Source organism: Eptatretus burgeri, chromosome 9 (assembly GCF_056783735.1).
Source record: "Eptatretus burgeri isolate ZD-2024b chromosome 9, Ebu_testis_v1, whole genome shotgun sequence".
In the NCBI taxonomy this organism is placed as follows: Eukaryota; Metazoa; Chordata; class Myxini; order Myxiniformes; family Myxinidae; genus Eptatretus; species Eptatretus burgeri.
Window position 1 is genome coordinate 65428759 of NC_140969.1, and position 144179 is coordinate 65572937.

Sequence of the window (144179 nt, forward strand, 5' to 3'; positions counted from 1 at the left end):
ACCTGTCTTCCAAGCCGAAGGTTGAAGTTCAAAAATAAAATTATTTTAAAAAAATTAAAATAATAATAAATAATGCATCATGTGCTTAATGCTGATTTCAAGATAATTCAGGATAATACCGAATAATAATTCAGGAGCCCCTCCTTGAATCTACGACTACTTCCAATTTAACGGATCCAATTATTCACATCTTCTCTTGTGGGAGCGGCTGGGGAATGTTTTTGTCCCACATTTCACGAAACGGATGCCAGGCCGGACGTGCAACTGAATGTGGCAGGAATTTTGCCAGGTTTCCCATGATAACTTCACTACTCCTTGCAAGCAACTGTGGGATATTTTCCATCCTCCAAACAAATTTGAGCAAACAGACCCAGCTTGACATTCATGCAAAAGACAGCACATTTGTGATGCAATGCCCCTCCTGCAAAATACAAATCTAAGAGTTTATAGCCAGGTCAAGAATCGAACCCAGACTAGACAGCTCAAGGGTAAGTGTGGTACTTCTACATCACTCAATCGGACTGTGGCCCTCCTCGAATGGCAATTAGATTTTTTCTACGAGGATAAACTTGTTGCTCTTGATGGTGTTGTCTTGAGAACTCCCTGTTGAGTTTGGCGTTTTAAGGAAGCATTTTAAAACTGACCAAGGCAGAAAATAATATGATCGAACATATTCTTGGTCTACATCAATGTACCACTGACCTATATCTGTGTGCTCTTGCAGAATCCTACACCTGGTAACAACACCTATCTCTAAGTTGAGCACACACCTCCAATACTTCATCCCTCCATCCACTCATCTGTGAAGCCAACTCCCTTTATGTGTCGTGCCACTCACTCCAGTCTTTCAAGAGTGCTGTCCTTAGTCACCTTTTCTCCGATACCTACCCGTCCTGTGATACCCTTACTGACCTTCTTCACCCTTCAAGCAATGTTTTTCTCAGCCTTTTATACATATTTAGTTGCTGCATGAGCATAGATTTCTGTACACAACCTTTTTAAAAGAAATATTTAGCCCAATAGCTATGATGCACTTACACACCAAATCAAAATGAGGAAGGATATAGAAAAATACTTTTAACAAAACATTTCTGTGGCTTCTCAAGTTTTATTACATTATCAAGGAAAATTTATTGAAAGAAATGTTAAATTTGATGTGTAAATGAAAGCAATAACACTGAAACGAAATTAAAGCAACAGCCAGAACCTGTGGGAAGTTTAACTGCAAACCGATGTGCTGCATTTGTCTGCTAGCTTAAGGACACTTATTACATATACACTGGGGAAAAGGGAGGAGAGGGAGGGGAGGGGTAATCAGAGCATTTAAATTCATAAAAAGAAAAGGTTGGAAGATAAGAGAACAAAGGGAATGTGGTCAGAGTTGGGCGAAAAGGAAAAGGTTGAAAGGATATTGGTGGTAAGCGGAGAATTGGAATGTATGATCAGAGCATATAGGATTGGGACTGATAATTGCTTTCATTTTCCTTGGAATGTGCCTCTGAAACATCAGCTTGTTGGCAGTATAGTTAGGGTTAGACATACAACCATACTTTTTTTGAAAGAAGTGTTTTTTATGGCCAAATTTCACGCTGATCACGAATCTGTTGAACTTTTTGACATAGGATGATGTCTTAGGTTGGTAAAATGCAAAAATTCAAAATGGCCACCAAATTTACCCACTTTTCAGGTAAAATTTGATAATTATGGCTTACTAGGGCATGTAATATTAGGGTTGGGCACACATCAACTTTTTCTCTGTTGTCCCGTTAAAAGGAGTGTTTTTTATGGCCATTTTTCATGCTGATCACGAATCTGTTGAAATTTTTAACCAAGGATGATGTCTTAGTAAGATGTCTTAATGAGATGACCATGTAATAACATTATAATAATATTTCATAATAATTTTCATAATTATCAAATTTTACCTGAAAAGTGGGTAAATTTGGTGGCCATTTTGATTTTTTGCATTTTACCAACCTAAGACATCATCCTCGGTCAAAAATTTCAACGGATTCGTGATCAGCGTGAAAAATGGCCATAAAAAGCACTCCTTTCAACGGGACAACAGAGAAAACGTCGATGTGTGCCCAACCCTAGTATAGTACTATATGTCTTGTGGGGAAAATCTCGTGGGGGGGAGGGGGGTTGGGGGATAGGAGGGGGAACGTCTCGGATAGAAGACGAGATGATAAATTTAAACTTTTGGGATCATAATCTTAAACCGATTAAACAATTTAACATCTTGGTTCAGGTGTTCATACGAACACTTTGCAATTTGAATTATATGCAGAGGAAGTACTGTATAACATTATAAAATGCTGTAATTAAATAGAATGTTCCTCTCAAACTGCACATCAGAAAAACAAGTACTTTGGTTCGTAGAAAAATAAAGTTTTTTTTTGCTCAAGGCAAAAACAAAATGACTGTCATCACCTTTTAAACTTAATATTGCCACAAATAATTTATTTTGCAAGTTTCATTTGGAGAGTTAAGAAAAATCTGCAAAATTAATTGTTTACAAGCAAAGAACAAGCCTGAGATCAGGAAGCATTTAAAACCAATGGTAGCTTTGTGAACAATTGTGACTGGAACGAAAATACATGGCCGAAACTGAAAATAAACGCAAATAATAAAATGATCATAATAATAACAATAATCAGAATCATTTTGCATGCCCTATGCTGAGCGTTGGTGATGCCAGGGCATTCACTCGGTCCACACAGTCCTGATTGGGTCACCACTCTGACTCAGGAAGTCAGGACAGGAATTTGTCATTTGTTCATGGTGTTGACGTTAGCTCTCCTACTCCTCGCGAAGGACACCATGGCTTTAACTTCAATGAACTAATGCCAGCAGATGGGAAGCCCAGTTTAACGTCCTACTGGTGAAGCACCGGGATGACCGTTTATAGCTGGGTCGAGATTCGAACCCAGGCTAGACGGCTTAGAGGCGGGTGTGCGTACCTCTAGGCCATCCTGCCATCCCTGATCATAATAATAACTATAAACTTTGTGAAAGGACAAATTCCAACTCCCAGGTTCAAGCTTTGTCCACATATTTGTCAAATAAATTGAGGAAAATATTAGTTATTTGAAGCAGAGGAAAGACAAAATTATCAAAAAGTGTTAGGCCAAGCATTTGGTTCCATCTTCTGTTTTCCAGGCCCAACTAGGATTCAGTCACTGGGGGTAGGCGGAGGCATACAGGTTAAGAGGTTGATAATCAGTTGCTGGATGTTAGCAGCACTCCTTTGGCCAGTCTCCAACACTTCGGCGTGGGTGGCACGCTGGGGACTATCGAACTCCAGCACGGCCAAGTTGGTGATCAGGGAGATGGCGAAGACTCTGATGCCACAGTGACGTGCGACATGTACCTCAGGCACCGTGCTCATGCCTACCATGACAAGTTGAGTCGCATGTCAGTCAAAACACAAATCATCATCACATGAGAGTCCCACATTAAAGGGAAACCAAATTATAATTTGAAAAACTGAGCAATGCTCGACCTGATCATTGTACAAAAATGATTCATCATTGACACATCAAATGCAACTTGATCACTCTCCCAGTAATTTATGGAGGCAGCCATGTAGTGATTTTGTAGATCCCCGATTAGCCGTGAAAGACGTGTGACATTCTCCAATCCTGGAACGTGTGTGAAGGCCTCAAACCACTTTGATGGAAAATTTACAAAATTGCATTTGCTGCCTCATGGTGCATCATTTTTCACATTACATTCTAATACTGCGTTAACAACGGTGCAACGGTAAAAACTCATAAAAGAGCGAAAAAAGGATTCATAATCAGAGGTGTAGGTCAGGAGTTGATAAACGAAACGGAAATACATTTTAAAAATAAAACTAAGGACATTCAAACATGATGACTTTTTCCGACATATTCGATAACTTTACTTGGAATGACCACGTTCTCTTTGAAAACAAGCAAACATTTTGTTTTGTTTTTCCTTGTTTCTGTATTTATCTCAAAATTGACAAAAAAGGGTTTTCACGAAATACAGTGAAAACTCTCAAACCCAAATTTCTTGGGACTGAACAGTATTCGGATGACAAAATTTTTCGGATTTTAGAATATGACTAGTCTGGAGACGGCGATGGTTCACGAGCAATGTACAGGGTTCGCCTTTTTTTATTTTTTGACCTTCGAGGGGACGCCACGGGAAAACTGGCGGGAATCGGGAAAAACGTAAATGATGAAAGTTGTAGAACTCGAAGTGCAGTACTTGCATACCAACTTTCATTAGAAACAGTTGAAAACCCTAGGAGCTCGATGCCCAATTTATTGATTTTTTTGACATTTTCTAAGTTCATGACCTTGTGACCTTGAACTTGGGACGAAAATGAAAAAAAAAATCGAGCTCCGTGGGGCTATGCAGGTGCCATTGGGCTAACCAAATACCGAAACCCCTGCCAGATTCGACAAACCCCCTCGGAGAAGATGTAACTTGAAACCGGCTACCCCTAAAAACACATGTTTTTTGGGCGTGGCTCCGCCCATAATGGGTGCAGCACGCCAATTCTCTGGAAAACACAACGAGATCATGATACAAACCTCGCACCCTAATTTTATAAAGATCGGATCAAAACCCACGGAGCTATGCTCGGGACAGACAGACAGACAGACAGACAGACACACACCCATAACGAATATAGTGGTCACTTACTGACTCGTGAACCAAAACTTACTGACTTACTTACATATTTATTTTATACGAAGTCAAGTCTCGTAGAAAAGCGATAACAGAATGGATCAGGATGGGACAGAACAAAAGGAACAGTAAACAGGTGGGGGGGGGCGAGGGGGGCGGGACACCAACAGCAAGGGTTGAAAGACAAAATAGAGGGAGTGTTGGACAAACAAGGGATATGGTGAGTAATGGTAGTAGGAGAGGACAGATACACTTTGTGAAGAGGTTGAACTACCACTTAAAGTTTGTTTACATAACAATGCTTTGTTGCCCTCTTAAACATTTTCTGGAGTAATTTATTTCTTGAAGTTTGGTTTCTCCTCATTAGTTTCTCTTGGGTAAGGTAAATATTCATTTCTTGTTGAGAGAGAAAATTCATCCCCTGCAAGAAGCTTATAAACTGTTCTCCAAGTTTTATTCCCTGATCAATGGTCGTTATTCTGCTTATTTTTTTTCTTCACTGTAGCTTTTGCTGTTATAATTATTTTCTTCATTGGAGTTAATAACCGTGTCAACAATCTCTTCATGTCATCCAGTAGACCACACGTACTTCACCGTCGCAATTCATCCATTTCACGATGTCATCTTCATACAACTCCTTGGCCACTTCTGTGTTCATACCCTTTGTATAGTGTATCAATTCTGCTGTGTCAACCATCTCAGTTGAAAGTTTAAAACCTTCAAAGTCTTCCGGTTGCTCAGTGTTATCGAACCTGGAAAGTGGCCATAAGTTACGTCATGCATTTTTAAATGTTGGTTGTGTGACCGAGTGCCGTGCATGTGCAACTGCCTAAATACAGATATTGATGGTGAACTCCTTCTTGAATGTGGCCATCACACCAGCAGATGAAATCGGTAATTAAGCACATGATGCATTATTTATTATGATTTTAATTTTTTAAAATAATTTAATTTTTGAAGTTCAAATTTTGTTAGGATTTTGGAATATATCAGACTTTGAAATTTTGGATTTGAGAGTTTTCACTGTGTAAGGAAATCTTACAATTGGCAAAAGTTTGGTGTATATGTAAGGAAGGTAAACTCATGTAGAGTACTGTCGTTTTCACAGAGTGCCAGTGCACTGACACAGCTTCCTGAGCAAGGGCTATACTAGTTGGTTTTCCATTACCTTCCCAGTAGTTAGGGCAGGAATTTATAATTTGTTCATGGTGCCAATGATGGGTCGCATACTCTTCGCAAAGGACACCGTGGGGTCTTACATGTCCACCAACTAATGCTGGCAGATGGGATGTCCAGTTTAACGTTCATGGGAGGGACAGCACACACATTGAGGAACCATTTGCCTGTGAAACACCAGGATGGCAGTTGAAAGCTGGGTTGGGATTCAAGCCCAGGATAGACGGCTTAGAGGCGGGTGTGCGTACCTCCAGCCCATCCTGCCAGCCCCAAAGCCCCTTCCTTTCCTTCCTCCTTTTGTTAAAGCTGTCGATGCGTTTCTTTTATAAATCGTTCTGCAGCTCCAAACACCAACGAATAAATAAAATAAACGCACTCTCGCCTTGACCAAGTTCATCCAAAACCTTCACTTTCTGATTCACACATCACTTTCCTTGACTTTTTTGCACTTGGTTCACCCCAGTAACGGTTTTCCTCTTGAAAGCCAAGGTGAAAAATCATTAAGGGTAATAATAACCACAAACAAAGGAATTGATTACAATTGCATGGAAGATGACACCGAACGTAGCGTTGACGCAGAGACAGGTACAGTGCAGCTCTGTACACAGTGCATGTCTGTTGCCACCTGCACTGCAGCAGCCCTGTTGATATAATTTGACTTTACAAATGTAATTGTACATGTGTAAAGCCAAAACTGTTAACAATAATCACTTATTGTGTCCAGCGTTTTGTACTTCAGCATCTATAATATATAAAGAGCTCGTTCTTGGCGTGCCTGCGTCTGTCCCTGCGTCCGGCAACAATTGTCCTATATAGGATACGACTAATCAAGCCCCAATCTACAAACAGTACGGTATAGTTGAGTAAGGTGAGGATTGATGGGCCGTTTTCAATTTACATTAAAACAAAAACTCGTCCTCATTCATCGTCTTCTTCACTTATAATAATGGTGGGTCTCATTCAATCCTGTTTCTCATCTCGATTAGATTCAGAAAATGCTTGCTTTATTCAACACTTTTTTTTCCCCCCAACATTTCCATTTTATTCATATAACAGTAATATATCACCTGATCAGTGTCTGATTATACACCGCCTTCCGCTCTACTTCTAACGCAGGTGAGAAAAGAATACCAAAAAAGCAGATATTTCAATAATTTAGTCACACAATTATTAAAGGGTAAAAGTTAATTTTTTTATTATTTTATTTTTTATTTCAAAAGTTTATTTGAGGCCATGTACACAATACAAAACAAAGAAGGATTACATACCAACAGCATCACCTCCCATCAACTTCAACATCCTGCACTCAGCAACAGACTCAAAAGCTGGGCCACCTTCCATAACGTAGACGCCCTCACGTAAACGTTGGCCGAATTTCAGCTCTTTAGCTACAGCCCGTGCGATGGCACGCAGTTCTGGGTCATATGCATCTGATGTAGATGGGAAACGAGGACCAAATCTGCAAAACGTAGAAGGTTCGGATTGTCATCACAAGGTTAATGTGCGAGATGTGGGAAAACAGCACCTCAAACAAATACAGGAAATGAAGGCAAGAGAGGTAATCGATCATCAGTCATGTGTTAGCAATTCGTAGCATGCATTGACACAGAGTAAAACTGGTAATGGCATATACAAGATGAATTAATATGATTAACGGATTGCAACTCGGTACTAAGGAAAGGTGGGCATTTCTATTGGCCGACATGTTGCATAAAGCGATTCTCTTGACGCTGTGTAAAACGTTTATAAGTAGAAAGAGCAACCAGGGATTGCAGACCCTTGCCAGGGCTTGTTACTTCTGCCACAGAAGGTGGACAGAGTTTATGTATTCACCCTGTTTGTGAGCAGGATATCTCAAAACGTTGTGGACAGGTTCGGTGTTTGGCATAGAAGAAATGATTCGATTTTGGTGAACATTCAGATATGGATACTGTATTTTTAAGTGATTCTGTACGGTATTTAAAGATTGCAACCACCTTTCTTCGATTTGTTGGTGAGATACCGGATTATTGTTTTTTTCATATCGATTTTTTTCGGTATTCTGGTATATTCAGAATTCCAATACCAGTGAATTGATATTGAAAATTATATTGAGATAACTGGTATATCGATATATCGCTAGACCCTACCCACCAGGTCCTCCTGGTGAGGAGGGTTTATGGATATGGACACCCAACAGGACTAAAAACAAAACCTGTCAAAGGGCGGAGGAGCTCCATGTGAGCCAACGGCCATCCATATCTGGTGCCCAACTGTGTCTGCAGAGGTCCTCCTGCAGCGAGTTACCTTTCCTATGAGGTTGTTGGCAGGATTTGCACTATGGCCACCACAAAATGCACCAGTGTATGGCAGGGTGGTGCTGAAGTGTCGTCCACCATACGGTGGTTTCCTCGAGTTATCCTGAGGCCGTTCCTTTGGGTGGCTGCTTGCAATGTCCTATCCCCTGATGGGGATGGGCCAGGCATCTGCCTGGGGGCTGGCCAGACGGAGGCCCCTGGAGTACTGACGGAAAGTGGATGCAGCGATGTGCTGTGGCACATGCTCCCCATATATGTATGCATCTCAAATAGTTGTGGACGGATGACAAAACTTGGTCGATGAGTCGGTTGGGATGGTAGGTGACAAGAACAAGCCAATTAAATTTTGGTTCAGGTCCAGATCCAGATCCCGCCAACAGTGGAATGCAAAATGTAAACTGTTGACAGTCCATGCCCACTTTGGTGCCAACACATGGGATAAGGGATCACGATTTAACTTGCGTCTTACTGAGTTCACTTAGCACTTTGAGACATTGATTTAAAAGGATTTCTGCTTTCCCGATGCAATTTTGCTGAACAGCATTTTGTTTCTTAAAAGCAACGCTCAGTGCATTCTCTTCTTTATGGTGGAATGCTAAGGAGGAAAAGCACAGTGAATGATGACCTTTCATCATTGGGTCCAACCAGAGGTCCATGGGCGGCCAAACCAGGAAGGAAGATGTGGTCTTTCACGAGCATTATGTCACCAACATTGTACTCAGGATTGAGACCTCCGGCAGCATTTGTGAGCAGCAGGGTGTGCACGCCAAGAAGCTTCATGACACGTACCGGGAACACGACCTGCACAAAGTGACGATGATAATCACTACTCCCAGAAATTCACACGGGCAGAGAAAAGCAAAGAATGGGCAAGAGATGGCAAATCGATAGGTGATCAGGCAAGACACCGACTGACCGTGTTGGCGGAATAACCCTCATACATGTGAAAACGTCCCTGCATCACAACGCACGTGTGTCCGCCCAACTCTCCCAGCACCAAACGTCCTACGTGGCCAGGCACTGCAAAAAATCAAAACAAACAAATTCATTCATTCATTTCATATGCAGCTCGTGGCTGCTGGTTGCATCATTGCTGGAAATGTGGCTGTGGCGCTGATGTGGTGCCCATGCTTCCAGTAAGCTGGTACTCATTTTGCCAACCTCGGAAGGATGCCAGGCTGAGTCAACCACCTGGCGTTGTGTCAACGGCACAATAGGGGGGGGGGGGCGGTCCATGTCAAGTGTACACATTTTTCAGCGAAATTTTGACACATTGTCTCAGATTTCACTCTTTTTTTTGTGAAAGTGTTTGTATCCACAGTAAAACATTGTGTCAATTTTCAGACCTGGGAGCCCATCGGGGCCCATTTTAGCCCCCCCCCCCCAATTTGGGTACCCCCGGTTCACCCACAATCTTCCAGTGGCCATATCACAGGTTGTAGTGGTCCGATTTGGATGATCTTGGTATCAAAATGCTCGTAAAAGCGAGATCTTTCGAATCGCGTAAAGTAAAATCACTCTGAAACAGTAATTCAAAAAGTTATAGTTTGGGGCGTCCTTTGACCTTGGGCCCCTGTCCCTCAGCCAAACCGATGATCCCGATTTTTTTTTGTGTGAGAATTCCCCTTCATATACTCCAACACCTCAGCATAAATTAAAATGGGATCTCAATGGGTTCAAGTGTGATGATGGTTTTATTGTTCGGGGTCCACATATCACTAATTCTTGATTCGACATTGGGCGACGTTTGCCGTCATCGTTCCAATGACGTCACCTGCTGGCAGGTGACTTTATGTCTGAAATTGACAATTATATATATATATATATATATATATATATATATATATATATATATATATATATATATATATATATATATATATATTGCATCATTTGCGAAAAATTATTCTGCCCATTGTGTCTATTGATTTTTAAGTGTACATTTTTTGTGTAACCGTCATCGAATTAAGTTATAAATGGGCTAATCTCAGTGTTTGCATATTTTGCAGTAAGCATGGCGACTGAAGATCGAAAGGAGTTCCAAAAATACTGTTGCGATCCGTTCAGCTGCCATAAAACGAAACAACGAAAAGATCTTCGCAATGTGTCAAATGATATATTGATGAAATTTTCTTCAAAGGTGAAAACAGATGACAGACTTTGTACAGAAAAAAAAAAAACTCTCAGTTGTCACCAGAGCGTATTGAAGAATCATCTTCGACCAGTTCGAAATTATCATCAGAACGTACTATCGAAGGCATTGCAGAATCTATTTCGACAGATGAGGACGAGGAGGTTTTTGAGCGAGAAGCAGAAGTTGACCTATTAAACCAGTCGTTATCGATGATAGATGAAAGCCCATTCGACAAACGAAAGGCGGAAAGGAACCCAGGGTACGTTCCTGAAAAGCGAAGTAAAGTGGAAGATTCTGTGCGAAAGAAATTAGAACTAGTTGCTGGACCAAGCACTGTGGAGAAAACCCAAAATACAGCGTCAAAATGTGATGAAAACTGCATGCCAGAGGTGATTAAAGGCCTGAAAGAAAAATACGTTGTTTCGAGCCGTTCAGAGCAAATACGTGTACTGACAATATTTGCTCGGAATATGAGCATCAGAGGGATGATGAGTGAATTCAGTTGCTCCCAAAGAATGGCTGTGCAAGCCAAAAATTTAGAGAAAGAAAATGTTCTGCTATCGTCTCCAAATCCCAAACAGGGTAAAATATTGCCTTACGAAGTGAAATCCGCCGTAACCGAAGTGATGAAGTCAGCCGAATAATGCCAGGGAAAAAGGACTGTGTGGTGGTCAGGAATGAACATGGAAAAGACAAAATTCAAAAAGCGCCTGGTGCTAAACAATCTCAAGGAACTGTTTCAGAAATTCAAAGAGAAGAACCCTGGCTTGAAAGTTGGATTCTCGAAGTTCGCCATGTTCCATCCCTCGGAGTGTGTCCTGACCGGTTCAGGCGGTACACACAGTGTATGTGTATGTACGATACATCAAAATGTGAAACTCATGATGTTTGGTTCCAAAATGCCATGGACAGCCGAACTTCCGAGCTATCATCATGTGATAGCACGCATAGTTTGTAAACCAGCACAACCGGCATGTTATTTCACAACTTGTGAAAGTTGCCCATCAATTGAAGACTTCAAAACCGAGATACTGAGTGCTTATGAATTAGAGGATATTGATGAAATTCAGTTTAAACGGAGGACATCCACCGACAGATCTGAACTGAGCTCCATGGTCCTGCCTTTGGAAGAATTCATTAATCAATTCTGTGAACGTGCGGTGAAATTAGTGAGACACGACTTCATTACCAAGGCCCAATCTCAGTTTCTGAAAAATAAGAAAGACGAAATCGGTGAAGTCTCCTTCTTGTCATTATTGGAGACTTCTCAGAGAACTATTCGTTTGTCATACAGGATGCAGCCCAAGGATTCCATTGGAACTGCTCTCAAGCGACAATTCACCCCTGGGTTTACTATTTCAAATCGGACGATGGCAAATTAAACCACGATTCGTTCACGATTATATCAGAATGCAATACTCACGACGTTGTCTCAGTCCACCTCTTCCAAAGAATGCTCATTGAACACTTGAAATCCAGCTTTGTAAATGTAAAGAAACTTTACTATTTCTCCGACGGTTGCGCTGGCCAATATAAGAATTGCAAAGCCTTCATAAACCTATGTCGTCACAAATCAGAGTATGGTATTGACGCAGAATGGCATTTTTTGCCACAAGTCATGGCAAGGGCCCTTAAGATGGCGTGGGAGGTACAGTCAAACGAGAGGCAACACGTGAGAGCCTGTGTAGACCTTATGACAGTCAAATTATTTCTCCAAAAGATCTTTTCACCTTTGCTGAAAATGGTTTGAATGAAATGAAGTTTGGTTACGGGACCCAAGAGGCGTTTGACGAGGAAGAACGAAATCTGGAAGAAAGGTTAAAAATGGCCAAAACCATAGCTGGAACTCAAAAACTTCATGCTTTCATCCCTATTTCTGAAACTGCTCTTCAAGTACGCGAATTTATCCTTAGCGAGGAACACCGTATCGAGTCAGCTATTTCAAAATCTACACCAACTTTTAACGGAAAACTCTCAGGTTATGTCACAGTGCACTATGATGGAAAATGGTGGCTTGCCTGCATCATGGAAGCCTTTCAGAACACTCATGAAGTGAAAGTGATTTTTCTTCATCCAAACGGGCCCACAAATAGTTTATTTTTTCCTGACATTGAAGATCACTGCATTTTAGACATTTCTGATATACTTCTTTCCGTAGAACCAAAAACTGCTACAGGTAGAACCTACACGATCAGTAAAAAAGACACACAGCTGTCAAATAAAACATTGGTTGGCAAAAAATCTTGACTATAATATGCAAGGAAAAACTCTTACTCGTACTAGTATCGCTTCCAGTTCCTGCATGTACATGTGGAAAATTTATGTACAATATACCAGAGTATGGTATTGACGCAGTGTATTGGAAATAGTGTATTGGAAATCTTGTGTTCAAATATTGTGCTATGTATTGTGGCGTATTATGTCCAGCACCCGAGTCCCCGAACAATAAAACCATCATCCCACTTGAACCCATTGAGATCCCATTTTCATTTATGCTGAGGTGTTGGAGTATATGAAGGGGTATTCTCACACGAAAAAAAATCGGGACCATCGGTTTGGCTGGGGAGCGGGGGCCCAACGTCAAAGAGCACCCCAAACTATAACTTTTTGAATTACTGTTTCGGAGTGATTTTACTTTACGCAATTCGAAAGATCTCGCTTTTACGAACATTTTGATACCAAGATCAGCCAAATCGGACCACTACAACCTGTGATATGGCCACTGGAAGATTGTGGGTCAAACGTAGGGCGCCCAAATTTGGGGGGCCCTAAAATGGGCCCCGATGGGCCCACAGGTCTAAAAGTTGGTATTTTGAGTTTTTTCACCCAAGTGAATAAATGACCAACATATGGGGAGAAAATTAGGTATTAGTGTCGGGAGGGTGTGTACACTTAACATGGAATGCCCCAGGGACTCAAACTCAAGACCCAACGATCTTAAGCCAGACACCTTAACTGTTAATCCCACACCAGGCTTAACAAGGAAATAAATATATAATTGTTCTTATGAAAAGAAAGTCAGAAAATAACAAAATATTTAGTAGCATGTCATACTCGGGGTGTAACCATATGATACGGCTCTATAACCGTTACTTGTGAGGCCGGTGAAGAGAAAGGAAAAATAGTATCAATTAAAGAAAAGAAAAACAAGCACATTTATTCTATCAAAATCTTCTTCTTCTTCTTTCGGCTGCTCCCGTGAGGGGTCGCCACAGCGGATCATCCATATGATCCGCATAGCGATTTGGCACATGTTTTACACCGGATGCCCTTCCTGACGCAACCCTGGTAGCCTCTTACGACACAGGGATATGGTACACCTATTTTAACCGGGGTATACACCGGCCCAGTATACTGGTACTCATTTCGCCGACCTCGGAAGGATGACAGGCTAAGTCAACCCCCTGGTGTATTAATTCAGTGGCCCAACAGGGCTTGAACTCAGGACCTTTTGGATCCCAAGCCACTGCCCGAACCACTGCGCCAACACCAGGCTTCTTTATTCTATCAAAATAAAAAGTGAAAATAAAAACGGGTTGGAGGGGAAACAAGGCCCTGTTAAACTGTTCTAGCAAATTTAAATTGTGGTTTATAATATGTCTGCTCTAAAACATGTGAAATTATGATACTGCACAACTAATTATCCTTTTAGAGTAAATTTTCTTTCCAATATTATATACAGTAGACTGGCAGGATGGCCGAGAGCAAGGGTCAGCAACGTACGGCACGTATGCCATGAGTGGCACGCAAGATGATTTTGAGTGGCACGTACAATAAAAGTCTAATTAACGGAAAAGAAACTCTGTTGAAAAAAAAAAAAACCCCCATTAAAAACGATGCTTCACTGCTCTGTCAATCGCTCTAAAAAAAAAATTCTAAGGGCACTCGGTCGAGTACATACCTCCGCCATGCAATGCCTGATCAACCAGAACATATCAGGCACAATACATTTTTGAAATATCATGCTATACAGTACAATATCATTTTTGGCCCCATCTCTCAATGGTGAAGAATCACTTTAAAATATGAAAAAAATTCTCGTATCCAGATCAGGATTCGGATCTTCACCAAAATCGAATCAATTTGATATGGTCGCACACCCGTGTCCACCAAGTTTAGTCCGAATCCGTCCACAACTTATTGAATTATCGTGCTATATATCGGTTTAGCCCTCTCTCAATGGTGAGGAATCACTTTAAAAGTCATCAGATTCAGATCCAGATTCAGATCTTCACGAAAACTAAATCAATTATTCCTTGTCACACTCCCAACATGCCCACAAAGTTTCATCCAAATCCGTAAACAACTTTTTGCGATATCGTGTTATATATTGTTTTTGGCCCAATCTCTCAATGGTAAAGAATCACTTAAAAAAAAATTCTAGTTGTCCAATCCGGATCTGAATCTTCACCAAAATCGAATCAGTTCGTCCTTGTCATACACCGAACCTGTCCACAAAATTTCATCCAGATCTGTCCAAAACTTTTTGAAATATCCTGCACACAAACAAACAAACACACAGAAAGGGGTGAAAACATAACCTCCTTCACCTTCGGTGGTGGAGGTAATAATAATAAAAGCTTTCATTGGGGAGCGTATTTTAGAATCTAAATTATACTAGCCAATGAAAGTTCTTTGACGGAGAAAGAAAAACATTCAATTGGTTTATTTACCACATTAAGTTTTGCAGGGTCAGCCAATCTTGATTCACAGGAAATCTTGTGATAAGATTAATTAAATTTATTTTTTGTAAAAAATGGCAGTTCCTAAAAACGGGTTAGATGTTCGTTCATTCCAGTCCTTTTGGAGACAAATATAGATTTGTTCAACATAAAGACCGTGCTGTTTTTACAGTACTTTAGGTTGTGAGAGAGTTGTTTGTCGCATATAAAGTATCCGTCAATAAAAGTTTCAGAAAAAAAAAAAAACATGAGAAACACTTCAAGGATGAGGTGGACAAGGCTGAGACAATCAAACGGGCCACAGCAAGCTATGGAAAGCAAAGCAGTGTCTTTACTAACGTATGTGTCAGTAAAAATCAAGCTACAGAGGGAATCAAAAATTACTTTTAAATCAAAAAATAATAATAATAATAATAATAATAATAATAATACAAAAAAAAGGGGAAATTACAAAATAACTACAATTAGTGCTGTGGCATGGCTGGGAAAAAATAGGTAACCCCTCCCCAGGGTAGAACAAAGCACAACCATTTTTTTTTGGTTTATTAGGATGTCTGAAGTAGGAAATGGATGGTTGTGAAAAAATATATTGGGGATAGCATGTATTTTTGGTGGAATTTGTAATTATAGTGCCTGAAATTTTTGTGCGTTTTGGAAAATCATAAAAATGACTATTAAATCTTCAATTATCAACCAATTTTCATAATTAAAATGTCATTTTGTACAGAATCAAAGGTATATGTTGCTTTCAGATCATCTCAGTAACTAAATCAGAATCATTAAGTTTTCAAAACTGAAAAAAGTGATTTTACTAACTAATTTTATTCCAAAATGCTATCTTACATTTTGTTGTATACTAATATGTTTTGCCTTAACACTGAAACTAGCAAATATATTTAACAAAACATTCTGCATAAAATGGTCCTGAATATGAAATTCACAAAGAGATTTAATCAAAATCATCACTGTCCAAGTCACTCTCATCTGCAGCAACAGGGGCTTCACGTTTGTTGTCACATTCCATACCGAGACATGAACAGAAGTCAGTGCAAGGCAATCCTAATGCCAAACAGTGGCACGTCTGTGAAGTCTTGCATTCAGCATCCATACAGTACATGTGAGTTGGGTCTCTGACTTCAATGGTTGCAGCCTCTTTCACATAGTAAACAGGTTGCATGGAAGATGTGTCTTCATCCCATCTCCAGCCATTACCAATTGGGCTCAACTGTTGTGGTTTTGAAACTTCACATTGCATCCATATAGTTAACTGGTACTTGGCACGCAACACATGTTGAAGGAAAGCATCCTCAGTTGGAGGAAATGCTGATGCAGGTTTGTCACTCTTGCAAGCAAATTCATACCGTAACTCATCTAAGGTTGTACATAAGTTGCGATTGGATTTCATTTTGTTGCCATACAATGCTAATGTGTACCGACGAGCATCCTGCAGGTTTTCTGTCAAATCAGGAGTTGTGCCCAGGGTGCTCAGAGCAGGAAGATCCTCTGCATATTGAACCTGCTTACTGAAGGCTGTAAACTTGCCAATCTTGTAGAGACTACTGGTGCTATCACACCCAGTAAGGGTGTGTGCAGATGGTAAGGCACGTGCTACATTTTCTCCTACATTTTGACAGATACTATGAACCGGTATAAATCTTTCCCTATTTGTTCTTTGTCCAGTGTGTCCAGAATGCACGTATGTTAACTTTGGCAGTTTGCCTTCATTTAGATAGTAAACCAGCAAGACTAGGACATCTGTATCATCTGACTTCACTATCAGCCTTTCATGAGATGATGCTAGGTCAATGGCATGAAGAAGCATCCGAGTGTCTGCTTCTTCTTGTGTGCTGAAGAGCCAGACAAGATTTATTTTTCCCATTTGAGTAAATGGTTACAACTCTCTCAGCTTCTGGAAATCCACCTGCAAGAGTTATACTCTGGCCATTGATCAGTCCAGGTGGGTCATCTAGTAATGACTGTGATATGAATGCTGCAAGATTCGCCATGTTCGCAGAATTCTTGAGGAAATTCCTGTAATGTGGCACAACTCTGTCTGGAGCAATTACATGACTTGCAACTGCAGAAGTGCCACTTCTGCGTTGTCTTTCTTGATATTTGGCAGAATGGAGGACATCATAACGATCAAACACAAGGACTACAGACTTGATGTTCCATGAATTATTGAGCAGGGCAACAATTTTGCATAAGATAAGCTGTGCAATATCCCTGAAAGTGTTGAACTGCATTTCATGTAACCCTTGGAGAAGCGCCATCCCATCATATATGTAAATCCCTTGACCATAAAATGGTGGAAGCTCAAGGATTTCCTCTGTTGTTGACTCCAGTTTACTGGTTAGATCTGCTTTAACACACTTCCTCATGTTGCCATCATCATAGAACAAGGCAGGTGGGATGACTGCAAGCTCATGCTGTAAGACTGTTTCCATGTTCACATTTCGCTGTTTTGACACACCCAGAAGCCTTCTAAATAACACTTCTGAATCAATCATCAACTTCTTGGTGTCCTTATCTATGTTAATGGACTTCTTCATGTCTGCAAAGGTCACAATCTTCATGTTTCTGGATCCCAGAATGAAACAGACTTAGATACTGGTGCCAGTCTCTTTTCCATGAACTCTGTGTGCTTTTGACGACCCTCGTCAAGAAATCCAGTGAGACTCTTGGCTACTTCTGGGGACGCAACCTGACCTGTGATGATGTTTACCAGTTCTGAAGGCACAGTTTCTATATCAAATGGGTTCTGACTGTTGGTAATCACATTAACCACATTCTGCACATCAGATTCATCCCTTGCTTTCCAGCTCTTTCCCAGTTCTTCCTGTGTTCACTTTCTCTCCATCTTGTCATGGCATAGCACTTGAAAGGCATTGGCATATTCACTTGTGATATGTCTGGTCATCAACCAACGGGTCATCGCTCCCTTCCGAAGTGCAAGGACAATAATGCCACCTTCACTTTTGCCTTCTCGGTTAATTGTCTGCTCTAGTGCTTGGTCGGTGCTGACAGCATTAAATCGGTACTTGTCAGACCTTCTGACGACTTGGCCACCTTCACACATATGCCAATAGACGTCTGGATGTTTCACCTCAAGACATTTCATATCTGCCACACACGTCGGGACATACTTTTCATAATCGTGCCTGCCTGCAGCCCTAAACCAAACAATCGCTTCACACATCGCATTTAAATGAAGTACCATCAAGCCTTCCTTCTCTGCTCTGAGTCGACGCAACAAGACTTGAGCACCCTCCATAAAATCAGCCCAATATGTGAATGTAGCTGATTGTTCTTCACCAACAGCTAAGAATTCTGCAATAACTTCTGCAACCTCTGGCAACTGACTGTTCATCAGTTCTCTGGCAATATCAATTGCAACTGAATTGTCTTTGACACCACATGCATGTTGTAGATCAAAGAACTTCTCTTCAGTGTTAGCATTGCAAAGCGATCGACCAGATTGTTCTAACCACATAACCATTGAACTGAAGAAAGTTCGGAAGAGTGCCTCATACACAATTTTGATGCCCCGTATGCCACGTGATACTTGTGTACCCTGCAACATTTGTCTTGCTGTTGCCTCAGCATACACAGATGACTCAGTTAGTAAAGCCATAACATACACACTCTTATATTTTTTTAGGCAAAACAATACTGTCACAACCTAATTATGTACTGCCCTTTCAGATTTCCTACAAAATGACATCTTATTTGTGCAAATCGGTTGAAAATTGCAGGTTCAAGTCATTTTCGTGATTTTGCAACATTCGCCAAATTATTGGAGACGACTAACACAAATCATGACCAAAATACATGCTATCCCCAATATATTTTTTCACAACCATCCATTACCTACTTTAGACATCCCAATAAACCAAAAAATTATGGTTGTGGTTTGTTCTACCTTGGGGAGGGGTTACCCTGCTTTTTAGGGCCCTTATGGGGAATGGCCATAGCACTAAATGTGTTGCAAAGCATGGAAAGCCATTTACAGATGAGGAAAATATTATATATAATATATACATATATATTACTAAAACTAATCTTGTATGTATGTATGTATGTATGTTCCCAAAATACAGCCAAAATAATATACGATAGCACAAAAATGTTAGGGCCACCTTACTCACCATTCGCCTGTGGTGTGCAGTATCTAGTTTTGTTAAAATCGGGCAACGAAAAAAATTATAAAAAAATCAATTCCCGATTCAGTCAAGTACTCTTTGGGAGTATTTGATAAATGCAAATAACCTCACCGATATAGTTCGCTGGAGCTATCTTTTTATTTTATTTTATTTTGAAATGATTTTTTATCAACCGCTATCACAACGGGAAGCCAACGGGTTCACGGGTCGTCTAGTATATGAAGACCACAAGGGGAAAACCAGAGATGTCACTTTTTATAAATTTCAGGGTTATTGCACCTGCCAATAGTTGGCAACATAAGGTTTCCTCTCACAATATTACTTTAACAAATAACCAGGGTGTCACATAATTTATATGGTATAAAGTTTAGCCGTGCAATGAAAAAACAAGTGTTGTCAAAGCTGAACAAGTAGAAACCCAAAGTTGTCAGTACTTTACTCCTGGTTATCTCCCTTTCATTCATGTTAACTGTTCCACCATAATATTCATAGTTGAGAAACTAAAAAGTGAAAGGTTGTAAAACTTTCACAGCATAAACTCTGAGCACTACAATAGCCTATTTGGTTACATCATGGGCTCCGTAGTTGGTGCATATCATGGTTCAAGCCTGGTCAAACCTTTATTGTGACTTTTATGGGACCCACGCCGTGGCTTAATGGTTAGCGTGTCTGAGTACCCATCCTCATTCGATGTACCCACCGCCCAATCAACCTGCTTAGGTATATGAGGGAGTCACATGAGGTGACCGGCTATCGCGGGGGTGGTTTATCCTTGGTTTCCTCCCGGTTTTCCATCATATTAAGTAGTATGGAGTAAGAAATGGAGAATCTGTTGTCATATAAGCGAAATACCCTTGAGTATGGCGTTGAACACCAATCAAACAAAAAAACAATGACCGTTTAATGTTGAAAAAAATAATCTGTGATCACCAAAGTCATGTAATGTATGCTAATAACCAACAAGCATGAATTTGCTGCACATCCTGGGTTAAAATTGCATGGCAATTATAAAACAAGGGAATAACCAGTGATGTCAGTTTGCAACATTGATTCGTTCTTTGCTCTTAAATTAAATAACACAGAAACTTGGCAAATGCTACATGCTTCATTTGATCGGCCAATGATCACTCTTCCTTTGACTGAAAAAGAAATCTATATGACAGTTATTAAACAGTCCACCAAAGTCTTGAAACTTTGTTTTTCAGTTTCTTCAAAATTGACTTATCCTGACATCTCTGGTTTTCCCCTTGTGGTCTTCATATATGTACAAAAAAGGCTTTCTCAGTTCAGATATTTTCATAAATGGTTTGCCCAATAAAAACAATCATCTCCAGAATTAAAGACGTACCTGTGTCTGCCAGATCAGTGGAGAGACGCATAAGCGAAATGGCAGAAAACGTTAACAACACACGGTGGTGTTAAACGATGCAGTGGTATTTAGCGTCGTGCTTGATGAGAGTGTGTATTTTAATGACGTATCATGGTTAGTAGTTGCTGTGAGATACTGTGACTCAGACAAAGTTCGACAAGAGCTATGCTGCCTAAAATGCACAAGGGAAGATATAGCGAAGACATTTGTTAATTATTTTGAGGAAAGAGGAATTGACATCAGAAAATATGATGTGACAACAGACAGTGCCCCTGCTATGGTTAGAAAACAGAAGGGATTTGTGAAGATCATCAAGGATCAATTGAGAAATTACAAGGTGTGTGGAAGGAGGTTGTACCTGTGCTGCGAGGAAAATGAGGAATGTCAGCATAGGAGAAAATGTCTGCCTTGATAACCTGATCAGCGAGGGCACTGTGTCCAGAGCCCAGAACTATCCCAACAGATGGTCTGTGCTGCGAATGGTCATGCAGCCAGGTCACAGCCTGCTCGCATTGTTCGTAGCCAAGCCTGCAGGGTGCCACAATCAATAATTCAAATACCAATTGCAAATTCTAGCTCCTGCTTATCAATGTATTCTGTTTACATAACATTGACATCTTCCTCACATAATCAGCATATAATCGAGAAAAAAATAACAACAAACATTGTTACGGTTGCCCGGTCGATCTGAATGACTTAAACTCGATGAGTGGCTCAGCGACCTTGTCCCCCCCCCCCCCACCACAGAGATATCCAGGCAGATCCTCACGCCCATCACGTGTCGGTACCAATTGGCATCTCTGTGCTGGGTGAGTGACGTGCCGGGGCTAACACGAGACAGATGTTGTCTGGCCGAGCTCCCAGAGTGCCGTGTCCCTGAGCAGTTCTTAACTGCGCCCATCTTATATCAAGCAGATTCCCCAACACCCGCCATGTGGCACCGTCATCAGTAAGCAGGATGAGTTGAGGCCAAATCAACATCAACATGTATATTTGTGTGGTGCAAGAAAGTATGCATTTACAAACGGATCGCATTCAATAACAATAAAAACTATAACCACAATTTACCTCATCAAATATATGCTATATGGAACGGATCATCAACAGGACACAAGTCCTGAGATAAACTATGTCCTTAGGCCTCAGACACAAACAACTACAGACAGAGTATCGCGACAGACCAGCAGGACTCGCTAAGCTCAAACCCGTATGTAGTGGGAGGAAGAATGAGGCAATGTTCAGGCCTGCGATCACTCTCAATGTGGCAATGAGGAGGAGGAATGTGCTCTGGTGGGAGGGGTGTGATGCCGGCAGAGCAAGGCAGGGGTCGGCTTCCCTCCCAGCTCATCTGAATTCAGCCGGCTCTGATGGGTGCAGGAAACTCTCCCCAGTAGCTCCCTTGGGCATCTCTTGACTTCCACCCCCTTTACAGTCTTTGGCCCCTGCCTCAAGCTGTGACGCACTTCGCCCCTCCTGGCTCGCTTGCCATTGGTCCGAGCCCTAAAGAGGGGGAGGGGGGGCTTCCCCTGTACCAAGCTGTGACTTTTGTCCTTTCATCATTGGACTGTAAAATCCTTGCTTCCTGCCTGAACTTGTGCTTTTGGACCTAGTGAACTCCTTTCTATTCACATGTAACAGCCAAACAAAGGTAGGAACATGAAATAAATGTCAAAGGGGATGTAATCTTTTGTTGGACACACTAAGGTGGGTTTCACGAGTCTTCCGATATGAAATAGCAACGCATATCTACCACAACATTTAATTACTTTCACACTTACTCTCACATTCAACATGGGAATAACTATGCTATAATAAACACTTATTAACCTCGAGGAGCTATTGTTGTGGGGCCGGGTGTCGGCGGCGAGCACGACCGCTAGGTGGAGCAGTAGAGTCAGCTCCACCGAGCACCCGGAATCTAGGTCGTGCTTCTCGGAGAACTCCGAAAGGCACGGGTCCTTTACAGGACCATGGTCGCCAATATTTTGACGGCGTGAGATAGGGTCCACTTGTCTAACTCCAATTTACCCAAGTACTCACACCGTCCAACTACCGGGGAGAACACACCCTCTGCTGACTCTGTCCAATCCGATCGCGGGTAACGGCTTGGATCCGGCGTAACCGAGCGGAGTTACCATTGCCGCGCCGGACCAAATGAACAATTTGCCGCTTCGCTATTTCCGAACATGCACCGTGCTAAGCCAATGAAAGCAGCACAGAAACGAGCTGGTACATTCAACAATAGGGGTATTTATTTTACAATAATCGGGGAGACGAGGGGAGCATGTAAGGGCAGAGTTATCACGACTATAAGAAATGCAAATAATGTACAACAAAAGCACTTAACAATTATACTTGGACAAGACAGGCCCGCACACAGACAAGCACACCCAAAAAAGAAAATGGACCCGCCGGGTCTTTATTTGGCTCTCCAGCCGAGGAGGATAGTTCGTCTGGGAGTCAGGACGGCTGGCTACCTGGCCGCGAGCGCGCGGCTGGTCGTCCACCCCTACCCGGAGCTCCGGTCGCCAAAGGACGGACCAGGGCAGCCGAATCCAGAGGAGGCGAGACAAGGTGATCTCTCTTGATGAAAATCGACCGCTCGCTGCAATGCGCCAGACGAGACACCTCCGAAGCGCGGGATCCAGTCCGCCGCAAACCCAGGCAGGCGTGCTTCGAGACACCCATGACGCAAAACTCTCTCTGCTTGTCCCGACAACCACACTCTTTCTTCAGGAGGGAGGGGCTTCTTCTCCTGGCCACTCGCCTCCTGATTGGTCGGACACATCCTGCGATTCCCTGGCCGTCTTCCATTGGACGGGCCCACGGTAGGCGGGGCAACTCCCACCCTTCTGGGTGGAGTCCCGATCGGAGGCGTTTGTAGCTCCGCCTACCTCCTCACCTCCGGCCACGTGCGTAATGGCGATTGTGTTCAGTGGGGGACGGGGCGGGTGAGACGCCCGCTCCTTGCCGATTGGCCAAAAAGGGACGCCATGCTCCTGTTAAACTCCGCCCACGCACGCACTCGCCAGCGAGGCGCAAAGAATACTGTGAGCAGTGTTGTTGTTGTGAAAGCGAAGGTGGGCGTTGTTGTCGTTGTTACAAGTGATGTAAAAGAAAACCCTAACTATCAAAATAACTCCACAGCGCACGAACATTTAATTCCCATTAGACGAGGGACGGGACCCTAACTAGAAACACGTACTTACCGAAATAACTGATCTATAGGACCTGGTTGTTGTGTGCACATGGCTGCCAGATTCGTAACACTATATCCACAACAATATGAACAAATAAAAAACGAAATTAAATGCTTGAGAAGTAGAAAGGCCACAGTCATTTTAGTAATGTGGTCAAATTGAAAAAAAATGGACACTCTCTCTATCAAGTGCAGCCTGTGGCTGGTTGGGACGTTGGGACGCGGCTATGCCGCTGATGCAGTGTCCCCCTTACCAGTACACTGGTGCTCACTTTGCCGACCTCGGAAGGATGACAGACTGAGTCAACTTCCTGGTTTATTTAATTCAGCAGCCAACGGGGCTTGAACTCAGGACCCTAGGATCCCAAGCCACCACCCACACCACTAAGCCAACACCAGGCTTAAACCAGAGTTGGTGTCAAAGCCACCCAATGCTCGCCTGTTTATACATTTATCGTTTTTAAAAGACTCGTCTAATAATTAATATATCTTATAAAGCATTGCAGTGAAGTCTGATCCAAATAATTTTAAAGCAATATATGTATTTGCAGATTGTAATCAGTAACAAGAGCGCAAATGAGCACAATAAACGCCCGAACAAGAAGGTATATACAGAATTGTGCAACGATATGGAAAACAGCATCCTGGTTGCCATAGGAACCACTTTAGATGACGAACGTATGTCGCGACACACCGTCTCCACAGTCTGTACCTATGTACCAAATATGAAACGTGAAAGTTGAAAACTTTGGGAGTTGGAGTGCGGACAGGAACGGACGGATGGTCGGGCGTGCCTGTGGTGGACGAGAGGGGGACGGACGTGCCTGTGGTGGACGAGAGGGGGGCCGGCGTGCCTGTGGTGGACGAGAGGGGGACCGCGTGCCTGTGGTGGACGAGAGGGGGACGGACGTGCCTGTGGTGGACGAGAGGGGGACGGACGTGCCTGTGGTGGACGAGAGGGGGACGGACGTGCCTGTGGTGGACGAGAGGGGGACGGACGTGCCTGTGGTGGACGAGAGGGGGACCGCGTGCCTGTGGTGGACGAGAGGGGGACGGACGTGCCTGTGGTGGACGAGAGGGGGACCGCGTGCCTGTGGTGGACGAAAGGGGGACGGACGTGCCTGTGGTGGACGAGAGGGGGACGGACGTGCCTGTGGTGGACGAGAGGGGGGGGGCGTGCGTGTGGGGGACGAAAGGGGGACGGACGTGCCTGTGGGGGACGAGAGGGGGCCGGACGTGCCTGTGGTGGACGAGAGGGGGGACGGACGTGCCTGTGGTGGACGAGAGGGGGACGGACGTGCCTGTGGTGGACGAGAGGGGGACGGACGTGCCTGTGGTGGACGAGAGGGGGACGGACGTGCCTGTGGTGGACGAGAGGGGGACGGACGTGCCTGTGGTGGACGAGAGGGGGACGGACGTGCCTGTGGTGGACGAGAGGGGGACGGACGTGCCTGTGGTGGACGAGAGGGGGACGGACGTGCCTGTGGTGGACGAGAGGGGGACGGACGTGCCTGTGGTGGACGAGAGGGGGACGGACGTGCCTGTGGTGGACGAGAGGGGACGGACGTGCCTGTGGTGGACGAGAGGGGGACGGACGTGCCTGTGGTGGACGAGAGGGGGACGGACGTGCCTGTGGTGGACGAGAGGGGGACGGACGTGCCTGTGGTGGACGAGAGGGGGACGGACGTGCCTGTGGTGGACGAGAGGGGGACGGACGTGTCTGTGGTGGACGAGGGGGACGGACGTGTCTGTGGTGGACGAGGGGGACGGACGTGTCTGAGGTGGACGAGAGGGGGACGGACGTGTCTGTGGTGGATCTGAGAGACAGTCACAATATAGGATTGAGTTTCTGTGAAGGATTGAGTTTCTGCACGATACATTTGAAAAGCAAAGCGCGGTTCCACACATGGCAGGGAAAGGCGAGAGTAAAGGACACAATTCTGACATTGTTGACATAGAAAAGTGCGATCCCGGTTGTGAGGCCGTACTTACGTTTTACCCTCCATTTTTATTGGAGCGATTGTTGCTTTATAGGAACCGTAACTGCGAAACTGGGCGAAAAGGCGCAATGTGGCTTCCGATATATAAACCACGCCTACAATCCGAAACGGTTCGTTGGTGCCCACACCCTTCCGTCATATAGACCACGCCCACAACCTTCTGCAATATAAACCACGCCCACACCCTTCTGTCATATAAACCACGACCACAACCTTCCAATATATAAACCACGCCCACACTCCGAAACGGTTCATTGGTGCCCACACCCTTACGTAATATAAACCACGCCCACACTCCGAAACGGTTCATTGGTGCCCACACCCTTACGTAATATAAACCACGCCCACACTCTGTAACGGTTCGTTGGTGCCCACTCCCTTACGTAATATAAACCACGCCCACACTCTGAAACGGTTCATTGGTGCCCACACCCTTACGTAATATAAACCACGCCCACACTCCGAAACGCTTCGTTGGTGCCCACACCCTTACGTAATATAAACCACGCCCACACTCCGAAACGATTCGTTGGTGCCCACTCTCTTACGTAATATAAACCACGCCCACAATCCGAAACGCTTCGTTGGTGCCCACACCCTTACGTAATATAAACCACGCCCACACTCCGAAACGGTTCGTTGGTGCCCACACCCTTACGTAATATAAACCACGCCCACAATCCGAAACGCTTCCTTCGCGTTTTTTTTTTTTGGCGCGAAAATAAATGCGACGACGTCGAGTTCTTGTGGAAACACTTTCTGCCTTGATTATTCGTTAGTTAACAATTAATTAAATCCGACAGTTAAAACGCACAATTACTTGAGCCGTCACCATTTCCTTTTATTCGATTCCCGACCTCATTACAAACTATTGGACGAGTAGCTCCAGGGCGAGGCGTTGCGTGCTTGCGTCATAAAGTACGCCGACGCTCATTCCTGCTACGTCATACACCCTGCAAGCCACTGACATAAAACAGATTTTTGGAACGCTAGCTGCATTTTCCATCCACTCATCATGCAACTTTATTAAAAACATTCTCCATTGGTAGGCGCTCCGATGTTAAGTTTGGGTTCCTGCGATATACCCTGGGTTCGAATCTCATCCCAGCTATAAACGGTCATCACTGTTTCACAGGCAGGGGTATTCATCAACGTGTCTTCCATCCCTCGTATGGATGTTAAACTGGGAATCCCATCTGTCGGCATGAGCATGTGGATGTTAAAGATCCCACGGTGTCCTTCGCCAACAGAAAAGCAAGTTATCGCCGGAACCATGAACAAATTATAAATTACTATCCTACATTTAGTGGAACATCAGGTCTGAAAAAAACAGCCAGTTTATAAAAGACTGCTGGCCAACCCCACAAGCATGTGGGAGGAATTGTGGCTGTTAAAGCAGAAAAAGAAACAAGAATGCCTTCATAGTGAATACAATTAATACACAAATTGGCTGTGACAAAAAAATTTATGAACTACAATGTTAAACAGTGTATGAATATTTTTAACTTATAAATATTTTTGCTGGGATTCACTTTGAAATCAATTGCCTATCGTTTATGATTTTTAAATGTTTGAGACTAAACGCAAGCTGTAAATATAAAGCAGAATGCGTGCACACACGCACAAATACATTTTTTGGGAACAGTCGTCAAAATTCACCATTTTAGGGCTCACATGTAAATACTACTGTTGCTGAAGAGGTCATGAGTTCCAATGCCGAAAGGAAACGAGCAACGAGCAAGTTTGGAAAAAATATTTAAAAAATAAATAAATAAAAATTAACAGAAGCTTGCAAAAAGACATTTTGCAGCAATCAACTTAATTTTAATCATCAAAACCACAACTCCAACCACGTAGTTCATAAAGCAACTTGTTATTTGCAGACTTCAACTACAGGAATATAAAGAAAGCGACAGGGCACAAACTCTCCAAAAAGTTAAAGAACTTGCATCAAAAAATAAAAACAATTTAAAAGGCTGAGTTGTTAACTCAAGACATTTAATATTTACCCATTTCCTGCAGAAGGAACAAAAAAATAAGCAACAAATTATGGACAGATATAATTCATCATCAGTTTCAGAGACAATTTTGATTTTCATTTGGCAATTAATAACTGAGGCAGTAAACATGAAAGAAAACAAAGAAAAAAACAAAACAATACAAGTCTCAGCAAAACTTTAAACGAATAACAGCTGCATCTGATCTGCACCGATATCTTACACAGCTTTATCATGGTGCGGGTCTTTTAAATGTAAACGCTTCACACATCATGTTAAACTTTTTTTTTAAAGCGAAAGCAAGCTCCCACCGTTAATAATTTCGATCAATTAAAAATTGCACAAGTCTAGTTTAAATTTTGCCAACTGCTTTTTCTATTTGTTACATTATTAAGGACAAGACACACTTACTTTTGAATTCAAAAGCAACAAAAAGAAAGCATAGACTTGCCTTAGTGGATGAAACAACAAAATATTTTAATCTCACAAAAAACCCCATGTGTACTATATTTGATTATCAAACATGCAATGTCAGTACCATATCTACATGAACATAATTGACTTTCTATGCAGCCACATCGAGGATGGTTTTTGTGTTTAATTTGAGAAAAGGCCAAAAAAAACCCCCCATCTCTTGCCCTTTTCTCAACTAATTACGTAAACGAATCTCAAAACTAGCCACTGGACTCGAGGCCCAGCGGTCCTCTAATTACAGATAGCATCACAGTATCGAGCAGGTATTTGAGGCGATACCATTATAACTACAAAGCAGCAAGAACTGCAAAGACTTCAGAATCTCTTGCGATAAAGCACTGACTTGGCTTTCAAGGAACACGCCATGAACTGCAGGTCCAATTTTAAACAAGATGGCCTTCCCCCTCCACCTCGAGACCAACTCATATTAAGCACCAATACATCTTCCACCTTCCTTACCTGATTCCATCAAAGGAGATTACAGCAGTTACAGAAATATATTTGAACTTCCAACTGACAAAAACAAAAAAAAAAACAGCCTTAAAATTGCAACAGTCATTAAAATATGGCCTGGAACAGAGAAATGCAGCTGTCAACAGTAGGAGCTCAGCAACAAACAAAAACGAAAGAGAAAACAACAAGGATTGTATGTGAACAATGTACAGATAATTTATATTCATAAGATGAACTGCCGTCAATATTAATGCTGTCAGACGTATTCAGACACAAACACAAAGTGTGCGTGTGTGTAGTAGCAGCAAATCCAGGAATAAGATTTCAATATTCCAACCATGTTGAAACAGTTTCTGCTGAAAAAAAACCAAGACTAATCACAGAGGAAGATTAGAGAAGGTAAGGAATGAATGATAAGTGGCAGTGATGGTCACAAGCAGCAAAACAAGGACATTTCAATCTTGTTAGATGATACGGTTTCCATCGAGCTTTCACTTCGATGCTGCAGTTTCCAAAGCCATGCGAAGTTGGATTCTACAACCAACCCTGATCTCCATTAGTAAATGGTTCAAAGCATCCCCAGACAGCAAGGCCTGCAACAAAGAAATGTCATGCAAGTGTCAGAATTATTTCTTTAAGAGTCATGTCCATGTACCATCATCCCCATTACAAAAGTACATCAACTTACCATCAAAATGGAAACATGAATATTTAATATGGTATATTACATTGGGGAAACATACAACAAACAAAATGTTGGAATTTTCAAAACTGGCTCTCGTAGCATCGTCACAATGCTTGCATCTTGTACACAGTACAATATGTGTTTTAACTCAAAGAAAAATGAGAACAAGAAAAAGAAAAAGAAAAGAGAAGAAGAAAAAGAAAAAAAGAAAAAGAAGAGAGAAGGCCCATTTTAACATGAGACAAGCAAATAAAATATGTACAAGATAGGCTTGTTACAATGAACATATTGTTGTGGTTGACCAAATTCGCAAACCACCATTCAGGTCCCTTAGGTGAGATATCTCTGTAAGTATATGTGTAGTTAGGCCCAAACCCTTTGTTTCGAGGGAATAAATGTCATTCAGTCGGGCTGCGACTCTTCAGGATAGCCGTTTTTCTTTTACTATCTTTATTTTGGACCAGCCGCCATTACTACCACCACCAACCACGTCTCAACAGCCATCACAACAACAACCACCAACCACAACGCCGCTTCACAACAACCACCAACCGCAACGCCGCTTCACAACAACAACCACCAACCACAACGCCGCTTCACAACAACAACCACCAACCACAACGCCGCCTCACAACAACAACCACCAACCACAACGCCGCTTCACAACAACAGCCACGACCTTTACCGTCACAACTCGCCACCATCGCATCCACACCATCTCGCGCCACTCGTGGGCACCGATACTGGACTCGTGCAGGGCGCGCACCGAGCAGCGTATTCAGAGACATCACAGACTTTCCGAAGAAAAACGGATCAAAAACGACTCACGCCCACTTTTGTTCCGTCCAATCGGTGAGCGAGGGGCGATTTGGCCCCGCCTCCAGGGCGTTGGAGGGCGGTCGCTATATGCAAATACATGGATCAAAAAGCATTGACGCCCACTTTTCCTCGGGCCAATGGGGAGCCAGTTAGAGAGGTGAAGGGTCGGAGGCAGAGGGTTAAGGGTGAAAGAGCGAAGCCACGGGGCTTATATAAACGGCTGCGTTCGTCAGTAAAGGAGTTGTGCGGAGTTCAAGAGAGTCGTCGGTGGAGCTGGAAAGAAGTAGGAGAAGTCAAGAGTGAAGAGTTGGGACGAGCCAAGAGAGGAGACGGAGAGGGCGAGTAGACGGAGCTGTGGAGAGGTGACGGCGGCGAAGGTGGACGAGGGGGTGCTCGCGTCGGTGCCGGGAGCTGCACAGGGAGAGGCCAGCAACGCGACAGAGGTCGAGGAGGAGACGCTCGCCGCGGGACCCGAGACAGGGTGATATCCTCCTTCCCCCGAGCATCAGCAAACCCCTCCTGTTTCCCCCGCGCTGAGATAGTGCGACAAAGGGGGCCCCTTTCCCACCCCCTAGCAGACACTGTCCGCGAGGCCCGCGGAGTTGAGGCACCACCGCCACTTCGCGTCTCATCATCAGACGGGTAGGCCCGACCCGGTCTCGGCCCCAGGCCCGCCTCATCCTTGAGGGTGGTTCTTTTGCTTTTGCTTTGGGAATATGTGTTGTCGGCGCCGTCTGTGAAGTAAAATTGTATAAGTGTTGCCATGTGCCCGGTAGTCGGTTAGATCTGCATTGTTGCATTTGCTTTTTGTGTAATATTGCATTGTCTTCTTCTATTACATTTGCTTTTGGTGTAATTGTATATGTGTGCTTTCCGTTCATCGCGAAATAAATGTGCTTATTGTTGAACTGTTTTCCCGCTTCGCTTCGTCTTTTCCTCTATTGAATCTCCATCTTGCTTCACGTTAAGGGTTGGTCGTGGGCTAAAACGCCTGATAATTAATCGAACCGTCGAGACCGACGAATAACACCGCTCGGTTATCCCGATAGTACGGAACGGGTCGCCGCTTAAAGTGGCCCGTGTCCGAAGTCGACCTGCGGCGAGGTGCGATCGCCCGGTCTACCCTCCGTGTGGGTACTTAGGTAGGTCGAATTTGGCGAGCAACCCTATCCCACGCGGGGGCCGATTGGCACGATCGCGGTGAGACCGAAAGGTCCACCTGTGACTAGTTCCCGGCGTTAGTCCGAGAGGGTCACGAATGGATTGTCCGTCCGGTGGGCGACGTGCCGCGATTCGAGTTACGTGGCCGTCCGCACGCCGGCGGGCGCGAATCCGCAACACTGGTGTCAGGAGTGGGATATAAACTCATCGCCCTCCTCGCGGCACTGGTATCGGAGAACGGGAAAACGGGCTCTCCTGTCTCCAATTAAATTCACGGGAATCGGTCCAGGGGTGAGAGGAGCGACCCCCGATTCCCTCCAAATTACGAGCGAGCTAAATTAACCCTTTAAGAGAAGCAAGATGGCGTCTCAAGGTGAGCGGGAGCCGGGGGTATTAGAAATGGATGTAGAATGTGTAGAATCCATGGCTCAGGATGAAATCCCCGTGCAGGAAATGTTGGTTGTACAGGAAAACGAACTCGCCCAACTGAATCCAGAGCCCGAAATGGGTGCGGCAGCGGCCGCGGTGTATGACACCTCCCCTCCCCCTCTCCACCAAAACCCTTCCCCAACCCCTGCCGAAACGGCTCACCCAAGCGCACCCGACATGGCCCAGCTATTCACCATGCTGGCAAAAATGAAGGCGGATATGAAAAACGAAATGAAAGGCATGAACGAGAGGATGGATGCGAATACACAAAGGATGGATGCGTATACACAAAAGATGGAAACGAATGCGCATGAAATTATAAACAAAATGAAAGGCATGAACGAAAAGATGGATACAAACGCAAATGAAATTATAAACGAAATGAAAGGCATGAACAAGCAAATGAAGGAAGAAACGAAAAAGCTCCGGGGTGAGACGCAGAACACGGGCCGATGCCTGCAGGCGGGCATGAAGGCCGTTAGCAGGGAGCTTAAAATGGCGACTCCACGTGTAGGAGCGAACGAGCTGGGAGGGGGTGCAACGGTGACTGAAAGGGAAAAATTAAATGGGGAGACCAAAACGTGCGAGACGAGACACGAGGTGACGACAAAGGAAATAAAAATAGTTGAGACGAGGGAGGTAAAGGGTGAAGAGGTGACTGAGTTGGCAGAGACACGGGAGATGGGAACGATAGAGGGAAGACTGCACGATGAAGACGGGGTAAGTGACGCACACACACACACACGGAGGTAGTGGAGGACAATGGGGGTGAGCTGGTGGACTGGGTGGAGGCCCGGTGCGAGCAGCTGGATAGCCTCCTCCAGGAACGAGGGGAGGGAGTATGCCCCCTTGAGGCGAGTCACGACCAGGTGAGTTCGGTCGTGCTTTGCGAGGTTGAGGGGACGAGTGCTGTGGACAGGTGCACGGAGAGCTTGGGGGGTATAGAGGCCCCGGAGACCCTTGTGGGGACACGAATCCCCAGTGTGGTTGTCCCTGTGTGTGTGGTGCAAGGCGTGAGTGCGTCCCCGTGTGTGGAAGCGACCCCGTGTGCGAGTGGTGTGGTGGCGATGGTGCCAGAGTACGTGCTTCCCAGCACGCCGTGTGTGGATGAGGCACCGTGTGTGGGAGAGGCCGTGTGTGTGGATGGAACGGCCAGTGTGGATGAGGCACCGCGGTTGAGTGCCCCCGCGTGTGTGAGTGAGGAACCGCGGGTGAGTGCCCCCGCGTGTGTGAGTGAGGCACGGAGTATGGATGAAACACCGCGGTTGAGTGCCCCCGCGTGTGTGAGTGAGGCACCGCGGGTGAGTGCCCCCGCGTGTGTGAGTGAGGCACGGAGTGAGGATGAGGCACCGCGGTTGAGTGCCCCCGCATGTGTGAGTGGGGTGGTTTGTATGAATGGAGCACCACGTGTGAGTGGTATGGTTTATGCAAGGGAGACCGTGTGTGTGAGAGAGCGGTATGTGAGGGAGATGTCGGTCGGCATGTGTGAACATGCAGCCGCGTCTCCCGGTGTGAATGTAATGGTGAGGTGTGTGAGCGTCGTAACACGCAGGTGTGCGTGGGTGGAATGGAGGCGACGACGGAGACATGTGAAGAAAGAAAGCCGAGTAGCGGCTGTAGTTGTTTCGGGGACCGTGCCGGGTTCACCCAGCAGTGAGCACGCAGTCCGTGCTGTGCAACGCACGAGGCCCCCACGTGCTCACTTGCGGGAATGAAGTCCCGGTCCGGAAACGCACGCGGTGGATTTGCCGATCCCGCGGACGGACAAAGTTTAGGCAGGACTACGGATTTGGACCGGACGGGTTCTCCACGCGATCGTGTGTGTTAAGCTCCAACGGGCAAAGCACATGTGTTCGCGTGGGGAACCCCTCGAGACGTGGGGCTTGTTTTTTTTTTATGCGCACGGTGACGCCATGGCTGCACGTGGGGTTGGAATCCGGCAGGAGGGGTATCCCTGCCGGATGGTACCGTCCAAGGAGGGACGAGGAACACGTGCAGCTGCATGACGTCACGGGCAGGTACAAAGTGCGCGAACTGCGAGTTGCCGCGCTGGTGCTGCGCATGGAAAAAAAAAAAAAAAAAAACCAAGCCTCACTTTCGGGTGCACAGGATTCCTGGGCAAGGAGTGGAAGACCCCCTTGAGCTGGGCACAGGATGGAAACTAGTTAGGGGGAAGGGTTAGCTTCGTTAGACCGACTTCATGGGGCAGGGGTAAGTCCTCATGGAGTCCGTGGAATGGATTAGTTAGAGGGATTGTAGCGAGATTTAGGTTGGGAAATTGATTAATGGGATTATTTGAGAACAGTGACAGACTTGTGAATGTGTAGTGGGGACGTAGCTTAGCTACGTAGTGTTAAAAGGAACGTGCTATAGTGTAAGGGACGACGTGGGAGCACGAGTTAGTTAGGGGATGCAGATAGAAGGATGGCAGAGTTCAGCGGTGAGTGTGTTGAAGAGTTGGTGAGTGAAGTGGAAGCATGTGCTTGGTGAGTGAGTGAGGCCAGCGGGTCTGTGTGTATGGAGCGAATGGGGACTGCATGGTGCGATGAGTGATTGGGGGGAGGAGTGACTCCCGCCCAAGGGACCCCCGGGGTCAGTGTAGAGTGAGTTAGCTGGGTTAGTCAAATTAACAAATATGGAAGTCGTTTTGTTGTTGGTGGGAGTGTAGGCTCGAAACCCGTTTGGAGGGGTGCAGGAGCCCTGTTGACGGGCTGGGAGCGTGGCTGCGAAAAGTGAGTATCGCTGAGTGGGTACCCCGGGCACCAGGCTAGTCGGCCGTAGTAGGCCAAGGGCCCATGGGGGGCCGGGATAGCGTAGTGGGCACGGGTGCGCCTGCTTGGTGCGGGGGCCCGGGGCGCCATGAGCCGCGTGGGCAGTGTTGTGGGCACGGGTGACCCTCGGAAAGGGGCCTGGGAAGCCAGCCTGCCACGTGTGCGTTTCAGGGGAGGTGTCATGGGGGGCACTCCCCGGTGTTAGGGAGCTGGTAGGCTCGGAGGCAGTGTAGTGCCCGGGGGTGCCATAGCGGGAGATTCGGCAGAGGGTCGTGCCTGCCAAAGGGAGCCACGTGTCCCAGCCATGAGACCGTGTGAGGGCACGGAGAGAAAATTGGGGGGCGAGGCCCGAAATTGTGAGGACACCAACACAGGCGACGGGAATCTGGGTTGTTAGAACCAATAGTTTAAGCGAGAGGCGCTTGTTGAAAGCCCCGGGGTAGTTTAACAGTTAAATGGTTAGGGTAGATTAGGAGATGTACCCCTCCGCACCATCCATCCCCTCGCTGTCGTTGTGGGCCGCTGGACCCACTTTGGTTATAGATCGCCGAACTCTGGGGAGGCCATTCTGAGGCTTCGTTGGGCCTCGACACAGGACGTTAGCTCTCCCTTACTCCCCTCCGGGAAGGGAACGTAGGGGTTGGGAGTAGGCTAGGTGACAGGATAGGTTAGCCGAACAAGGACGATAAAGGGGGTTAGGGGACGATTTATAGTGGGGAAGTAAAAATAAAAAAAAATAAGTTGGGGCTAAATTGGGGTTTGACAAATTAAGGGAGTGGGTATGTACAGTGACAGGCAAAGGCGATAGGTGGGAGGGAGACAGGTAGGTAGGTCCGAGCCCGCCTTCCAAGTGGCCAGCACCACCGCACTCCCTCCACCAACCTCCACGGAACGGCAAAGGCTGGCCAACTTCATCTGCAGCTGCTGTGCTGCAAGGCCTGTGCCGGCTGGATCGTCTGCAGCTGCTGTGCTGCAAGGCCTGTGCCGGCCCACTTCATCTGCCGGCTGGCTGTTTTTCTTCAAGGCCTGTGCCGGCCAGTTCGTCTGCCGGCTGTGTTTGCCTGCAGCCGCCTTCTTCTGCGGGCTGTGTTTGCCTGCTACCTTTGCCATGCCATGCCCACTGCCCCTGCTCACCAGCCCCCGTTCAATTTTTGCTTTGCCCCCCCCCCTGTTCATTTCCATGTGCGCCAGGATCAGAAAGCAACAGTTTGCAAGCTGCAAGAACTGCCCTGTTGGCAGCTACAACACGGGCCTGCAGTGGCGGCCCGTGCACCGTGTTTGTGTTCATCCATCCATTCGTTGTGTTCATTGCGTGTGCCACTTGAGCTGGCACGGAGACTACGTTTGTGCAGCCCATGCACCGTTGTGGTTCACTGCGTTCAGTTCAAACCATTCATCCATCCATTCGTTGTGTTCATTGCGTGTGCCACTTGAGCTGGCACGGAGACTGCATTTGTGCAGCCCATGCACCGTTGTGGTTCACTGCGTTCAGTTCAAAAGGAAAGGCCTTGGACTGCGTGTGAGCAGCCGGCCACGTTCCCTGTCACCTGCATTGTTTGAGCCAGAGACTGCATGTGAGCAGCCTGGCTCCCTGCTAACTGCTTTCTTTTTGCAGAGTTCAATGATCCTGGGCCATGGTTTAGTGTAAAATTTGTAAGTTAAGGTTAAGATGTACTGTAAATATGAGTGCGCCCCCGGCATGTCTGTCTTAGCGCCGGCAATTTTATTTAAGTCGTCCGTGTGAGTGAGTTTGTTTAGGTAGTTACTCAGCCCTCAGGTTATTTATTTTGGGGACACGAATACCATGAATGTCGCACTCAGGGATCCGTAGGTAAAATGTACTAGGGGAAAACTACACATGATGGCACACGAAAATTTGACGACTCGGGACGAGTCTGTAAAAAGGGGAGGGGGTAGTGTTGTGGTTGACCAAATTCGCAAACCACCATTCAGGTCCCTTAGGTAAGATATCTCTGTAAGTATATGTGTAGTTAGGCCCAAACCCGTTGTTTCGAGGGAATAAATGTCATTCAGTCGGGCTGCGACTCTTCAGGATAGCCGTTTTTCTTTTACTATCTTTATTTTGGACCAGCCGCCATTACTACCACCACCAACCACGTCTCAACAGCCATCACAACAACAACCACCAACCACAACGCCGCTTCACAACAACAACCACCAACCGCAACGCCGCTTCACAACAACCACCAACCACAACGCCGCCTCACAACAACAACCACCAACCACAACGCCGCTTCACAACAACAACCAACCACAACGCCGCCTCACAACAACCACCAACCACAACGCCGCTTCACAACAACAGCCACGACCTTTACCGTCACAACTCGCCACCATCGCATCCACTCCATCTCGCGCCACTCGTGGGCACCGATACTGGACTCGTGCAGGGCGCGCACCGAGCAGCGTATTCAGAGACATCACAGACTTTCCGAAGAAAAACGGATCAAAAACGACTCACGCCCACTTTTGTTCCGTCCAATCGGTGAGCGAGGGGCGATTTGGCCCCGCCTCCAGGGCGTTGGAGGGCGGTCGCTATATGCAAATACATGGATCAAAAAGCATTCACGCCCACTTTTCCTCGGGCCAATGGGGAGCCAGTTAGAGAGGTGAAGGGTCGGAGGCAGAGGGTCAAGGGTGAAAGAGCGAAGCCACGGGGCTTATATAAACGGCTGCGTTCGTCAGTAAAGGAGTTGTGCGGAGTTCAAGAGAGTCGTCGGTGTAGCTGGAAAGAAGTGGCAGAAGTCAAGAGTGAAGAGTTGGGACGAGCCAAGAGAGGAGACGGAGAGGGCGAGTAGACGGAGCTGTGGAGAGGTGACGGCGGCGAAGGCGGACGAGGGGGTGCTCGCGTCGGTGCCGGGAGCTGCACAGGGAGAGGCCAGCAACGCGACCGAGGTCGAGGAGGAGACGCTCGCCGCGGGACCCGAGACAGGGTGATATCCTCCTTCCCCCGAGCATCAGCAACCCCCTCCTGTTTCCCCCCGCGCTGAGATAGTGCGACAAAGGGGGCCCCTTTCCCACCCCCTGCCAGACACTGTCCGCGAGGCCCGCGGAGTTGAGGCACCACCGCCACTTCGTGTCTCATCATCAGACGGGTAGGCCCGACCCGGTCTCGGCCCCAGGCCCGCCTCATCCTTGAGGGTGGTTCTTTTTCTTTTGCTTTGGGAATATGTGTTGTCGGCGCCGTCTGTGAAGTAAAATTGTATAAGTGTTGCCGTGTGCCCGGTAGTCGGTTAGATCTGCATTGTTACATTTGCTTTTTGTGTAATATTGCATTGTCTTCTTCTATTACATTTGCTTTTGGTGTAATTGTATATGTGTGCTTTCCGTTCATCGCGAAATAAATGTGCTTATTGTTGAACTGTTTTCCCGCTTCGCTTCGTCTTTTCCTCTGTTGAATCTCCATCTTGCTTCACGTAAAGGGTTAGTCGTGGGCTAAAACGCCCGATAATTAATCGAACCGTCGAGGCCGACGAATAACACCGCTCGGTTATCCCGATAGTACGGAACGGGTCGCTTAAAGTGGCCCGTGTCCGAAGTCGACCTGCGGCGAGGTGCGATCGCCCGGTCTACCCTCCGTGTGGGTACTTAGGTAGGTCGAATTTGGCGAGCAACCCTATCCCACGCGGGGGCCGATTGGCACGATCGCGGTGAGACCGAAAGGTCCACCCGTGACTAGTTCCCGGCGTTAGTCCGAGAGGGTCACGACTGGATTGTCCGTCCGGTGGGCGACGTGCCGCGATTCGAGTTACGTGGCCGTCCGCACGCCGGCGGGCGCGAATCCGCAACTATATATTCCATTGATCAGTCTTTGCAATGAAAATGTCATGAGACACGCTAAGCTCTCCCTCCTGCACACCTCAACTCTTTCTTACCTTCATTGTCTCCTATCTAACCCCTTCCAAATTAAAGTTATAACTACAACTGTCACTTTATAACTGCTGGTAGGATGACCGGGTACCAAAACGTCCCACTTTGACACAACCCCACTTAAATAAAACGTGGCAACTTATGGACTGAGTAACACACCACGTTCAATCCTATTTATTACGTACACACTCAACCCTTTTTCTTGGGGACATCTTTGGTATCAATTAAATTGGTATTTAAATAACCGGAAGACGAAGTAATAAATGTTCACGCCATGAGCCCACAAGATAAAGCGGGACTCCCCCCCCACACTTTCCACCCCCCTTCCACTGAGGCCCAACATGTCTCTCTATGACATTGGATTGACGAGTTATGGACCTAGTAACAGGCCTCGTTCAATCTATTTATTACGTACGGAGTTGACCCTTTTTCCTGGAGTCATCAGTATCAATTAAATTTCTACTCCTCTACCCTCAAACCCATCCAGGCACAGTCAAATGAGCCTTATTCAAAAAAAAAAATTTAAAAAAGTACTCACATTCAAACAATTAAATAATTCTGGCTGCCAGACCATGTGTCCAACCAGGTTGAAATTTAAAACATATATTCCACATGTCTACTCGATCATAATTGTAAAGTTGCACGTCGATTGATGAAGCGGTTAAAGAGAAATAATTTTTTTAAGATTTTCATTCAATCCAACATGGCTGCAAAACTATGTGACCTATGAATATTCATTTATGAACATCGTGATATTCCCAAAGTTTGGGGAACTTTTGTGTGAAGTTTCACATCGATCTGTCCAACAGTTCTGGAAAGGGAGGTTTTTAGGGTAAATCCAAAATGGCTGCCAAACCACATGACCTATCAATTATTCGTGAACACCCTGGTATGCCTAAAGCTTTGGGAACATTGTGTAAAGTTTCACCTCGATCTGTTCAACCATTTCAGAGATTTTCTTTTGAAGTTTTTTTTTTTTTATGCCTGCCGAATGTGACATCAATTTTTTTTCTGTCAACCAACAAATCTCGAGATGACCCTCAATTTTCATACTTATCGGGTACAGCACTCCATGTGTCGAATTTTCACCATGATACCACTTCACCGATTATGTCATTAAAAAAAAAAGAAGTCACATTCTCCACGAGGAGTACTTCACAAATACCAAATTTAATTTTTTTTTCCATGGAGCAGTTTCAGAGCTACAAAAGGTCCAAAGTTTTTCCTTTTTTTCCCCCCAACATGGCTGCCACACCACATTACCAATAATGTTATAATTATTTTAAAAACATTTTACATGGGTAGTCCCACCTATGGTGATAATTTTGTGTCAATCCAACAAATGGCTGCAGAGAAAATGAATTGAAAAGGGAATAAACTCGAAAATTGCCAGCAGAATAATAATAATGTACAAGAATAATAATGTAGGAGGATAAACAGAAAAAAAAAAACAATAGGTTACCTAGGCTGAGAGGCTTGGCACCCTACCTAATAAACAGCATCTCCCAACATTCCAGGTGCAGAAGTGTGACACAACTTTCATCGCCCCTCAATAAAAAGTTTAAATTATACGCTGTCTTGTATAAGCACATACAAATTAACCTGCCATTCTCATATGGTCTTCAGTACTGAACAAATTAACTATAACTGAAAATTTTAACTGAAATTAACAATGGCTGAATTTTTTTTTTTTTTTTAATCTAAAAACTTCCACATTTTACATTGTTATATCCAGTTGAATTTTTCAAAAGATTATTTATAGATACCATTGCTCTTCACACATATGCAAGACATGAAAAACCATTGGCTCTGTGTAATGCTGATGATACAAGTTGGTAAAATTTTTCAACATACAGCACTGTAATCAATCAGATAAACATCTTGGGGCACAAAGTTCTGAGTGCAATCAGTAATTTTTGAGCAATGCAAACAAAACACAAAATAAATTGCTATCAATTTCTCTACCTTTGTCCTTTTGATACAATAACACCACAATTTCGAAAAGACTCATTCTGGAGTACAAATTGGCAAGAATCACCCCTCCTTCATCACAGCTTGGCAGATGGAACACACACAGAAGAAGCCTGGTATCGTTAATGTACACACAAAATTACAGGAAAAGTAGAAACAAGTTTAGTGGTGTGAAATGGTGGAAGCAATGGCTTGTTTTAAGTGGAGTATTCAAATTGGTTTGTAAAGCTCAAAAAGAAAACGTTCAACATGTGCTTTTCCCATCTTGGCCCGTGCAGTGCGACTGTTCCAGACTTTGTGCTTGAGGTGACTGCTCCAGAAATATTAGACGATCACATTTGATTTGCTGAATACCAATTAGTGTCTGGGTTGTTCTACAGGTATCCCCCACGAGGGACAGCAAATTCCCACTAGAATTCCATACATGCAGAGATTTTAAATATTATATATATACTGTTGTGGATTCTCGCCCGCCGGCGTGCGGACGACCGCGTTTAACCAATAGCGGCCGTACACCCACCGGACGGACAATCCAGTCGCGGCTTTCCGGAGCAACGCCGAAAACCAGCCACGGGTGTGTTCTTAACCACACCACAACCTTGTCCGCACTCTACCCGCGCTACAGGGTCAATCGCCGAATTGTCGATATACCAAATTAATCGCGCGGGTAGATTACCGAGAGATTGTACCTCAACGGGGCCGCTAGGACACGAGCCGCTGAATGCAGCTCGCTCCGTTTTGGGATAACCGAGCGGGGTGTTATCGCAACTCCCGTTGGACCCGATCGCTTTACCGGCTATTTAAAAACCAACTATATTCCGAGGGCAAGATGGCAGTTCAATTGGGGAAAGAGGACACAACGAACGGGTTAACATTCAAACAAGCACATTTATTTCTACACAACCATGCACGTATACAATCAAGCAATGAATGCAAAACACGCATGCAGTTATGCAAAGGATGGGGGTAGGGACAAGACGCGAGCAAGACAAAGCGCTACGACCGTCTATTTATTCTTTACACACTTATCAGTTCTACTTATCGGACTTGGCGCCACATCGCTCACACAAAGAAACAAGGAAAAAAAAAACCCCCATCAAAGGCAAGGGGGTAGACTGGACCTCTCGGGGTCTTTATAACATGGAGCTTTGAGGACCGAAGGAGCTCCAAGAGGCCGCGCAGGTTACCTTCAATGGTAGTGACTCGCTGGGGTGACCCGCAACGTCCTGTCCCCACGGCAGCTAGCGTAACCGTTGCTCGGCTGCGGCCTGGTGATTCGGGGCCCAGCCGGCAACGCCTGAGAGGAACAAACGGTCTTTGCTCTTTCAGAGTTGATGCTCTCTTCAAGAACCCGTTCTTCCCTCAGCGATGCTCGGACTGTTCCGAAGCCCGATCACCTCAGACCGTTGGGTGCTGGTTGGCGAGCTCTCTCCAGCTCTCTCCACGTCCCGCACACGAACACGCAGCTCCATGTGGCAGAGCAGGCTTGGCCGTGCTCCCCACTCGCGTCTCCTCCGCTCTCCTCAGCTTCTCCACCGAATGCAGGCTCCAGGCCCTCCGAACCCCGACAGACACTCCACAGACTGACTGCGCTTGGCGCTCCGCTCGCCCTTTTATAGGGCCAGAGAGACGAGGTTTGGACTTTGATCCCTGACCTCTGATCTCTGACCCCCCCCCTCCCCCGCTGGCTCCGCCCCTCTCGATCTCCTGATCCGATTCTCGGACGAAGCTTGCACAGAGCGGACGTGCGCGAAGACAGCGACCCTGCGCGGCGAGCGGACGTGCGCGAAATCACTGACTTGCGCGGCGAGGAAACCCCTGCGTCTGCCTGCAGCGACGCCGTTCGATGCGGACTCGCCGTGGCTGGCGCCAAGATGGCATCGTTTCGGAGACGAAGGTGAGGTGATGTTGTTCGTGTTGATCTATTGGGGGAGATGTGGATTAGGAGATGGTGAGTTGTCGTTGCTGTGAAGGCGGTTGTGGAGAGGGTGGTTGGTGGTTGGCATGGTGGAGAAGGTGGTTGGTGGTTGGAGAAGGTGGTTGGTGGTTGGCATGGTGGAGAAGGTGGTTGGCATGGTGGAGAAGGTGGTTGGTGGTTGGCGTTGTGGTTGGTCCAAAATAACGACAGTAAAAGAAAAACGGCTACCTCAAAGATCATAGCCCTGATCACGCGAACAATTTCCATTAGACAACGGTGAGGAAATCTATCTGAACACAGACTTATCGGCATCACTGAACTAAGGACCTATATGGTGCTCTGCGAATTTCCACAGCCGTAACAATACATATATATATATATATATATATATATATATATATATATATATATATATATATATATATATATATATATATATATATATATATATATATATATATATATATATATATATATATATATTGTTGCGGTCTTCGTGCCCGCCGGCGTGCTGACGGCCACGTAACTCGAATCGCGGCACGTCGCCCACCGGACGGACAATCCAGTCGTGACCCTCTCGGACTAACGCCGGGAACCAGTCACGGGTGGACCTTTCGGTCTCACCGCGATCGAGCCAATCAGCCCCCGCGTGGGATAGGGTTGCTCGCCAAATTCGACCTACCGAAGTACCCACGCGGAGGGTAGACCGGGCGATCGCACCTCGCCGCAGGTCGACTTCGGACACGGGCCACTTAAGCGACCCGTTCCGTACTATCAGAATAACCGAGCGGTGTTATCGTCGACCTCGACGGTTCGATTAATTATCGGGCGTATTCAGCCCACTACCAACCCTTTACGTGAAGCAAGATGGGGATTCAATGGAGGAAAAGACGAAGCGAAGCGGGAAACAGTTCAACAATAAAGCACATTTATTCGCGGCACACGGGAAGCACACAAATACAATTCCACCAAATGCACACAAAAAAGAAAACAATTCCATTTACACAAAAAGCAAACATAAAAGTGAAAACACAGTGCAGAGCTAATACCGACTACCGAGCACACGGCAACACTTATACAATTCTACTTCACAGACGGCGCCGACAACACATACCCAAAACCAAGGAAAAGAATATCCCCAAGAATGAGGCAGGCCTGAGGCCGAGACCGGGTCGGGCCTACCCGTCTGGTGATGAGACGCGGAGCGGCGATGGCCCCGCAACCCGCGGGCCTCGTGGACAGTGCCTGGCAGGGGGTGGGAACGGGGCCCCCTTGGTCGCACTATCTCAGCGCGGGGGGAAACAGGAGGGGGTTGCTGATGCTCGGGGTATAGAGGATCTTTATTATCCCTGGTGTGCGTCTCCACCTCGGCCAGGACGCGCTGCCGGCCTCCCTCGGGCGTGCAGCTCCTGGCACCGACGCGAGCACCCCCTCGTCCGACTCTCTTCAGCTTCTCCAGCCACTGCAGGCTTCGGGCTCCAGACTTCCACACTCGTCCCCTCCGTTCCGACTCCTTCTCGTTCTCGACTCCTTCTCGTTCTCGTTTGCGACTCTCTTCTGACTGACGAACACCGTCCTTTTATCCCCCCGTAACTTCGCCTTTGACCCCCTCCCTTTGACCTTTCACCTCGCTCCCCATTGGCCCGAGAAAAAGTGGGCGTGAAGGCTTTTTGATCCACAAATTTGCATATATCGATCGCCCTGGGGCGGGGCCACCCGCCCCTCGCTCACCGATTGGACGGCAAAAAGTGGGCGTGTGTCGTTTTTGATCCGTTTTTGAAGCACAAAACCCGTGATTTTGTACACGCTGTTCAACGTGCGCCCTACACGAGTCCAGCATCGGTGCCCATGAGTGGCGCGAGATGACGGTGATGCGATGGTGGCGAGTTGTGACGGTAAAGGTCATGGCGGTTGTGGTGAAGCGGCGTTGTGGTCGGTGGTTGATGTTGTGGTTGTGATGGTGGCGATTGGTCCAAAATAAAGATAGTAAAAGAAAAACGGCTATCCTGAAGAGTCGCAGCTCGCATAAATGACATGTATTCCCACTAGACAACGGGTTTGGGCCTAACTACACATGCACTTACCGAGATACCTCACCTAAAGGACCTGAATGGTGGTTTGCGAATTTGGTAACCACAACACTACCCCCTTCCCTTTTTACAGACTCGTCCCGAGTCGTCAAATTTTCGTGTGCCATCATGTGTAGTTTTCCCCTAGTACATTTTACCTACGGATCCCTGAGTGCGACATTCATGGTATTAGTGTCCCCAAAATAAATAACCTGAGGGCTGCGTAACTATCTAAACAAACTCACTCACACGGACGACTTAAATAAAATTGCCGGCGCTAGACAGACATGCCGGGGGCGCACTCATATTTACAGTACATCTTACCTTAACTTACAAATTTTACACTAAACCATGGCCCAGGATCATTGACTCTGCAAAAAGAAAGCAGTTAGCAGGGAGCCAGGCTGCCCGCATGCAGTCTCTGGCTCAAACAATGCAGGTGACAGGGAACGTGGCTGGCTGCTCACACGCAGTCCAAGGCCTTCCCTTTTGAACTGAACGCAGTGAACCACAACGGTGCATGGGCCGCACAACGCAGTCTCCGTGCCAGCTCAAGTGGCACACGCAATGAGCACAACGAATGGATGCATGAACACAAACACGGTGCACGGGCCGCCACTGCAGGCCCGTGTTGTAGCTGCCAACAGGGCAGTTCTTGCAGCTTGCAAACTGTTGCCTTGATCCTGGCGCACATGGCAATGAACAGGGGGGGGGGGGCAAAGCAAAAATTGAACGGGGCTGGTGAACGTGGGCAGTGGGCATGGCATGGCAAAGGCAGCAGGCAAACACAGCCCGCAGAAGAAGGCCGCTGCAGGCAAACACAGCCGGCAGATGAACTGGCCGGCACAGGCCTTGAAGAAAAACAGCCAGCAGATGAACTGGCCGGCACAGGCCTTGAAGCAAACACGGCCAGCCGATGGCACAGGCCTTGCAGCAAAATAACAGCTGCCGATGAAGTTGGCCAGCCTTTGCCGTTCAATGGAGGTTGGTGGAGGGAGTGCGGTGGTGCTGGCCACTTGGAAGGCGGGCTCGGACCTACCTACCTGTCTCCCTCCCAACCTATCGCCTTTGCCTGTCACTGTACATACCCACTCCCTTAATTTGTCAAACCCCAATTTAGCCCCAACTTATTTTTTTATTGTTTTTATTTTTACTTCCCCACTATAAATCGTCCCCTAACCCCCTTTATCGTCCTTGTTCGGCTAACCTATTCTGTCACCTAGCCTACTCCCAACCCCTACGTTCCCTTCCCAGAGGGGAACAAGGGAGAGCTAGCGTCCTGTGTCGAGGCCCAATGAAGCCTCAGAATGGCCTCCCCAGAGTTCGGCGATCTTTAACCAAAGTGGGTCCAGCGGCCCACAGCGAGAGCGAGGGGATGGATGGTGCGGAGGGGTACATCTCCTAATCTACCCTATCCATTTAACAGTTAAACTACCCCGGGGCTTTCAACAAGCGCCTCTCGCTTAAACTATTGGTTCTAACAACCCAGATTCCCGTCGCCTGTGTTGGTGTCCTCACAATTTCGGGCCTCGCCCCCCAATTTTCTCTCCGTGCCCTCACACGGTCTCCTGGCTGGGACACGTGGCTCCCTTTGGCAGGCACGACCCTCTGCCGAATCTCCCGCTATGGCACCCCCGGGCACTACACTGCCTCCGAGCCTACCAGCTCCCTAACACCGGGGAGTGCCCCCCATGGCACCTCCCCTGAACCGCACACGTGGCAGGCCGGCCTCCCGGGCCCCTTTCCGAGGGTCACCCGTGCCCACAACACTGCCCACGCGGCTAATGGCGCCCCGGGCCCCCGCACCAAGCAGGCGCACCCGTGCCCACTACTCTATCCCGGCCCCCCATGGGCCCATGGCCTACCGCGGCCGACTAGCCTGGTGCCCGGGGTACCCACTCAGCGATACTCACCTTTCGCAGCCACGCTCCCAAGCCCGTCAACAGGGCTCCTGCACCCCTCCAAATGGGTCTCGAGCCTACTTTCCCACCAACAACAAAACGACCTCCATTTTTCAATTTGACTAACCCCCTAACTCACTTTACTCTGACCCCGGGGTCCCTTGGGCGGGAGTCACTCCTCCCCCCAATCACTCATCGCACCATGCATTCCCCATTCACTCCATACACACAGACCCGCTGGCCTCACTCACTCACCAAGCACATGCTTCCACTTCACTCACCAACTCTTCAACACACACACCACTGAACTCTGCCATCCTCCTATCTACATCCCCTAACTAACTCGTGCTCCCACGTCGTCCCTTAAACTACAGCACGTTCCTTTTAACCTACGTAGCTAAACTACGTCCCCTCTACACATCCACAAGTCTGTCTCTGTCTCCAAATCATAAATTCATTTTATTTCCCAACCTAAAGCTCACTAAATCCCTCTACCTAATCCATTCCACGGACTCCATGAGGACTTACCCCTGCCCCATGAAGTCGGTCTAACTAAGCTAACCCTTCCCCCTAACTAGTTTCCATCCTGTGCCCAGGCCAAGGAGGTCTTTCACCCCTTGCCCAGGAATCCTGTGTACCCGAAAGTGAGGCTTGTTCTTTTTTTATTTTTTTTTTCTTTACATGCGCAGCGCCAGCGCGGCAACTCAGAGCTCGCGCACTTTGCACCTGCCCGTGACGTCATGCAGCTGCACGTGTTCCTCGTCCCTCCTTGGACGGGACCATCCGGCAGAGATACCCCTCCTGCCGGATTCCAACCCCACGTGCAGCCATGGCGTCACCGTGCGCAAAAAAAAAAACACAAGCCCCACGTCTCGAGGGGTTCCCCACGCGAACACATGTGCTTTGCCCGTTGGAGCTTAACACACACGATCGCGTGGAGAACCCGTCCGGTCCAAATCCATTTACCTGCCTAAACTTTGTCCGTCCGCGGGATCGGCAAATCCACCGCTGGCGTTTCCGGACCGGGACTTCACTCTCGCAAGCGAGCACGTGGTGGTCTCGTGCGTTGCACAGCACGAACCGCGTGCTCACTGCTGGGTGAACCCGGCACGGTCCTCGAAACAGCTACAGCCGCTACCCGGCTTTCGTTCCTTACATGTCTCCGTCGTCGCCTCCATTCAACCCACGCACACCTGCGTGTTACGACGCACACAGTCCACTCCATCACATTCACACCGGGAGACGCGGCTGCGTGCTCCCGCATGCCAACCGACATCTCCCTCTCATACCGCTCTCTCACACACACGGTCTCCCTGGCACACAGCGACCTTGCACACGGCCGTTCACTCACGCGTGCGGGGGCACTCACCCGCGGTGCCTCACTCGCACTCCGTGCCTCATCCACACACGCGGGGGCACTCACCCGCGGTACCTCATCCACACACCGTGCCTCACTCATACACGCGGGGGCACTAACCCGCGGTGCCTCACTCGCACTCCGTGCCTCATCCACACACGGTGTGCTGGGAAGCACGTACTCCGGCAACATCGCCACCACACCACTCACACGTGGTGCCTCATTCATACTGGCCGTTTCATCCACACACACGGCCTCTCTCACACACGGTGCCTCATCCACACACGGCGTGCTGGGAAGCACGTACTCTGGCACCATCGCCACCACACCACTCACACACGGGGTTGCTTCCACACACGGGGACGCACTCACAGGGACAACCATACTGGGGATTCGTGTCCCCACAAGGGTCTCCGGGGCCTCTATACCCCCCAAGCTCTCCGTGCACCCGTCCACAGCACCCGTCCCCTCAACCTCGCAAAACACGACCGAACTCACCTGGTCGTGACTCGCCTCAAGGGGGCATACTCCCTCCCCTCGTTCCTGGAGGAGGCCATCCAGGTGCTCGCACTGGGTCTCTACCCAGTCCGCCAGCTCACCCCCATTGTCCTCCACTACCTCCGTGTGTGTGTGCGCGTCACTTACCCCGTCTTCCTCGTGTAGTCTTTCCTCTATTTTTTCTATCTCCCGTGTCTCTGCCAACTCTGTCACCTCTTCACCCTTTACCTCCCTTGTCTCAACTATTATTATTTCCTTTGTCACGGCCTTCATGCCCGCCTGCCGGCATCGGCCCATGTTCTGCGTCTCACCCCGCAGCTTTTTCGTTCTTTCCTTCATTTGCTGTGTACTCGCATCGATCTTTTCGTTCATGCTTTTTATTTCGTTTTTCATATTCGCTTCCATCTTCGTTTTTACTTCGTCCATTTGCTTGTTCATGTTCGCAATCATCTTCGCTGTCGTTTCCGCATACATTTTTGCCAGCATGGTGTATAGCTGGGTCATGTCGGGTGCGCTTGGGTGAGCCGTTTCGGCAGGGGTCGGGGAAGGGTTTTGGTGGAGAGGGGGGGGGAGGTGTCATACACCGCGGCCGCTGCCGCACCCACCTCAGGTTCTGGGTTCAGTTGGGCGAGTCCGTGTTCCTGCACAATCAACATTTCCTGCTCGGGGATTCCATCCTGGACCATGGATTCTACATTACTACACATCCATTTCTAATACCCCCGGCTCCCGCTCGCCTTGAGACGCCATCTTGCTTCTCGTGAAGGGTTAATTTGCTCGCTCGTAATTTGGAGGGAATCGGGGGTCGCTTCTCTCACCCCTGGACCGATTCCCGTGAATTTAGCCGGAGACAGGAGAGCCCGTTTTCCTGTTCTCCGATACCAGTGCCGAGAGGAGGGCGATGAATTTGTATCCCACTCCTGACACCAGTGTTGCGGTCTTCGCGCCCGCCGGCGTGCTGACGGCCACGTAACTCGAATCGCGGCACGTCGCCCACCGGACGGACAATCCAGTCGTGACCCTCTCGGACTAACGCCGGGAACCAGTCACGGGTGGACCTTTCGGTCTCACCGCGATCGAGCCAATCAGCCCCCGCGTGGGATAGGGTTGCTCGCCAAATTCGACCTACCGAAGTACCCACGCGGAGGGTAGACCGGGCGATCGCACCTCGCCGCAGGTCGACTTCGGACACGGGCCACTTAAGCGACCCGTTCCGTACTATCAGAATAACCGAGCGGTGTTATCGTCGACCTCGACGGTTCGATTAATTATCGGGCGTATTCAGCCCACTACCAACCCTTTACGTGAAGCAAGATGGGGATTCAATGGAGGAAAAGACGAAGCGAAGCGGGAAACAGTTCAACAATAAAGCACATTTATTCGCGGCACACGGGAAGCACACAAATACAATTCCACCAAATGCACACAAAAAAGAAAACACAATTCCATTTACACAAAAAGCAAACATAAAAGTGAAAACACAGTGCAGAGCTAATACCGACTACCGAGCACACGGCAACACTTATACAATTCTACTTCACAGACGGCGCCGACAACACATACCCAAAACCAAGGAAAAGAATATCCCCAAGAATGAGGCAGGCCTGAGGCCGAGACCGGGTCGGGCCTACCCGTCTGGTGATGAGACGCGGAGCGGCGATGGCCCCGCAACCCGCGGGCCTCGTGGACAGTGCCTGGCAGGGGGTGGGAACGGGGCCCCCTTGGTCGCACTATCTCAGCGCGGGGGGAAACAGGAGGGGGTTGCTGATGCTCGGGGTATAGAGGATCTTTATTATCCCTGGTGTGCGTCTCCACCTCGGCCAGGACGCGCTGCCGGCCTCCCTCGGGCGTGCAGCTCCTGGCACCGACGCGAGCACCCCCTCGTCCGACTCTCTTCAGCTTCTCCAGCCACTGCAGGCTTCGGGCTCCAGACTTCCACACTCGTCCCCTCCGTTCCGACTCCTTCTCGTTCTCGACTCCTTCTCGTTCTCGTTTGCGACTCTCTTCTGACTGACGAACACCGTCCTTTTATCCCCCCGTAACTTCGCCTTTGACCCCCTCCCTTTGACCTTTCACCTCGCTCCCCATTGGCCCGAGAAAAAGTGGGCGTGAAGGCTTTTTGATCCACAAATTTGCATATATCGATCGCCCTGGGGGCGGGGCCAATTCGCCCCTCGCTCACCGATTGGACGGCAAAAAGTGGGCGTGTGTCGTTTTTGATCCGTTTTTGAAGCACAAAACCCGTGATTTTGTACACGCTGTTCAACGTGCACCCTACACGAGTCCAGCATCGGTGCCCATGAGTGGCGCGAGATGACGGTGATGCGATGGTGGCGAGTTGTGACGGTAAAGGTCATGGCGGTTGTGGTGAAGCGGCGTTGTGGTCGGTGGTTGATGTTGTGGTTGTGATGGTGGCGATTGGTCCAAAATAAAGATAGTAAAAGAAAAACGGCTATCCTGAAGAGTCGCAGCTCGCATAAATGACATGTATTCCCACTAGACAACGGGTTTGGGCCTAACTACACATGCACTTACCGAGATACCTCACCTAAAGGACCTGAATGGTGGTTTGCGAATTTGGTAACCACAACAATATATATATATATATATATACACATACATACATATACACATATATATATATATATATATATATATATATATATATATATATATATATATATATATATATATATATATATATATACACACATATATACACACACACACACACACACACACACACACACACACACACACACACACACACACACACACACACACACACACACACACACACACACACACACACACACACACACACACACACACACACACGATTGGGGTTCATGGAACAGCGAGAAGACAGAGGGTAAAAAGGTAACAACCCGATACTAAAGTGGGGGAATGGTACCACAGTTGGACACAATGAGCAAGTGAATGAACTCAACAAAAATATAATACCCTTCTTAGTTTTGTAGTTGAATAGAATATGTGTGATTAATCAATCATGGAAATGGTTGAAGAGTATTGGAGTTCATTTGTGTTCCTGCATCACAAAAGTTGTGGTTCACAGAATCATTATTCCATTGAACTTTTCTATTCTATTAGAACCTCATTCCGGCAAAACATACCTCGTTAAGGCAAAGCAGGCTGTGGACAAGAGACCTTGATGCAAGACCAGTAGCAAGCTTGTAGTAGGCATACAAGGCCTAGCAAGTAAGCAACACTCCAGGCAGCATAAATGCCTTTGTAATTTAATGCCAGATGTAATGTTCCCACCTGTTAATTGGATCACATCCACAAATGGGTGAAAGTTAAACAATTATTGTGTGAACCCAATACAATCATGTACACATGCCATGTCACCCAAACTATTGAAAAGTAAATGTGGCAAATGATTAGAAATCCATTTCACAAACAGCTCAGGAAACTAATTCACAATATTTAAATGAAACAATAAATTTCAATACACTCAAAACAGAAGTACCGTGCAAGGAAATTTATGTGAAGCATTACAAAGGTTATCATCACAAAATACAGCTGACCGTTGTATAACACGTGCTCTGATAACGCGTTTTCACTACAGTGAAGATTTAATGAAACAACAACCATGCTACGTTATTATGAGTGAATTGATCACTCACTGCGGACGCTTTTGCCGCACCCAGTCATCCTGAGCGAGTCATTCGCGCCCCGTCATCCTGAGCGAGTCGTTCGTGATGAACATGATCTCAACTGCATGAGAATTTCCTGAAATGTTATAAGGAGGTCCCGGAACAGAAAATGAAGGCAGCAACTCAAGTCTCCATTATGAAGTTCTTCAAAAAAAAAATCCCAAGCCAATACTCTTCCATTTCATCTTCTGAGCCTGCAACCTCAACTGGACAGCCTGCCACACTGAATAAGCCTGCCAAAAGCAATATGTACTGTATCCAACCCCAATTATGATCACACTGATTAAAAAGTAATTCATTTTAATGTTTTTATTATATGATTTATTTATGCATGGTTTACTGCTTTTTTGAGGTTTTTTTTATGAAGGTCTTCAACCTTAAAATCTTCCCCATTTGGAACATAACCCTCAGTTTTACATGTTAAATATTGCCCCATAACATGTTTTTGGATAACACGGCATTTTGCGGGAACACATCCTCCACGTCATCAGAGGGTCACCTAAACTCACAATAGCTGAAGAAACACCAAAAAAATATCCATTCCGTATACGAGGGTCAGTAGAAAAGTAATGCCTCTTATTTTTCAGTTTGTAACCAAAGCATCATAAGAAAGATATACGAGATCACAATGAAAGGTTTGTATTTTCCACCTATTTTAAGTTCAGCAGCATTATGATTGATCACGTGATATCACACAACACTTTCAAAATGTCTGCCCGCTAGATATGCGTATGACGCAGAAAAGAGTTATCCAATTTATTTCTGCGGAAGAGGTTCCTCCAGTCGGTATTCATAGGTGTTTAAAGAATATGTACCATGACTCCACCATTGATGTGAGCACTGTTAAGGCCCGGTCACACCTTGACGTTTTAGCCAGCGATGGCAACGTATTAAAATGTATGTAAAACGCTGGCTTACGTTGAACTTTTGATGTTTTTTTTTAAAGATTCGGACGTATTCATAGCGACTTGGTCTTATGTATAACGCATTGGTAACGGACACAGAATGTTTCGTTGTGTTACAGATAACTTATGCCAACGAATGCTGAACCTGTTGTCGGCCTACACAACCGATGCCCAACGATAGTCTAACTTAGGCATAGCGCGTTGCACGCATCGCCGACGATGTCGTGACGTAGCCTATTAAAAGGCTGACGCACAACGATTCGAATCATAACTGCCGTAGAAATGGAAGTGTCAACATCGCGGTCACACCTTGGCGATCTTGCCAGCATATGCCGACCTAAGAAAAATGTGTCTAAAACGTTGGGGCACGTCAAATACGGTATGAGTAAGTTTGGTATACGTGAGTAGAACGCTAAAGTACGCTATCATACGTCGCAGTAAGTAGAGTACGTCAAGAAATTTTAAACATGTTCAAAATTTTACGACGTACTCGGCGTATGACACACGTTCCGCATGCGATGGGGATAAGTTTTACACACGATATGTGGACGCTTACACACGTCCACAAAGGCTACTTATAAGCTACTCATAAGTCAAAACACGTCGCGGTAATGTCTTTTTTACGCGAAACTTATTTCTAACTTATGTTTGACGTGCTTTGAACCAATTCTTTACGTAGTCCCAACACACATCGACGTATGTAGACGTATTCCAATGACGTCTTCCGGTCGACAAAAAAATAAATGAACGTGTTTCTAGCTTACAACTGCCATATAAAGACGTGTTCCCAGCGGTTTTGGGAATTGGTATATAAAAATGCTGCTCATAAAAGGGGAACCCAACAGTGTTTTCGAGTCCTTTTTGAGTCGATGTCCATGTCAGCAGTAACAGTATCAGTAACAGTATCAGTATCAGTATTAGTAGTAGTTTGTTCATGTTGGCAGTAGTAGATGAGTGTGAGGGGGAGGGTGTGGGTTATGATGGATCGTCCTTGCGTTTAACGATTTAAATGATAAACTCAACGATTTAAATGGCTGCATCTCCACTATTGAAAGTAGACGCTTGCGCTCAACAATTGGATTTTTTTTTCACTCAACGACTTTTAAACGGTACCACTCAGTTATTTTCATTGTTTACAAGGAACGATTTAAATTGCTGTCACTCGCCTTTGTTTTTTGACGCTGGGGTTTGGAAATTTGAAGCGTTTCTTCTGAAACGTTTATTTCATTGAAGCGTTTATTTCAATTTTATTAAGAATTTCCCGTTTTTAATTCCGACATTAACTTTCCTCATGCAAAAATAATTTTGCATAGCAAATTTTAGGCAAACGTGCATTGACAAGTCTATCATTTTAGTGTTATAGATATAACGCAACAGCATTAGCATCTCCTGCCAAAGCATAAGGCATGGTGATCTCACATCACAGACAGGTCGCTGGTCTCTGTTCATCAACTTCCTCTCTTCCTGTCCAGGCCCAGCCTCCTCCCCTTCTCTCCTCTCAGACTACACCAGGAAGTTTACTGCCCACCTATATTATTTTATTGCCTACGTCCTTCATTCCCCCATTTGTGGAACAGCCTTCAAGAGGCGATTCAATTGCAATCTTCCCTCCAGATAGGTAAGCACCGTTTTCCTGTAATTTTTGCAAATCAGAATCAAAATGATTTTTAAAAGATAATTAAAATAAAGAAAGGAGGGACAATGAATGAACATGTACAGTATGCTTAAAGAACCTTTTTGTAACACAATCTAATTGGGCGGCTTTTTTACAGTCAGACCTCACTTTCGACATCAGTCCGATTGCACAGTGAAAGTCTGACTGATAAAGAAAGTGATCGGTTTTGTGGACGTATAAATATTATGTAACCAATAATAACACAAAGCCACTGAACATCAAAATCAAAGAAAATAACAACAATGACGTTTGTGCAACAATCACTTAAATACCGTGAGCCCGCCTCCCAGAACAAGCAGCATGAAGCCCAGTACAAGACAAAGGAGGCAACGCCGCCGAGGGTATCTACGGCCAATTGAGGACCTGTGGAAGTCAGAGATGCACAGTTGGGGTAATCATGGAATTCAGTGAGAAATGTTAATGTGCAGATATATGTGCAGGAAATACAAGAAACTTACACTTTCTTGCAGTGGGGACATTTTGCTAAAGTGTTGTCACGAATTTCATTCCACTGAAAAAGAAACATTACAAACACAAAGTCACATCTCGTGTTCAAAAACAACAAACAAACAATAAATTCCAATACCACCATGGTGAATTGAGGTGAATTGAGGGACATGACGCGGGATCACATGTTGTGCGTCTCGCGTATAAGGGGAGGTCTCCGCGGCACGAGTGGTTGTCCCCGGGGCATTGCCATTTACATCGGCTGTTCACTTGATGCTCGTTAACTGAAGGTGCTCATTGACTGGTGAGAATGGAGATTATATCGAACTCCGTGCTTACGCGGATTTAGTCTGCAATGATTAATCGCACATGTATACGTTACTGCTTATGTACTCCTAGCTGAACCTGTATTCCCCGGTGTGCCCACAGAAGCGGCTCCAATCAAATGGAATAAAGCCTAAACTCTGAAGGTTCTTCTCTCGCTCTCATTTCAATTTATTCCATTTGGTTTTCTCGGCTCTCTCAACCAACGATGGACAAGATCTACAAACCAGAGAGGTTCGATGCAGACCCAAACGCGACTGACGCAGAAATGAAATGGTCGCATTGGTTCTGTTCCTTCTCACACTATCTGACCATCATCGAGGAAGGAGCCGACAAATTTGCCGCTCTCGTGAATCATGTCTCGCCCGGCGTGTACAGGCTCTTCTCGGAGTGCGACACTTACGAAGCAGCGATCGACGTGCTGCAAGCGCTCTACGTGAAGCCCAAGAACGAGGTATACATACGACATCTTCTCAACACACGCAAGCAAGCAGCCGGGGAGACAATCGATCAGTTCCTGCAAGCTCTGAATCAGCTGGGAAAAGACGGCAGCTTCCGTGCCGTAAGCGCCGAGGAACACCGAAAGGAAGCCACACGGGAGGCATTCATCCAAGGACTCAGATCAGCCCACATACGGCAACGCTTACTAGAGAAAGCGCAACCCACTCTTGACAAGGTAGTCGATCAGGCACGAGCGATGGATACGGCTCAGCAGCAATCTGAGTCATTTGGCACACCGATGCTGCTAATGAACGCTGCTACGATGGGAACCCAAGAAACCCCACTGGCACAGACACAGCCAGACATAGGGGATGGAGAAACACCCGAGGAGCCGGATACCCAGGCCACGTCAAACTCCTCAGCAACTGCTCCGGTTGGTAAATGCTTCTTTTGTGGGTACAAAAGGCACCCTCGTTAAAAATGTCCCGCCAGAGATGCCACATGCATGAATTGCGACAAGAAAGGGCATTATGCCAGGGTATGTAAATCTACTCTAAGGAGAAATAAACCCACTTCTGCGGCTCTCTACTCACAAAAGAAACTAACTGCAGCCTCCCCGGGGAATCTATCCAAGGCTATCATCAACGTACGAATTAACGGGCAAATGGCTGAGGCACTGATTGATACCGGTAGCTCTGAAAGTTTCGTCAACAGCTCGCTAGTGAAGGGCAGGAAATGGGTAATCCACCCGACTGACAATACGGTATGCATGGCCGCCACCTCACTACAATCCCGCGTACGAGGGTACTGCAATGTTGAATTGGACGTAAAAGGGTACACGCATCGGGATGTAAGGGTACTGGTGCTTCGTGATTTGTGCGCAGACGTAATTCTGGGTCATAATGTCCTCAAGCAGCACACGAGCGTCGAAATACCCTTTGGAGGAAGCAAACCTCGTCTAATTTTAAATGCGTTGACCACCGCGGAGGTGACGTCCCCCCAGCTGTTCGCTAACTTGTCGCCGGTCTGCAAACCGATAGCGATTAAATCGCGGCGATATACCACTGCTGACATGAATTTCATCACTTCAGAAACCAAGCGATTACTGGAAGAAGGAATTATAGAACCGAGCGACTCGCCATGGCGCGCACAGGTGTTAGTAACCAGCAGTCAGAACCATAAGAAACGAATGGTAGTCGATTATTCCCAAACGGTCAATCGCTTTACCCAACTCGATGCCTACCCCCTGCCGCGCATAGACGAGATGGTCGAACGCGTAGCCAATTATAAGGTATTCAGTACCATCGACTTGCGAAGCGCCTATCATCAAATTCCCATCCGAGAGGAAGACAAACCTTACACTGCATTCCAGGCAGGGAGGCGCCTCTACCAATTCAGGAGAATACCTTTCGGTGTCACGAATGGGGTAGCTTGCTTCCAACGGGTTATGGACGACATCATCTCAGATGAAAACCTCAAAGACACTTTTGTTTACGTGGATAATGTCACAGTGTGCGGTAGGGATCAGGGGGAACATGATATGAATCTGGACAGATTCTTGAGCATTGCTAGAAAATATAATCTGACTCTCAACTACGAGAAATGCGTATTCTCGGCAAGGTCAATTGACCTTCTCGGCTACACGATAGCCGACGGCACAATTTAGCCTGATCCTGAACGATTGCGCCCGCTCCGTGAGCTTCCACCACCTCAGGACTTGCAGACAATGCGCCGGGTGATCGGGATGTTCGCTTACTATGCGAGATGGATTTCGCAATACTCCGAGAAAATACATCCCCTAGTGCATTGCAAAAACTTTCCACCAGATGCCGCTGTTGTAAGAGCTTTCCACAACCTCAAGGATGATATCAGTAAGTCCGTGGTTTTATCGATCGACAGCTCGGTGCCCTTCGTGGTGGAAACCGACGCTTCAAATCACGCCATAGCTGCTACACTTAATCAGTCTGGGCGGCCGGTCGCGTTCTTCTCGAGAACTCTCTCTAGAAGCGAGCAGAGACACTCAGCAATAGAGAAGGAAGCGTACGCCATCGTCGAAGCGCTGCGGAAATGGAGACATTATTTACTGGGAAACCACTTCACGCTCGTTACGGACCAACAATCCGTGGCATTCATGTTTGATGGGAAAAATAACGGGAAAATTAAGAATGAAAAAATTATGAGATGGCGGATAGACCTAGCTTGCTACAGTTACGACATTGTTTACCAGCCCGGGAAGGAAAACCCTGCTGCAGATACCTTCTCTCGGGTCTACAGTTCGGCAACAATCAGTCAGGCTTTGCAAGACCTACACGTGTCTCTCTGCCACCCAGGGGTAACCAGGATGGCACATTTCGTGCGCAGACAAAATCTTCCCTATTCTGTTGAAGATATTAAACAAATGAATGCTTCATGCCCTGTTTGTGCTGAACTAAAACCCAGATTCTTTGGCGCGGCATCTGGCAGACTGATCAAGGCCACTTCCCCCTTCGAGAGACTAAACATCGACTTCAAAGGGCCCCTGCCGACCGAGACAGACAACAGATACATATTCACCGTTGTTGATGAATATTCAAGATTCCCTTTCGCATTTCCGTGCTCGGATATGACCTCGGGCACTGTCGTGAGATGTCTCTCTGACCTCTTCGCTATGTTTGGGAAACCTTCGTACATACATTCAGACAGAGGGCCGCGTTTCATGTCGGCCGGGCTAAAACAATTCCTACTAGAGCTCGGCATAGCAACTAGTCGAACGACGGGTTACAACCCACAGGGAAACGGGCAGGTGGAAAGGTATAATGGAGTTATTTGGAAAGCCGTAACTCTGGCGCTGAAATCGAGAGGACTGGGCCCCGAGCGGTGGGAGGTTACTCTTCCCGACGCTCTGAATTCCATACGCTCTTTGCTCTGCACGTCCACCAATGCAACTCCTCACGAACGAATGTTTACTCACCAGCGACGTTATGTTGACGGTCAAACGGTGCCCAACTGGCTGACCCATCCCGGTACAGTGTTCATGAAACGCCCGGTCCGACAAAGCAAGTATGAACCCTTGGTGGAGGGGGTCGAACTCATTGACACTAATCCAGAGTATGCTCATGTCAGGCTCCCGGATGGCAGGGAGACCACTGTGTCGGTTCGCCATCTGGCTCCCTCAGGTACTCCTCCCGCAGGTACACCACCTTCTGGCACTCCTCCTGACATTTCCCCCCCAGGAACTCCGCCGGGCGACGGGGCTGCCGCGTTCCACCCGAGAGCGATCGAGGAGTCATCCCCGGCACAAGTCGAGGCTCACCAAGAGGATCGGGAGTCTCACTCAAGTGAAACTGCCATTTACTCCCGGAGAGGTCGACGAATAAGGCCCCCTCGACGACTCAATCTGTAAAGGGGATTATCGGCATTCTCGCTGCTCATGCTCCCATATGCTCATTATATCATATATCGATGCTCATTTCCATGCTCCTACAACTCAAAATAATCACTGCTTGGCATGTATGCTTCTGTAGACCTATTAGTCCGCGTTGCTTGAAATGTATACTCCTATAGTGCTAAAGCAATCATGGTGTGTAAGATGGGCCCCTAGTTACATTTTAAAGGTGCGGAGAATGTGGTGAATTGAGGTGAATTGAGGGACATGACGCGGGATCACATGTTGTGCGTCTCGCGTATAAGGGGAGGTCTCCGCGGCACGAGTGGTTGTCCCCGGGGCATTGCCATTTACATCGGCTGTTCACTTGATGCTCGTTAACTGAAGGTGCTCATTGACTGGTGAGAATGGAGATTATATCGAACTTCGTGCTTACGCGGATTTAGTCTGCAATGATTAATCGCACATGTATACGTTACTGCTTATGTACTCCTAGCTGAACCTGTATTCCCCGGTGTGCCCGTAGAAGCGGCTCCAATCAAATGGAATAAAGCCTAAACTCTGAAGGTTCTTCTCTCGCTCTCATTTCAACCACCACAGACCATTACTGCAGAAGTGGTTGTTAAAACTAATAATAAAAGGAAAAAAAATTCCCATTAACTTTGGGTTTATGGCTACGAGCGTGATATGAACACTCGGCCCAAGTCTTTCAGGAACTTCAGGAACCTGATGTTCAACTGAAGGTGGCAGGAATTTGGATCAGAATGCCAGCAAAAACTAAACTACCCTTCATCGAAAGACACCGTGGCATCTTTAACATCCACCAACTAATGTTATCGGATGGAACGCCCGGCTTAACATCCATTAACAATCAGACATTTTATAGTCAGGCCAAGAATTGAACTCAGTTCAAAGGCAAGTGCGCTACCTCTATTCCGTTCTTTCAGACTATTCCAAACAAACTGGAAAGCTTTAAATGCAAAGAAAATGGTTATGAATTAAAGTTTTTCTCCACAGGGGGTGGGGGGGGGGATAAAAAAAAAGGACATCCAAGGTGTAAATATATAGTCGCCAGCCAAAGCAAATGTGTCAATAATACTGTTCCGGAATTGGGGGTGGTTGAGATCATGATGGGAGTCCTCCAATCCACTATCCGGCCGGCAATCCTGCAAGCCAACAAATTGCGGATAATTCCCACGGCGCAGCGGGTTGAGCATGGACGCCATCGAAGATGTTCCATTCAGGCAGGGTCCAGCGTCTGAATACGCTTTACCTTTCTGGTGAATTAACCCCCCTCTCCGCCCCCACCCGTGCTCTCAAAGTCCCATGGCAATTATCAAATGGCCAAGCAACACCGTAAAGTGGAAACGTTGCTACTGGCTACTCACAACGAAACGGTGGAGGTAAATTCCCTGTTACTACACACACACTATGTCGAACCAATGGAAGCTGACAATCGGATAGTTTATAAAAAGGTTTATCCAGTTAACAAAAAGCACGGATTTACAAGGCAGTGTCGCACCAGATAAATCCTTACCCCCAATACAGAAGCCCATTCTTAATCACTTACACAGGTCGACAAAATAGGCTCCTCAGTCATTATGGGGAAACACAGTAGGGAAGAGAGAAAGACAGACAGAAGAGAGAGAGAAAAGTTTGAGGTGTATTTTCAGCTTCTCGCTCACCAGACATAAGCTGGGGGGCTTAGGTGGGTCCCATCAAAAGAGGGGGATGGAAAGAAAGAAGAGGAGAAGAGTTGGTGTGATGCAATATGTGGGGAGAGGTGCAGGAAGTGACTGCATGCGGCTTCGAGGAAACAGCGTGAGATGTGAGTCAGTGTGCTCTTAAAAGAGCAACTGTCACTTGTAGATAACTCAATGCGGCCAAAGTGAATGAAGTAGACTAGGGAAAGCAAGAGATAGATCGCGAGAATCGGGATGTATGACCAAGGTGTCCTGAAATTTATTCGCTTGCTGTGCCTATTCCCTGAACGGAACATCGCTCCTCGCACTCTATCAACAGCTGTCCGCTGCGGTTACCAGCTCGTTCTTGACCACCAATCTGTTCATATAAATCCCCAGATGCGTCAGCCACTTTCTGAGCTCAAACCAAGGATTTTATGGACTGTGGGGAGGCGTGGCGCTGCGTTTGTGCAGCTTATTTTGGACTCACGAGTGCTGTGGCATTGCTGTTGGGGTTCAGTCAGAGCTTTGCCTTCCCATTGGCCCGTCCTGTCTCCAGGCGATGTTCATTGGCTGCGCCCAGGTTCCGCAGCATGGCATCAGACACGATGGTCACCGTTGATGTTATGGGTTCGGCCAGCTGCATCAGAGTTTCACGTTGTGGAGGCATCCCCCCCCTCCAAAACGGTTCTGCACAGCATGATATTGTTGCGGGCCGGGTATCGGCGATGAGCACGACCGCTCGATGGAGCTGCAGAGTCGACTCCACCGATCACCCGGAATTTATAGGTCGTCACCCCGGACAACTCCAGAGCCAACGGGTCCCTTATCGGACCGAAGAGCGCCAATAGGTCGACCATGTGGGGTAGGGTCGATTGCCAATTTCAATTTACCTAAATACGTCGTCCAAACTACCGGGGAAATTCACCCTCGACGGCCCTCGTACGAGTAGAGCTGTTAGCGTGCCCGACCCGAGCGGACAGTTGCTGAAGTTCCATCGGTCCAATCGTACATTTACAGCGGCAACAGCCTTTATAATTCACCAACACGCATCACACTAAGCCAATGGAAGAAACACAGCAACGAACTGATGCATTTAACAAATGTATTTATTTATAATAGGGGAAAAGGGGGGGCACGCAAGAAGGCAGAGTTAACCAAATAATGAAGGAATAGCAGTATATGTACAAGCACTTATGCAGTTTTACTTAATAGACTGACACCACACACACACACACACACACACACACACACACACACACACACACACACACACACACACACACACACACACACACACACACACACACACACACACACACAGCCTTTATTGAGTCCTCCAGCTTGAGGGCAGGTGAGCTGAAGACCAGAGCCTGCCTCGTGCAGGTACGTTGAGCTGGTGGGGTGGCGGGACTCGGACCATTCGCGTGTGAGGCGAACGCGATCACCACTCGTGCCAGGCGAACGCGATCACCACTCGTGCCAGGCGAACGCGATCACCACTCGTGCCAGGCGAACGCGATCACCACTCGTGCCAGGCGAACGCGATCACCACTCGTGCCAGGCGAACGCGATCACCACTCGTGCCAGGCGAACGCGATCACCACTCGTGCCAGGCGAACGCGATCACCACTCGTGCCAGGCGAACGCGATCACCACTCGTGCCAGGCGAACGCGATCACCACTCGTGCCAGGCGAACGCGATCACCACTCGTGCCAGGCGAACGCGATCACCACTCGTGCCAGGCGAACGCGATCACCACTCGTGCCAGGCGAACGCGATCACCTCTCGTGCCAGGCGAACGCGATCACCACTCGTGCCAGGCGAACGCGATCACCACTCGTGCCAGGCGAACGCGATCACCACTCGTGTCAGGCGAATGTTATCACCACTCGTGTCCCCGGTTTCTCTCTCCTTGTTCACCGACAGAGACATGGCGCGCAACCGGCTTCCGGTTCTTGTCGAGGAAGGATCTCTCAAGCTCTTCTTCTGGTCCGATCGCACCGCACCCTTATTTATTCACCCTGTCCCGGGGGGGGAGGGGACGCCTCCGCCCTCCCCCTCACTGGACGGTTTTGGCACGCAGAATCGCTCATCACCGTCACTGGCCAAAACGCGCGGCAAGTCCGTCGATTGGCCCGGGGGCGTGGTGACATCACGCGGACCGCCTTTCTCACAGTCGCGGGGTCTGCTTGGCTGAGCGGCGGCCACCTCACTCGTAGCACGCCGATTGGTCGAGGGCCGCCATGAGGCTCCTCCTTTAACTCCGCCCACCATGTTGTCGGCCAGAGCGAGGTGAAGGCATGTTGTTGTAGTTTTGAGGATTTAAAAATAAAAGAAAACCCTGACTATCAAAGTAACTCACAGCGCATGAACATTTATTCACCCATTAAACAAGGGATGGGGACCCTAACGAAAAAACACATACTTACCGATATAACTGTTCTATCGTACCTCTATGTTGAGTGCTCACGGCTTCCAGATCCGCAACAATATTTCTCCAGTATATCGCTGGCTTTGTAAGGTGATATTTGAGCTGTTGGTTTTGTAATATTGCGTGAAGTGTGTATGGATGCTCTGCAGAGGAGTGGAGAGAGTAGAGATTGAGAAATTGGGAGATTGAGAGATTGGGAGATTGAGAGAGAGATATAGTGCCTTCAGAAAGTATTCACACCCCTTGACTTTTGTCACATTTTGTTGTGTTACGGCCAAAATTAAAAATGGATTAAATTTAAATGTCTGTCACTGATCGACACAAAATACCCCACATTGACAACTTAAAAACACGTTTTTAGAATTTTTTACAAACTATTGAAAATGAAATACAGAAATATCTAATTTACATAAGTATTCAGCCCCCTGAGTCAATACTTTGTGGAAGCGTCTTTGGTAGCGATTACAGCTTTGAGTCTTCTTGGGTATGTTTAGCTTTATATTTCTGGATTTTTGGATTTTCTCCCATTCTTCCTTGCAGATTTTCTCAAGCTCTGTCAAGTTGGATGTGGAGCATCGGTGAATAGCAATCTTCAAGTCTTCCCACAAATTCTCAGTGAGATTCAGCCTCGGCTTTGGCTGGGCAACTCAATGACTTGCTTGTGCTGAAGTCATTCCAGTGTTGCTTTGGCTGTGTGGTTGGGGTCATTGTTCCATTGGAACATAAATCCTCACCACAACGCAAGGTTTTGTGCACTCTGAAGCAGATTCTCCTCAAGGATTTACCTGTACTTGGCTCCATTTATTGTCCTTTCCATCCTGACAAGTCTCCTAGTCCCTGCCGCTGAAAAGCCTCCCCGTAGCATGATGCTGCCACCAACATGCTTGATGGTAGGGATGGTGTTATATGGGTGTTGAGCTGTGCTCGGTTTTCACCAGACGCAGCATTTTGCATTCAGGCCAAAGAGTTTGATTTTCATCTCATCAGACCACAGAATCTTTTGCCTCATGCTCTCAAGAGTCTTTCCCGTACCTTTTTGCAAACTCCAAGTATGCTGTCATGTACCTTTTTCTCAGGAATGTCATGTGCTTCTATCTGGCCACTCCACCATAAAGCCTAGACTTGTGAAGTGCTACAGAGACTGTTGTCCTTCCAGCAGGTTCTCCCTTCTCAGCCAAGGAACTCTGTAATTCTGTCAGAGTGGTCAATAGGTTCCAGGTCACATCAGTGACCAAGGTCCTTCTTTCCCGGTTTCTCAGTTTGGGCAGATGGCCAGGTCTAGGAAGAGTCTGGGTAGTTCAATATTCATTTCCATTTCCTAAGGATGGAGCTCACTGCACTCTTGGGAATTTCCAACACTCTAGAAATTGTTTTGTACCCTTCCCCAGATATATGCCTCCTCACAATTCTATCTCTGAGGTCTTCCGACTTCATTGTGGAGTTTCTGCTCTGACATGCACTGTCAACTATGGGACCTCATATATATATAAAGGTGTTTTTCTTTCTAAATCATGTCCAATTAACTTAATTGGCCACAGGTGGACTCCAACCAAGTTGTCGAGATATCTCAAGGATGATCATAGGAAATTGGATGCACCTGATCTCAATTTGGAGTGTCATTGCAAAGGCGTTGAATCATCATTGATGGAAGACATTTCAGCTATTTATTTTTAATTAATTTGTAAAAAATTATATTTCAAAAAATAATAAATTCCGCTGACATTATGTAAAGATCTGTAACAAAAAAAATATTTCATTTAAACGATTTTAAATTCAGGCTGAACATAACAAAATGTGAAAAAGTCAAGAGTGTGAATGTATATTCTCATTCTCTCATATGGTCTGTGTCTGTGTCTCCTCTCCTTCGTCAGCACCACGATGAGCTTTAATGGCATGTTTCCACTTATAGAATTTGTGCAGTGCCCATTCATCAGTGTCTCGACTTACAAAATTCCTGTCAGGAACAATGTCAGAACTAACAAAAATAGGCTTACGTATCCTGCTTGTTGTACACATTAACGTTTGTGTTCCGACAGGAATATCACAACAGCAAAGCATTTACACAAACAAATGTCATGTAAAATGAAAAATGAAGGTTTTCATTTTTGTTTTAGCAAAGTTTGGCTTTTGCTTGGGTCAAAGAAACTGATCCAGTGCCTCATCCACATGCGTTTCAAAAATTGCACAGTGCTAGGAAAAAAAACAAAAACACAAAAAACAAAAACATTCATGAAAAAAATCAAAACCAAACCTAGAGGAGTAAAATTTGACGTGAATGTGTCGATTATGCCTCTGCCCATGTTAGATGTCAACCCACCATTACGTTTGATCTTAATTAAAGGTTATATAAAAAAAAATTAAAGTCCCATGAAAGAGAAAAGAGACAAATCTGAAGTTGTTTGGCAGCCAAGAGATTTAAATAAATAAATAAATAAACCAGCCATGAGGTTCATCTCCAATTGGGAACAGAATGCCATGTGCACCATTACGTACCAAGAAGAAATGTGACCCACATCCGCATGTACAGAGAATTTGTTAATGTCAATGCACCACACCCAGATAGCGGAATAATGTCTGTCTCGAGATTCCACCCTGCTCGGTAAAGGCAGAATTTGGTTTTGTTTGTTTTTTGTATAACGAGTCAAGACTCGTGCAAGAGCTAAAACACAGAGCAGATCAGGATGCAACATAACAAAAGGAACAGCAGAAAGAGGAGGAGGAAATGCCAACATTAGGATCGAAGGAGAGAATACAAAGATGGAAAACAAGGAATGTGGCTTACGATGAGGGGTAAGGGAAAACGCCAGTGGTGGACAAGATGGATGCAGAAGCAAAACTGGGGGCAGGGGAGAAGGTATGAGGGGGTTTCTGTTTATGCTTAGAGAAGGTTTTGACTGTTTAGTCAGTGTATACAAGACATAACACGATAAACTTGATTGGGCTTGTTCGCCCAAAATTATAGCAATAACATTTCACCAAACATTTATTGAAGGAACTGGAAGCACACACCCAAAGCTGAAATGAACCCTCCTACACTGTATACAGTATACCAGACTCAGCTGTGTAATGGTTGGAGCGTTCACGTTCCGAGTCTGGAAGGTCGGTGGTTCAAACCCCGGCCAAGTCATACCAAAGACTTTAAAAATGGTACGTTCTGCTTCCTTGCTTGACCCTCAGCATTTAAGAGAATAGAGCGCAGACAAACAACGCTGAGAAGGCAATGGCAAACCACCCAGGATTGTTGCGGAAATGGCCCTTAGTGGGTTAATAAATATAGGATTAGGCCAGATCCCCCATTAAATGCATGTTTAGCCAGGTTGTTCGGTAATTGGACATTACATGTGTCGGGAGGTGCAGCAGGCTGTTCATTGTTCATACAGTGGTGGTGTGCTGAGAGGTGGTTTTCTTCTTCTTCCTTCCCCTCTCTGAATGAGGCTCCGCCCAGCGCTCTGAGAGTGCGAGTCAGCTTCGAGAAAAGCGAGCGCCGGGAAGGCAAGGGTGAAACTGCCTGAGCATCGAGTCTGCGATTGGCTGTCAAAATAAACGGCTGCTTTGTCGAGTCTGCCTTCTGCTGAATGAGAAACGACTGTGAGAGTCTGCCTTCTGCTGGATGAGAGGCTGCTAAAGTCGAGTATGGGATCGGCTTTCTTGAGAAGAGCGAGCCCCGGGAAGGCAAGGAAGAAACGGCTAGTGGGAGTCGCAATCTGCTGTGTAAGGGACGGCTGTGTCTGTCTGCGATCTGCTTCGTGAAAGAGGCAAGAGGAACTGCATGAGGGGAGTCGGCGATCGCCTTTCATGAGGAGGTCCTCGACAGGTTCATCGGGAGTCCAGTGACGGAGCCTCTGACTGTCCCTACTCACGGCACGGCTCGACACGTCTTGTAATCCCGTCAATCCACCTGCGGAGCCCAACACCCCGATTTGGCCTGATCTGGTGAACAGGCCAGGCCTGAATTTGTATGCTGGACCTTGTGAAAAGCCAGCTGGAGCACTCCGTGGATCTTCCACTCTTGTGCTATCAACCTTACGGGGGCTGAACGTGCTGAGGTTGGTGCCTGAGCGGTGCAACAAAAGGACGCCGCCATCTTGCCACGCAGCGTGTCCGAGCTTGGGCGCTCGAATCCGTTGACATCGGCTTGTCACAAGCCGCATTCGTGCCTTTGACACTTTTCCTCTCGTCCATGAGGCATCACCAAGTACTCTGCGTCTTGTCTGCATCTTGTCTAAGGTTTATCTCGCTAGGGTTCCCTTCGAAACCTGTAGTCCGTAGCTCCCTAGTTAAGAGCGGGTTATAGATAAATTATAACGTTCGTGAATGTTTTGCTTGTGTTGTGTTCCCCGCTGTGTCCCCAATAAATCTGGCTAATTCATATGAAAGTTGCCGCATTGAGTTTATTCGTGCCGTGCTGAGGAACAATTCGCTCGATTTGTATATAAAACCCAAACAGGCTACGGACTGGCAGACTTCGCTCGATCTCTGACAAATCCAGTCTGTAGCCAGGGTCTGTTTCCCCAACTGGCAAGGCACAGGTGTATTTTGGTATCGTGATCTGAGGCGCGTAACCCGAGGCCTGTGCCGAGCCAGCCGGCGTTATAACCCCGGAGACGGCGGTGCTGTTAAGTGACGCCGAATCTTCAACATTTGGCTGTCAAGAGTAGGGTGCGAATCCCGCCACCGCCGAAAACTTAACAGTATAACCCTTGCCAAGAAACTGCCTCGGCAGCACCAATGCTCTATAGAGTATGGTACATCAAATCAAAACCTGCATATGCATATTTTTCCCAGGATGAAAGGCAGCATGTGCAATATAAAAGTGGCTTATTGTGATATTTTTGACAAGACACCATTGACTTTGATGCAATATTACAGGAAGAACCATGAGTATCAACAATGCACCTTGCCATAGTGCTGTTTCTGCTAAGAATTGGGTTGAGCAAGCAATGTTAAGTCAGCAGTTAAGGCCCTGTCACACCTTGACGATTTAGCCAGCGTATGCCGACATGAAAAATTTGTCTAAAACGCTGGCACACGTCGAATATATTATGGGTAAGTTTTGATAACATTAAGAGCACGCTGAAAAACACTGCCATACGTCATAGTATGCTGGCTTTCATCCTCAAATTTTAGCATGCTTGAAATTTTCCGACGTATGCCAGCGTATGACTCACACATTCCGCTACGCTGGCCATGAGTTGTAGGCACGTTATGCGATTGTTGACACACGTTACTTGTAAGTTACTCATAAGCCGAAACACGTCGAGGTAATGATTAGCGGACCCGAAACTTATTTATAACCTATGAGTAACGTGTTGAAGGCACGTTACACGATCGTTGACATGTCGAGGCACGTTATGCGATCGTTGACACACGTCGAGGCACATTACTTGTAAGTTACTCATAAGTCGAAACACGTCGAGGTAATGCTTAGCGTACCCAAAAGTTATTTCTAATCTATGAGTAACGTGCTTTGAACCGATGTGTAACGGACCTCCAACGCATATTGACGTATGTAGGGGTATTTGATTGACGTCTTCCGGACAACCATAGAACTTACTGAACATGTTTCTAATCTACAGCTACCATATAATGGCGTATTGGCAGCGTTTAAAAAAAAAAAAAAAACAACAACAATAACTTCCGATATTTCGTCACGTCCGATTGCCTCTTCAGTTTGCTCATGTCTTATTCTTAGTTCCTCCTCTGTGAATATTTTCTGTTTGAGGATATTGTCACGTCGACGTCGAAACTTAAAAGCAAATGCCCGAATATATTTTAAAATTCGTGATAGACTAAAAAAAAAAAAACACAACAACAACAACAACAACAACAACAACAACTTCAGATATTTCGTCATGTGCCTTCATGGAGCCAAGGAGAAAAAAAATAAAATGTGCCTTGACGGAGAAAATAAGTTTCGGGTATGCTAAACATTACCTCGACGTGTTTCGACTTATGAGTAACTTACAAGGAACTTGTGTCGACGTGTGTCAATGATCGCATATCGTGCCTACAACTTATTCCCAGCGTAGTGGAACGTGTGAGCCATACGGCGAGTACGTCGTAAAATTTTCAGCATGCTTGAAATTTCACGACATACTAGACGTACCACGAAATATGACAGCGTACGTCATCGTTTTTCAGCGTGCTCTTAACGTATACACAACTTACCCATAACGTATTCGACGTGTGCCAGCGTTTTAGACACATTTTTCATAGGTAGGCATATGCTGGCTAAATCGTCAAGGTGTGACTGCGTGGTTGACACTTCCAATTCTCAGGCGGTTATGATTTAAATCGGCGTGCGGCAGGTTTTTAACAGGCTATGGCACGAGTTCGTCGGCGATACGTGCAGCGCGCTATGCCTAAGTTAAACTATCGTTGAGCAAAGGTTGTGAACGCCGACAACAGGCTAAGCATTCGTTGGTATAAGTTATCTACAAGACAACGAAACGTTATGTGCCCGTTACTAATATGTTATGCATACGACCAACACGTTATGAATACGACCAAAACTTTTTTTAAAACATCAAAATTTCAGCGTATGCCAACGTTTTACATACATTTTTATACTTTGCCATTGCTGGCTAAATCGTCAAGGTGTGACAGCGCCTTTATCAGCACAAAGCACTGACTTGAACTCAATAAAATCACTCTGGAATAATTAGTCATTAACCCTTTGAACTCTGAGCTACTTGGACTTTCAGCTCCCCCACCATGGGCTCCCTGAAGAAAAATCTGGCCGCTCAGGTATGTACTGCTCCATCTCCTCCAATGTGCTAACCTCATGGAAACTAAAATCCTTATATGCGACTGACTGATGTACCATACTCTGTGTTAGAGTGTTGGTTCTGCCGAAGCAGTTTCTTGGAAAAGGTCATGCTGGGTGGTTTGCCATCCCTCTCCCAGCAGTTGTTAGGCCAGGAATTTGTACGTGGTTCATAGTGACGGCAATAGCTCGCCTACTCTTCACAAACGACACAGTACAATTTTAACGCCCACCAACTAATGCTTACGGATGGGATACTCAGTTTACTATCCACCCAAGGGATGGCACACACATTGATGAATCACCCTGCCTGTGAAAATCTGGAATGACAATTTATACCTGCATCAGGATTCAAACCCAGGCTTGATGTTTTGACGGTGAGTGTGTATACCTCTAGGCCACCCCTGTCCTTATATGTATTCAAAGGTGAAATGTATCATTTACATTTTTGGCCAGTGACTGCAGGTTACAGCAACGAGAAAAGTTGGTAGAAGAAAAAAACAAAACATTTTAGGTAAAGGAATGAGAATGCAGATAGAAAGCACCATCACCAGGAAGGTCTGTGTACAGTGAGCACACACAACACGTGCCCCAAAAGGCTGCAACTGAGCTCCAGGTGGCCCTACGGTCACTGGTCCCAAGTTGATGATCCTCTTGCTAGGGGAGGGAGAGATAGAGAGAGAAAACAAAGTAGATTGACAGGAGAAGAAAAATACAAAACTCCATGTGAATCCAGCAAGTAAACACTGCAAGACCAGCTACAAAGGATAAGTAGGAGCAACTTATTTTACAAGATGATTTTATTAATTTTACAATTTGGAAAGGATCAGGTGGTAATACAGCATTACCTCTATGAATGGACGAGTAAAATACAGTACAGCATCAAGGTTAGTGAGAGAATTACAGGGTGTGCAGAACACCTTTCACCAATTTAGCATAACCTTCCATCTCTCTTATACCGCTTCAAAGTCTTCCTCAAGTAAGATAGAAATTTTAAAACAGGAAGTAGATGTTATCATCTCAAATATGCTGCAGCCAAATCATAGGTCAACAACGAAATATCTCGTGTTATACCGAGTACTGTGCTTTACACAAAAGACAACAAATGAAACTTCCACAATCCACAAAAGGGCTCTACAGTTTTTGTAGCCAGCATTAGTGATAAGTGCCACCACACCCATTGTGCAGAGGTTGTACGTACCCATTGTATGTACCAGTTAGGCCATGAACACAATGTAGAAATGTTATCTTTCTCTTTGTTTCTGTGTCTCTTTATATGTGTCTCTCTCTGTATTTGTTTGTCGCTCGCATGTACCACACTCTTCACAGAGTGTCGGAGCCGCCGAAGCAGCTTCCTGAGCAAGGGTTATACTGGGTGGTTTGGCATTACCTTCCAAGCACTCGTTTGGGCAGGAATTTACAATTTGTTGATTGTGTCGATGATAGCTCGCATACTCTTCGCAAAGGACACCGTGGGGTCTTACACGTCCACCAACTAATGCCGGCAGATGGGATTCCCATTTAACGTTTTCATGAAGAATTTGATACGTTTTCATCAACGCAAAGTATGAGAGCACTTGCTAAGAATTGTCAAAGTTGCACTTCCAATGAATTTCTTTTACAGATGCTCTTACTGAAAACGTCACCCTTGTTGTTACTAAACATAGGAAAAAAACAACACAAAACCTCAAATTAACAAGTGTCAAGGGCAGCATGAAAGGAATTAAACGTACCAGTTAGGCCGTGGACAGGCAATGCGTTGCGATGTCACCTTACAAATGAGCAGACAGTTACATGGACAGCGAACATATTTCTTTCCAGGAGGTGCATTTTTGATTGGCTGTCGGCAAGAGTGGTCGTTAGATGAGGGACTGAAGAAGGTAAGATATCAGAGTAATGCATCGACACCTCAAATGCGATTAAAAAAAGAAAACCTACGATAAGCCTCAAGCATCAAGAGAAAATTTCAAGCAAATAACACATGCAATTGAAAATAGCGCAAAGTCGATGGTGTGCCATTGCAAATCCCCACACTTCCCACCTAAAGTGAAGTTGAAAGATGTCAAAAAGTTCCACCAGGAACAACTCAAAATCAAATTTTTGAGTTTTTTTTTTTTTTTAAACCCCTCTGTTTTGACCCATTATCCCCAAGTCCACACCCAATGGGGTATGAACCAGGGGTCAAATCGAAAAAAAAATCATTACATATTTCATGCATCTCCCAATATGTCGATTGCACATACAAAGTTTCATTTTAAAATATTTAAAATGTCGCTGCAATTACATTTTTCGGTGCTTGACCTTTTGGTGAGGCCAAAAATGACATCACTTGCACCTTATTGCCATGCGTGTGGTGATCATAATTCATAACTACCAATTTTGGTGAATTTCTGCCCAACCATTTAGGAGCTCATGTGCCGGACAGACAGACAAAGCCAATTAAATTATCCCGTCCCCACCTGATTCTTTCCCCAAAGGCGTGGGGATAGCGAGTTGTTAAATGCAGATGTTTATGACATTAATGGCTCACAAAGATCAAAACCAATACAATAGTCCCCGTCTTGTGAGGACCCTGAAATCAACACCTGCTTTGTCAGGGAATTTAAATAATGTACCAACTATGTTTTCAAGCATATTCACCCTGAACCAGTGGATACCCATTCAACATGGATAAATATTTTGGGGGCATTTTGGACCCACTAAAGCAGCAATGACTCCCCCTTCCCACCTAAGTGGATGTAAATTATTATATATATTTTTTTTTCTTTTATTTTTTAAACATACAAATTCACTTATTACCTTCACCACAGAAGGTGGACGGAGTTTATATTTTCACCGCTGTCTGTCTAACTGTCAGTGAGCAGGATATCTCAGAAGGTTGTGGAAGGATACGAACGAAACTTGGTGGACAGGTTGGGTGTGTGACAAGCACAAGGTGTGTGACTCCATTTTGTTGGAGAGCCAGATCCGGATACTCAAATTTTTGAATATTATAAGTGATTCTTCACCATTATGCTTGGTGTTGGCTTAATGGTTAGGATGGTGGGCTTTGGATCTTAGGGTCCTGAGTTCAAATCCTGCTGAGCTGTTGAATTAATACCAGGTGGGGTTAACTCAGCTGGTCATCCTTTCGAGGTCGGCAAAATGAGTGCCAGCATGCTGGTATACTGTGTCGGAGTAGCGACCCGTCCAGGATAGTGCCCAATAGCAAAGGAGACTGCTTAAGCAGCACCAACGCTCTGCAAAGAGAATGGTCCCAATCTCCTCCTCTCCTCCTTCACCATTAAGAGATAGGGCCAAAAACGATATATGGCATATTTCAAAAAAAAAATATGGACATGTTGTGACAAAACTTCGTGGGTGAATTGGGTAGGTGACAAGAGCAAGCCAATTAGAATTTGCTGAAGGTACAGATACAGATCCAGCCTATCAGTGGGATACATAAACTGTTCAGCCTGACAGAGGTGTGCGTACGCTCTACAGAGTGCCAGTTGCGTTCATTAATAAATACGTTCGTACATAAAGTTTTATGTTTCTTGTATACAGAGCCAGATCTTTTTACATCAATTTGTAAATATTTAATGGACATGTCGTGAATGCTATGAAGGCTTTGGATAAAACGTTTCCTTTACCAGTTATGAAAGGACACCTGCAGTGCTGGGAATCTTCGTCCGCAAAAGTCAGTGGCTACTTTATCCTGTATTTTCAAACTGTATAATTTACAAAAACAAAATTTTTTTTTTGAACCAAATAAATGAATTGGAGAGTTAATCTGAGAACAAAGCTTCAATCAGTGACATGACATGAACCACAAAGTGGCCTTCAACATAACCGTCAGAATTATTCTAAAATTGTTCACAATACATGACAGAAGCTTGGGAACAATTCTGACAGCTGTACATGCAAAAGCTGCAGACAAGCGATACATAGCTTACCGTAGCTTCATTGCAAACACTGCACTTGACCACATGCTGATGCAGCTTGCCCTCAACATTGATGAGTGCTTGACAAACTCGACACGCAACCATTGGCACACCACCACTCTCAGGACTCTCACCGGGAGAGTAAGGTGGGGGAGCCTCACTCGGAAGCACGCTTGGTGGCTGCAGCTGGCCTCCAAACGCCAGTCCTGTTGGATAATTAATTCATTTATATGCAGCACTAAGCTACTGGTTGCATCATACACGACGGTGCGCCTGTGACGCAGTGACGCAGTGACCCGTGCATGCACTATGCAGTGACCCCTGCAGGTTATGCCAGGAATTTGGAATTTTGCCAAGGTGTTGAGAACAATGGCTTACTCTTTGCAAAAGGCAATGTGCAATATTTAATGCCCACCAGGAACCCAATGCTGGCACATGAGTTCCCAGTTTAATGGCTCATCCAATGGACCAACCCAGACCAAAGGCAACGAAAAAAAGCATAAACTCTTTTGGCTGTGTGGAGACTAAAAAAAGGAGATGCTATCATCCACTTAAGGTCCCTACAGACTGCAGCTTCATCGGCACAAGAAAATTATTCCTTCACCTGTATGGGCCAGCTCGCCCAGAGGGGAGCACAATTCATAAACACGAGATTATGGCAACCTGGCCATCATAATCTCGCAGCAGCCCCGAGTGAGCTGGTCATGCCTCCATGAGGCTTATATCAAATACAAACCACCTCACAGTTATGGTACCCAGATTAACATGCCGCAGTCGCTATATAATACTGTATCAAGCCCGAGCAACAATAAGTGGTAACCCCACAGCATCCTTCCTGTGCTCTACAGGTCACCTTTGTGGAGCAGACAGGATGGTGTGTGGTAGGTATATCCTGTTGGTCAGGATCAGTGGTAATACAGTATGTAGCTGGTGTGATAAGTGATTCCTGATACCATGTTTGTGTAGAGGTTTTTAGTTGGGATCAAAGGCAAATATACGAGCTCTGGGCTATTCTGCCAATACTTTCAAGAATGAGAAAGCAGAAATATTCCACCACCACAAGAATTTATGCTTTCTCCAAGGAAGAGGTGTCTGCAAGGCAAAAAAATGGTCCCTTTCAGATTTCTCTGATACTCAGTGTAAGAAAGCACTGCTCCACTTGCCAAGCAAAATTAACATCCAAGCATACCTGAAAGAGGTAGCCTTGTATTTATAAAACCATGCAATGGAAACCTCACGAGCGTGGAAAAAGTAAAAAATATATATATATATATATATATATATATATATATATATATATATATATATATATATATATATATATATATATATATATATATATATAGACAAGGCGTAAGTTGGCAGCATGTAACTCGTCACTTCGCCTAAGTCAGCAGCGTCAAAAAGTCCGGAATTTATCTAATGTTAAATCCCTTTGAATAAAGTCTGTAAGTCGTCATCTCCAAGTCGTCACTTCGTCTAAGTCATCAGGTGTTGTCCGTTCCCACGTAATGGTCAGGTCAGGTCAGGTCAGGTATGGGAGCATGTGCCAGAACAGCGCGTCGCTGCGTCCACTTTCTGCTGGTACTCCAGGGGCCTCCGTCTGGCCATCCCCCAGGCAGATGCCAAGCCCATCCCCATCTCCTTGAGATGATGGTCAACCTGTTGCAACCATGAGGCATGTGGTCGGCCCACTGGCCTCCTCCACTCATGAGACTCCCTCGCTGAGAGAATCTGATGAGCAGGATCAGCGTCAGGAAAACGAGCCACATGTCCATACAGCCGCAACTGATGCTCACGGACTATGCAAGTAACAAATCTCATCCGAGTCTCTCTCAGCAACCGCTCGTTGGACACAAAATCCGACCAGCGATAGCCAAGGATTCTCCGAAGAGACCTGGTACCAAAGGAATTAAGTCTCCGTCTCAGATCCTTGGTCAGAGTCCAAGTCTCACACCCATAGAGCAAGACTGGAAGTACCAAGGACCTGAAGACTCGGACTTTCGTCCTCCCGCACAGGTACCGGCAGTGCCACACCCCATGATCCAGTGAATCCATGACTCTCCAGGCCCGACCCAGACGTCTATTGACCTCTGACTCGCAGCCAGCAGAGACATGAATATCACTGCCAAGGTAAGTGAATCTCTCCACGACCTCAACATCCTCAACACAAACAGACACAGACAGGACAGCAGCATCCAAGATGTCACCGAAAGCCTGGATCTTAGTTTTGACCCAAGAAACCCATAATCCCAACGGCTCCGACTCCTCATTCAGCACCTCGAGGGCCCCCAAGAGGATGTCTAAAGTCTCCGCAAAGATGACTGCATAATCTGCAAAATCAAGGTCCGAGATCTTGACATTCCCAAACGATGCACCGCAACTTGATCTCTCCGACATCCTCCCTAAAATCCAGTCCATACAAGTGCTGAAAAGTGTGGGGGCAAGTACACATCCCTGACGAACTCCACTAACAACTGGAAATAAGTCAGAGATGGTACCACCACACTTCACAGCACTCTCAGTACCAGAGTAGAGTTCAGACATCAGATCGATCAGTTTTGTTGGCACCCCACGAAGACCAAGAATCCTCAAGAGGACATCCCGATTCACTGAATCGAACGCTTTGCAGAGATCAACATAGGCTGCAAGCAGCCCCTGCCGAAACTCTCGTCTGCGTTCGGTGAGGACACGAAGTGCAAGGATACGGTCAATCGTTGACCTCTTTGGTGGAAAGCCTGACTGCTCTGGACGCTGGTGCTCAAGCAGATGGTGGCGAACCCTATCAAGAATTATCCGAGCAAAGACCTTGCCCGGCACTGAGAGCAGCGTCACCCCTCGGTAGTTGTTGCAGTCTTGGCGATCACCCTTCCCTTTCCAGAGAGGGACAACAAGGCCCCTCTTCCAGTCAGTTGGTATGATGCCTGTGTTCCAGGCAGAGCACAAAACTGCATGCAACGACACGAGTGCAGCATTTCCACCAGCCTTGAGAAGTTCGGCATGGATGCCACAGATCCCTGGAGCTTTGCCCCGTTTCAACTGGTTCACCGCAGCCCGTGCTTCCACAAGCGAAGGTGGACCACAGTTGATTTGAGGGTCAGCAACAGGGATTGTAACACCCTTGACATCCAACTCGACAGCTGGGGGATCAACCTGGTACAACTGCTCAAAGTAACCAGTCCAGCGGGCCTTCACTTCAGACTCCTCTGTCAAGAGCCTACCACTCTCTGCTCGAACTGCAGTGCTCCGAGGGATGGGCTTGGATGAACGTAATGCGCGAATTCCCCTGTAAGCGGGACCAGAATCACCTGTCCACAGGTGATGCTCTACCCCCTCACAGATTCCTCGCACATAGGCCTCCTTGTCCACCCTCAGTGCACGTACAGTTTTACGCCTCAGCTCCCTGAACAGCTCAGCTCTGCCATTCAGCCTGGCCCTGCGACTCTGGTCAATGGTATCCAGTGTCCCTTGAGAGACAAAATTATTCTTTGCCCTGCGGTGAGCTCCAAGGCATCCACCGGCAACATCAAGGACGGTGGTCTTGAAGGCGCTCCACAACTCTTCAGGACCCCCCAAAGCACCCAGACCCCCCAAGTGTCCACTCAGCCTGTTCGCAAACTCCTCAGCTACTCTCTCATCCTGGAGCTTGGCAACATCCAGCCTAGGCTGGGATGGTACCATTCTCCAGGATTTAAGGTGCAGCTTTAGAGTTGCGACAACAAGCCTGTGGTCAGTATTGAGGAACTGAGCACTCCGGTAGACCCTGCAGTTCTGGATCATCCTCCAACGACCGTCAATGAGGACATGGTCAATCTCCTTTGCCACACCGCCAGCATTGGAATACCAAGTCCAGCGATGAGCTTGTGGGCGCTAAAACCATGAACCAGCCACCCTTAGTCCATGACTTCTTGCAAAGTCAAGGAACTTAGTGCTATTCTGGTTCATAGTTCCTGACCCATGGGGACCAACACACACCTCATAACCATCCCTATCAGTTCCAGTCGATGCATTGAAATCCCCCAAGACTAGAAGTGTATCTCGTCTGGGGCACTGATCAACCACAGACTCGAGTGTGGCGTAGAATGCATCCTTCACGGTGAGATCACTTGCCTCAGTCAGAGCATAAACAGAGACCAGGGAAATGACACCTAAGGAGTGACGAATCCTTAATCTCATAATACGCTCGTTGACCGGTGTTACCTCAATTATCATTGGGGTCAGCTTATTGGACACGTAATGGAAACCAGTAAATTACCACGCCTAACTCGTCACACGGAACTTCTACCTCGTGAGAAGCCCGATTTCATGGAATCGTGATGCTCGCTCATTGGTTTACACCGCCAGTGATAGGCTATTTATAACTGCTCTGCGTTCAGCTCAGTCAGCGACCACGGTGCGCCGTCTCACTTGCATCTGAAGAGGTAGACAGGCTGCGCAATGCAGTCTCTGGGGAAGGAATAAAGGATCGATCGAGCTTAGTGTTGAAGTCCGATCATGGTTTTATATTGGCTTGTTTTGTACATCACCACACTCACTTTCACATAGGAATTGAGTGGTAGTCATCACGATGACTGTGTCATGTAATTTGTCGATGGTACGAGTTTTCATTCCATATGAAAACTCATTCTACATTCATTCCAATGAATGAATTCTAACAGCCATTCATTCCACATTGTCGATGGTCATATACCATCACCGATGGTACAGTATATGAGTTGTCTTACAGTTGTTCATTATGTTTACTTTTGATAAAGTGATTCATGAATTCCATCTTTGCTTGATCACTTTCCAACTCACCAATGAACCCCCACCTTTGCCCCGAGGATTGTGTTTCCCTTTCGGTACAATAGCCGGCTTAGAGATTGTTGCGCCCTCTCACTACTTCATCCTTCACCCCAGTCATCATGAATGTTCGCATACGCGCAAGTCATCATATCTCTAAGTCGTCACTTTTTTGTCGGTCCCGATGGTGACGACTTACGCCTAGTCTACTGTATTCCTCAAAATGTCCCACTCACTGGTTTTCTGAATCTAAAAATAGGACCGTACGTCCTAAAGCTCACCTTGATCAGGAGCAAGTCACTCACACCACCCTCAGATCCCCATAGACCATGATTTTTATTTTATGTGCCGTGAACAAACTTTGGCACATCACGGGTTAAGACGGTTGTGGTCAAGTTTCATCAAAATTGTGTGTAGTTTCGGAGAAGAAAGCAAATACCTATTTTGGTGGGGGTCAACCTCCCTCCCCACCCCGTCCCCATCGACCCCCTTAATGAGCGCAGATTTTGATGCGGTCAATACACCTTTGTTCGGCATCAGATATGAAGCTTGCGGCCAAGTTTCATCAAAATTGTGTGTTTGGTTCAAGCGATAATGACTGAAGTGTTTGCAGACTCTCGACTCACTGACTCACTGACCTACAGACACTGCTCAATCGCATAAGCTCACTGGAGTAAAGTCCTGGTGAGCTGATAATACAGTTCCCCTTGCAGTTGTTTCATTGCTCTTCTGATGAAGTTATGATTCTTCCATTCAGTTTGCCTACACAGTTTCAGTTTCAGTTTGCTTGCAGCTTCAAGCAAGATAACTTAAGCATCTCCTGCACTTGCACACGACACTACCACATGAGATGCAGCACTTTGGATACAAAACAAATCGAGGCTCATGGAAAATTGAAGGTTGAAGGGCAACGCACTGACAGCGGGGCAGTTGGACACAAGCAGACACAAGTGAGGAAATGAACAAACCAGAAGAGAGAAAGGGAAACAAGCATTACAATCTGAAAAGAGGAGGGGTGGGTGAGGGAAGAAAATATTATGAGTAAAGATGGAAGACTTTGTGAGATGATGGTACACTGGTAACTTGAAGCCTGGAAGGAAGAGTGGGATTAAACAGAATGAGAAAAGGCAGTTCCACAGATGGGAGAAAAAAGTAACAAGGAAGTAAGCCTGGATGCCAGAAGGTTAACAAGGAAGGGATTACTGGAAAAGTGTCTATTCTGAAGAAGTGGTTTAGAGTGGGGTGGCAGTGTGGAGGTGGGGTGTGGAGCGCTGAAAAAGCAAGAGGAGCAAAACGATGAGACAGAAGCAAACGGTTCTTCTTTTGAATGCAGCACATGGCCGCTGGTTGCATCAGTTGCTGGGGCCGTGACTGTGCCGCTGATACAACACCCCCGGTAGGTTCGGAATTTTTGAATTTCTCAGGATGCTGGCCTACTCTTCGTGAAAGCCAGTAGGATCTTTAGCCTCAACCAACTAATGCCAGGGGACGGGACGCCCAGTTTGACGGCCATCCAAAAGACGACACACACAATGACCTTGCCTGCAAAACACCAGGAAGACAGTTTATAACTGGGTTGAGATGTGAACCCAGACAAGCCAGCTCAGAAGGGAGTGTGCATACCTCTAATCTCTTCTGCCAGTCCAAGAAAACAGTTTTGAACCATACTCTGAACATATTGACTACTTTCTCACAATGAATCTTGTAAAAAAAAAAAAACCAAGCCACAAAATGGTGCATCTTTGTATTTTAATCAAATCTTCTCAGATTAATGTGCTCTACTTCATTCTTGTCGTTCAGTTCCAATTAAAAACTTGCAACCACTTGGTAACATCATTGCACATTACCTTTGCCTCCATCACAATTCCAAAGTGGCTTCAAAAGCAATCAAAGTCTGTTCTTGTCAATCAAGTCCTTCCTTAGTTTCAATAAATTGATTATTTATTAAAATGTCTGCACAAACAGAAGAGCACGTCCTCCTTTTTGGGTTCCAGATGCTGAATCATGTAACAATATTGAATGACTGCCGTTTCCATGAGCAAACGATGGTGCAGCATAACATAAGGCAGGTTTCAGACATCGAATGTACGTCTTACATACCACCTGCAGCAGTGTTCACTCGGTTTAAAATAGCTTTACTCAAGAGGACATTGAAGAAAGAAAAAATAAGTATTTATCTAGTTCCGTAAAGTCGTGTTAGACGTCTGATGACATTCATGATCAGATTTCTCCAAACATCCCGATCCTGCACTACTTCACAAAGCTCTGGCAGAGACAATTGGTCGTAGCCTTTACCATATCCATCCAGCGCATACAAGGTCTGCTTGTTCTTCTTCTTCCCTCAGCCATACTCAGCATGGATGATTTCTCCAGACTTTCATTTTCTGCACGTATGATGTGTGTCCAAGGTATGACAGTTTCTGTTTCAGCATCAGCACTTCTAATGCACATGATGGTCCAATTTCTTCAAGCACTGATTTGTTTGTTGTTGTTTTTTTTAATACATTGTCAAGGCTCGTATAAGAGCTAACCAACACAGAGAAGATAGAAAAAGGGGAGTAGACGACAAGAGAGGCGGGAGAGGGACGCACAAAACAGTGTGGAACAGAGACATGAGGATATTTGTGGAAGAGATCGGGATGGGGTGGGGTACACTGGGTAAATAATATGGACACTACAGGGACTTTCAGGAAGAAAAGCAGGGAATTTGAAGAAGTGGGTTTGGGGTGGGTTAATGGGGGGTCGAAAAGATCATGGTTTTGGTTGGGGGAAGATAAGAGATGGTGGTGAACAGGTGTTTTGAAGACCTTGACGAAAGAGTGGGATTGAAGAGCACATGGGAGTTTGGCCCAGAGGTGGGAAATAAGAGGAATGAAAGAGTCAAGGTGAGCAGTGATTCTTGATTTTGGCATTGTAATCAGAAGAGGGTTGCTGGTGGACCTTGAGCACCCTTTGGAAATATATTGGGTGGGAGGGGGACAGACCACAGACAGGGCAGGGGAAGCAAGGCCGGAGAGGAGATAGTCAAAGACAAATACCCTGCGGTGAGAGAGCGAGAGACACTAAGACAGCTTCATCACAGGCGATACCAATGATCTTAAAATCCTTGGTTTCCACAGCATGAAGCCGAGCTAGGTGTGAGGCGGGAGCATCAGCCCAGAGTGGAGAGCAGTACTCCATCAGGCTGAAGATGAAAGCTTTGTACATGGTCAGCAGCTCAGGTATGCCAAGGAAGGACTTTGCACGATGGAGGATGTCCAATCGGTGACTGGCTTTGGAGGCCAGCTTGGAGATGTGGCTTTCCCAGGAAAGATCGTGGCAGACCGTGAGGCTTAAAATCTTGAATGAAAAGAATTCAAGAGGATTATTGAGAAAGTAGATGGGGGGGGGGATTTCCAGACAGTCCTTTCAGAGAGACATAGTGAGAGTGTGAGCTTTGTCAGCATTGAAGGACATGTTTCAAATGTTGGACCAGCTCTGATCTCATGTTTGGCAATGAGGATCTCCATACATTGTTGGGAAGGCAGAAGCAGCATATCCAGGGTAGAGTGACCTGGTCTGAAACCAAATTGATGATCGGAAATCAAGCCATTGGAGAAGAGGAAGGATGATGGATTCCATAACCTTGCTGATGATTGGGAGAAGGCTGATTGGTCTGTCGTTGAAGGGATCTGCTTTTGCACATTTTTTTTTTAATGTAGAGTGGTGATGTTTGCTGATTTGCTGGATTTACATGTAATTTTTTTGTACTGGTCTTGCAGTGTTTACTTGCTGGATTTACATGGAGTTTTGTATTTTCCTTCTCCCATCAATCTAGTCAATCTACTTTCTCATCAGCAAAACGAAAACTCGAATTTTGTTTTTTCCCAGAACTTTAAAAAAAAACTGGATGAGTTGACCAATATATGGGATTTGGAGGGTATTTGGAGGGTGAGCGAGAATTAGTTATTGAAACTTTTGCCATGCATATGTTTTATGCACTCTTACTTTTTATTTTGCCTGAATTTACCACCGGTTTCTTTTTCATTGTGAGTGTTTCCTGTTTACAATTCACGGTACCCATTGCTTTGTATACAGATGTATAATCTGCACCTGTACTTTTATAATAAAAAGGACTCAAAGTGTCTGTCTGTCTCTGTCTCTGTCTCTCTCTCTCTCTTCATTTTTCCCCCTCGCTCCCCGCTCTTCCCCCGCTCCCCCCTCCCTTTCACTCCTCTCACAACTCTCATTCCTCTCACTCCTCTCTCTCTCAACTCTTACTCCTCTCTCCTCTCTCCTCTCTCAACTCTCCTCTCTCACTCCCTCTCAACTCTCACTCTTCTGTCTCTCCTCTCTCACTCCCTCTCAACTCTCACTCCTCTGTCCCTCCTCTCAACTCTCACTGCTCTCTCTCTCTCTCCTCCTCAACTTTTACTCCTCTGTCCCTCCTCTCTCTCTCCTCTCAACTTTCACTCCTCTGTCCCTCCTCTCTCTCTCCTCTCAACTTTCACTCCTCTCTCCCTCCTCTCTCTCTCTCAACTCTCACTCCTCTGTCCCTCCTCTCTCTCTCTCAACTCTCACTCCTCTGTCCCTCCTCTCTCTCTCTCTCAACTCTCACTCCTCTGTCCCTCCTCTCTCTCTCTCTCAACTCTCACTCCTCTGTCCCTCCTCTTTCTCTCTCTCAACTCTCACTCCTCTGTCCCTCCTCTCTCTCTCTCAACTCTCACTCCTCTGTCCCTCCTCTCTCTCTCAACTCTCACTCCTCTGTCCCTCCTCTCTCTCTCAACTCTCACTCCTCTGTCCCTCCTCTCTCTCTCAACTCTCACTCCTCTGTCCCTCCTCTCTCTCTCAACTCTCACTCCTCTGTCCCTCCTCTCTCTCTCAACTCTCACTCCTCTGTCCCTCCTCTCTCTCTCAACTCTCACTCCTCTGTCCCTCCTCTCTCTCTCAACTCTCACTCCTCTGTCCCTCCTCTCTCTCTCAACTCTCTCTCCTCTGTTCTCTCTCTCCTCTGTTCTCTCTCTCCTCTGTTCTCTCTCTCCTCTGTTCTCTCTCTCCTCTGTTCTCTCTCTCCTCTGTTCTCTCTCTCCTCTGTTCTCTCTCTCCTCTGTTCTCTCTCTCCTCTGTTCTCTCTCTCCTCTGTTCTCTCTCTCCTCTGTTCTCTCTCTCCTCTGTTCTCTCTCTCCTCTGTTCTCTCTCTCCTCTGTTCTCGTTCTCCCTCTGTTCTCGTTCTCCCTCTGTTCTCGTTCTCTCTCTGTTCTCGTTCTCTCTCTGTTCTCGTTCTCTCTCTGTTCTCGTTCTCTCTCTGTTCTCGTTCTCTCTCTGTTCTCGTTCTCTCTCTGTTCTCGTTCTCTCTCTGTTCTCGTTCTCTCTCTCTATCTCTATCTCTCTCTCTCTCCTAACAAGAGTATGATCAAGTTGGGACCAGTGATCGTGGGGCCACCCGGAACTCAGCTGCAGCCTTTTGAGGCACGTATTGTGTGTGTGTGTGTGTGTGTGTGTGTGTGTGTGTGTGTGTGTGTGTGTGTGTGTGTGTGTGTGTGTGTGTGTGTGAGTGTGTCCAGTGTACACACACCTTCCTGGTGATGATGCTTTCTATCTGTTGACTAAAAGGCAATTTTCTGAGACATCGAGATCTTGGTTTCTGATAACAAAACGGTCAGTGAGGTCATCAAACACCAGAGAGTACGTGACGTGAAACAAATAGGTCGTGGACGATATAACGCCAATATTATTATTATTATTATTATTATTATTATTATTATTATTATTATCACGTCAGGAGATGCAAATGGTTAACAATAACGAAGACAAATAATAATCGGTGGTTAAATAAGATCCTGATAATAATTGCCACATCAGGAAGAGGCACGACAATGAAAAACAAAAATACCGCAAAAACCGCTGCGGTCACAGCGACTACACAGCAAGCAACCCTCGGGTCACAGGTCAACCAAGTCGGGAAACCCCCACCCACCTGCAGGGCCTCCATCCCCGCCGTATGGAGGCGCCGTCGGCGTTGTTACAGCCAAGCTGGGAGACGAGAGGAGCGGAGAGCGCTCGTCAGAACCCTCCCTGCCATCCGCCATGGCGACGCCTCACGTCAAGCAGGATCACGTGACGCTCACGGAGGAATCCCTGATTTCCCTCGTTTGTTTGTTTTTTTTTTCTTCGCACGTTTCTTGACTAAACTTAACTCTCTAGATATTAATTATATAACAATAGACATAATAATAAAAAAATAAACAATACGTTTGTATTCTTTCGTAATAAATCATCATTATGAATAACTATGTACCGAACATACACCGTCTAAAAAGATATCAAGCGTCAGACGACCTAAGCGGAATACTTTCAACGGGTTCTAAAGCACAATGACAGAATAAAATTAATGTATCAAGGATGTTTAACGATATCGCACAGCTGATGTGTGGCTTCATATTAATTGAATGCGGACGAGGAATCTGACATCAACGTCCAGCGCGTCCCAAAAGCCACTGCGTCCACGTCCGCAAATTTCATGTGAGCCATGAAAAGCAACACAATTGTTTGTACCTAGAAATGGCCTGCGTGACGCTTGACGTGTGTATGACGTCAGCCACACGTCGGCAGCACGTCGGTGGTGTGTTCAGTTTCCCGTTTCTTGTAGACTTCTTTTGAGCGGTGTATTTTATAGGTTTTCAGGTAAATCCAATATGGCTGCCACACCATGTGACCTATGATGTCATATGTGTGACTTTTGTTCCTCATGGATAGGCGGTCATATGTGTAAAGTTTGGCCCCGATCTTTTCAGCCATTTCAGAGATTTTTGAAGGTTTAAAAAATAATAAAAAACAATATGGCTGCCAAATAATGTGACCAATGACGTCATCAAAAAATTTTGTGGACCATTTTACCCCGAGATGACCCTCAAAAATTTTTATACTGATCGGATGTGGCGTTCTACATATGCAATTATGACGTCATAACGAGGACACCTATGACGTCATAAAAAAGATGACGTCATTCCCCATGAGGAGTACTTGCTAAATGCCAAGTTTCAAATTTTTCCTTGGTGCGGTTTCAGAGATAGAGGTCCAAAGTATTTCCGTGTTTCCAATATGGCTGCCACAACACGTGACCTATGACGTCATAATTATCATCGAAACATTCTACATGAGTAGCCACACCAATGGTGAAAATTTAGTGTCAACCCGACAAGCAGTTGTGGAGAAAAACACGAACGTTCTGTGCAGACAAACAAACAAACAAACAAACAAACTGACAAACAAACAAACAAACAAACAAACAAACAGACAAACAAACAAACAAACAGACAAACAAACAAACAAACAGACAAACAAATGGACCCAAATGCAATACCCTCTCCGAATCCTTCAGCGAGGGTAACAAGGAAGAACTCGATATCTGTGATCACAAAGCGATCACCAAGAGTAAAGCTCTCGCGACTGGGGGGGGGGACGGGGGGGGGAGGCCCGCAATCCAATAATGGCCATAAACTTCAAAAATATTTGGTTGGTTGAATTCAGTGACCTGAAATACAAATCCTCTTCAAATTTCAAGTCAATCAGATGGAAATTGAGGATTTTGGAAATACCACCTTAGTTGTTGACTTTGGGCCTATTTTGACCTTTTCGTCCAAGTTGACTTTAAAAATAATTGGCTGGTTGAATTCAGTGACCTGAAATATAAACCCTCTTCAAAGTTCAAGTCAATGGGATGAAATTTGAGGATTTTAGAAACCTCACCTAAGTTGTTGACCTTTGGTGTATGTTGACCTTTTGACCTCAAAAACAATAGGCTTCTTCATTTTGACAAACTCTACGATGTGGTGAAGTTTCATGAAGGTCGGTTTAAAGTTGCGACCTGTAGGAGATAACCAGACAGACAGAATAACGAAATCGACTAACCAAGAGACTTGAAACATCTTCCATTTTGCAAATACAAACAGACAGACAGTGGTAAAAAGAAAACCTCCTTCCACCTTTGGTAACAGAGGTAACTATACTCTCTGCGTAAAAGACCCCTTGCCTTGCTACCGACTGTCTTAACTCTCCTCTTCTTTAATCTCAGGCTACCTTCCCTGGTCCTATCACTGTCTACTCAGTTGAATAATTCATCTGCACCTGTTTTATGTCTACCTTTCATTATGTTAAACATCTCGATCATATCTCTGGCTATTATCAGAGAACCACCTCACCGCCGTCGAGTCTGGAATTTCACTCAAGCCGACTGGCAGGGTCTCCGAGCAGCCATCAAACTTACAGACTGGTCTCCTATCGCTACTTTCTTCAACATCAACTCATCCTGGAAATTCTTTCAAAGAAACTTACTCTCCCTCATGCACAGATTTATCCCCTCTCGTGTTCAGTTGTCTTACCCTTCCTCCCACCCTTGGTTCACTGAAGCTTGTGGTGAGGCAGTTGTCCTGAAACAACTTGCCTTTGCCTCATGGAAAGCAAACCCAACTGAGAGCAATCTCAGTTCCTTCCATAAAGCTCGGAACAAGTGTGTATCTACCCTCAGGAGAGCCAGAAAACAACATCTTTCTCATATCAAGTCTTAACTTTCAAACCTCTCTCCCTCCTCCAAATCCTGGTGGCGTCTCATCAAATCTGTTTCTGGTGTATGTTCCCCCTCCATCCCCTCCCTTACCTCAAATGGCCGCACTGCTGATACCGCACTTGAAAAAGCTGAATGTCTAAACTCGGCGTTTGCAGCTCAATTTTGTGTCCAAAACCCATCACTTTCTCCACTCACCTTACCCAGTCACACCCAACTGTCCCTGGACTCTGTGTCCTTTCCTCCTGACAAGGTGGAGAGCTTGCTTTCAAACCTCGACTCAGATTCTGCAATCGGGCCAAACGGCATCAGCCCACGTGCTCTAAAAACATGCTCTTCTGCTCTTGCTCACCCTCTCTCCGTTCTTTTCACCCTCTCATTTGCTCAAGGTCATCTGCCATCTGCTTGGAAATCAGCAAACATCACTGCCCTGCATAAAAAGGTGCAAAAACAGATCCCTGCAACTACAGACCAATCAGCCTTCTCCCAATCATCAGCACAGTTATGGAATTCATCATCGCTTCAGACATTAAAACCTTCCTCTTCTCCAATGGCTTGATTTCCAATCATCAAGTTGGTTTCAGACCAGGTCACTCTACCCTGGATATGCTGCTTCTGCTCTCCCAACAATGGATGAAGGTCCTCAATGCCGGAAATTAAATCCGAACCGTATCCCTCGACATACCACGTGCTTTTGACACAGTCTGGCACCCTGCCCTACTCACCAAACTCTCTTCCTATGGTATCCAAGGCCATCTCCACTCATGGCTCACAGACTTCCTCTCCTGTCGCAGTCAACGTGTGGCCCTAAATGGAGTTCTTTCATCCCCTCTTCCTGTCCAGGCTGGAGTTCCTCAAGGTAGCGTTCTGGGTCCTGTTCTTTTTCTGGTTTTCATCAATGATCTCTCCGACTCTGGAAAATCCTCTTTATCTCTTTGCCGACGACTCCACCCTCTGCCGTACCATTGGTCATCCCTCAGACCGGCAAGCAGCAGCTTCTTCGCTCACTGCAGATCTGGATAAAATCACAAACCGGTCCAACACGTGGAACATGTCTTTCAATCCACACAAATCTCACACTCTCACTATGTCTCTCTGAAAGGACCGTTTAGAGAACCCCCCCCCCCATCCACTTTCTCAACAATCCTCTGGAAGAAGTCCTTTCTTTCAATCTTCTGGGTCTCACTATCTGCCATGACCTTTCCTGCGAAAGCCACATTTCAAACCTCGCCACCAAAGCCAGTCGCCGACTGGGAATCCTCCATCGTGCAAAGTCCTTCCTCGACCCACATGAGCTCCTGACCACTTACAAAGCTTTCGTCCATAGCCTGATGGAGTACTGCTAAATCTTGTGTTCACAATCCAAAATTTCATCCGGATCCGTCCACAACTTTTTGAGATATCCTGCACACAAACAAACAGACAAACAAGAAGACGTTAGTATCGAGATTTGTCTGGGACCCCTCATTTTTCAGTAGCCTTTTGGCTGGTGCTCCTGCCTCCCACCTTTCTCGGCTTCACGCTGTGGAAACCAAGGCATTTTGGATCATTGGCATCTCCCGCGATGAGGCTGAGACTTTAGGCCTCTCACTCTCTCACCACAGGTTGGTCGGTGGTCTTTCTGTCTTCCACCGTCTCCTCTCCAGCCTTGCACCCCCACCCCCTGCTCTCTCTGTGATTTGTCCCCACCACATTTCCACAGAGCGCTCAATGTCCGCCAAAACCCCCTTCTGGTAAAACTATCAAAATCACGAATCACTGCTCATCTTCACTCTTTCATTCCTCTTTTTTCCTGCCTTTGGAATAAACTCCCACACTCTCTTCAATCCCATTCTTCTCTCCAGGCCTTCAAAACAGCTGTTCACCACCATCTCTTATCATCCCCCATCAAAATCCTCGATCTTTTCATAACCCCCTCCTTTCTAGTGAATAAAGCCCTTTGTCCTTCAGCTGCTCCTCATAGCTGAGTCTTGCTAGGCCCGGAATCATTCTAGTAGCCCTGCACTGAACCCTCTCGATGGCATCCACAGTATGTCCTTCACACTGAGCTGTGGTGACCAAGACGACACACAATATTGTTGTAGGATAGAAACAAGCTGTAGTAGTGGGAGTTACATGAACGTTGATAAATGCATGACAATTACAGGTCATGTACTTGTACTTTGTTTTTTTTCCATCTTTAGTGGTTATCTTCACGAAAAAAATGAATATGTGGTATTGGGAGTTGCATGAATATTAATGTATGCACGATGAGCCGGAACTGACGAGGCGGAAGCGCGAGTAACGGCAGCGGGCTGTCGAGTGAGTGGAGGAGATGAGAGCCGCCATTAAACGGTTGAGCCAAAGGATTTACGTGTGGGCTGATTTTACTCCACAACACGAGCCGACTTCAATAAGGCTTTACTCCACTCAATCAAAGCGATAACTGAAACATGAACATGAACAATCATAATAAGGTAGCAAACGGTACATTAACACCGCACAGTCATCAGTTGTCGTGACTTCAGACCCAAGGTCACGGCGTTCCAGATGATGCCGTCGTATCTTTCCACCAAGCCATTCCCCTGCGGGTTAAAGGCAGTAAGTAGTTCAGCTGGTGGCAATCCCACGTCCATGTAGAAACTGCTTGAGTTCATCGGACATAAAGCAAGTTCCTCGGTCAGAATGTACATGAGAAGGCAAACCAAAGTTTGTGAACAGTTGGCAGAGACATTTTATAACAGTTGCCATCGTCATGTTGGCAAAAGGAAAAGCAAAGGGAAACCTCGACTACTCATCAACAACTGCTAAGATTTTGCGATTGTTTGTCACTGATGGCAGAGGTCCTTTAAAAATCAATGTTTATCCTCTCAAAGGGCAAGGGAGCTTTGATCAGTTTACTCAAGGTAGCCTTTACAGAATCTCGGATTAAGTTCAGCGCAAACCGGGCAAGAAGCACTCATCCTTTTAATATGTTTGATGGAAAAGGGTACATTTGGACAGGGTACAACGTGGCCCGTCCTTGTTTCTCCTGAACAGCATGATGCGTTATGGAGATCTTGCAAGGTTTTGCTGCTAATGTCTGAACAGAAGACCCATGAAAAGGCATCAGCAGCAACAATTTCTTTCCTGAGGTGAGAAATGATGTCGTAGCTGTATGATGAAAGCTCGGATGCGCCACCTCATAATATTCTTATTCTTGATTTTCCCAACTTGCTTGTTATCGAACATGAATACAACGGAACATGAATGCAAATTCCTTCAAAAGTCTTCTTCTCCAGACCCACCAGTCAGAATGCTACCAAATTTGGGTTACATCATTAGGACATGGCCCATATAAACTACAGGACTAGTGATCCTATTTTTTCAGTAATGATCCCAGTATAGTGGAGAAAGTGGCTTAATGCTTAGAACGTCCGCTCTGAGTCTGGGAGGTCGGGGATTCGAACCCCAGCCGAGTCATTCCAAAGATTTTTTTAAAATGGTATGTGCTGCTTCCTTACTTCACACTCAGCATTTAAAAGGATAGAGAATGGACAAACAACTATATATATATATATATATATATATATATATATATATATATATATATATATATATATATATATGTGTGTTAATTTATGATATGAATAAAAGGATAACGAAGAGCATAAATGATAAGTGAAGTCTGTGTATGTGAAAGTTATGATTAAAGTGAAAATTCTCACGATCATAAACAATAAAGTTAACAGCACAATAATATGATTGTGCAATTAGTAAGTCTCAGCTCGTGTTGGCAGCAGCAGTTGACGCAATTGGCCGAGGCCATAGCATGTCCAGACCAGTGTAACAGTGTGATTGTGGTTTGGCTGAGAAGGTCAAACTCTCTGTGCAAGGCGTCTGTATCATTATCCCACGCTCGTCGTGTTATTTCGCGGATTGAATCGTTCCTGTTTTAATCTCTGGGATCTTCATCACAGTGTATGTTTGCCTTTTATGTGAATCCAGTTTCTGGCATGATGGCACCCACATGAAGATCAAATTTCTGCTTTAAAATCATGTTTTCTTCATCCATTTACAGTATCTTCTTGCATATCTGTCCGTTTTCCTTTTTTGTTTTTCTTGCATATCTCAATCTATTGCCATTTTTGGCTGTCCCAATTTTTCCGTCACAAAAGTTCAGTGAAGTTCTTCACTTGAAAGAAAAGATCGATGACTCACTCGAATTAACTTTCTTTTCAAACTTTATCTTTTAAATTCAATTTCAAATGTCTCCAAAGTTTATTTCCTTTCAGAACATATTTATCCTTTTAATTCAACACTCACCTGGCAGGATAACTTGGAGGTGACCTGGGCTAGCAGGATGGCTTGGAGTTAATCTGCGCTAACAGGATGGCTTGGAGTTAATCTGCGCTAACAGGATGGCTTGGAGGTAATCTGCGCTAACAGGATGGCTTGGAGGTAATCTGCACGAGGATAGCTTGGAGGTAATCTGCACGAGGATAGCTTGGAGGTAATCTGCACTAGCAGGATAGCTTGGAGGTAATCTGCACGAGGATAGCTTGGAGGTAATCTGCACGAGGATAGCTTGGAGGTAATCTGCACTAGCAGGATAGCTTGGAGGTAATCTGCACTAGCAGGATAGCTTGGAGGTAATCTGCACGAGCAGGATGGCTTGGAGGTAATCTGCACTAGGATAGCTTGGAGGTAATCTGCACGAGGATAGCTTGGAGGTAATCTGCACTAGCAGGATAGCTTGGAGGTAATCTGCACTAGCAGGATAGCTTGGAGGTAATCTGCACTAGCAGGATAGCTTGGAGGTAATCTGCACTAGCAGGATAGCTTGGAGGTAATCTGCACTAGCAGGATAGCTTGGAGGTAATCTGCACTAGCAGGATAGCTTGTCTCTGAGCTGTCTCGCCTGGGTTGGAATCTCAACTCAGCTATGAACTGTCGTGCTGGTGTTTCACAGGCAGCGTGAGGCATCGATGCGTGTTCCATCCCTCAGATGGACGTTAAACTGGGTGTCCCATCTGTCGCTATAAGTTGGTGGACGTGAAAGATATCACGGTGTCCTTCGTGAAGAATTGGCGAAGCATCGGCGGTACCCTAGAACAAATTACAAATTCCAACCCCATAACTTAGAGAGGGCACTGCATCAGCAAATGATGCTCCACACAGCCATCCAACACTTCTATGATCTTCAATATCTGTTAAGTTTTATTTAATACTTTTACACATCCTAATTTTATTTTTCTGCGATGATATAATTCCACTAATTATGCAAATAATTCAGTGTTAATTCTAACAATTCAGCTAACAATTCAGTGTAAGATCAACACTCAACAAGCACAAATCCTGACCCGTTCCCCAACAGCGAGGAAGGTAATGGCAAACCACCTGATGCATTCTATATTCATTGCCTCGAGGCTGTTTTAGCATCGATCCACACATCTGTTCTCTAATATCTATCCACACACAATCCTCTACATTAATTCCCTCCTTAATGCCATTCCTCCCTCTCGATACAATATTGTGCTTTACCCATATTGCCACAGCCCCTACTATCTTCCCTTTCCAATCACACTTAAATACATCTTGTAGCCTTCCAGTCTTGTCCAACTGATCTCATGAAAACAAACCAAGTCTCACTGCAACTACAGTACTGTATATCATAATCCTCACTATCTACCTTAGCCTCAAGCTCTTCCATCCAATGATTTAAACTCCTGACATTGGTATAAACTATAGAACGTCATTAACTTTTCCCATCCTTTGCTGACTGTCCCAACTAATCATGCCAGCCTCAGCAATTAATTACAGTCTTGCTTAGAAAACTTGTAACACATTAATGTAAATTAACAGCATAATTACATGACATTGGTAAACACCTTAAAAAAAGCAATCATCTAACCAGTCATTGTTGTAAAGAGTTAATTTCAAGGCAAGATATGGGTAAATTGGTGTGTAGGTCAAACAATACAATACTCTTACATTTGGTCAAAACGGTTGGAATCACAATTTTCATTTAGTTGCCACTTAGTTGCATCTCCAAGTTGAATTTTCAACTTACTGTTGGGAATTTCCTTTGGAAATTGAAGATGGTGTTCAGAATATTAATCTATTAATTAGTTTTCAGAACTTCATTAACAGTGAGAGATAAAGTCATTCAGTGAGTTTGAAATGACTACTCAGCAGGTTCAAACCACTGACCTTCGAGACTCAAAGCGGACGTTCTAACCATTTCACCGAGTCTGGCAAAGAAAAATAAATGATTGAAGAGATTGATTAAAGGTCTGAGAATAAAGGTTTATTACAAAACTAACGATAATTACCCCTTCAATTACATCTGACGTCATTAAAACCACTTTTTCACAAATCTTTCAAACCGCATGCAGCACATGGGCCATCAGTACAGTTAATTGTATGCTTTTGTCTTCATTGCTTCCCTTTCCAGCTTGGCTTCTTTATTAAAACTAGGTATACTGTAATATGAAAAAATGTTATACTTTATCAAATGAAGAGTAAATTGTACAAACAGCAGAAGCATGAAGACAATTGACAATAACATCTTGCACTTCCTTGCTTTCCTCGACACAAACTTTTCACTTATCCATCTATAACTTTGGAATCGCTGCATCCGTTTTCGTAAAGGTCTCAGCAGTTATGGTAGTCACCTGTCCGTGTCATTGAAATTACCATTACTAAAAAAAATTTAAGTCCTTTATTGCACAACCAATATGATCCATCTCGATCCCAGAAAAAAATTTAACCAATCTTGAAAATATCAGTGTAGAAACAGAAAATGAAACATATAATTATACAAAAGCAACAAAAAATACTTCCAACAAAATACAGAGTTGTGTTAGTTTAATTTCTTTTAAAAGGCAAAAAAAAATTCCATAGTAGGCAAGCTTTTGCGCAATTATGTGCAAATTAACCTCAGGCCTGTTATTAAGGTTACTGAGAACGATGTCACGGTGTGGAGTTGGTCCATAAATAGAGGCAGCTCGGAAGGAGCAGACATGCTACCTGCAGTAAAAGCTCCGGACACGTTTCTCAACCTCCTCCCTGCATCATGTCCGACACAAAAGCCTGTGTTTGCATCAGTGGTGAGTTTTTGTTTTGTCTCCGGGGTGGAAAAGAAACAGAAATCAACAGCTGGGGAGCAAAATCAAGGCCCACTTGATATTTCACTCCAGGTGGTGGTTTCTGGTTCTGGATATATTGTTTACACATCATTGCTGAAGCAGTGAGCCAAAATAAATGGTGGTCTGAAGACCACCAGAGGTATATTTCAAAGTTTAAATATGAGATCATCTTCCAGGTCATTGGCAGCGATTGTAAGGGGCAAATGGGATTTCATTTTTGTATGATGTTTCTGCATATTGCATTATTTTTCACTTCACTGTTGAGTAATACTGTGCATGATACATATTTGTGGTACCCAGATTGGTTGTGGGATACATGAGATTCAGAATGGGTTATTGTGTGGATTTTCTGGCAGACAACTGCAATTGTGGTGTCGGGTGCAAGTGCAGCCGCTGCAAATGCAAAGCGTGTCCCAAGAGTGGTGAGACCAGAACATGATCCATTAAGCACATATTACATATAATATTCAACTCCTGAATGAGGTTATAGCACTAATACCACACTTACACATTCATTTGCTTTGAATATTCTCCTCCATTTCTGTATAAGAGTATAAAAGTGGTTTCATTTTAACGATGTGTGATGGCTTGGCATGTTTTGTGTTCCCATCTGCGCACTCCGCTCATGATACTGTGATCCCAGGTTCAAAAACTTTATATTGTGTTGATTTGTTCATTGTCTATTGTCCTTGTAATGATAAGAAATATACTTGTAATGTCATTTTCCTGCATTCAATATATGTAAGAGTTCCTCAGTGAGCCTTTTACATATTAGTAAAAAAAGAAAGAAAATAAAAAGTGAGCAAACAATGAAATGCATAGGCATTGTGGAGTTGGGGGTGGGAGTTTAAATCCTAAAAGTGCCACCTGGTGCAATACGAGAAGGGTTGCTTTCCACCTCGTGGATCGAGGAGAACACAGACATTAAAAAGAACTTCACATCGGCCGTACTATCTTCAATAATGGAGATATAAAAAGATTTTTCCCACAGTATTCCGGCTACATTTCAGTTCTTACCGCTATATTTAAAGTACCAAAGGGTTGACAAATTTAATTTGACCATGATCCTGCTGCCACTATCTCCCATGAGCCTCCATGTAAAGTGGATTTGACCCGTACAATGAAGTGGCATTTCCCATAATTTTCTTTTTGCTCATGTAATGCCCATTCACCTTTTACGGTTGCAGATTCCCATTTATCAAGGATAAATATGTTCATAGTATACCTTGCACATGCCCCATCGAACCAGCTAAAAATAAATAAATATGAGGTTCATGTTCCCAAGACTGCAGGATTGATTATCTGTTACCTTCCACTCGCTTCAAACTTACTTTCTTTCTTTCTCGCATGAGTTTTTTATTGGTTTGTTTCTGACTTTCACCCTGAACCTCAAATTAATCTGTTCAATAACTAGAGGGCTGCAATCGGAGATCACTGATAGTCCCCGGTATAGCCAACTCGTAATATTATCCAATTGGTAGCGCTTTAAATTATGCCTCATAATCAAAAAAATAATTTTAATTAAATAATTGCAAAACACATATATTAAAAAAATTGAAAAAAAACAATTTTTTGAAAATTGAAAATACTGGACCTATAAATAATTGAAAAATGAAAAAAAAAAACTTAGAATGAAAAATTATTCTTCAAAAAACAGGACACCATTGACGGCAATACTAAATACTTAATGCCTCCCAACGGGAACCATAAAAACCTGAGGATTCATGTCAGGTAAATGTCTGAGATGCATTCGGAATCAGCCGTGCTCGAGAGGGTGGTGTTTGGGAGTAGGTCTGCATAGTTGATGGATATGTTGTATTACTGCTTGTGATGTAGCCGTGTGGTGATATAGCAGGAGGGCTGGATAGGGTACGTTATGAACCATGCTTTTCTCCACACCTTTAAACAATAGGAATATACTGCTGCTGCAAAAGGTGAACTTGGATTAAGGAAGAGGCAGAGATGACAGGAAACACAATTTCACTCTTCAGGATATGGTCACTTTAAATAAACTGAAATAGCCTTTTCCTCAATTGTACATGATACACATTTCAATGAAAAAATATTTTCTGATAAAGGCGTTAGGGTATAAATGTACATGGTGTTTATGATAATAGGTTATTTGTTTAAGAAATGACAAATTAGAGAGTTTCTCTTGCAATACATCCTAATTTGCTTTGACTGAACAATTCAAAGAAAGTCCTAACGATGTCACTCATTAAATAATACTTTAAATATCCCAAATATTGAAAATATATTAATATTCACATTATATTTGACTAGGCCTCAAATGGCCTCTCTGTAATTGTGGTGTCGGGTGCAAATGCAAAGCATGTCCCAAGAGCGGTGAGACCAGAACATGATGCATTAAACACATATCGCATTCAATATTCTCCTCCTGAATAAGATTATAGCACAAATACCACACTTGCATATTGGTTCGCTTTGAATATGGATAATAATAAAATGCATATTCAGGACTACCAAAATTTAAACATCTTCAATGGCATTGAAAACCATCAAGACAAACCTACGATATTGTCTGAAGCCTTTAGATGTCACCATCCCCCCATTTACATTCTCAGCCCCAGGGTCTTGTTGTCGATGCTGTCCCATTGGTTGTTCCAAGTGTGCGCTACGCTGCGTGTGTCGTGAACCCAAGGCTGATCACTGCACCTGCTGTGCGTGAAGATGGTTGGCTGCTTTGTGGCCCCAAAGTGCATCGCTGCTGTGATTACGCCATCCAGCTTCCCAATGCCGACTAGCCAAGTCTTGCTTGTCATGGTCCAGCTTTTGCTTTGCTTATGTTGGAATATGTGATTTGAAAAATAATTTGAACAAGACATACTCACGTATCTAGTGATTTACTGATAATTTTTTTTTGCATGGAATTCTTCTTCATTTACGATTAATAAATATATTGTGAAAACATCCTAAAAGATATGTACTAGTTGCTTTTTTCCTCATACTATCCAACATGTTTGCCTTTAGTTTATATATTTTTATGACTAGACCCTCAATGAATCTGTCGTCAAAGACAAAAAGTAATTCACATTAGAATGTGCATTTGAAGGATGTTTCAGGCCCTGATTGATTGCAGGAACAAAAAAAACAAAATTTGAGTCTTGGTAATACAGCTGGTTGGATCACATTTTGCATATTTATATCATTATGGAGGAATAATACCAGACTTGCTGGCGTTAGGGTTCGAGTGTCTGCTCCGAGTCTGAGAAGTCAGTGGTTCAAATCCCGGCCGAGTCATACCAAAGACTTTAAAAATGGTACGTGTTGCTTCCTTGCTTGCCGCTCAGCACTTAAAAGGACAGAGCACGGATAAACAATGCTGGGAAGTCAGCGGCAAACCACCCAGAATAACCCTTTCCAAGAAACAGCTTTGGCAGCACCAACGCTCTGCAGAGTATGATGTATCAAATCAAATCAAATGGAGGATATATATAAAACTCCAAAAACAGTCTAGCAGTTTAGAAAAAGTGTCGGGAGCCTGTAAAAGTGGAGCAATAAGAAATAATAAGAATGTCAAAACCATCTCAAAATGCAAAACCCGCCTGCTTAGTACTAAAATTAAACTTGACGAAAACAACAGCTAAAAAAACAAAATAAATAAAATATTTTCTCCATATTCTCATAATAAAGGTTTGTTGAAAAAGCTCAAATGGTAAAAAGGTTATTGCCTGGATACACACACACACACACACACACACACACACACACACACACACACACACACACACACACACACACACACACACACACACACACATCAAGACACTCTCCTGGGCCTCTGGAAATATCACGTTCAATACTGTCTGGCATCCCAGCTTTCCTTGCTTTCCAATCTGTCAGCCAATAATTATATACCAGGGTTCTTCCAAGAACAATTATCCGATTAGCTGAGCACGATCAACGGGTTTCTTTGAGTGGCGTTGTTTTGTACTCCACCTCTGAGGCTGGTGTGCCACATGAGTGTTTTTGGATCAATGTTATGCTCAGTCTACATTAATGACCTCTGTGCTTCCCTTCTCTAAATGACTTCATTTGTGAGTGACTTCTCCAAATGCCTTCACTGTATCATTTTGTTACCGACACCATCCTGCGTGGAATAGTACAGTCGGACCCGACATTTGCAGGGGGTACGTTCCTGAAAAATGCCGCGAATGTCACATCCACGAATGTCGGGGCATTGTTTCAGTGGGGGAAAGGGGCATAGGTTCCCAGCGGTTTGTGATTCATAAGGCAAATCAAATATCCCATGAAAAACCATTAATACAACCACGAAAAAGTGAAGCACAGGGCCGCAATTGTAGAAGCAGGTCAGAAAAGTCACAAATACGCCTGCGATAGACTGTGAATATGCAAAGCACAAGGCCACAAATGTAGGAGGTCACATTTTATGAACCGCAAATACATGGGGTCCGCGAATCGTGGAACCGCGAATGTCAGGCTGCAACTGTACACCAAGGGCAGGTTCCTGTAGCATTCCTGTCTGTAAAGCTGGAAAAAAAAAAGTCATTGGTCAGCTACCTGAAACATGTCTATTAATGAGGAAACTCCCAATCTCTCACTATGTCCTTCCATACAGATTGACTGTTGAGGCCAAGCCCAAGAAAATAAAGAGCTTCCCTGTGGCCAACCCCTGGAAGAGGTGCCATCTCTGGAGCTCCTGGGCCTATCAGCATGAACCAGATCTCCAAACTTGGCTCTAAAACTGGAGGTCACCTTAACATGCTCCACAGTAATTAATCCATCATTCGTCATCCATTGGTACCATACTCTGTGCAGAGCGTTGGTGCTACCGAAGCAGTCTCTTGGCTATTGTGCACAATATTGGGATTTGAACTCAGGACCCTAGGATCCCAAGCCCACCATTCTAACCCTTTAAGCCAACACCAGGCATGTCATTAGTCATGGAAGCTCATAACTGCAGAAAAGGACTTTATCCGAAGGACCATGGAATATTTGTCCCAAATCTGGGATGGTTCAGTTGTTCCCCATATTTCTCTCCTGGAAGCAGTAAAGTCTGAGGTTTTCAATTTATTAGCATCTCTCAAAAGAATGCCAAGACCCAGGGTTTGCTTCTCACCAATCAATGGCAAGCAGGTTGGTGGACTCTCAGTTTTCTATCGCTGCACTTCACCTTCCACATTCCAAACATTTATCCCTACCCCCCATCTCCTCCCCGACCCCCATCTCCCAGCTTGCATGCATTTTCACCCCCCCCCCCCAAAAAAAACACCGAGTTACCCTCCATATTTTAAACTGGATTTTAACCCTCCATCCACTTTTCTCTCACCTGTGTTTTATCCCATGTTCTTCCCTCCACTTGTTAAAGACCACTGACTGTCCACCTGTGTCAGAGTGGTGACCCATCCAGGATTGTGCCCAATAGCCAAGGAGACTGCTTAGGCAGCACCAACGCTCTGCACAGAGTATGGTCCCAATGGATGGATGGACTGTCCACCTTTCCCTCATGGTTTTTCCTTCACCTACTCTCGATGGCTTTCACTCTCACTGGCCCCCAACTCCTTGCCCTCGCTCCCCCACCATCTCATACTCTCATGTTTGTGGGTATAATTTGTTCACCTGTTCTCCTCTGTCAGTCTGTCAACCTACCATTGAGCTCCTCCATGAGCCTCAACCTCTGTATTACGAAAATTATAGCAGTGTTTTTGCCCTACTTTTCCAAACAACTCTGTATTACTTGCATCATGAAGTGAGACATTTTACTTTTCAAACCAAATTTAATGCCTTAGATAATCAACTATTTCGAGCCATTCATGAACAAACTGCAAAATAATGTCGGAATGTACATCCCCTGCAATTGCATGCTTGTTATCATGTAAACAAAAGTAGAAATACTACAGCGTATCATAATTGAATACAACTTGATAAAAGAAACGATCTTTTCTTTGCAAAGAGAAAAATTTCAACACGAAAAGTAAAATGTGAGTGACTTCTGTAAATGACTTCATTTGGATGACAGCAGTCACTTTTGGAGAGATTTACCCACACATTGTAACAAGATGGCTGGTTGCCTTTTTGAAAATACTCCACAAAACAAGGTATAGTACTGTATTGTGCATTGAACAAATCAGTTAAAATGATTTAAAGTCAATTGGCCAACAGGATGTAGTCACAAAAGAAGAGATTCATTGCTGCGTCCATTCAGAGGATGGGAAAAAGTCATCAGTGCAGAGGATTGGTGGAGCCTCAAAATGGGGAGCAATGGCTTCGTCCCTGGGTCCAGTGCCCTGACAGCAAATCATAGCCAGGCAAGAAGACAGATCACAATCAATTATGCTTTGGTGTTTCTTCAAATTGTACCAATCATTCCAAATATTGTTGATCCATTTTTTGCATTTCCAAAATGTAGGGGTTTCTATAATTGTGTCTCGGGGTGAGTTAGGAAACATTTGTGATCACGAAACGTTATACAATAGATTGGAGACAAAAGCTTTGTTTTGCTATGACTACTGCAGTGAAAAGGAAAGTTAAACTTACAAGTAAATAAATAAAAAGAAAGTAAAATTTGATGTGAATGCATCGATAGAAATGCCTCTGCCCGTGTTATATGTCAACCCACTGTTATGTTTCATCTCAATCAAAAGGTCACATGAAAAGAATTACAATAAATGTCCATTGAGGGAAAGAGAAAAAAAAAGAGATAAGTGGAAGAGAGAAAACATCAGATGCTTCAAACTCAAGTTATGATCTGCAAAATGATTTCCAACGGCACATGACCTTTGACCTGTTGAACCCAAAATTGAATCAGCTCATCGTTGCATTATATTACGTGCTGGCAGGATGGCCGAGAGGTACACACACTCGCCTTTAAGCTGTCTAGCCTGGGTTTGAATCCCAATCAAGCTATAAACTGTCATCCTGGCATTTCACAGGAAGGGGAGTTCATATCATTGTGCATGCCAGCCCTCCGATAGATGTCAAATTGGGCGTCCAGTCTACCGGCATTAGTTAATGGATGTTAAAGATCCCACGGCGTCCTTCGCAAAGAGTAGGCGAACTATCGCTGGCACCCTGAACAAATTCCAAATTCCTGCCATCACTTCCTGTGTCAGAGTGGCGACCCATCCAGGATCGTAACCCTAACCATAGAAACTGCGTCAGAACTGACACACTGCATAGAGCATGGTACATGATCTGATATACTTGTACCAAGTTTGGTAAAAATACCTTCAGCGGTTCACAAGTTATGACAGTAACAACAATATGCGACATATGCATGGATGGATGGATGTACAGTCTGATGGACAACCTGAAAACATAATGTCTCCGGTGGTGGAGGCGCGAAAAAAAAAAAAGATATAAAAACAGCACGTAGGCAATCTCATGTGTGGATGGTCTCACAGTGCGGAAGGTTGGCACACTGATGGAGCGCAGAAGGCCTCGGAGAGTGCGTGGGAGTGGGCCGCTGAGCTCTCGCTCAGCACGCATCACCGCAGTTTCTAGGCCTGCCACGGCTTTAGCCGCCACCTTCACAAAAACCTGATACGTGCCACATAAAGGCATCATGGTTAGTGATAATTCACACCACATTACACAAACAACAACACATTGTCACACTTTCTGTAAAATTCCCAAAGGTGATAAATCCCAATGCAAGACCTCCAGGCGGTCTATGCGGCTGTAAACGGTGCGCATGGCAGCTGCTTGGAACTGTATCGCTGGCAAAGATGTGAACACTTCCCCGGATGACTGGCGTACCTGCACAAACCAGACAGAAAAGATTGTGTTGCACACATGGGATTTTGGAGAGGGCAAAGTGACGTGTCTCAACATTATCCCAAACTGTTCAGGTGTCGTGACCTATGATTATCCACCGATCTGCAGTTATTACTTTTTCGGTTCTTTTCCATCGGTTTCATAATTTGTTTGTTTTGCTCATCGAGGTACATGTTCTTGAGTAAAATTATCTTTGTTTATTTATCTTTATTCCACAAGCATGGTATTGCTTATGTCATTAATACCGAGAACTCTGCTCCATTCCAGCCTCAGTGTTCATTTGTGATTTGTGAGATGTTCGATCGCATGACACTTACAACTTCCAGAATTCCACAAAACTCCTCCAGCCACGTGAGCATCTCCTCAATGTCTCTTTCGACACCTGCCGCCTGTAGAATGGGCAGCATTATGAGTACAAGATGGTGCACAGCACTGGCACCTTCAGACTCTTGAGGTGGAGGGGCTCATAAACACGATACTGTAATCAGATACGATTCGAGAAATAAATACCACCGCCGTTTTATTCCAATTATCATTATCCTGGGGAGGGAGGAATAGCTGTACTACCTTTATATTTCCCAGGCAGGGCTCAAGCAAACGAACACCACTCTATTCAATGTACTTAACTCAATCATCCACCAGGTATCTGATGCCAGATGAGAACCTTCGATTCCCAGAATTGAAGAAGAGGTTTTTCTCGTACATCCCATCAAATCATATTAAAAAATGAACTGCATTTAATATAAATGACTTCCACTTACTTTTCACCAAAAACCTTATCTGAACATCCGAATAAAATCCCCCGTCGTCGAGACCAGCTTCATGTTAAAATTCCTTTAAGTAAACTTCCCGCACTCCACAAGCAGATACAAGCCACATCCTGCTGACAAGTAAAGTAATATGAGATGTGTTCAAAAAGTGTCCAATCTTAATTTTTCGTGCGTAAACAAATGAAGCTCGGGAGGCGTGGTTTGGTGCACGTATGTAGGCGATCCTAATTCGTATGCATGAATATTTTCCCGCCTGCAAAAGCTGTCAGTCGCCGACAGACCGCCAATGAGTGAGGAAGTGTAAGTGAGCGCCGTCGGATTTTCGTTTTTGACAAAATGACGGAAAAACTTGAACAACGCTACTGCATCAAATTTTGTGTAAAACTTGGCGATTCCCAAGTGGAAACGATCCGCAAGATTCAACAGGCCTCACACAGATAAAAGAGTGGTACAACTGCTTCAAAGATGGTCGCACATCAGTGGAAAGTGAAGCACGTTCTGGTAGGCCCTCAACATCCTGAAATGAGATAGTCATTGACCAAGTGAGGACCCTGCTGATGCAGGATCGTCGAATCACGATCAGAGAACTTGCAGACGAGGTGGGCGTCAGCATTGGATCCGTTCATTCCATTGTGACTGAGGATTTGGGCTTAAGGAGAATCTCAGCAAAGTTCGTGCCAAAGCTGCGAAAGATCGAGCAGAAGCAACTCCGTTTGGAAATCGCACAGGACATGCTGGAGACTGTGAACAGCGATCCCAACTTCTTCAACACAGTGATCACTGGCGATGAGACCACAGTGATCCGTCATTGTGTCAAAAACGAAAATCCGACGGTGCTCACTTACACTTCCTCACTCATCAGCGGTCTGTCAGCGACTGACAGCTTCTACAGGCGGGAAAATATTCACGCATACGAATTAAGATCGCCTACATACGTGCACCAAACCACGCCTCCCTAGCTTCATTTGTTTACGAACAAAAAATTAAGGTTGGACACTTTTTGAACACACCTCGTATATCAGCAAAACGTTTGTTCATTTGTGATCATATTGCTTTGAGCTCTAAGGTTAATCACGACGAAACTTTCTCTCATCATATTTTTGACCACGATGCACCTAAATAGGTGTTTTAAGCAGTGATGGGGAGGTCATTTTGGCCCATTCTTGAAGTGTTGCACTCCCAAGTTAATTTCTTGACAACATCTTCACTCCTTTATACCCCATTAGACCTTTAAGATCTCATATACCCTTTACACTCATTAGACTCCTTCGTACCCATTTAGACTGCGTTAAGACCTTTTAGACCCCTTCACATCAACAATTTAGACCCCTTTTGAGACCCAGAGACCTCCTTTGACCCTTTAGATACTTTTCAGACCTATACTATACACCTTTTCAGACATTTTGGACACTTTAAGATCTTTTGGACCACTTCGACCCTTTATACCCCTTCAACCCTCTATACCCATTTTGACCTTTTAAGACCTTTAAAAGACTTTAGATCTTTTAGAAAATCGAAAAAAAATTCCCCAGAAAATCGTTTTGACAACCTTTTTAGTGCACCATTTGCGTCGCATCACAAATTGCAATGACGAATCAAAATTGATATCCCCAAAAAAACTGATGTTGAAAAGTGAAACAAACTATTGATCGATGGATAATTGAATGGGAAACCAGAATGAAATGTGAGAAATACTGAATGGAAATTGCTAAAAGCAAAGCTATGGGGAGCACAGAGAGGGGCAGACGAAAGCAAAGCTGTGGGGGGAGCATAGAGGGGGACTATTGCTTTCCAAGGCAGTCTTTAACCCCCACCCCCTCCCCAACCTCTTTCTTCATGGGGGCTGAAGAAGTCATATAGAGAGGGATAGGTGCTTGGAGATATTTAGTTGAAATGGAAAGAACTTCGGTGATCTTCAGTCAGGCGGTAGGCCCGAAATGTGCCTAAATCCGTTTTCCAGCCAAGCTTTCATAATGTCACCCTCTCTCCCAAGCAGAACTTCAGAGGTAAGACAAGCATGGATTGGAAATCTTCGCTGATGGACTGGAACAAGGTTGCCAAGGTTACCAGCTCCACCGACTGCGATATCTGCAAACTGAATTTTACGTCGAATTCCCGTTTTTACCAATACACGCTCCAAAAAAAATTGTTCATTTACGGTGAGACATCTAAGAACCCATCAGAGGCGGGTACCCTGCTTGAACCTCTATAAATGCAAGTTGTGCGATTGCGTCTGAACGGGGTAAACATCGTAACCACATCATGTATAATGATGAATCATAGCACATTTAAGAGTTCTTTGGTCCGTACAGTGCATGTAAATTGTAAATGCTTACAAATATCAATATTCATGCTATTTCGAGTTACAGTATGTAAGCATTTCTGGGGCGAGGTTGCTCACATTGGTAGTGTTTTGTTTTGCAGTTTTGCAGTAACAATTAGCAGTTTTAACAGTGATTATCATGCTGCTAAAGGCTGTTCAATCGCAAACTCCATAAATATTCCAAACTCCATGGAGAACAAATTCCCCTTACAACAGGCTGCTGGAACTGGGTTATCTGCTCGTATATTACAAATCCAATCTAATGTCCATGTACACAAAGTGGCGCTTACAAAGCAGTCGCTAAAGCAGAGAATGCGATGGAGGATCGTCGCCAATGGTAGTTAGTCTTGCCCAAAATGGTGCGAGAATTTTAGAATACTAGTACGTGACCGTATGTGCGTGGCCGTACATGCAAAAAACGAAAAAAAAAAAAAAAAAAAAAAAAAAAAAAACTTTCAAACTGAAAACCAGAAACAACAACCACACTCTCTCCTTCACTCTCGCGTGCCCATAAGTGCCAACCCCACCCCCCCCAAAAAAAACCTTTCAAACAACCACACAGGCCGTTCCATCGCTCTTGTAAACGACCACTGGATTCGGCCATTGTGTTTATCTATTAATGCGCATAAGAAATCGAGAAATTTTTAGAATACAGTAAGTCATCACTCTCCGGAAGTAGTGCATGCCCGTACGGAATGTTCACATGCATTCCACGAATTATCACTTTCATTGAAGTAACAGCTGCTGTGATGCTTACACACACAGAGTTAATTAAAATCAAGTTTACCTCCTGTCTTTGCTTGCCATGACATTTGTTGCCATTAACCATTGCCACTCCTACCCCACGGTAACTAAAGCACCGATCGATCCCCATCGGAACTGGCACGGCACGTGACGTCATCGTCGGTCGGCCGCGCAACGGCCAACGCAGCAACGGTTCCTGTCATTGGTTGGTAAATAAATGGGAATAACTTGGGAATCACTTGTCCGATTAATATCAAACTTTGAAAAGGCAGATACTCAGGTCCCCAGCAATATAGCTGGCAAGTTTCAATTACATCGGACCAGTGGTTGTCGAGAAACAGCGGACACACACACACACACACACACACACACACACACACACACACACACACACACACACACACACACACACACACACACACACACACACACACACACAGGAATTATAGATAGATATTATATATATATACACACATATATCAACCAATGCTAGCAGATAGGACAGCCGGCTCTTAATGTGTCCATCAGACACGTCCTCCCTGCGAATCCCCAACCCGACAGTCGTGTTCGGGTCAGGAATCGAACCTCGACGAGGCAGCTCAGAGGCCATCATGATCATACAATTTGCACTCTAAATCCGTTGGTACAGTGCGTACGGAAGAGTACAGTGCGGCGCGCTCCGTGCCTGCGCCTTGCAATCCACAGTCACGCAGGCCGCCATGTCCTCTGCCGCGCTCTGCAGCTTGGCCTCGACCTCGCTCGGACATTCTGTGCTGTCCGGAGAAAGGGAACAAGAGACCGGCGAAACGGGGAATTCAGGAGAGGCGGGAGGGGTCGGCGGGAGGGACGAGTCTGCGGGCGAAGGACACGGACCTCGAGCAGCTGCCATCCCACTCCCACTCCCACTCCCTCTCCCTCTCCCTCTTCCTCTTCCTCTTCCTCTCCCTCTTCCTCTTCCTCTTCCTCTTCCTCTTCCTCTTCCTCTTCCTCTTCCTCTTCCTCTTCCTCTTCCTCTTCCTCTTCCTCTTCCTCTTCCTCTTCGAGACTGATGATGTATTGTTTGTTTTTTTAATTTTTTTTTAAAAAGCGAATTTACTTACACTGAATTAACTACACAAAAATAATAATAACTTTCGAGTAAAATGCCGACGAACAAACCCCATGTTGAATTCCGGATTTTGATCACATTTAACTGCAACGACCAACATGAACATTATTCACAAGATATGATTTAATTCTCCGATTAGTGTTTGATATTAACGAGTGGCCGCTTTGTGCGTTCTTTGTACTGGCAGAGTACCCGCCCAAGGACGATCGTGTTCCAAACGTACACACGATTTTCTGACGCATACCTTCATTTGGGCGGTGTATAGGTAACTGACAGCTATGTGTAGACAAAAAAAAAACCAAAAAAAAAAAAACTCGGCTTCCGTACAAAAAGCAAAAACATATCCACTACTATTAATTGAAAACACCTCACTGTTCACTGGAAAACGTGGGGACAGGAACAATGCACTGTACAAGGGGGGACGCTTGTAATACCCTCACCCGACCTGGAGGCGGCGCTACACGATACACATTTACAGAGAGAATTTGAATCGTCCCCCCCCCACCCTCAAGACCACAGGCAAAGATAAACTCGAATGAGCGAAGATCCTCGTCCTCTTAATGACGTCATAAAAACGAATATGACGTCATTGTGATGTATCAGGTTTGCGATAAATTATCTGTGCTCATGCCCGGCTTGATTCCCACAAACAAAATTCAAACAGCTTGCCTAGTTTCGGAGATAATGGTATAGGCGATTTCCATTAGCGGCGATATTATGAAGTCAACTTTTTTTCTAGGAAGAACTTCCAAAATCGGAGATGGTTACTGCCTGCGTGTGGGCTTTCTGCATATACGTGGCGAGTTTCACGAAGATCCGATGAAAACTCTGGGTTGTGAAACAAAAAGTCAAAAAATAGGAATGACGTCATAAAAATTGATATGACGTCATAGTGATGTATCATATGTGCGGTAATTCATCTCTGCTAATGCCCTGTTCGATTCCCACAAGCAGAATTAAAAAAGCTTGTCTAGTTTCAGAGATAATTTTTTATGCGATTTACATTAGCGGAGATATTTTTACGTCATAGCTTTTTTTCTAGGAGGAATTTTCAAAATCGGAGATGGTTACTGTCTGCGCAGGGTATTTTTACATATTGTTGTAGATTTCCCGCCCGTTGGCGTGCGAACTACCGCGTCTAACCAATCGCGGCCGCTTCACCCACCGAACGGACAATCCAGTCGCGGCTTTCCGGATCAACGCCGGAAACCAGCCAAGGGTTTGTTTTCAACCACACCACAACCTTGTCTGCACTCTACCCGCGCTACAGGGTCCGATCACCAAATCTTCGATTTACCTAATTATTCGCGCGGGTAGGTTACCGAGAGATTGTACCTCAATGGACCGCTTGGAAACGAGCCGCTTAAGCAGCTTGCTTCCTTTTGGGATAACCGAGCGGGGTATTATCACGTAGTCCCGTTGGACCCGATTACTTTATCGGCAATTTAAAAACCAACTATATTCCGAGTGCAAGATGGGGCAGTTCAATGAGGGAAGAGGACGCAACGAACAAGTTTACATTCACACAAGGACATTTATTATAATAATAAAGCACGTATGCAATTAAACAAGGCAAAACACGCATGCAATTAAACAAGGCAAAACACACATGCAATTAAACAAGCAACAAAAGCATGACAAAAGAACTACGACCGTCTATACGAAATGCAACGCAAACATTTACAGCACACAAAGCACTTAACAATTTCCTACTTATTAGACGGGCCCACGGACACACGTACGCGCACACACACAATAAATGGTGGCAGAGACCTTTAATAACGAGCTCCAGCTCGGAGGACAGGTGAGCTGAAACCCAGAACCTATCTCGAACCTCTCCACCACGTGTGGTCTTCAAGTTGTTCGGACCCGGGCTCCAGCGAGAGCGAGCTGGACCCAATCGCCGTGAGCTGCGATCCTTCCCAAGCTCCCGCATTTCTCAACACGTGCTGGTGAGACGAGGCGCCGATCCTTCCCGTCGATGCGTCGCTTCCCCGAGGAACCACCTCCACGAAGAGGTCGATGAGTCGCACCAAGCTGGGAACCAAAATGGAGAACAAAGAGCTCCACGAACCAAGAAGAAGCCACCACTCGCAGCTCGAGCCGAGCGACCGGCTTAACTTCCTTCCAAACAGGACAGCTTGAAGCAAAAAGCTCTCCCGAGCCAAGCAGAAGCTGAAGCTCACGGAACCGTCAAAGCAAAGAGCCTCCAAAAGCCTCCCCCCGAGCCAGGCCTCAGCTGAAGCTCACTGAGCCAGCCGAAGCAAAAAGCTTCCACAGGCCTCAACCCTAATGCAAGCCAAGCAGGACCCGACGGTCTGCTGAACGACTCCTCTCAACTCCCTTCTCCCACTCTGCCCCTGAACAAAAGAAAAAGATCTCCTCTTATCCTTCTCCCGCCCTTCCCCCGATCCCGGCGTGACTCATGCCCTCATGCTCCATCCCCCGCTCAGCCACAGGTGGAAGGGAGTTTTTGACATCATGAGTCATGGGACGGCAGGGTGGTTCTTGCTCTTCGCAGAAGAGGGGGAGGGATGTCTCCATTGTTCGTTCCCTAACTATTAAATCGATCTGCAGCGCATCTAATCGATTTCTGAACATTGAAACAATGAAAGGTGAGCTATCTCGGGAACAAGCACTTATCGACATAGCTGACTAAAGGAACCTGTATGTTGTGTGCAATCGAATTCCCAAATTCGTAACAATTTATACGCCAAGTTTCAGGAAGTTTCGATGAAAACTGTAGGCTGTGAAACAAAAAAGTCCACAAGAACAACAACGTGAGTAAGACTTAGAGATCCTCCACGAGGATCAAAAAACACCCCGAAGGCGGATACATTAATTGGGGTCAAGCTGATCTGATGTAGAAAGTCCGGATGTAATCAGCCCAGAATTGTAGGAGGTGCAGCCCGACAAATAAACATTGGTCCGTGAATTATAGTGAGGATTAGTTTTATTACGATGTTGCTCAAGGATGCACGTCATCAAAATCACCGGAAACCATTTTTTTGAAATATTTATTATTGGGGTGTGTTCCGTGAGCAAGCCCACATCCCTCCTCCCTCCAAACTCCAAAGGGTGAATCAGAATAATGTATAAACACTTTAAAGTGCTGTATTTCTTCAATGCTGGAATGTATGTTTGAAGTGCCTACAATTCAGAAACAACATTGTTGTTGTTGTCGTCGTCAACGGAACTACAAAAATAAAGAACACACTTCCGGTGCGGCCCGGATGGCCGACAAGCTGGATTGTTGCATATGTTACATGGTGTCAGAAGTGGGATCTGCAAATAACTTCGTTCATTCATGCCATCTGCATGTGGTATCTGAGACACAAAAACGATGGCATCCAGTAACGTTTGAGCACCCCACGATTGACTGGGATTCGGCTTTATGAAATCAGGAATTTGTTAAATTTCGATATCACGTTGGATTTGTTTTCGACTGTCCTTTGGCTGATATGCCTGACAAACGCAAGGCAGGCTGGCTTGGAACATGGATCGGAGAGCAAGGATGAGAGATATACAAGACGTTTGAATGGATTGAAGGTGAGAAGGATGACGCCAACAAAGTTCTGGATAAATTTGAATTGTATATTCGTCCCCGAAAAAACAAGTGCATCGTGAGGCATCAGCTGTTCAAGAGGAAACAAGGATTCACCTGCTCTTACTGCAAGAAACCGAACCATTGGCTTGCAGCTTGCAGTCGACGTGCCAGCATACATTCAGTTGAAACTCAGTTGGACGGTGCTTGAACTGTTACAACGGAATACATGGATGAAACTAATGGGCAAATTCTACGGATCAGGGCACTGCAGACAATGCCTGCAACACGTGGTGATAAATGGAGGCAGTCTCTCTTGGCATCAGGAAGGCAAGTGACCTTCAGCATTGATACTGGAGCTTGTTGCAACACAATGACACTATCTGATTATCTGCATCTCACACACACTGCTGAACTCCATCAATCAGCCCAGGTATTGTGTACAGACTCAAATCACAGAATAAAGCCATGGATCTTCCTATTCAGTACCGTGGCAAGACATTCACCACAAGATTTGAAATGGTCGCTCTCTCACAGGAAAACATAATATCCCGAGATACAGCTGAAGTTCTGGGTCTGATCATCAGACCCGATTCTATTGGAACTGACGCGGACCCCGGTGACATTCTTGCCGAGTTGAAGGAATATCCAGACCGAGTGCGAACTACTAGAATCTGCCAGGCATGTCTACAATTAAATTATTGCAACCTGGTGTGAAGGAAGTAGTACACGCTTCACGGTGACAACCAGCTTCCCTCTTGCTATGTACTAAAACCTGACTGGGGGAGATGGAATCTGAGGAATACGTTGCCAAAGTTAATGAACCAACTGAATGGGTCAGCTCAATGGTGGCATCTCTCAGAAATGACAAACTGAGAATCTGTCTTGATCCATCCGATCTGAACAAGGTCATCAAGGAGCACCATCCTATGTGCACTGTTGAGGAGGTCGTTGCAAGTATACCTGATGCCAAGGTGTTCCCAGTGCTTGACACGGTCAGGGTTCCGACAAATTAAACTTGACGAGGAATCATCCTATCTCACACGTGTTTCAATACAACATTCAGTCGGAAAAGATGGCTTCGGCTTCCTTTTGGACTGAAATGTCCACCTGAAAATTTTCAGAGGATTATGGCACAGATGATTGAAGGCAGAGATAGAGCATTCACAATCATGTATGACATTCTTGAAACTGATCCAAACGTGGAGTTGCATGAACAAATTCTGAAAAAGATTATTGAGAGAGCAACAAATTACATTCTGAGGTTGAATCTGCAGAAGTGTAAAATCCAACAGTCACAGGTACAGTACATAGGACACATACTGTCTGCTGATGGATTATCTCCTGATCCAGCCAAAGTTGAGGCAGTTCATTGTATGGCGATTCCAACTGATAAGGAAGCTGTGAGGTGCTTCATTGGATTTATCATGTATCTGTCAAAGTTCATCTCTTAATTGAGCGATGAGTTAGCTCCACTCCGAGAGCTGTTGAAATGAGATATTGAATATCAACAGCAACTGGCTCAAGCCAGAACATTTGAGGGACTGAAGGAACTTTGATGTTCACAAATCAGTCGAGATTCACTGTGATGCTAACCGGTGGACTTCGTGCAGTTCTCTTACAGGACCAACCGACCCGTCGCATACAGTTCCAGGACCCTTACGGAGACATGGTATGCACAAATGGAGGAGATGCTATCCATCGTCTATGCCTGCAAGAAATTTCATTGTTATATATATATATATATATATATATATATATATATATATATATATATATATATATATATATATATATATATATATATATATATATATATATATATATATATATATATATATATATATATTTTGGAAACCAGTCACCGTCTCCAATGATGATGTCTCGAGAAATGATCACCAAGAAGCCATTGCTGTGCACTCTGATGAGACTGCAGAGCATTGCTACTAATTTTCATCTGATTGGCTTGAAATTTGAAGAGAATTTATATTTCATGTCACTGAATTCAACGAACCAATTATTTTTTAAGGTCACCATAAATGAAAAGGTCAACAAGTAACGTGGTATTTCTAAAATCCTCAATTTTCATCCGATTGACTTGAAATTTGAAGAAATACATCCATTCAGGTCACTGAATTCAATCACCAATTCTTTTGGAGGTCCACATAGGCCAAAATTCTAAAATTGTCAATTTTTATCCGATTCACTTGAAATTTGAAGGAGTTGCATATTTGGTTATTGAATTCAACCACCAATTATTTGAGGTCAAATTTGTTTTATGGATTTTGTAAGTATTGTGTTCTGCATGACATATTCTTCATTTGTTTATGTCTGTCTGTGTGCAGGATATCTCAAAGTATTGTGGATGGAAATTTTGTGGGCAGGTTGGGTTTGTGACACGGATGAACTGATCAGATTTTGGTGAAGATCCGGATACAATAATTTTTTAATCGATTGTTACACATTGAGAAATAGGGCCAAAAAGGATATATATACATATATACACATATATACACATATATACACATATATACACATATATACACATATATACACATATATACACATATATACACATATATACACATATATACACATATATACACATATATACACATATATACACATATATACACATATATACACATATATATATATATATATATATATATATATATATATATATATATATATATATATATATATATATATATATATATATATATATATATATATATATATATATATATATATATATATATATATATATATATATATATATATATATATATATATATATATATATATATATATATACATACATATACATATATATATATATATACATACATATATATATATATATATACATACATATATATATATATATACATACATACATACAGATAAATGTCAGTGTCGATCTCCTCCATAACTCCAAAACTATGGAAACATCGCGACCTCAAACTTTGCATGCATATGCAGGGAACTCCAAGGTGGTGCATGAATGAAGATTGGGTGTAACAACTGATTCAAACATTGACTGGGATTCGGCTTTATTATACATGCCTTTTTCAAACTCGGGCCAAAATTTTGTTTCTAAGAAATCAAAATCTTTAAGAAGATTCAAACATGCCTTTTGAAGATAATTTCGGGGGTGTTCATTATGAAAAACCAAAATTAGCCTGACGAAGACAGCGGCACACCATCTTGGTCAGCCCTTAGTCAGCTCACGAGTATGAAGCCTTATTTTTTTTAGATCTCAACAATTCCTTGTCTTGGAACAGGCTGCAACGGTTTCTTAATGATAAAGTTTTTATTTTTCTTTCCCCACTTTTATCATGGATTACCCAAAGATCACATTTACTAATCACTGGATGCATGGCAATGCTGGAGATGAACATTTGTGGCTTTATTTAATTGCCACACATTCCATAACCTCAAGAATATCCTAATCCCAGCCAAATTTCAAAACTTAAACTTCATTGACTTCAACAGCAGTTCAGACTGTAAATGTGTTCATTTGTCCAATTTAGACATTGCTTGACATTCTGTGCGTCTCCAGGTGCATGGTGTTTAAATGACTGATCGGCTATTGCTAATCACTTGCGAAGCCAGCCGTTCCTTGTCAACAGTTTTGTTGGAGTGCATAAGCCACTTGGGCAAGCGCTCCACAATATTCCAACTGTCACTGAATGTATTGATCGACGAACAAAGTTCAGGACCCATTTGCCTATGTCAGGTGGCGGCAAGCTCACTGAAAATGTGCAGTTTTATTTTACACGACATTCCCTTTTTGTACAATCTTTTCATTTATACGACCCGTCCCTTTGGCATAGATACGTATAAAAAAAAAAAACACAAAAAAAAACCATTAAACAGTTTTCAAAAGTTTCTTCAACCGCTTCGTTGGTTAAGCCACTTGGTGAGCGCTCTTCAAGCTTCAATGGCAATTGACAAAACAAGATAACAATGAGTAAATGGTTTCAGTTGATACAAATCAATGAATCGCCACATCGTGGCAGGACAGCCGAGAGGCACTCGCACTCACTCCAGGCTGTCTCATCTGGATTTCAATCCCAACCCAGCTATAAACTGTCATCCTGGTGTTCACAGGCAGGGTGATTCATAAATGTCCTCTTGGCTGGACCACACATCAAATTTTCCATTTCAGATTGAATACATTTATTTTAATTAACATTTTATTATCGTTTTGTCACCCTCAAACCTATTGTGCTAATTTTGGAGAAATTGCATCGAGAGCTCAGAGGCAAGTGCACACATTGTCAGTCACACAACTCAACACATTGTCCAAAATATAAAATTTCATTTTATTTGCAAGCAATTTGCAGACATCAACATTGCACTTTGCTTTCCTGCCAAACATCCAAAAACAGCAACAAAGTAAAAGGAATGCCATGAAGGTTCTGGAAGAATTTTTTTTTTTAATCTTCAAAAAGCTTACATAGCTTTTCACACCATCACCTTCAATCCCTGCACAAACACAGAACTAGTTAAAGCACATTATTCCTGGCAACATCTGCAATCACTACACATATCCCCTCAGACTGTTCTGAGAACATCTGGCCTCCTTTGAAGTGGACTGTGGTGGGTTCAGCTTATTAGGCTCCACAGTGGCACCCACTCCTCAGCAATAAAAGAAAAGTCATCATCAGGGACTCTTTATAATATGGTAAATCAGAAACAATTCAAGTTTTAGGATGAAGATCATACCATTCAAAAGTGGCAAAACACCTGCAACATCCAGCCATTGCAGCAAAGGACAGGATACAGTTGATCAGTTCAACCTGAAAAACAATTCATGTAGGCTTTTCATTTCAAAAGTAACTTCACCACTCCTTACTTATAACATGCTTCAACATACCCAAAGCACTTCACACAAACTACAAATACACAACAGCAATGCTAAAATGTTTGGACAGCCTCAGAGCTCAACACAAGGAAGCATCATCCACTGTCAAACTTTTGGTTCATTACAGGCAAAGCACAAAGTGCAGCAACTAAAATTTAATCGGCTGGAGATAATTGTGCAAAATATGGGGCAGAGTTAAATGGCTGATATAACAAGCAAATTGTGAACTGGTTGAGGCCAGATTTCAAGCACATCGACCCCAAAAAGCCTCTGCTGAACTAGCAACAAAAAAACTAATCCCACAACCACAGGATTATCCTGGATCAGACTTGAGAAACAAAATTTTGGTCCGAGTCAAGTTCCGGAGCTTGCTCAAGGAGACAAGGACTCATGTCAAATACAATTTCCCACAAATCTCACCTTCAAAAGAAATTCAGCTGAAACCTGCAGTACAAAGGATAGAAAGAATCAAAAAATAACTGACAATGGCCCATAACCCATCAATGACATGAACACTCAGACAAATATTGGAATTTTGAAATCACTGTTCAACAATCATTGTGAGCTGAAAATCATCCCCGTGTCCAACAATAAACTTTTACAGCAAGTATTCATCTTACCTGGTTCAACAGCTTCAACAGGCGAAGGAGGTACAATGAGGCAGGTTAGGGCTAAGGGAAGAGGGGAGGGGACCAATTTACTGCAAGGCATCAGATTATCAATACTTTTAAGTACTGAGCATTCGAAAACATTATTCAGTGCAACTCATAATATAAAAAAAATTTCATCATCAAAACTCTGGAAGAGAGAGTTCAAACAATAATCACTGAAGCACCAAGCTAGTCCATGACTGCCATAATTCAGTCTGGCAGCAAAGTCGTACCTGTGATGTGAACTTCCATGTAAAAAACTGAAAGTGTTATTCCAGCATTGTGCTCTTGCTTCAAAAAAGGTAGTTTTCAGATTTTCACAAAAAAAAAGGCACTGTAATGCAGAGACAAGAGTTAATGCAGGTTTCAGATGTCTGCAATGCGTTGAAATTGTAATGCACAACAGGTGAGCACCAACTTAGAAAACATCGTTACACCCAGGACGCATCAGCATTCATAATCCACATCACTGTTCAGTACAGGTCTGTAATTTCATCATGTACGTACCTGGGGGGAAAAACAAATCAATAAAAAAGCCTAACTTCCTTTTGACAGTTTTTATCATATCCATGTTAGCACAGTGGAAAAGCTAAAGCCATAAGGATGTTTCATTTTCCTGCCAAGTGAAGCACACAAACAAACAACAATCTTTAAACTTGCTACAATTATCGAGGACCAATGTGTTGGCAGGCAGTCAGCCTACATGAATGTGTCCTGTCACTAAAATCAGTATAATTTGTGGCTTTATTTGCACAAAAAAAGCAATAAAATAAACAGCATCATACATGGCCCCACTCAAGGTGCAATGAAACCCATTTAAATAGTCTCGAGTTAGAGGATTATAAAAACAGGCCAGAGAGCAAAACAAACTCCACCATGCACCGATAACCATCTGACATGAGAAACCCCACCGAAAAAAACCTTCTGGAGCCGTTTTGAAAATGCCACCCACCCTCAGTAGCATTTTTTACATTTTGACAAGATATTAACTTTGAGGAAAGGAACAATTTGGCAAGAAACACTTCTGCACCTGCATAAAAATTTTGGATCTAGCTTCCTACAACTGTGCAGAAAGTACTTAAGAAATCTAATTCCACTCAACTTACCCAATCAAGACAGCAATCTTTGAAGGTCTGCAGAAAGAAAACCAAAAAACAAACAAACAAACCAACCAAACTAATTTTATGGCAATGTGAAAACATTCAACAAAAAAATAAAATAAATAAAACCCAGCTCTCAGTGAATAAAAAGTTACATCACAAGTCAGACATATGCTTGTCAATAATTCATCATCAAGCCAAAGAAAACATTTCCAAACATTAAAATGCTACTTACTTGGAGTGAAAAGCAATGCAAATGGCCGATGAAATTGAGAAAAGGGCACACGGGTCATGAATCCTCAGCACCATCGTGGTGGCACAAGGAAACGCGCACATTACACGGCCTGCAAACAAACATCACAAATGACAATTCACAAAGCCCTTCCTTCAAATTCAATTACAAAGCCATGAGATTAGGACTAAACCAAATATATATAAACATATAAACCTTAAACCTCCATCCCATCAAAAATTATAATGGGAAAGAATCAAGCTCACCATCAAAATGTCATGATTAACTGTTGAGCCAAAAATAGAGTGCTCTTCTGCGAGTAGTTTTGGAACCCCTATTGCAGAAACTATTCAAAAGCAAAGTCGGTTATTCAGAATCATGGTGGGGACTCGTTCTGAGTTTTCTTCTGTTGCAGACATGGATGGGCGTCCAGATCTTTATTCATCAGTGACACTTGTGTGACAGTTTTTAAACTTGGCAAACCAAACACACTCCGCTGCAATAAAGCACCGCTCATATTGTGCGATGCATTTCTGCCCTGGTACACCTTCAGCCCACACAAATCACATTGCTCTTCTTCGGTACAAACGAACAGCGGAGTCACATTTCCTGCCTTACGACAACTACTGACCTCAAGGTTGAAACCGCTTTTCAATGGTGCAAACAGTTTGTGCTTGTAACTGCAAGGACAATAAGCAATATAGTCAAAACAACAGGTTTTAATAAATCTTTGCAGATACTTATGACACCCTCATAAATAATAAAAACGGTGCCAAAACGTTATTTTTCGCATTACCAAATTACTACATTCCAGCAACATTACCAGTTTGCTGATAAAAAAAACAACTCTCCTCCCCCCCCTCCCCTTATAATGAATGAAATAAACAGGACGTTGATAGTGTTGATGCTCACCACCATGGGAAGAAGAGTCCAACGATTCAGGTCATGACCTTTAATTTGAGCAAAAGACTAAAGCGTGAAACAACTTTCACTTCCAACGGCAATGTACCATCATGTTCGTTATGCCTTCAGACTTCCTACATAATCTCGAGTCGGTGATGCTGTATCCCAAGGTGGAAAAGGAAGGGGGGGGGGGAGGGAGAAATTTATTAGACTTAGAGTAACCGACATTTTCCAGTTACCAGGAGAGCACGTGCCGGACCAGCTTGGGATTTGAATCTTAGTTCCCGGTTTGACGGGAATACAAGGCAACCCATTTCACCCTTTTCAGATTTTAACGGAATTTCACCACACCCTCCAACCACAATTCAAAGTTAAACCCACAATAGACAACTTCTACTGGCTTTCCAGGGAGAGCATTTCATGCACAAACTCCTTTAACGTGGAAAAACCTCGTCCTGATACCACGAAACTTATGGCTCCTGGTCATTTCGGTCTCGTGTGAAGAAACTGCAGGTCTGAAGCGTCTATCAAACATCATACGAAACTCAAGATCTCTCCATAATCAAGGACCTCCTTCACGCCATCCACCCCACCCCAGCCACACGTGGTCACGTTACGCTCAGTTCCCTCAACGAAACCTCCATCCTCACTCGGATGCGGCGACCATTAACCAAATGAAATATTTTAGAGTAGGATCACTAAATTCATTTATTTTTAATGTTAATAAGGCTTTTAATATATATATATATATATAAATAAATATATCCTCCCGAAGAACACAATCTTAATCAGGATGATTCTCCACTTAATGCTCGATGTTCGAAGAAAAGTTTTCATGAGCTCAATATTAAAAAGCCTTTTCAATTCAACAGCTTAATATAATGGACGACCTCATCGAAAACTAAGTTTACAAATAAACCAACATTTTAAATTGTGCAATTTCAAAATTGTTCGATTTTTACAATTAAAAAAACGAAGATATTTGCCCTGACGTTCTTAAAACGTGTTAAAAAGTGAAACCGACCAAACCAAACGTGAGAATGCAGGCTAACCCTGCGCCATACCCAATAACTCAACGTGACAATGAAGGGAAAGGAAGAAATGGCGGTCAAACAACCTTTTATAGGCCTCGATCGGAAATGACGTCACGAAACGTGTCCCGACGGACCAAAAATAAATAAACATCCCTCGCATGTTTATGTTCTTTTATTAAAATGTAATTACGGTTTCACATCATAAACAATCGGACTACTTTACAAACACGATTCCTGAAAAAAAAATGACAGTTTTGAGCAGTCAAGGCAAATGCCGTGGACTGCTGCTGCTAACTATTCCGCCGTGACCAAGCGACGTGCACAAACAGCAGCATCTCCATTCCACGAGTCAGTGTGGATCCTTGTTTGTTGGTCACCGTTTTCCATTATTTCTCAATCAAATTAATGAGAGCGAAACATTATGAACGAGCGAAAGTGTGAGGTTTTAATCAAGGTGTGACAGAAATTATATGAAAGCCCGTTAAAAGTTAACCTTCAGAAACGATGAGACCAGTGGTTCCCTCGCAGCCTTTTTGGCGCCATTTTTTTTTTTACCAACTAGACCATGCTGCACACCTGTGGACCCCCCTTCCTGTTTAGATATAATATTGTCGATGATAAATTTGCCATGAGGTTTTGCACCAGGGAGAGCTTGGTGTTGGCGCAGTGGTTCTGGCAGCGGCTTGGGATCCAAGAGGTCCCGAGTTCAAGCCCCGTTGAGCCACTGAATTAATACACCAGGGGGTTGACTCAGCCTGTCATCTTTCCGAGGTCGGCGAAATGAGTACCAGTATACTGGGCCGGTGTATACCCCGGTTAAAATAGGTGTACCATATCCCTGTGTCGTAAGAGGCGACCAGGGTTGCGTCAGGAAGGGCATCCGGCGTAAAACATGTGTCAAATCACTATGCGGATCATACGGATGATCCGCTGTGGTGACCCCGAACGGGAGCAGCCGAAAGAAGAAGTGCGCCAGGGTGTTCCGTTAGCAAGCAGCTTGATATCGCTTTCCAAGCGGCTTGTTTGATACAAAGCGCTTAAGTCAGCGCACCAACGGAACGGAGCGCTCGATACCGCTTTAACAACATGGTCGTATCAATGGAAACATCGGTGTCAGGGCCGTCGTTTTCACTTCCACTCGATCGTGTTGCGATAACTTCCCAAAACGAATTTTGTGTTCGCGGCGACTTCAGAGAGAAATAAAGATAAATACATGGGGCGGCAGAAGGTAGAGCCCTCCGCCAAGCTTATCTATGCACCCTACCATTGTGCATTTTGGAGGATGGAGGAGGGTGGGGGGAGAATGGCGGAGGGGGGGTTTGGAGGAGGGTGGGGGAGGATGGAGGGGGTTTGGAGGAGGGTGGGGAGGATGGAGGGGGTTTGGAGGAGGGTGGGGGAGGATGGAGGAGGGGGAATGGAGGATGGTGGGGGAGGATGGAGGAGGGTGGGGGGAGGATAGAGGAGGGTGGGGGGATGATGGAGGAGGGTGGGGGAGGATGGAGGATGGAGGAGGCTGGGGGGATGGAGGAGGGGGATGGAGGAGGGTGGGGGAGAATGGAGGAGGGGGATGGAGGAGGGTGGGGGAGAATGGAGGAGGGGGATGGAGGAGGGTGGGGGAGAATGGAGGAGGGTGGGGGAGAATGGAGGAGGGGATGGAGGAGGGTGGGGGAGGATGTAGGATGGAGGAGGATGGGGGGATGGAGGAGGGTGGGGGAGAATGGAGGAGGGGGGATGGAGGAGGGTGGGGGATGGAGGAGGGTGGGGGAGGTGGAGAGAATGGAGGAGGCTGGGGGGATGGAGGAGGCTGGGGGGGATGGAGGAGGGTGGGGGAGAATGGAGGAGGGGAGAATGGAGGAGGGGGAGGGAGGGAAGAGGGGGATAGGGGAGGGAGAGAGAGAGGGGGGATAGGGGTGGGGAAGAGAGGGGGGTCGGGGTGGGGGAGAGAGAGGGGGATAGGGGTGGGGAAGAGAGGGGGGTCGGGGTGGGGGAGAGAGAGGGGTCGGGGTGGGGGAGAGAGAGGGGGGTCAGGGTGGGGGAGAGAGAGGGGGTCAGGGTGGGGGAGAGAGAGGGGGGTCAGGGTGGGGGAGAGAGAGGGGGATCAGGGTGGGGGAGAGAGAGAGGGGGTCAGGGTGGGTGGGAGAGGGGGGATCAGGGTGGGTGAGAGAGAGAGGGGATCAGGGTGGGTGGGAGAGGGGGGATCAGGGTGGGTGGGAGAGAGGGGGATCAGGGTGGGTGGGAGAGAGGGGGATCAGGGTGGGTGGGATTTTCCTATTCCATCTTTGTACCAGAACCATGGCCTTGATCTGAATCGCCTGATGGATTCCAGCAACTACAAAGAGATTCATCGTGCTGACATGGTACAATGGGGTGAGATGTAGCGGAAGCAAGATCCTGGTTGTATCTGCCACACCGCCATTGCAAATGCAAGACCCTTCGTGCCTGATCTTGGTCATTTGGAAACAATCAACATGCATTGTATGCCTTGAGTTGCATTAAAATGGTCTGTTTGGTTGCCTTTTGTTTCAGATGCAACTCAAATGTACAACAGTTGCGTTCTTCTGAGTTTCATCACCTTACTGTACATACGATCACTCACTAATTTAACTTAACTTTTGTTAGTTTCCATGCTAGTGCTGCCATCCAGATTGCTTGTTGGATCATCAGAGCGTTGCATCCTGCACCATGTTTTAATCAATAGGCGTAGGCCTTTGATGAACTTGATGTACATGTGACAATAATTCGATATTCTCCTCGAGTTGGTACTGTGCATGGGATGGTTCCATGACATTGGGAAATGTTATATCTGGTCATGTTGTAATATTTTGATAAAATCGAGCTTTCTCAGTTGGGTAGGGATAACACAGCAGATCACTGTTAGTTTCTCGAATATGTTTTCTCTTTCCTGTGTATCTAGGAGTTGGAATTACATGCATTACCTTTACATGGAGGTACTATAGCCGCAGGCTCGGTGTGTTTTGCATTAGTTTTATAATCCAACGAGACGACCCGTGAACCCGTTGGGTTCCTGTTGTGACAGCGGTTGATGAAAAAAAATCATTTCAAGAAAAACAAGAGGAATTTGACTGCGCGCAGTCCACGGGTATGCCTCCGCTCTCCCGCACAAACACTTGAGTATTGACATATTTGCCCCTTGACCTTTATCATATCTGGCCCAAAATCTAATCAGTTAATTGCCCTGTCTAACTTTACCTTTGTACCAAGTTTGATGAAATTCTGTCAAATATTTATTGACTTAGGGCGTAAACAGTAAAATTTCAGAGTTTGACCTTGACCTTTGACCCTTGACCATTATCACATTTGGCCCAAAATCTAATCACTGAATTTCCCTGTCTTACTTGACCTTTTTCCAAGTTTGATGAAATTCTACAATTTGCTTCTTGAGTTATCACGTAAACGAAAATCCGGACAGACGAACGGACGCACGGACGGACGGATCGACGGACAACCTGGAAACATAATGCCTCCGCCACCCTTGGTGCAGAGGCATAAAGATCAAAAGGACACGTATTTACAGCCAAACAGTTCAAAAGAGAAAGATCCTACCCCGAAGCACATCAGCCGTCTTCGTCAAGTCAACTTCTCATGATTCTGCACACATGGGCGCCTCATACACCCCAGGAAAGGAGATAAGGAAGGGTGATAGAGATAAGAAGGTGGGGCTTGCTGGTGACCCCTCACTCACCTGTCGCAGGCCTGTGGGCTTACGTTGGGCCCAGTGTGAAAAGGGACGGGGGAGAAATAAGAGGACAATAGATGATGTGCTGAGAAGGAATGAGGCCTCAGTTGAGTACTCTCGTGCATTCCCAGTGAATGATAGAAGTAGGGATAGCAAGAGGTTCAGAGTGTGAGTCGACGTGTTGTCCGGTGCATCCAGGGAAACTCTGCGGTTTCTGTCAGCTCTCTGCACCGTCGCACCAGCCCATTCATCCTCGAAGAGGCTCGTTCTCACAGATTCAGCCTTGACACTGTGATTTTCCCCAGACACGTACCATCCCTGAGACCTTTGATTCACGGGATTATATCGGCCCTGGGAGGTGTGTGGTTTGGGGACTGAGCAGCTTCTAGTTGTATTCCGCCCACAGCTTGAGCTTTGTGGCTGCAGAGCTCATTGGGCATCACATGGTGACATTTCTGTCACCATGTGATGCCCAATGAGCGACTTCATGGTTCGACAGCAACAATGTCAACCACTGCAGGAGGCCCGTCCACCTGCTGGCGCTTCACTATATTGTGTTTCTCGAATGTTGAGGAGATTCACAATCTCGGTCTGCGCCGCTTTATGATGCCCTTGAATGGATATGCAATGAGTTGTAATGTGGCTTTTGTAAGGTGTAATGTTGTGTGTTCAAGGCATGTATGGATATGTGCTGGGGGGGGGGAGGGAGAAGAGAGAGACAGAGACAGAGACAGAGACAGAGAGATCTAGAAAGAAAACAATTGCAAAGGGAGTTTGAATCTGTGACACAAACAACGCATTTCCCTTTCCACTGGTATGAGGACAAGGGGTAATTTAGCAACTTAGTTGTGATGTAATTCATTTATATTTTGTCTTTAATCAAAATTTGAGCTCGGGAACGTTCAAGCTGAAATTAATTTTCACAATAAACTTGGTTCCAGAGTATCGGTGCTGCCGAAGCAGTTTCTTTGCGGGAGTCATATTGGGAGGATTTCCATTGACTTCCCAGCATTAGTTAGGGCAGGAACTTGGAAATTGGCCATGATTCTGGCAATAGCTCACGTACTTTTCACTAAGGACACCGTGGGATCTTTAAAATCCACCATCTAATGCCGGTAGATGGGATGCCAGTTTAATGTTCATCCGAGGGGCGGCATACACATTAATGAAGCACCCTGCCTGTGAAACACCAGGATGACACTTCACAGCTGGGTAGGGATTCAAATCCAGGCTAGACACCTTAGAGGTGAGTGGCCTACTGATAGGCCATCCTGTAAGCCTTAAGAGTCCTTGCAGGATTTTATTTTTAGCTCACCTGTAATGTAGTTGCGGGGAGCTTATGGGATTGCGCGTCATCCGTCCATCCATCCACAAATACTTTCAACTTCTTCTCTGAAACTTTACCACAATGTTCATCACTGTGAATGCATCAAAGTTTGTTCATGGCATTACAAAAATACTGCAGTTAGAGCGGAGAGTGGTGGGCTCTTGACAGAGGAGTCCGAAGTGAAGGCCCGCTGGGCCGGTTACTTTGAGTGGTTGTACCAGACTGATCCACCAGCTGTTGAGTTGGATGTCATGGGTGTTACTGTCCCTATTGTTGACCCTCCAATAAACTGTGGTCCACCTTCCTTTGGGAAACACAGGCTGCGGTGAACCGGTTGAAATGGGGTAAAGCTCCTGGCATCTGTGACATCCATGCCGAACTTCTCAAGGCTGGTGGAAATGCTGCACTCGTGTCTTTGTATGCAGTTTTGTGCTCTGCCTGGAACACAGACATCATCCCAACTGATTGGAAGAGGGGCCTTGTTGTCCCTCTCTGGAAAGGGAAGGGTGATCGCCAGGATTGCAACAACTACCGAGGGGTGACGCTGCTCTCAGTGCCGGGCAAGGCCTTCGCTCGGATAATTCTTTATAGGGTTCGCCACCATCTGCTTGAGCACCAGTGCCCAGAGCAGTCAGGCTTTACACCAAAGAGGTCAACGATTGATCGTATCCTTGCCCTTCGGGTCCTCACCGAACGCAGATGAGAGTTTCGGCAGGGGCAGCTTGCAGCCTATGTTTGTCCTATGTATCAAGCATTTGATTCAGTCAATCGGGATGTCCTCTGGAGGATTCTTGGTCTTCATGGTGTGCCACAAAAACTGATCAATATGATGTCTGAACTATACTCTAGTGCTGAGAGTGCTGTGAGGTGTGGTGATACCATCTCTGACTTATTTCCAGTTGTTACTGGAGTTCTTCAGGGGTGTGTACTTGCCCCCACACTTTTCAGCGCTTGTTTGGACTGGATTCTGGGGAGGATGTCGGAGAGATCAAGCTGCGGTGCATCATTTGGGAATGTCAAGGTCTCTGATCTTGATTTCGCAGATGATGCAGTCATCTTTGCGGAGACTATGGATATCCTTTTGGGGGCCCTCGAGGTGCTGAACAAGGAGTCAGAGCTGCTGGGATTACGGGTTTCCTGGGTCAAAACTAAGATCCAGGCTTTCAATGACATCTTGAATGCTGCTATCTTGTCTGTATCTGTTTGTGGTGAGGATGTTGAGGTCACAGAGAGATTCACTACCCTTGGCAGTGATATTCTTGTCTCTGCTGGCTGTGAACCAGAGGTCAATAGACGTCTGAGTCGGGCCTGGGGGTCATGGATTCACTGGATCATGGGGTGTGGTGCTGTCGGTAGTCTGAGTCTTCAGGTCATTGGTGCTTCCAGTCTTGCTCTACGGATGTGAGACTTGGACTCTGAGCAGGGATCTGAGATGGAGACTTACTTCCTTTGGTACCAGGTCTTTTCAGAGAATCCTTGGCTATCGCTGGTCGGACTTTGTGCCCAACGAGTGGTTGCTAAGAGAGACTCAAATGAGATTTGTTACCTGCATAATCCGCGAGCGTCAGTTGCGGCTGTATGGACATGTGGTTCGTTTTCCTGACGCTGATACTGCTCACCATCTTCTCCATCACCGTCACCATCACCTTGTGAGTGGAGGAGGCCAATGGGCCGACCATGTGCCTCATGGTTGCAGCAAGTTGATCAGCATCTCAATGAGATGGGGATGGGCCAGGCATCTGCCTGGGGGATGGCCAGACAGAGGTCCTTGGAGTATCTGCAGAAAGTGGATGCAGCGACGTGCTGCTCCGGTGCATGCTCCCATACCTGACCTAACCTGACCTCCATGCCGTTATAACCAGCGTCGCAAGTTGGCGTTTGCAGTTTTACCAAGTGTGCTCATGTACCCATAGAATAAAAAATAAAAACAAAAATTTATTTCTTTTTTTTTTGTCAAAAACCTTCCTGGGAGTTCCGTGAATCCAACATAGTTCGATTTATTGTAATCCCTTAATCCATTCTCAAGTTCTAACACAACAAACAGACAAACAGACAGACACGGCTCCTTTTATTAAATAGATATTAAAAGGCCACAAATCTCCGAACTTTGTGGATTGTCATTAAAATCATGTGTCCCATTTCTTTTGGTGGGATAGTGCATTTGAAAGGTGCAGAGCAAGTGTTAACTACAACCACACTCGGTGGAGTGCATATCTCCGCCAGGCTGAACAGTTTATGTTTTGTATCCCACTGATAGGCCGGATCTGCATCCTACCTGAACCAAAATCTAATGGCCTTGTTCTTGTCACCTCCCCAAGCATCCACCAAGTTTCGTCAGATCTGTCCATAACTGTTTGAAATATCATTTTTGGCCCTATCTCTCAATGGTGGAGAATCACTTTAGAAAAATTGTAGTATCCGGATCCTGATCTTCACCAACCTGTCCTTCAAATTTCGTTTGAATCCGTCCATAACATCTTCAGATATCCTGCTCAAAGACAAACAGTGGTGAAAACATAACTTCCCTCCACCTTAGGTGGTGGAGGTAATTACACACCTTGGGAGGAAAAGGTGCATGAAGACGTGTTTGGGGGGTGGGGGGGGGGGGAGGGAGAATAGAAAATTGAGGCTCCTGGAAGAGCAAGTTAACAAAGCGACCATATGTGAAAGCAAGTAAGTGATAAGCTAATAAGAAGGGTGGGACAAAGTAAACCTCGAGGTATGACGGTCAAGTGAGCTCTGGTTAATGAGGATAGAAAATATTGCAAGTAGGGGTGGGGGTGACATGAGATGGCAGTACACCACTTTACGAGAAGGTGTGGAGGGAAGAGTGCATTTTTAAAATCCATAGTTGAGGCTCATGGAAGAGCTAGCACACTGAATGGAACAGACAAAAACAGGACGCAAGACACGCATGGAGAAGGAAACTTCAAGGAGGAAAAAAAAAAACTCGACAATTAGGAGGGATTTGGGTGGGGTTAACGAAGATCATAATTTTGGATTGGGGACCACCTGAGATGGTGGTGAACAGCTGTCTTGAAGACCTGGAGGGAAGAATGAAATTGAAGAGGATGTGTGCGTTGAATTCACAGGGGGGAAAAAATGAGGAACAAATGAGTGGAGGTGGGCAGTGATCTTGGATTTGAGTAGTTTTACCAGAACAGGGTTGATGGTAGACCGTGGTAACCCTGCAGAAAGCTGGAGGGACTTCGCATGAAAAGAGCAGAGGGTGCAAGACCAGAAATGAAGTGGTAAAGGACAGAGAGACTACTGACCCATCTGTGATGGTGAAGTGATTAGCCCAGAGACTCAGCTTCAGCACAGGAGCTTCCAAAAGATCTTGAGGGCCTTGGTTTCTTCAGCTTCAAGCTGAGCAAGTTGTGCGGCAGGGAGGGGAGCCAAGTCAGAGGGGAGAGCGGTACTCCATCAAGCTGTGGATGAAGGTCTTATAAGTGGAGAGGAGTTCACATGTACCAAGGAAGGACTTTGTATGACCGAGGATGCCCAGTCGGCGTCTGGATTTGGACGCCAATGTTGAAATGTGGTTTGCCCAAGAAAGATCATGGCTAAGAGTGAGACCCAGGAGTTTGAATGACTGAACTTTCTCAAGAGGATTGTTAAGAAAGTAGATGTGGGGGTTTGCCAGACAGTCCTTTCGGAGAGATTTTGTGAGGGTGGGACATTTGTCAGGATTGAAAGACATATTCCAAGCGTTTGACCAGCTTGTGATTTTTTTTCATTGTCTGAAGAGAGGGAGGAGGCTGCAGCCTGTCTGTCTGAAAGATGAGGGATGCCATTGCAGAAAGTGGAGTCATCAGCAAATAGATAAAGATGATTTTCTCGAATCTCTAGAGTCAGGGAGATCACTAATAAAGATCAGGAAAAGGACTGGGCCCAGAACACTGCCTTTGTGGCACACCAGTCTTGACAGGGAGAGGAGATGAAAGGATTCCATTGAGTGCCACACATTGGCTTCGAGAGTAGAGGAATTCAGTAAGCCATTGTGGAGATGGTCTTGGATGCCATAGACAGACAGTTTGGAGGCAAGGCAGGATGCCAGACTGTATCAAAAGCACGAGATATGTCCAGAGAGACGGCCCTGATGTCATGTCTGACATTGAGGGCCTCCATCCATTGTTGAGTGAGTTGAAGCAGAATGTCCAAGGTGGAGTGACCTGGTTTGAAACCAAATTGGTAATCTGAGATGAGATTTTTGGAAAGGAAGGATTTCATATCAATTGCGATGAGGGATTCCATGACCTTGCTGATGATTGGAAGTAAGCTGAGAGGTCTTTAGTTGAGAGGATCCGTTTTTGCATGTTCTTTTTTTATGTAGTACAGTAATGTTGGCAGATTTCCAAGCAGATGGAAGATGACCGAGCACAAATGACAGGGTGAAAAGGTGCAGAGAGAGGATGTGCAAGTGCAGCAGAGCAGTTTTTGGGACACGTGAATTGATGCTGTCCGGTCCAGTAGTAGAGTCAAAGTCGAAGGTTGAAATAACCTTCTCAGGTACAAAAGACACAGACTCCATGACAAGTTGGGTACGACAGGGAAGGATGGGTATACTGAGAGCGTGGGGTTGGGGCCACAAGATTTGGAAGCAAACACAGAATTGAGGCATTCAGCCTTCTCACGAGCAGAATCTGCTGTGGTTGCATTTGAAGAGAGGGAAGGGATGGAAGGGGAGCATACTCCAGAAACGGACTTAACAAGGCGGCACCCGGTTTTGGAGGAGGGAGACAAGTTTGAATGTTCAATCTTGAGGTTGGACAGATGTTGTTTTCTGGCTCTCCTGAAAGTGGACACACACATATTGCGGACTTTTTGGAAAGCACCAAGATTGTCTTCGGTTAGATTTGTCATCCAGGAAGAGAAGGCAAGTTGGTTTAGAGCAACTGCCTCACCACAAGATTCAGTGTACCATGGGTGGGAAGAGGGGTAGGATCATTGAAGATGAGATGGATGGATCAGTATATAAGAGAGAGCAAGTTTCTGTGGAAGAATTCCCAGGTCGAGTTAACATCAGGGGCAGTAGATATGGGAGACCAGTCCTGAAGAGAGATGGCTGCTTGTAGTCCCTGCCAATCAGATTGAGTGAAATGCCAGACTCACTGGCATTGAGGCAGTTCTCTGATAATAGCCAGAGAGATGTTGACTTTCACAAGCATATGATCAGATGAATCAATTGGAGCAAAAGGAAGAGCAGGAGACATGTGTGGGAAAGTTTGTCACCACCAGGATTTGGCATTATGAGTAATCCGAGTTGGAAAGTTCACGGATTGAGTCAGTCCCATGGAGTCACAGAAGTCCTTTGCTGAAGTGCCATGGCTGGTGAGAGAGGTACTAACACCCAGCCAAGTTACGTGGTAACAAAGTAAATTGCCACATGTGAGGAAGAGAGAGTTGGGATGATTGGTTTAGGATGGCTCATGTTGTTTGAGAGAGATATATAGACGGAGTTGGCACTTTTAGAAGGACGGCATGACACACAGAACAGATGAACAAGAGTTGGGAGCGGAGGGAAGTCACAGCTAGGAGGTACTCCTGGGGGTTGGGATGTGTAAGATCAGTACAGGGGCAGTGGGCAATTGAATTATTGATTTAGAGTGAAACTCTGCCACCGGGACGCGGTTCAGTCCTATCAAATCGGGGACAGTAACCGGGAATAGTCATGATAAGGGTTCGGGGACATCCTGTGGGAGGAAGTATTCTGTTAGACAGATGATGTCTGGTTTATCAGTAGCAGCCTGGATTTAGGAATCTGTCAGGTTGGGGCGGAGGCCTCGGATGTACGAGGTCCACACAGTTAGAGATAAGGGGGAGGAGGTCAGGTTCGATCTGTGACCTGCTACAGGTACCATGTAAACCTGTACTAACCTGTTCCATGGTCGGGTTGTCGGCGACTAAACCGTCTCCCCCACCAGGTTTTCTGGTGAGGAGGGTGTTTGGATATGGACACCCAGCAGGATTAAAAACAAAACCTGTCAAAGGGCGGAGGAGCTCCTTGTGAGCCAACGGCCATCCATATCTAGTGCCCAACTGTGTCTGCGGACGTCCTCCTGCAGTTGGGTTACTTCTTATTAGGAGGTTGGTGGCAGGATTTGCACTCCAGCCACCGTAAAACGCTTCATTCCGCAAAACGCAAAAACGCAAAAAAATCTGAAAACCCACTCCGTGGGAGTACCTCCTGTGCAGCTTCCCTTCGCAGGGCAGCTCACCGGATGATGGGATTGGGGCAAAGCCTTCGGGACCCCCAATCTTTGATAGGAGGGAAACCACGGGGTAACATCCCTGGGTCAGATTGCGGGAGAGTGTGTCGGAGTGGTGCTGAGGTGTCGTCCACCAGACGGCGGTCTCCTTGGGTTAACCTGAGGCGGTCCCTTCGGGTGGGTGCCTGGAATGTCCTATCCCTAAGAGAGGATGATCACCTGTCTCTGTTATCATCTGAGCTCAAGCGTTTGGACATCGGGATTGCAGCTCTCTCTGAGGTTCGGAGACCGGATTGCGGCGAGATAATGGTGGGTGGTTACACCTACTATTGGTCTGGTCGCTCTGATGGTTACCATACCCAAGGAGTTGCTGTAGCTGTGGCCAATAAGCTGACCCCAATGATAATTGAGGTAACACCGGTCAACGAGCGTATTATGAGATTAAGGATTCGTCACTCCTTAGGTGTCATTTCCCTGGTCTCTATTTATGCTCCGACTGAGGCGAGTGATCTTACCGTGAAGGATGCATTCTACGCCACACTCGAGTCTGTGGTTGATCAGTGCCCCAGACGAGATACACTTCTAGTCTTGGGGGATTTCAATGCATCGACTGGAACTGATAGGGATGGTTATGAGGTGTGTGTTGGTCCCCATGGGTCAGGAACTATGAACCAGAATAGCACTAAGTTCCTTGACTTTGCAAGAAGTCATGGACTTAGGGTGGCTGGTTCATGGTTTCAGCGCCCGCAAGCTCATCGCTGGACTTGGTATTCCAACGCTGGCGGTGTGGCAAAGGAGATTGACCATGTCCTCATTGACGGTCGTTGGAGGATGATCCAGAACTGCAGGGTCTACCGGAGTGCTCAGTTCCTCAATACTGACCACAGGCTTGTTGTAGCAACTCTAAAGCTGCACCTTAAATCCTGGAGAATGGTACCATCCCAGCCTAGGCTGGATGTTGCCAAGCTCAGGGATGAGAGAGTAGCTGAGGAGTTTGCGAACAGGCTGAGTGGACACTTGGGGGTCTGGGTGCTTTGGGGGTCCTGAAGAGTTGTGGAGCACCTTCAAGACCACTGTCCTTGATGTTGCCGGTGGATGCCTTGGAGTTCACCGCAGGGCAAAGAAGAATTTTGTCTCTCAAGGGACACTGGATACCATTGACCAGAGTCGCAGGGCCAGGCTGAATGGCAGAGCTGAGCTGTTCAGGGAGCTGAGGCGTAAAACTGTACGTGCACTGAGGGTGGACAAGGAGGCCTATGTGCGAGGAATCTGTGAGGGGTAGAGCATCACCTGTGGACAGGTGATTCTCGTCCCGCTTACAGGGGAATTCGCGCATTACGTTCATCCAAGCCCATCCCTCGGAGCACTGCAGTTCGAGCAGAGAGTGGTAGGCTCTTGACAGAGGAGTCTGAAGTGAAGGCCCGCTGGGCCGGTTACTTTGAGCGGTTGTACCAGGCTGATCCCCCAGCTGTCGAGTTGGACGTCAAGGGTGTTACAATCCCTGTTGCTGACCCTCGAATCAACTGTGGTCCACCATCGCTTGTGGAAACACGGGCTGCGGTGAACCAGTTGAAACGGGGCAAAGCTCCAGGGATCTGTGGCATCCATGCTGAACTTCTCAAGGCTGGTGGAAATGCTGCACTCGTGTCGTTGCATGCAGTTTTGTGCTCTGCCTGGAACACAGGCATCATCCCAACTGACTGGAAGAGGGGCCTTGTTGTCCCTCTCTGGAAAGGGAAGGGTGATCGCCAAGACTGCAACAACTACCGAGGGGTGACGCTGCTCTCAGTGCCGGGCAAGGTCTTTGCTCGGATAATTCTTGATAGGGTTCGCCACCATCTGCTTGAGCACCAGCGTCCAGAGCAGTCAGGCTTTACACCAAAGAGGTCAACGATTGACCGTATCCTTGCTCTTCGTGTCCTCACTGAACGCAGACGAGAGTTTCGGCAGGGGCTGCTTGCAGCCTATGTTGATCTCTGTAAAGCGTTCGATTCAGTGAATCGGGATGTCCTCTGGAGGATTCTTGGTCTTCGTGGGGTGCCACCGAAACTGATCGATCTGATGTCTGAACTCTACTCTGGTACTGAGAGTGCTGTGAAGTGTGGTGGTACCGCCTCTGACTTATTTCCAGTTGTTACTGGAGTTCGTCAGGGATGTGTACTTGCCCCCACACTTTTCAGCACTTGTATGGACTGGATTTTTGGGAGGATGTCGGAGAGATCAAGTTGCGGTGCATCGTTTGGCAATGTCAAGATCTCGGACCTTGATTTTGCAGATGATGCAGTCATCTTTGCGGAGACTTTAGACATCCTCTTGGGGGCCCTCGAGGTGCTGAATGAGGAGTCGGAGCCGTTGGGATTACGGATTTCTTGGGTCAAAACAAAGATCCAGGCTTTCGGTGACATCTTGGATGCTGCTGTCCTGTCTGTGTCTGTTTGTGGTGAGGATGTTGAGGTCGTGGATAGATTCACTTACCTTGGCAGTGATATTCATGTCTCCGCAGGTTGTGAGCCGGAGGTCAATAGACGTCTGGGTCGGGCCTGGGGAGTCATGGATTCACTGGATCATGGGGTGTGGCGCTGCCGGTACCTGTGCGGGAGGACGAAAGTCCGAGTCTTCAGGTCCTTGGTACTTCCAGTCTTGCTCTATGGGTGCGAGACTTGGACTTTGACCAAGGATCTGAGACGGAGACTTAATTCCTTTGGTACCAGGTCTCTTCGGAGAATCCTTGGCTATCGCTGGTCGGATTTTGTGTCCAACGAGCGGTTGCTGAGAGAGACTCGGATGAGATTTGTTACCTGCATAGTCCGTGAGCGTCAGCTGCGGCTGTATGGACATGTGGCTCGTTTTCCTGACGCTGATCCTGCTCACCAGATTCTCTCAGCGAGGGAGTCTCATGAGTGGAGGAGGCCAGTGGGCCGACCACGTGCCTCATGGTTGCAGCAGGTTGACCATCATCTCAAGGAGATGGGGATGGGCCTGGCATCTGCCTGGGGGATGGCCAGACGGAGGCCCCTGGAGTACCGGCGGAAAGTGGACGCAGCGACGCGCTGTTCTGGCACATGCTCCCATACCTGACCTGACCTGGGAGGAGGCATTGGGATGGTGCGGGATGGGGGGGTGGGGGTGGGTAGAGTGAAGGCTTTGCAAGAGCAAGGTGAGGCTTTGGGGGAGGTGAGGGGGGGAGGTTGGAGTGAGTGGGATGTGGGGGAATGTTTGAGTGGGTTGGGTCCAGGGGACAGTTTAAGTGTGTGTGGTGTGCGAGAAGGTTTGAGTTTGTGTGGGGGAAGGTTTGAGTGTGTGGGGGAAGGTTTGAGTTTGTGTGGTGGACTTTCTGGTGTGTGTGGTGTGGGGAGTAAGGTTTGAGTGTGTGGGATGTGAGAGGTTTGAGTGTGTGGGGTGTGGGAGAAGGTTTGAGTGTGTGTGGTGTGGGGAGTAAGGTTTGAGTGTGTGGGATGTGAGAGGTTTGAGTGTGTGGGGTGTGGGAGAAGGTTTGAGTGTTTGTGGTGTGGGGAGTAAGGTTTGAGTGTGTTGGGTGTGGGAGAAGGTTTGAGTGTGTGTGGTGTGGGGAGTAAGGTTTGAGTGTGTGTGAGGTGTGAGAGAAGGTTTGAGTGTGTGGGGTGTGGGAGAAGGTTTGAGTGTGTGGTGTGGGGAGTAAGGTTTGAGTGTGTGGGGTGTGAGAGAAGGTTTGAGTGGGTTGGGTCCAGGGGACGGTTTAAGTGTGTGTGGTGTGCGAGAAGGTTTGAGTTTGTGTGGGGGAAGGTTTGAGTTTGTGTGGAGGAAGGTTTGAGTGTGTGTGGTGTGGGGAGTAAGGTTTGAGTGTGTGGGATGTGAGAGAAGGTTTGAGTGTGTGTGGTGTGGGGAGTAAGGTTTGGGTGTGTGGGGTGTGAGAGAAGGTTTGAGTGTTTGTGGTGTGGGGAGTAAGGTTTGAGTGTGTGTGGGGTGTGAGAAAAGGTTTGAGTGTGGGGTGTGGGAGAAGGTTTGAGTATGTGTGGTGTGGGGAGTAAGGTTTGAGTGTGTGTGGGGTGTGAAAGAAGGTTTGAGTGTGTGGGGTGTGGGAGAAGGTTTCAGTGTGTGTGGTGTGGGGAGTAAGGTTTGAGTGTGTGGAGTGTGGGACAATGTTTGAGTTTGTGTGGTGTGGGGAGTAAGGTTTGAGTGTGTGTGGTGTGAGAGAAGGTTTGAGTGTGTGTGGTGTGGGGAGTGAGGTTTGAGTGTGTGGGGTGTGGGAGAACGTTTGAGTGTGTGGTGTGGGGAGTAAGGTTTGAGTGTGTGGGGTGTGGGAGAACGTTTGAGTGTGTGTGGTGTGGGGAGTAAGGTTTGAGTGTGTGGGATGTGAGAGAAGGTTTGAGTGTTTGACAGGGGGAAGGTTTGAGTGTGTGGGTTATTGTTTGTGTGTGTGGGGTGTGGGAGAAGGTTTGAATGTTTGACAGGGGTAAGGTTTGAGTGTGTGGGAGAAGGTTTGAGTGTGTGGGAAATTGTTTGTGTGTGTGTGGGGTGTGAGGGAAGTTTGAGTGTGTGGGCTGTGAGAGAAGGTTTGTGTGTTTGACAGGGGGAAGGTTTGAGTGTGTGGGAAATTGTTTGTGTGTGTGGGGTGTGGGGGAAGTTTGAGTGTGTGGGCTGTGAGAGAAGGTTTGAGTGTGTGGGTTATTGTTTGTGTGTGTGGGGTGTGGGAGAAGGTTTGAATGTTTGAGAGGGGTAAGGTTTGAGTGTGTGGGAGAGGGGTTGAGTGTGAGGGAAATTGTTTGTGTGTGTTGGGTGTGGGGGAAGGTAGAGTGTGTGGGCTGTGAGAGAAGGTTTGCGTGTTTGACAGGGGGAAGGTTTGAGTGTGTGGGAAATTGTTTGTGTGTGTGGGGTGTGGGGGAAGTTTGAGTGTGTGGGAAATTGTTTGTGTGTGTTGGGTGTGAGGGGAAGATTTGAATTGAACCATTTCAGGAAGGCAGTTCTACAAATGAGGGGAAAAGTAGCAAAATGCTTTTGGTGTTCAGTAAGCCTTGATATTGGGAGTTTAAGCAGGAGGGGGGTACCTGGAGGAAGGTGAGTGTACTGGAGTCGCTTTGGAAGCTGAAAGAACAAAGGTTGAAGGGATAAAACAACAACAAGGAGCTGCAGATACACTTGGTCTCCACCTTTGTGGGTGGTGTGAGGAATCGATATCTGTAACATGAAAAGCTAAATTTGAACGATTTTTGAAATATCACGTGCACAAGCCAAGTTACCGAGATAGTTGCCATGGCAACGTAATTCAGCCAATCACAGAGCTGTGATCGAATGAGGTTAAGATATTAATGTTCCGAGGAACAGACATCCACAGTATGGAAACGAAATGTTCAACGGTTTTTGAAATATCGTGAACACAAACGTACATGGACAGTCAGTCAGTCGGTCAGTCGGAGCTCATTTTAATATTCCCTATCTCTCTGACCTGGAAGTGCAGGTACTCGATAAGCAACAGGTTTGTTCCATTTAAATCGCCGATTCAACGAGACTGCGCACCGCATGTCGGGAGGCGTGGCATATAACAGGAAGAAGGAGGGGCTTAACCATTGGCCAATCAGCGCATTGCGAAAGCAAATTGCATCATCGATAAAGGAACCGACCAATGGTCGAAGGGAGATAGCGTTCGCCCCGCCTACCTCAAGCATCATCAGCCAATAACAGCGAATCTCTATTTAATCGTCTCGTATGGGAGACGTGAGACGTGCTGCGGTTGACGGGTTCATAATTCCTGGGGCTTTTTGCTGTGTTGGGGTTTTGGTTTTCTTTCTCTCTCTTTTTTTTATTTTTTTTGAAATAACATGGCGAGTGAAAGTGGAAGTGACTGGCTCGACCGGTGTTTACAACACGGATCGGTGTTCACCCACGCTCTGGCGAAAGTGGAGTCGCGCACCGGGGTGTCCAAGCGTTACCAAGCCATCGGTGGGTTACATGACCATGTTGTGCCAATCGCTTCCTTGTTTGTCCTCGAGTTACCAGGAATCCGTTACCTTTGTCCGGTGCTAACGGTTCTGCTTTGTTTGGTATCGTGATCGATTGATTGATCGATCGATCCGGGTGAATGAGGAGCGTGGGCGCGGCAGGGGCGCAATGCGGGCTTTGAAGCCGCCACGTGTTTGAATCTCGTTATAAAGGTGTAGCTTGCAGGCTTTAAAACGGGTTGTGCTTACTACGTCAGCGAATGGAGTCGTGAATGCTGTGGTTGGTGTTTTTTTTTTAATTATTTATTTAAATATCGTAGTGGATTGGGTTATCCAGCCGACCCTCTCCCTTCATTTCCCCCCCCCCCCCCACGAAGTTGTGTGTTGTGTTCTTCGTCTGATGACAGGATGGTTCACAGGTGACTCACTTACTTTCGAATTATCCCAGGTACCTTGAACGAATTTCAAATAATGTTGTCGAGCGGCAGGCCTTGCCAGCCGGTTCGTGAAAGGCTTTGGCTAAAAACTATTATTATTGGTCGACCCCACCACGTGGGACTATTACTACAATTGGGAAACTGTTTGAGGTACTTCACAACTAGGTCCATGAAATAGCAGGACTCTGTTCTATCTTATGAAAATAATTGTAGCTGTTAAGGTTTTGTATATGTATATATATGTATATGTATGTATATGTATATATATATATATATATATATATATATAATAATTTGTGTACATATTTCGAAGGGAAGTTGCTGGTGTAGTAGATAGTAGAAAAATTTGTGTAAATTATGATACAAGCATCAAATCTGCCTGATTGGCCATTTGATAAAAATAAAAACTTCAAAAAAATTTGAAGTCACAGCTGGCTGAAATTCTCTAAGTGCAAGTGAACATCCCAGACAGAGAACCAAGGGGAGATGCAGTTGTCATTGATGGCTCAGCACTTATCAATGCCCTACCTCCACACACTTCAAAGATATTTGATGACTATGCCAAAGAAGACGTCATCCCAAAGGTGGAATCCTATGGTGCCAGGTACGAGAGGGTGGACGTAGTGTTTGTGTACAAGAAGTCAAGTCTGAAGTCCGAGGCAAGGTCGAAAAGGGGGCAAGGAATCAGAAGAAGAGTGACAGGAACCAGTAAGACCCCAAGTAACTGGAGAAGCTTTCTTTGAGATGACAGCAACAAGACCGAGCTGTTTCACTTCCTTGCGGAAAAGATGTGTGAAGCACAGACGACGAGCACAGTCATTGTCACAAAAGGAGAAGATGCTATTGGCAACACAAGGAAGTCACTGGATGCTGTGTCTCCATGTTGTCATGAAGAAGCTGACACTCGAATATTTGTACACGCCAGGGATGCAGCGACAGATGGTAGCAAGTCCATTATCATTAAAGCCAATGACACGGACGTACTAGTCATAGCAATATCTGTACGGCCATCCTTACAGGAACTAGGACTTGAAAACATGTGGATTGCCTTTGGCCAAGGAGCCAAGGCACGATGGATTCCAGTCCATGAGGTAGTTTTTGCAATAGGGCCTGAGAAAGCTAGAGGGATCCCATACTTCCATGCGTTCACTGGATGTGATGTCGTGTCTGCCTTCCGCGGTAAAGGGAAGAAAACTGCATGGCAGACTTGGAACGTCTTTGTTTCTGAAACATTCACCAATCTCAGCCAGGCTCCAACATCGATTCGTGATCTTGACTTTTTTTTTTTTTCTTCAAATTTTTCAAATGGCCAATCAGGCTGATTTGATTAGAATCCCCTGGAGAACAAATGTGCCAAATTTGATGCTTGTATCATTTGCACGATTCCTCTCAAATTGCTGTTATCTGCCCCACTATACTGTGTGAGTTTCTTGTTTACGCCCAGATTTGTTTGCAAAGTTAGTTTGGACTTTGTTCAGTGACTCGTATTTCATTACCAGGTTCAAAGAGTGTTGTTTTAGCCATTCCATGTTGTAGATTAACCTTAACCTGCATTTGGAATCCATTGCACTTGGTGATGACTTTGTGAAACTGTGTATTTGTGTTTGATCATCTTTAAAGAGTGGGGCACACTTGCTTCCCACCTGGTGTTTCGAAATGATGTGGCTTGGTGATGAGGGTTTCCTCTTCGCCTGTTCTACTGAGTAAGGGGGGGGGGGGAGCGACGTCATAAGCATTGACACCCAAAGCCTTCTGAAGTGATGGCACTTTCACCAAGCTGTTGGCGGCTGTCTGAAGTCTAGTCTCGTGGTGTCTCATGTATTTGTCTTGTACCTGTGTACATTTTGAGTTCCAGCTTTTGCATGAGCCTTGGACCCTATTAAGGGGTGGGGGTGGTTTAAAACATTCTTTCACCATTTCAAAGCAAATATATATATAAAATCAGGATTAAGGGTAGGTGGGGTGGGGGGGGGTGTGGATTTGAATGTTAGGGGAGGGGATGTTTTGATTTATTGGAATCTCAGGGGTGTTTGTTTGACTTCTCAAACCGTGAATGTACAACATTTTCCCCATTAAAGCAATGCAGCACAGCTTGGTCAAGCCATGAAATATTTTCCTCTCCAATAATTATCTTTAAATCTCATCCCCTATTCCAGAGGCTTTCCCCAAATAATGTGAAGTTTCACCAAGTTTTAATTTTTATTATTATTTTTTAATCCCCCCTCCACCTGTGGAACTAACTTCTGCATTCTCTTCAATTTCATTCCTTCCTTCAGGTCTTCAAGATGGCTCTTCACCACCATCTCGGAGCATCCCCAATCCCAAATCGTACTTTCTACCCCTATTAAATCTCCCTAAGCCACCCCTTTCCAACTTGCTAGTTTTTCTTCCCTTATTGTTTCTGTATCTATTCTTGTTCACACCCATTGTTTGTCGAACTCTGCCTCAATTTTATCTCTCAACCCTGCTGTTGTTGTTACCTCTTTATACTGTTGCTTTTGTTCCGTTACCCCCTGATCCATTGTGTTTTAGCTCCTCGAGCCTCGACTTTACGTATAAATAAACATTTTTTTTACCTGTTTCTTTTCACTATTTTAAATCGAATTGTTAATTCCAAGTCTTATTGATGTCAAACCTCTTATGGAATTTCAAGACGACGAAATAATGTATGGAAGAAGCAAAAAATGTGTAAAATAGTTGCATATTCATGTCATTGCAAAAATGTACTATTTAAACCAAAGACCCCTGTGTTTAACGAGATTTGGTAGTCTTCTCAAAGAAGACAAATTGACCCAGATGTCAACTGTCTTGTCCGAAGGTGAAAACTGCTTTTATATTGTCGTGTGGTGTGAAAGGGCTGTCAGATAATTTGGTCGGTAGCACATTGTTTTATTTTGTGGACATGGTCGAGGCTCGTTGAGCTCGAGCTATGGCAGAATGGAATGGAAAGTGGGTAACACCAACGCCAAGGAGGGAGGGGGAGAAGGACTCATGAGGGGTGAACAAGCTGTAACATAGCAGGAAGAGGGAAGGGAAAGCAGGGATGAAACAGAAAACTAACAATCAAAGGGAGATGAAACAAAAAAGTAACAAACAAAAGACCACCAATCTGCCTTCGATGTGAACGTTACAGACCTTGTGTTTTGGCCTCATCACAAGAGATTCCAAAAATGTTGAGCTTTAGATTCCATAGAATCCAGGAGAAACTTGTGCTGTGGCACCAGCTCGAGGGGGAGAGCAATACTCAATTGAGATATGGATAAAGGCATTGTAGACTTCGCTCTGATTTTCCAAGGAAAGACTTTTATCGACAAAGGATGCCCATTCTGCAGCTGGCTTCAGAGGTCAGCTTTGCTATGTGGTTGACCCAGGAGATGTCATGGCTGATGGTGAGGCTTCAAAGTTCAAGAGACAACCTTCTCAGATTGTGACCTTGCTGTGAAATAAAGGGGTACTAGCAATACCCGTGCACATGCGTGGGGTAGCAGACGACAGACCGTACATGGGGAATGACAAAATACGCATTGTGCAAAATGCAAGTGGTACTATGGAACGCCAAGACTTCCCAAACGTTGTCTGCATGTCCGCTAAGTGCCACAGCAATTTCATAGGGATTATGTGACGGCAAGCCGAGTTTTTAGTGTGCAAGCTTGGTATTATAATCAAGGGGTATGTAAGTTTGACTATCCTTCTGGAGTGACAGGGTAAGACAGTGAAATGTTGCTTTTATTAGACCAGTATCTAATCTGACACAGCTGCAGTCTGTCTCGCAGAGCGATTTATGGTTCTGTACCACACAATGTGGAGTTTGCAAAAAGGAAGAGGTTATGCCACAGCATTGGATAGGTCATTTTACAAAGATGAGGAACAAGACTAAGTCCAACACTGTTTTTGGGCACTCCAGCCTCCACTGGGAGAGGGGAGGGGAGGGTTCCATTGATGGCATTATGTTGACTGTGTTGGTGGAGGAAGTTAGAAATCTAGGAATGAATGTGACCTTTGTTACAGGCAGAGCTTGGTGAGCAAAGCAGGATGCCAGACTGACTGCTTGAGATGTGTCCAGGGAGATGGTCCTAATGTTTCACATGAGTTTGAGATCTTCTAACCATTGCTGAGAGGGGGACAGAAGCATGTATAGAGTTGTGGTGACTAAATCTAAACTGATCAAAGATCAGGTTGGTTGAAAACAGGAAAGACTGGACATCAACAGCAATGATGCATTCTATGACTGCTTGTAAGTCAAAGTAAGATTGCTGGTCTGTCATTGGTGGTATCTGTTCTTGCACTCCCCTTGTGGATTGGAGTTTCAAGCACAGGCTGTATACAACATTTTCTGGAGGTGTGGCTGTGCCACGGCTGTGCCCTGTGTTACCAGTAAGCTGGTGCTCATTTTTTCCTCCCTCTGAAGGATGTCAGGCTGAGTCAACCGACCTGGTGTTATTTCAGTGGCACAATGGGATTTAACTGTTGAGCCAACACCAGGCTTTAGAGTGGTGATGTTGGCTGACTTCTAAGCCAATAGGAGATAGATAAACTTGGATAGACCAAATAGGGCAGACAAAGGAGAAGCAAGAATGGTGGAGCAGGATGTAAGAATGTGGGCACTGATTCCATCTGGGCTCGAGGCACGTTCAAGATCAGATAGAATCTGGAAGACAATGTAGCTTGCCTGTATTTGAGGTTGTTCCAATAAATGGTTTTTGATCTCATCTGAAGTAGTTGCAGTCAGTACTATCTACTCGGTTGCAGGGATGTGAATCTGTTTGAGAAGGCTTATGTTTGTTTGGGTTGGTCTCTTGGTGTTCTATCTGAACTCCAGGCTCATGATTTAGGGAATTAAGGTTCAAATCTCACATACAATGTCATTATTCATTATCTATTAATTTCCTTGCAATGCATTAAGTAAATTGATGTCTGTCCTTCATGTGGTTTGTTCCAGGAAGCCTTGAATTATTTGAAAAAAAAAAAACAGCATTAAACCTTGAAGCCTTCTTCCATCATCCAAATAAAATAGTGGACAACCAAAAAATGGAAACACCAATGTAAAGTCACTTAATAGGGTGTTGGTAAAAAAACCCTATCAAACCATTGGGTGACCACATGGGGATTGTCATCCTGGAAGACACCCCTCCTGGCATGAAAGAAATGCTGCAACATGGGGTGAAGATGATCACTCTTTACCATTAAAGAGCAGGTTTTGGGTCGCTGATGACTTCGCGTGATTCGAAGGTTGTAAGCACATTAATAAACGTGGGGTATTTATTTTCTTACATTTGAAACTCAAAATATGCTAAAATTAACTTTTTTAAGTCAAAACTTTTCTTGGTGATCGAAAAACAGACCGGAAGTTACCGAAGATGCTATGACGTCACGTTCTTTGAAAACTTTGTGAACATTCGGAAACGGCGTGTAAACAATGGAGAGATGCGAATCAGAGTGATTTCAGCGGTGATGAAATTGAGCGTGTTCATTCTGATATTGCCGAGGACGAGTCGGAGGATGATGGGAATTTATACTGTGGAGTTTCTGGCCCTGAGCCATATACATTTGAGCCACTTGCAAGTGCCAGAAAACAGCCTATTTTGTGTACAAGTGGTGGGACTGGCTGCCTGGCAGTTCACACTGACAGACTCCACCAGACAGATTGTTTGTACATTTTCATTTTCTTGTTCGATGCATAAAATAATGTAAAGTTTGATTCGTCTGACTTTGATATAATAATTTTTTTAACCCTCTCGTAGCCTGGTGTTGGCTCGGTGGTTTAGGGTGTTGGCTTGGGATCCTCGGGTCCTGAGTTCAAACCCCGTTGGCCGCTGAATTAATACACCAGGGGGTTGACTCAGCCTGTCATCCTTCCGAGGTCGGCGAAATGAGTACCAGTATACTGGGCCGGTGTATACCCCGGTTAAAATAGGTGTACCATATCCCTGTGTCGTAAGAGGCGACCAGGGTTGCGTCAGGAAGGGCATCCGGCGTAAAACGTGCCAAATCACTATGCGGATCATTCGGGTGATCCGCTGTGGCGACCCCTAATGGGAACAGCCGAAAGAAGAAGAGGGGTTGACTCAGCCTGTCATCTTTCCGAGGTCGGCGAAGTGTGTACTGGTAGTGGGGCACTGCATCAGCGACAGTCGCGCTTCAAGAAATGATGGCTACCCCGGCAGCAAAGCTGCCATACGACCACCACCCCTCTTGTCACTCGAGTCAGAAATAGAATGAATCAATAATGGACCTTGGTGCTGAAGTCTTTTTAACAGCTGAGCTTGACCCCAGCGAAAGTGATGATGGCGTGGCCGATGGGAAGAGATTCTCAGCTGCGTTCCCCATTACGGGTTACAACGTACGGACTTCCGGATAGTGATGACTTGCTCTATTCTAATAATTTCTCGATTTCTTGTGCGCATTTATAGATAAACACAATGCCCCAATCCTTGAGAGGTGACGCCAGGTGAGAAGATGAAGCAGGAGCCAGCTGAGGAGGAGAAGGCTGCATGGTGGGCACAGCATCACGCTTGTTTGAAACCGAGCTCACTCATTGCGTTGCCTTCGTAATCCTCGGCTGTGAAATGGTCACCACAAATGACAAGTCTATCCAAAGGGTCCTCTTTACCCGTTTTCTTTGGGGGAAAATTCGCCCGTTTTGTTTGTACAAATCTTATCCACTGCCGGCGAATGTTTGATTCCTTTGGGAATCGGTGGGAGCGATTACCCGTTTTCCAGCCATTTTCACAAAACGTGATGACACGTACGAGGCATGATGTACAAATAACTTTGTTCTACAATAGTTCAAAATTAAAAAGGATAGTATAGCCAGTTGCAAGCTCAAAATGAGTGAAAGAACAACCCGCTGAACTGGACACTTCTTCAATGAACGAGTGAGCACCGCTTTCTTTTGGAGAACGTGACGTCACCATCCATATATGGGCACACGGCTGTTTATTTATTTATTTATTTTTTCAACGGCCTCGAGAAATAACTTCTGAGTTAAATTTGAATAATTTTCCCAATAGCTAGGCAACCACAATAGTTTGCATTGAACTATTTAATGCACATATAATCATATTGATAAATTTTCAGAACATGTTTGGTGACCTGCAACCTGCTCTTTAAGTAGCGATTGGCATTGACCTTGTCTTTTCAGGGAATGACTGCACCCAAACCATGCCAGGAAAATGCACTCTGCAGCATTATAAAACTCTTCACTGTTGGAACCAAGCACTTAGGGTTGTAGAGTTCTTTAGGTTGGCACCACATGTGCACTTGTCCATTTGTCGAGAGCATGGTGAAGGACTATTCTTCTGACCATTTCACATTTCTCGACTGCTCAGTCGTCCATTGTCTGGACTTGCAAATGTGCATTGCAACCAAACTACGGTAGCCCGCTCTGGGCTGTCCAGTGGA

General features: G+C 45.5%; 4 protein-coding genes and 2 long non-coding RNA genes across 16 annotated transcripts in view; 2 read left to right on the plus strand and 4 right to left on the minus strand.

Annotated features, from left to right (window-relative positions):
- Window positions 1-1088: 1088 nt before the first annotated feature.
- On the minus strand, window positions 1089-25829 carry LOC147020243 (purine nucleoside phosphorylase-like). The gene is made up of 6 exons (XM_085895466.1): window positions 25678-25829; window positions 20845-21014; window positions 9055-9158; window positions 8764-8939; window positions 7110-7300; window positions 1089-3393 (listed from the first exon to the last, which is right to left on the minus strand). Exons 1-6 carry the CDS (start codon window positions 25689-25691, stop codon window positions 3176-3178), a joined length of 873 nt encoding a protein of 290 aa, XP_085751592.1. The 5' UTR covers window positions 25692-25829; the 3' UTR covers window positions 1089-3175.
- A 1658-nt stretch (window positions 25830-27487) lies between these two features.
- LOC147020244 (type 2 phosphatidylinositol 4,5-bisphosphate 4-phosphatase-like) lies at window positions 27488-84615 on the minus strand. 4 transcript variants are annotated; one of them, XM_085895468.1, is made up of 8 exons: window positions 84457-84615; window positions 73731-73924; window positions 71529-71635; window positions 70386-70452; window positions 54795-54847; window positions 54609-54699; window positions 51214-51361; window positions 27488-29202 (listed from the first exon to the last, which is right to left on the minus strand). In XM_085895468.1, the coding sequence occupies exons 1-7, from the start codon at window positions 84566-84568 to the stop codon at window positions 51218-51220; spliced, it is 768 nt and encodes a 255-aa protein (XP_085751594.1). In that variant the 5' UTR covers window positions 84569-84615; the 3' UTR covers window positions 27488-29202; window positions 51214-51217. The 4 variants fall into 4 exon arrangements, with proteins under 4 accessions (XP_085751594.1, XP_085751593.1, XP_085751595.1 ...); XM_085895467.1 differs by having other exon boundaries at window positions 70347-70452; XM_085895469.1 differs by lacking the exon at window positions 51214-51361 and having other exon boundaries at window positions 70347-70452.
- Window positions 84616-93861: 9246 nt separating this feature from the next.
- LOC147020245 (uncharacterized) lies at window positions 93862-97094 on the plus strand. Its single transcript, XR_015061728.1, has 3 exons — window positions 93862-94112; window positions 94508-94573; window positions 96814-97094. It is a non-coding gene; the product is annotated as an uncharacterized LOC147020245 (long non-coding RNA).
- A 2796-nt stretch (window positions 97095-99890) lies between these two features.
- On the minus strand, window positions 99891-106711 carry LOC147020246 (biogenesis of lysosome-related organelles complex 1 subunit 4-like). 3 transcript variants are annotated; one of them, XM_085895472.1, is made up of 5 exons: window positions 106432-106711; window positions 102227-102298; window positions 101793-101891; window positions 101535-101672; window positions 99891-100420 (listed from the first exon to the last, which is right to left on the minus strand). In XM_085895472.1, exons 1-5 carry the CDS (start codon window positions 106633-106635, stop codon window positions 100319-100321), a joined length of 615 nt encoding a protein of 204 aa, XP_085751598.1. In that variant the 5' UTR covers window positions 106636-106711; the 3' UTR covers window positions 99891-100318. The 3 variants fall into 3 exon arrangements, with proteins under 3 accessions (XP_085751598.1, XP_085751600.1, XP_085751599.1); XM_085895474.1 differs by having other exon boundaries at window positions 106403-106682; XM_085895473.1 differs by lacking the exon at window positions 106432-106711 and adding an exon at window positions 105790-106087.
- Window positions 106712-114705: 7994 nt separating this feature from the next.
- The window catches only part of LOC147020247 (uncharacterized), a 59376-nt gene continuing 29902 nt past the window's right edge, over window positions 114706-144179 (minus strand). The window contains exons 1-10 of one of the 6 annotated variants that reach the window (XR_015061734.1): window positions 119221-119301; window positions 118166-118314; window positions 117520-117933; window positions 117257-117365; window positions 117028-117054; window positions 116155-116255; window positions 115892-115942; window positions 115692-115715; window positions 115133-115206; window positions 114706-114892 (exon numbers count right to left, since the gene is read on the minus strand). This is a non-coding gene — a long non-coding RNA (uncharacterized LOC147020247). Of the gene's footprint in view, window positions 115207-115691; window positions 115716-115891; window positions 115943-116154; window positions 117055-117256; window positions 117366-117519; window positions 117934-118165; window positions 118315-119220; window positions 119304-144179 lie in introns of those variants that run through there. The other 5 variants (XR_015061733.1, XR_015061735.1, XR_015061732.1 and 2 more) reach the window with 5 other exon arrangements.
- LOC147020248 (receptor expression-enhancing protein 6-like) overlaps window positions 136092-144179 on the plus strand; it is a 28553-nt gene continuing 20465 nt past the window's right edge. The window contains exon 1 of the mRNA XM_085895475.1: window positions 136092-136342. Within this exon, the coding sequence (XP_085751601.1) occupies window positions 136222-136342 (121 nt within the window). The 5' untranslated portion in view covers window positions 136092-136221. The remainder of the gene's footprint in view (window positions 136343-144179) is intronic.

Coding starts and splice junctions, on each gene's coding strand:
- LOC147020244 (XM_085895467.1), bottom strand. CDS start 84,568: ATGGCGGATGGCAGGGAGGGTTCTGACGAGCGCTCTCCGCTCCTCTCG. Junction 54,848..70,346: donor ACTGTACACAGACCTTCCTG/GTGATGGTGCTT, acceptor TTTCTTTTTCAG/TGGAATGAAATTCGTGACAA. Junction 51,362..54,608: donor TTCTGGGAGGCGGGCTCACG/GTATTTAAGTGA, acceptor TCCAATTAACAG/GTGGGAACATTACATCTGGC.
- LOC147020243 (XM_085895466.1), bottom strand. Junction 8,940..9,054: donor AGGGTTATTCCGCCAACACG/GTCAGTCGGTGT, acceptor CACTTTGTGCAG/GTCGTGTTCCCGGTACGTGT. Junction 3,394..7,109: donor GATGGGAGGTGATGCTGTTG/GTATGTAATCCT, acceptor TTGTCATGGTAG/GCATGAGCACGGTGCCTGAG.
- LOC147020246 (XM_085895472.1), bottom strand. CDS start 106,635: ATGGCAGCTGCTCGAGGTCCGTGTCCTTCGCCCGCAGACTCGTCCCTC. Junction 101,673..101,792: donor GCCGCATAGACCGCCTGGAG/GTCTTGCATTGG, acceptor GGCACGTATCAG/GTTTTTGTGAAGGTGGCGGC. Junction 100,421..101,534: donor GTGTGCCAACCTTCCGCACT/GTGAGACCATCC, acceptor ATTTGCTGTCAG/GGCACTGGACCCAGGGACGA.